This window comes from Ovis aries, chromosome 22 (assembly GCF_016772045.2).
Source record: "Ovis aries strain OAR_USU_Benz2616 breed Rambouillet chromosome 22, ARS-UI_Ramb_v3.0, whole genome shotgun sequence".
In the NCBI taxonomy this organism is placed as follows: domain Eukaryota; kingdom Metazoa; phylum Chordata; class Mammalia; order Artiodactyla; family Bovidae; genus Ovis; species Ovis aries.
Genome location: NC_056075.1, coordinates 48,831,318 through 48,973,650, shown reverse-complemented (window position 1 = coordinate 48,973,650; position 142,333 = coordinate 48,831,318). Strand labels below are relative to the sequence as shown.

The following is a 142,333-nucleotide window of genomic DNA, read 5'->3' as shown; positions in this document are numbered from 1 at the left end:
TACAAAATACATGAGTGATGTCCTCAGAGCTGCAGAGGTCACTAAAAGCGAGGTAAAGAAAGAGAAGCCGTGCCAGACCAGAGGGGCCTAAGGAAGCTCGACAGCCACAGGCAGCGTCATCCCCGCATCCTGAACCGGGTTCCGGAAGAGGAGAAGAACCCGCGGGGACACGGGTGAGTGCCGAGCGAACCCTGGAGTTCCCTCACTCCTAGCGTGCCAGCGCTCGCTTCTGAGCTGTGATAAAAACACCACATAGCCTGAGGGGTTGGCTCTACGGGAAACGGCGAGGAGCGCGCAGGAATGCTCTGCGCCGTCTTCCTAACTTTTCTGTGAGCACAAACTATTCCAAAATGAACATTTTATTTTTTAAAAAAAAAAAGCACATAGCGTAACATTTTTTTTAAAAAAGCACATAGCGTGGGCATCCTTGGACTTCTTCCAAGGCTGGTTTTGCCGAGAGCCGTTCCTTCTTCTCTGGCTCATGAGCACCAGAGGAGATAATTCACAGGTTATCCCTCAGCACCTCTGCCTCCAGCTGCCTCCTCCTCCTCCAGGTATTTTGTGTCGGTCACTAGGCAGTGTTCACACGGGCTCTGGTTCTGCCAGAATCCAAGTCAGCGACCAGATGGAACTCTTTGTAAAATATATATATTCAAATGAGTAAATCCACTAGTAAAGACCGGGAAGTTGGACACCTACTGGGCTAACCCAGTCCTCTGGACCTTTGCAGATGGCTTGGCCAAGGCCTGGTTTCCCGGGAAGATGGGTGTCAGCCCCCGGGGAGCCAACATCAGTGAACAGCGCAGATGGGCGGCTCACGAAGGACAGTTCTCTCTGAGCGATCCGGAGGCTGCAGTCTGAGACCCGCAGGCCTCACACTCGGGTCTGGGTGAGGACCCCCTTCTGGCTGCAGGCGACCGCCTCCTCCCTGAGTCCACTGCCCAGGGCCTCGTTTATTAGAACACTGATCCCATCACCCCCAAAGCCCCCGCCTCCTGACACCACCACTGGGGACTGCGAATCTGGGGGACGCAAAGGCACAGGCCAGGCACTGGGGCAGGTACACCGGGAGGCCCTCGGGGACTCTGTGTCACATGGGATAGGCAACCCGGGGGACAGGCTGGGAGTGAGCGGAGGGCGACCATACAGTCGACACCCTGGAGTACTTTTTTAAAAGACATAAAATGTAAATTGCCTGGCTGCAAATCACCTTTTGAGTACTGTCACTTCAACTCTCAGAGCATCCGTCACCACATCTACAAAACCAGACCATCAATACAGGACTGTAGGCAGGTCACCCTGGGTTCACGGAGAGGTGCTGGGATCATTCCCCAGGAGTGGCGGGGGGTGGGGGGGAGGTGTCCCAGCCCCTGCTGTGCACACCGTCCTTCCACAGGACATGCGGCTGTCAGCTGCCAAGCATCACCGCCTCTCGGAGGTCAACAGTCCACGCAAACTCTTCCGGGTCTCTGCTGCGGCTTTGGCTTTCAGCCAGAACAGCGCACCTGCAGGTCACGTCATGCTGACACGACCTCTCCGTGACCCGAGGGCCTCGGCAGACGTGGGCGACGCAGAAGAGAGCTCAAGCAGCAGAAGCCCCAGGACGCTGAGACCCTGGGTGGTGCTGACCTCCGGATGGGTGAGCATCTGAAACAGGGCCGCGCCGGCCAGGAGAGAGGATCCCCCCAACAAGGTCCAGATGGAGGGCCTCTGATGTGACTACTTCCAGGGTCAAACAGAGAATGGTGAGGCGCCCAGGGGTGGGCCGTGGCCACCACTCGTCACGCGCGTTATCCGAGAGGAGGGCCGGTGCCATCCGGGCGTGAGGAGGGCAGGCTGCTCAGGGGACGCGCCGCCAGGGAGCCGGCGCCAAAGCAAAGAAGGAACCGAGCAGACGCGGGACCCCTCTCCCCCCCACCCCCCACCCCCACCCCCCACCCCCCCCCCCCCACCCCCCACCCCCCACCCCCACACCCCCCCCCCCCCCCCCCCACCCCCCCCACCCCGCCCTCCGGTCTCCTGCCGGCCTCTCATTGGCTGAGCCCGAGGGAAAACCAGCCAATAGGAGAAGAGGACGCAGGAGCGGCCTGCAGGGCTCAAGGAGGGCAGAGAGAGGGGCTGGGGACGGGAAAGAAGGTGGAGAACTACCTACCACTGGGGAGCTCGGAGGACCACGGGCCGCCCGGGAGTTAAAAGCTGTAGACAGTGGAGGCTCCCCGCCGTCTCACGTCAGAGGACAGACGCACAGGAGAAGGCGAGCGGCGACAGCGCCACCTACTGGGGGCTGCTGCTGCTGCTGCTGCGTCGCGTCAGTCGTGTCCCGCTCTGTGCGGCCCCGTAGACGGCAGCCCGCCAGGCTCCCCCGTCCCTGGGATTCTCCAGGCAAGAACACTGGAGTGGGTTGCCATTTCCTTCTCCAGTGCATGAAAGTGAACAGTGAAGGTGAAGTCGCTCAGTCGTGTCCCACTCTAAGCGACCCCATGGACTGCAGCCCACCAGGCTCCTCTGCCCATGGAATTTTCCAGGCAAGAGCGCTGGAGTGGGGTGCCGTTGCCTTCTCTGCTGCTGGGGGCTTGGAACCTTCATTTGCTCCTTTAAGCCTTTCTTTGCTTTCCAAACTCTCACAATAGCTTTTATCATAGTGAGAAAATCAAATGTTTCTGAAATGTGATATAAAATACACACATTCGCAAAGATACAGTAGATTGAGCCATAGGAAACTGCGGCTCTGCAGGTCAACATAGTTGAGTGTCAGGCTTCCCCGGTGGCTCAGACAGTAAAGAACACAATGTGGGAGACCCACGTTCAATCCCTGGGTCAGGAAGACCCCCTGGAGGAGGAAATGGCTACCCACTCCAGTATTCTCGCCTGGAGAATTCCACGGACAGAGGAGCGTGGTGGGCTACAGTCCATAGCTTTGAAAAATGACTGAGCGACTAACACGGTCACTTTTCACTTGCTGAATGTTTGTTCAACTTAACACACATGCAGACACACACACATATGAATATACATGTACACACACAAACACATGAGACACTCACGCACCTCAAGCACTCTGAAGTCAAGGCTACTAAACAGCGCACAGACGGCACCTGTGACTTGGAAGACAGCCAGGACAGCAATGCTGTTACGGACTCGCCTCTGATCACGTGAGAGGCGCCGGCCACCCCGCAGACTCCCAGTGCCCACAGGTGAAGTGGAAGCCTGGACGCCACGACCCTGACCCGGCTCATTACCTCCTTCCCTGTTTCAGCATCTCCGACGACTCATGAAAAGAAGCCTAAGCAGACATCCCCTCCTCCTCCTCTTTGGTGGAAATGTGTGTTATTTCCCCTGTAATCACTGGCCAAAGGTCAGGGTTTTGCCGAAATGCATCTCTTGTTGGCGTGGGTGTCGGCCTTCCTGAGCTGTGGGCGGGAAGCTGTGTGCTGAGCTCCGGATGTCAGGAGACCCCACCTCCTACGCAGGCAAGCATCAAGGACGAGGGCTGGCAGCCAAGTCAGAGAATCACTGAACGTCATCACATTATTAAAAAGATACACCTTGCAATAAGACTGTAACAGCCCCTGATTTTGCAGAAGTTTATGGCATGAATACTTTCTAAGCCCTGAACTAATGTCTCCCTGGTTACATGCTGTCAGGGAGCCCAGAGCTGTTCTTCTTGAAGATGGATATTTGCTTCAGAAAGTTCTCTGCCGAGGTGATGGATGACAGAGCCGCTGGCAGGCCTGCTACAGGAAGGTATCCAAATTCAAAGCCCTCACTGGCCCATCCATCCACTCCTGCCATGGGCCCGGTCTATCAGACCAGTTCTCAAAGACCCTAAACCAGCCCCTTGAGCCTGTGATGCTCACCAATCCCAACCATCGCGGAAGTCACTGTGTCCTGCATGCGGTCAGCTCTTCACTAACCACACACGGAGGCCGCTCACGGCCAGCTCACTGGATGCTCAAGGGCCACTGACGATCCTCCAGGGCCCAGGCCAGCGGAGCCAGAAGCTGAGAGCGTTTACAATAGACACCCACCCCCCCAGGTTGGGCTCCCTTCATCAACAGGATGCAGTCTATTCTCTGCATCCCTTCAAACTTGGCCTGACACACCTGTCCTCTGCAAGCACATCCTTAAGGATGCAAGTCAATGTGAGCTCCCCAAAGTGGCTCACGGATCGTGTGTCAAGCAGTCAACCTAAGATATTACTGAGTCTTAGAAGTCAGTGATATTCCAGCACCTGCTACAACAGGGAAGAACCTTGAGGACATCATACCCAGTGAAATAACCCAGTCACAAAAGGACAAATACTGTGATTCCATTTATTTGAGGTGCATAGACGAGGCCGACGCACAGAGACACAAGGCGGATGGTGGGTGGGGAGAAGGGGGACGGGTTGTTGTGTAGTCGCTCAGTCGTGGCAGACTCTTTGCGGCCCCATGGACTGCAGCACGCCAGGCTTCCCTGTCCTTCACTATTTCCCAGAGTTTGCTCAAACTTATGTCCACTGATTCGGTAATGCCATCCAACCATCTCATCCTCTGCCGCCCCCTTCTCCTTTTGCCTTCAATCTTCCCAGCATCAAGGTCTTTTCTAATAAGTCGGCTCTTCATATCAGGTAACCAAAGTATTGGAGCTTCAGCATCAGCCCTTCCAATGAATATTCAGGGTTGATTTCCTTTAGGATGGACTGGTTGGATCTCCTTGCTGTCCAAGGGACTCTCAAGAGTCTTCTCCAGCACCATAGTTCAAATGCATCAATTCTTTATCACTCAGCCATCTTTATGGTCCAACTCTCACATCTGTACATGACTACTGGAAAAACCATAGCTTTGACTATATCCACCTTTGTTGGCAAAGTGATGTCTCTGCTTTTTAATATGAATCTACGTTACAGGGAGCTGTGTTTAATGGGGGCAAAGTGTCTGATGGAAAGTGATCTGGAGGTGATGGTGGTGACGGCTGCACAATAATGTGACTGTACTTAATGCCACTGAATGGTATGATTAAGCATGGTCGGAATCTTCAAATGGTTAAATTTCATGTTATACATACTTCACAATTGTTAAAGAAGAAAGAAAACGGAGGTGGGGGGACAAGACAAGAGGAGGAGGAAGAGGAGAGGAGACAACGTGAGCCACAGAGAAGATGCAGATTCAGAGGGCGCAGTGAAAGGGCGAGCTCCGCAGCAGGGGGCCCCCAGGAGAAGGGGTGGCGCAGGACAACAGCACACAAAGGAGGCCCAGCAGCCGGTGCAGCCACGCTGGTCCCGCGGGAGGGCCCCCTCTTCCCACTGAGCATGGCGGGGGCGGTCATGGCCACAGGACACTCGTTCCAGCCGCCGTCTCTGGCCCCTCCCTGCATCAGCACCAGCGTGCTCCCCAACACCACTACCCTCCCCCATCATCACATTTGCCAGAGCAAAAGGGACTGGCCCAACTACTTGGGGCTGTTTTTGTATCACAATTTTTAAATCTGCACTTTTATTACAGAAGAATTTAAAGCACAGAAGAAAATTGATAAAACACAGAAGAAAATTGAAATCAGCGACCCTGCCACCGAGAAATGACCCGATTCATTCTGGCACACGACAGCACGTGCAGACAGAAGGGAAGCAGGGCTCGCCGCCCCGCAGCACACCGTGCGGAGTGTGCAGGCCCAGGGCAGGGGGACGCTGGCCCTCTGTCCTCTGCCCAAAGGGAAGCAGGGCTCGCCACCCCACGGCAAGCCGCACAGAGCGCGCAGGCCCAGGGCATGAGGGACACTGACCCTCCGTCCTCCGCCTGAGGCAGGAGACAAAGCTCCTGGAAGGTCCTCCCCGCGCCCCCAGGAAGGGAGGCACCCACGTCACCAGGGGCTGAGGGACCTAGACACACAAACCTGTCAGACTAAGCCTTGTTGTCTAGTTGCTCAGGCATGTCTGACCATGTGACCCCACGGGCTGTAGCCCACCAGGCTCCCTCTCCATGGAATTCTGCAGGCAAGAGTACTGGAGAGGGTTGCCATTTCCTTCTCCAGGGGATCTTCCTGACCCAGGGGTCCGACCTGCGTCTCCTGAATTCCCTGCGCATTCTTCACCACTGAGTCACCAGGGAAGGCCAAACTAACCCTTAGCTCCTAGTTGCGTCCTCACCCTTTACAACCCCCAGCCCAGACCCCTCGGCCTGTCAACTCTTCACAAACGTACTGTTCCTTTGTCTAAAAGATGTGAAAGCTTCCTGCCCTTGTCCCTTCTGCACACCTTCATTCTCTGGTGAAGATTCATATATAGCCACAAATTCAGTAAACTTTCTTCCTGACAATCTGTCTTATGTCCACTTAATTGGACATGTTGTATTTTTAATGACTGTAGAACAGGACATTACATGGTTTGATCGCATTTCATTTGGACTAATTCATAACAGAGAACATTGAGGCTGCCTGCTTGCTTTTAGTTTCCCAAGCACAGCAGAGATGTGTATCCTGAAGGCTGCACCTCGAGCTCAAGCTTGACTCATCCCTAGCCGAGGAATGATCGGGCAAGGGGTGTGTCTGCACAGGTTGCTTGATGCATGCTTTTTTCCAGAAAGTCACCCCAATTTACATTCCACCTCAGTGTGACTTCCCTGGTGGTTCAGACAGTAAAGCATCTGCCACATCTACAATGTGGGAGACCTGGGTTAGATCCCTGGGTCGGGAAGATCCTCTGGAGAAGGAAATGGCAACCCACTCTAGTACTCTTGCCTGGAAAATCTTGTAGGCGGAGGAGCCTGGTGGGCTATAGTCCATGGGGTCGAAAGAGTCGGACACGACTGAGTGTGTGGCATCACACATATTTCAGTGTGTGGCATCTGAAAGGAAATCACCTTTGACTCAAATAAATTTGCTAAATTTATGCAGGTGAACAAAGATAGGAAATGAAGGCAACTCAGATGGGTCATGACAACTCAGACCTTCGGGGATTCTGAGCTTGTCAGCCCAAAAGCTGGTAGGTTTTTGCTGTGAACATGGAGCCAACGTTCAGTGCAGACCCGCTGCCCCAGGCAGGGACCAAGCTTCTGGGGCTGTGCCTCCATGTGTGCAGAGACGGCCTCAGGCCAGGCCAGAGAGGACTCGCAGGGACAGCCCAGCCCAGACCAGGCCAGGCCAGAGAGGACTCGCAGGGACAGCCCAGGCCAGGCCAGGCCAGGCCAGTCCAGAGAGGACTCGCAGGGACAGCCCAGGCCAGAGAGGACTCACAGGGACAGCCCAGCCCAGCCCAGCCCAGGCCAGGCCAGTCCAGAGAGGACTCGCAGGGACAGCCCAGCCCAGACCAGGCCAGGCCAGAGGAGACTCACAGGGACAGCCCAGCCCAGACCAGGCCAGGCCAGTCCAGAGAGGACTCGCAGGGACAGCCCAGCCCAGACCAGGCCAGGCCAGTCCAGAGAGGACTCGCAGGGACAGCCCAGCCCAGGCCAGGCCAGGCCAGAGAGGACTCGCAGGGACAGCCCAGCCCAGGCCAGGCCAGGCCAGGCCAGGCCAGAGAGGACTCGCAGGGACAGCCCAGGCCAGGCCAGGCCAGGCCAGAGGAGACTCACAGGGACAGCCCAGCCCAGGCCAGGCCAGGCCAGAGAGGACTCGCAGGGACAGCCCAGCCCAGGCCAGGCCAGGCCAGGCCAGAGGAGACTCACAGGGACAGCCCAGCCCAGACCAGGCCAGGCCAGTCCAGAGAGGACTCGCAGGGACAGCCCAGGCCAGGCCAGGCCAGGCCAGAGGAGACTCACAGGGACAGCCCAGCCCAGGCCAGGCCAGGCCAGAGAGGACTCACAGGGACAGCCCAGGCCAGAGAGGACTCACAGGGACAGCCCAGCCCAGGCCAGGCCAGGCCAGAGAGGACTCACAGGGACAGCCCAGCCCAGGCCAGGCCAGGCCAGAGAGGACTCACAGGGACAGCTCAGCCCAGGCCAGGCCAGTCCAGAGAGGACTCACAGAAACAGCCCAGCCCAGCCCAGGCCAGGCCAGTCCAGAGAGGACTCACAGGGCTCAGCCCCTCCCGGACCTTCTAGGCCCACATGGAGCCAGAGCTAGTCTGCACAGAGAGCTACGATGAACAGGCCACATGGCCCAGCCCCCGGGGCACATCAGAGCCCCCTGCCCAGACCGCTCCTGCTGAGGCTCATGGCATTCATTTTGTGTCAGAAGTTAGCAGGATCCTGTTTTAGTTGGTGGTCTTGCAGCTGACCTCTGAACTGCATTATTAATGAAGGCCCCTGCAGGGTGGTGAGCATCTCATGGGCCACGGGGTGGAGGACCAGGAGGCTGGCAGGACCCAGGAGGCAGAAGAGATGGGCTAAACCTGGGGCTCTTAGCCCCATCCTGCCCACATTCAAAGGGCATCCTGCGGTCCCTGTCAGGGCCCTGGCCGCTAAATCTGAACGCTTAGGGAAAATGCTTAGGGCTGCCGCACATGAGACCTTCACAGCTACCGCTGCCTGATGTGAGTCCCCTCGAGGGGCCACTGGTTCCAGAATCCCTGGGTGTGTGTCAGAAACACACGTTCTAACCCCCACCCCAGGTCAGGCCAGTTCAGTGGTTCCAAGGTGAGGCCCCGGAACGTGCATTTTTCAACAAGGACTCAGGAGGGTCAGGTGACCCCTGAGTTGGGCGATTACATCACTCAAAGAGGGAAGCTGCTGGTATCTCCGCTGCTTCTCTTTTTCTTTGTTCCTTTTTAAATTCAGCTGGCAAAAAAAAAAAAAAAAAAAATTCCCTGATTTTTTAGAAATAGTTACACAGAGTAGCCACCGTCCCAGGTGGCTCAGTGGTAAAGAATCTGTCTGCCAATGCAGGAGATGTGGGCTTGATCCCTGAGTTGGGAGGATCCCCTGGAATGGGAAATGGCTACCTGTTCCAGTATTCTTACCTCAAGAGTCCCACGGACAGAGGAGCCTGGTGGGCTACAGTCCATGGGGTCACAAAGAGTCGGACACAGCTGAGCGACTGAGCACGCACAGGGTAGCCAAGGGTGATAGGATTGCTACATGTTAGACTATCAGATCCCTCAGAGCCTCTGGGGACAGGCCTAGAGATGCTCATTTTCAAGCTCTTCCAGTGACTCTGATGCTTGGCCCTTTTGGGAATCGATCAACTATATGACCAGCTGGGTTTTAGAAGGGAAACACGTTGAAATACAAATTCATGAAACATGGCTCCCAAGAGCCAGCTCCCCACATCCAGGCCTCGGGACTCTAAATGCAGCAATGGGAACATCTCAGAGTTCACAGGGTGAGGCTGATCAGGTAGCTTTTCCTTGAGAACAGCCTCCTTCCTACACAGGACGCTTCCACTCCACCTGGTCCGGAGGTCAGGCTGCAGTCGGGCAGGATCGGGTCAGGCAATGGGGCTGATGACTGTACCGATGACTTCCAGACCCTTCTTGACCCGCCTAGGAAAAGGACCCATCTTAAAGGTGAATGTCCAGGGCCTGGGTGGGCCGCCTGCCCTGCTCAGCCGCAGATTCAATCCTGCTCACCTCCTGCTCACCTCACCCATCACAGGAAAACCCCAAACAAAAGGATCCACAGTGTGAAACAGGACAATCCCTCTGCAGGCTCCCTGGACCGCCACCCCCACTCATATCCTCATCCTCGTCAGGATGTCAGCAAGGGCAGGTTTCATTTTTCCAAACCTGGGCTCTCACGCAGATGCTCACATGACGGACTACGTTCAGTCCCCTCCCCTTCCTGCTTGCACAGATTCAAATTCCACTCACCCCCACCCTTTCCCTGGAGCCATCCCCCCTCTCAGGGCCAGAGAAAGTCCCCCCGAGGGAGGTGGCTGCCCTGCAGCTTCCGCCCATGCTGGGATAAATGTCCAGGCAGGAAAGCAGTGACCACCAATGCCCCGGCAGGACTGGCCCGAGGTAATCCATCAGTGAATATTTACTGTACCCTCTGAAGTATGTGTCCTTAATTTTGCCAATTAAGTTCCCAACTGCTCCGGTAATGCGTGATGCAAATTCCTAGAATAATAAAATCATTAGACTTACGAGCACTGGGAAACCCCAGTGGGCGCCTGAACCACTGGGGTCAGGAGTCATTCTGACATTTGTTTATTCAAAAGCACAGTGTGTTCTTAGGTCAGTCTCCCAAGGCAAAATAAATAAAAGCAAAAATAAACAAACGGAACCTAATCAAACTTAAAAGTTTCTGCACAGCAAAGGAAACCATCAATAAACTGAAAAGACAATCTACAGAGTGGGAGAAAATGTCCGCAAGCAACATGACTGACAAGGGGTTAGTATCCAAAATATATGAACAGCATATACAACTTGGCACCAAAAAAGAAAAATCCAGGTAAAAAAAACGGGCTGAAGATCTAAACAGACATTTCTCCAAAGAAGACATGCAAGGACCTCCAGGGCAGTCCAGTGGCTAAGACTCTGCGATTCCACTGAAGGGGGCCTGAGCTTGACTCCTGGTCAGGAAAAAACGAGGATGAGATGGTTGGGTGGCATCACCGACTCAATGGACGTGAGTTTGAGCAAATTCCAGGAGACAGTGAAGGACTGGGAAGCCTGGCGTGCTGCAGTCCACGGGGTGGTGAAGAGTCGGACATGACTGAGGGACCAAACAACAGCAACAGGAGCTGAGATCCCACACGTCTTGAGGCACAGCCAGAAACAAAAGTTCACCAAAGACGCACAGACGGCCAACGGGCATGCGAACAGAGGCTCGGCGCCGCTAGCTATTAGAGGAATGCAGACCCAGGCCACCGTGAGGTACCACCCGCGCCAGTGAGAGTGGCCCACATCAAAAAGCCCCAAGATAACAAACGCCAGAGAGGATGGAGAGAAAGAGAAGCCCTCCTCACTGTGGGTGGGAAGGTAAATTGGTGCAGCTGCTGTGGAGAACAGTATGGAGGGTTCTCTTCTTTCTTGTTAACTAATTTCTTTATTTTACTTGGAGGCTGGTCACTTTACAGCGGTGTGGTGGGTTTTGCCATGTGTTGACAGCTAGGGGAGCAGGCCGGCGCAGCTGCAGGCTGACGCAGACCCGGGGAAGCTCTGGAAGCGGGGACTAGCTGGCCAAAGCATAGTAATAACAATGCTTTAAACAGAGCTACCGTGTGACCAGCAATCCCACTCCTGGATATGTATCTGGAGAAAACCATGGTTCTGATATTGGTAAAGACACACGCCTCCCAGTATTCACAGCAGCACTGTTTACAATAGACAAGACAAGGAGCAACCTTAATGCCGATCAGCAGAGCAGCGGGTAAAGAAAACGTGGCACAGACGTACGTGTGCTCGTCGCTCAGTCACGGCTGACTCTGACGTGGCACATGCATGTATATATGTGTGCTCGTTGCTCGGTCACGGCTGACTCTGTGTGACCCCACGGACTGCAGCCCGCCAGGCGCCTCTGTCCATGGGGATTCTCCAGGCAAGAATACTGGAGTGGGTTGCCATGCCCTCCTCTTCCCAACCCAGGGATCGAACCCAGGCCTCTCACATTGCAGGCAGATTCTTTACCATCTGAGCCACCAGGGAAGCCCAAGAACACTGCACTGGGTATCCTATCCCTTCTGCAGCAGAACTTACTGACCCAGGAATCGAACCAGGGTCTCCTGCATTGCAGTGGATTCCTCACCAACTGAGCTACCCGGGAAGTAAGTCAGACACAGAAAGGCAAAGACTATATGATGTCACTTTATATGTGGAACCTAACAGGCAAAACGAATGGATGTATGCACAAAACAGAAACAGCCTCAGAGGATAGAAAGATTCATGGTTACCAAAGGGGAGAGGGAGACGGGCAGGGGTAGACCAGGAGTCCAGGGCTAACAGGCACAAACAGCCTCAGAGGATAGAAAGATTCATGGTTACCAAAGGGGAGAGGGAGACGGGCAGGGGTAGACCAGGAGTCCAGGGCTAACAGGCACAAACTAATCTGCATAAAACAGACAGCAACGAGGATTTACTGTACCGCCCAAGGAGCTGTATTCAATATCTTACAGCAGCCTCTAATGCAAATCACTCGAAATACGCATGTACATATGTATGCATGTATGTATGTATGCATGTATGCATGCATGTATGTATGCATGCATGCATGTATGGAGAGAGCTAAATCACTTTGCTGTACACCTGAAGCCAACACAACATTGTAAATCAACGACACTTCAACCTAAACATAAAAAGAAATTGCAGCGTTTCTGCCGGGTCTCGCAGGGCGGGAGTGAGGGTGGCTGGAGCCGGTGCTCCTGAGTGCCGTCACTAAAGGAGCCCCAAGCCAGGCGTGGGAGGTGCAGGAGGGGCGGCCACCTCAGGCTCAGGCCAGGGCCCACAGAATTATTCCATTTCTCCCAATAAGCAAGAGTCGCCTTCTTCATCCCGTTTGCCTTTATACCAACGCGTGTGTGTGCACACACACTCAGTTCTGTCTGAGTCTCCACGACCCCACGGACTGCAGCCCGCCAGGCTCCTCTGTCCATGAATTTCCCAGGCAAGCACACTGGAGTGGGTTGCCATAGTGGTGAAATATAATTTTAACGTGTTTCTGCTGAGGAAGGGCCCACAAAGGCCAGGGTGTGCGGGCCCAGGGAAGCCCAGTGCAGCCCCTGCAGAAGGGACAGATGGGGACCAGTGGGCACACCCTGGCCAGATGGCTCCCTAGGGAGCGGGAGGCCCCGGGTGAGAGGTGATGCGACCCCTGTCCCGGGGCTGGAGAACCGGCTCCCGGCAGGGCAGGGACCAGGCAGAGCAGCCCTCGGTGGGGCCCGGGGTGAACACACCCTCCAGCGCTCACCTGGGTCTCTGGGACCCTGACACAGCTCTTGCCACCCGTGGCCACCGCCTCCCACGGCCTCCACCCCTCCTCACACCACGAGACCCCCACGCAGTTCAGCGGCCACCTCGGAGGGACAGCAGCCCCCCAGGAACCACAGAAAAGCTCCCCAGCTCAAGGCCACAGGCTGGAAATAAAGGGAGGGAACTGTCTACATGGATACATTGGTGGGCAGCCCTCCCACCCGGGACATCAACCCCAAATCCAGCCATGTCTGAATAGCGGCAGGCTTAGAGGCCTGCCCGCACCCAGCTCTGGGAGGCAGGGCCCGCCCCTCCTCTGCCACCCCCAGCTCACCCAGCTGAGGCCGTTGAGTCCAACTCAGGACTGAGTCACCGGAGCACCATCATCATGGTGGACGTCCCAGTCCTGCCCACCCCGCTCCCTCAACACCTCCGCGGGCTTCCCCAGCCGGTGCAGCGAGCCATCTCAGCATCCTCGTGTTCACACTCTTAGCCCAGGCGACACTCCCAGCCCAGACAGCCCGTGTCCTGCTCATCCTTCAACCACGAAACCACCGACAGCGCCCAGACTCCGGGGTGCACTCACGTCCACAGCCTCACGTGCGTCTTGGGTGATGCAGTGGAGACACAGAGACCTCAAAAGACGTGTCCACACCCTGATCCCAGCACCTGTGGGCTAACCTGATTTGAAAATAGAGTCTTTGCAAACGTAATTAACTCAAGGATCTCATCAGAGATGAGACCATCCTGAGTGATCACAGTTCAGTCGTGTCCAACTCAGTCGTGTCTGACTCTTTGCGACCCCATGGGCTGCAGCACTCCAGGCCTCCCTGTCCATCACCAGCTCCCGGAGTTTACTCAAACTCATGTCCATGATGCCATCCAACCATCTCATCCTCTGTCGTCCCCTTCTCCTCCTGCCTTCAATCTTTCGCAGCATCAGGGTCTTTTCCAGTGAGTCAGTTCTTCACATCAGGTGGCCAAAGTAGTGGAGCTTCAGCTTCAGCATCCGTCCTTCCAGTGAACACTCAGGACCAACTTCCTTTAGGATGGACTGGTTGGATCTCCCTTCTGTCCCAGGACCCTAAATCTGGTGACAAGTGTCCTTTGGAGAGACAGCAGAAGAGGAGACACAGGGAAAATGGACGCAGACGGGAGGCACCCGGCCACGAACCAAGGAGCACCCAGAGCCTCCCGATGCAGAGGAGGGAAGAAAAGACGCCCTCCTCGCCAAGAGCCTGGGGAGGGAGCGCGGCCCTGCCCACGCCGCGACTGCAGACTTCTGGCCTCCAGACGGGGCGAGAATGAACTCCTGATGCTTTACACCGCCCAGTCTGCGGCCATTTGTTGCCACAGCCCCCGGAAAACTCACACAGCTGACAAGCGTCGGTGTGGCCAGCAGGCAAACAAACAGCAGTTGTCATGCTCCAGCCCCGACGAAACACCCGGGAAAAGACCCACACGGAGGAGAGAGATCACAGAAGCCTGTTCTCCTGAGCCGCCGGGGCAGCGTTGCAGTTCCCGGAGGAGCAGGTGTGGGAGACAGTGTCCTGGCACAGCAGAGGGTCCAAACACTCAGAGTGTGAGCAAGCTGGACCCGCTGGGGCTTCTGGGGACAGACACCACCCCCCATACCCTCCACCTGCTCTTGTCTGTACAGAAACTTCAGCCTCCTAGGCACTCCCTTAGTTCCCAAGAATAAATATTATCAGAGAAGCAAGAAATGCAGCAAGAAAGGAAAACAGGCAAGACAAAACTCTAATAGTTCAGCCGTTAAACAAGCCAAGGGCCTTTCGATCTCCCTCAAGGGCAACAGGGGGTTCCCAGGTGGCACCAGGGGTAAAGAACCCGCTTGCCAGTGCAGGAGACTCCTGTTCGATCCCTGGGTTGGGAAGATCCCCTGGAGCAGGAACTGGCAACCCACTCCTGCATTCCTTCCTGGAGAATCCCATGGACAGAGGAGCCTGGCGGGCTACAGTCCATAGGGTCACAAAGAGTCAGACACGACTGAAGTGACTTAGCACACACACACATGCGAGGGCTACTGGTAATATTCTGAGCCATGTCCTGTGAGCTGTTTTGCAAACACTGAAGCCCCCACCAGGAGAAGTTGACTGCATGCTGCCCACCAGCAATAGACCCCAGACCAGCTGGAACCAGAAGGCTGAGGATGGTGACTTCCAATGACCTCCCCACCAGCCAATCAGAAGAGCGTCCATGAGCTGGCCATACCCCCACAGACCCCTTCCCTCACCTTGTCTTTAGAAGCCTTTCCTCTGAAGCCTTCAGGGAGTTCAGGTCTTCTGAGCACGAGCTGCCTGGACTCCTTGCCTGGGCCCTGCAATGAACTTTGCACTTTCCTTCCCCACAACCTGGGCGGCGGACGGGCTTTACAGCAAGGGTGAGCACAATCGAGCTTGGTTCTATAACAAGACTTCTGTGGGTTATAGGCCAGGCCTTCTTGTCAACGCCGACACTGAACACTAGTCTCCATACCCGCAGGGCAGGGCCCTCAGAGCCACCGGACCGTGGACCAGCACGCAGTTAAGATGACCTGAATGCACACAACGTGCACGGAGCCTGGTTCTCTGGAATTTGGAACCGGCAAGGGGAGGAGGGGCAGGGGTCACACTGTGTGTCAGCCCTGCCCCCGCTGTGCCCCCTGCCAACCACAGACCACGGGCCAGCTCCACTTTGCCAACAGCCCAGCAAGCACCAGGACCTGCAGCTCTCTCTGTGAAGCCGAGTCTTCCGTGCACCCACTGGTTTCAGGCTCTGTTACCTCTTCAAAGCAACAGATCTCTTTTTATTTTTAAACTGTGAATGATTTCAAACAGTAGTGATGAAATAAACATGAGCATTATCGTGCATAGCTTTTTAGCTAGAAAAATTTCCTCATAGTTAGAATAAGTGCTTCAAAGGGTTGTATAGCTGGGAGCCATCTGATTAGGTAATAACACAAGAGAAACAACATTTGCAAAAAATACAAATCTCATCACCACATCTGGACCAGGACAAGTACTGTATTAATCAACAAAGAAATGAGATATCTGGGCCCTAGAAAGAAAGAAAGAAAGAAACTGAGGTCGCTCAGTCGTGTCCAACTCTTTGCGACCCTGTGGACTGTAGCCCACCAGGCTCCTCCCTCCATGGGGTTTTCCAGGAAAGAGTACTGGAGTGGGTTGCCATTTCCTTCTCCAGGGCATCTTCCTGACCCAGGGATCGAACCTGGGTCTCCCAGATTGTAGGCAGACGCTTTACCATCTGAGTCACCTGGGCCCTAGACACCTACCCAAAGCCACGGAAGTGTCCACGCTGAAGAAGCAGTGTCAGCACCCCCAAATCACTGCCAGCACCAGGCCCTGAGCCCCAAGCCTGGCTGAACAGTCACCCTGCCCAGGGGTACAGATGTCCCCTGCCTCCCTGGGGACAATTCTGAGAGCCACCCAAGCTCTAAAGCTCCCACCACCACCACCGTGGGCCTGTGTGTGGCCTCCCCTGTGGCTGCATCAGCGTTCAAGTCCTCAGTCTGTCCCATCTTCCCTCAAACCCTTACAGGCATTGCTGTGAGAGCCCCTGAGATAAACGCCCTGCGCAGAAGCCTTCCTCTCAGAGTCTGCCTCCCGGGAACTGGACCAGACCGAGCCCAGCAGCCTCCTTTTCCATTTCAAGGGGATGGAACGCAGTCCCCTCCTTGGTCTCCTTGAGACCCTGAACCCTCCGCCTTAAAGTGTTTTCCGACGGATGTTATTTCTGTCTCACTGAGCGCTCGTTCTCCCCTGAGTGTCGTCCCCTGGCTGCTTCTGAGTCTCTTCCTATGATTTGTAATTCTGTTTGCAACTTATCTCCTGGACATTTTCCCTCTTACTCGATTTTGCAGTTGCCTCAACCTGGCCTGCAGGTTGTGTGGTTAAAAGTAGGTCTTACAAGAAGCATTTGGGGCTTCAAAAGCCTTGGTTCCACTACTCCCTGAACCCACTGCTCCAGCCTCTGCCCTCCCTGGACTTCTCTCCACTCCTGGGCCTGGAAGCTCTCTTCTTCCCTTTGAGCATGGTTCCTTTGTTTATTTTTTTCTAACAGTTTGCTTCTCAGGCACTTGAGTCAGGAGCAGAGAAGAGAGGAATATGCCTGGATCCACCATCTCTTCCACCCCACTGGGGCTTGGACTTTCAGCCCAGTGCTTGTGCAGAAATATCTGAATGCTCAGAGGTCTTCTGCATTTTGAGTCTAAGTCAGCCTTTTCTAAGTTGGATTCATTAGCCTTAGCTCCATCCTCTGGAACCACAGAGGAAAGGTTTCCTTCTGTCCCTCCAATAGGTGATCCCTGATTGGTGGTCCTGATGGTGGTCCCCATGCTTTTCAGGCTGAACATCCCTGCTGATGAAAACGCAGTTTCGAAATCTTTCACCAGCCTGGAAATCCTCCCCTGGATGCACTCCCATTTGTCAATTAATATTTAATTCTTTTAATATAATTCTCACCATTTTGTTCTACCATTGACAAGTCTATTTAGATGCCTAATTTCACTGCCAAAATTCTCCCAAGAGCAAAGAGCTTGGGACCCATAGCCCAGCAGTCCCCTCTAGGACCTCACCAACAGAGGGCCAGCCTGCCCCCCTGCACCGTCTCAGAGAGGCAGCGCTGCTCAGGGCGGACTCCTGGGCCACTGGGCAGACACTGAATGTGCTGGTACTTCTTTCACTGAACGCAGATCTTCCTCCAATTGAAAGATGAACGTACAGGGACGTCTGATGCAACGTTCTTTCTAAATGAAATATGGGGGTGGGGAAAATGCAGGCCAGACGCCTCAAGGTCCATCAGGTAAGAAAGTGATTTCAAAACTGAGGTAGACTTCCCTGGTGGTCCAGTGGTTAAGAATTCACCTGCCGACGTTAGAGACACACGTTCCGTCTCTGGCCTGGGAAGATTCCACACGCTGCAGGACAATGAAGCCCAAGCACAAGCCTACTGAGCCCACGCACCTCAGCGACTGCGCTCTGCAAGGAGGGGAGCCGCTGCGAGTTCAGAGCAGCCCGCGCTCGCCACAGCTAGGGAAAGCCGGTGCCCACAGCAGAGACCCGCTGCAGCCGAGTGTCAGTTTTAAAAGGCTGAGGTAACTTAAGCCGCAGAAAAGGTGACACTTGCAAACGTCCACACTGTTTGTCAAATGAGGCAAGCAGGCCCAGGATATGCTGCAATGCACGCAGCATGATGAGCCGAGGGGTTTCGACGACGTACATGCGCGTTGCGGATCCACGTTTGTAAACGCCTAGAAAAAAGGTCGAGGAAGCTATCTGCCAACAGCTGACAACGGTCTTCCCCTCTAGAAGGGGCAGAAATATGTCTACAGTTGAAATCCTGTGGACAGAGGAGCCTGGTCGGCTACAGTTCACGGCAGGACTTAGCGACTAAACAAATGGTGTTGGGACTTATGAGCACGAGTTACTTTTGTAATTTAGGAAGGAAAGGGAAACGCAGTCTCCAAACCCGAGTGCAGACGAAGAAGAGCTGCAGTCGCCCACGTGCGTGTGTGTGTGTGTGTGTGTGTGTGTGTGTGTGTGCCGCCTCCCGGCCTGTGCCAACAGGCCAGGTGCCCACACTTACTGAGACTCAGAGTGGCCTCTGTCACCACCTCCTGGAGCAGGCGGGAAGGCAGAGCCACAGACAGGTCAAGCACCTTGCGCAGGCCACACGGCAACAGCAGCACTGGCCAGAGCACGCGTCCAGGTCCTGCCCAGAGCCCGCTCGCCCACCCGCGGCCCGGCAGAGGGCTTCTGCAGCCTGAGTCTGTGCCGACGACTTCGGGGTACACGGGGCTGTCCAGTGTCCAGAGCAGCTGCCCTCCCTCCCTCACGGGCTGTCCCCAACACCCCAGCTGACACACATCTACCCTGGTCCTATGGGGCCTGAGGGCCAGGTGGCCGGGCCTCATTCACCTTTACTCCTGAAAATCCCACAATAGTTGACATTAGAAAACACTCAATAAACACGTTCTAGTATGTTCTCAAATGCATTCCACATATTCACTGATGTTCATTATATGTGAAGCCCATTATTGAGAATTTCTGTGGGCCCTGGAGTTTTGGTTTATTAGTCACGTGGCTTAGATCAAGAGTCTTATGCTCTTTAAGTGTCGGTTTTCTCATCTTTCAAGTAAGAGCAACACCTCACAGGGACGTCCCTGGTCTCCAGCGGTTAAGAATCCACCTGTCAATGCAGGGGACAAGGTTCCAGCCCCGGTCTGAGAAGATCCCACAAGCCTCGGGGCAGCCAGGAGCCACAGCTGCTGAAGCCCGCACACCGAGAGCCCGCGCTCGGCGACGAGAGGAGTCCTGCAGCGAGCAGCCCCGCGCTGCGATGGCGAGGAGCCCCCGCGCCACGATGGAGAGAAGCCCCCGGGAGAGGAGCCCCCGTGCTGCGATGGAGAGGAGCTCCCCGCGCCGCGATGGAGAGAAGCCCCCGGGAGAGGAGCCCCCGTGCTGCGATGGAGAGGAGCTCCCCGCGCCGCGATGGAGAGGAGCCCCCATGCCGCGACAGAGAGAGAAGAGCCCCCGCACCGCGACAGAGAGCAGCCCCCACGCGCCACGCCTGGAGGAAACCCTGTTCAGGGCAGTAGAGACCCAGCGCAGCCAAAAGCAAGTAAATACTTCTTTCAAAAAGGAAAAAAGAAAATCTAGAAAAAGAAAAAAGAACAATACATCACAGAATTTTTCTGAGGATTAACTGTGGACAGTGGCTGCAGCCATAAAATTTAAAGACGCTTGCTCCTTGGAAGAAAAGCTATGGCCAACCTAGACAGCGTATTAAAAAGCAGAGCCATCACCTCGTCTAGTTAAAGCTATGGGTTTTCCAATGCTACTGATAAGTCGCTTCAGTCATGTCAGACTCTGTGCGACCCCATAGACGGCAGCCTACCAGGCTCCCCCATCCCTGGGATTCTCCAGGCAAGAACACTGGAGTGGGTTGCCATTTCTTTCTCCAATGCATGAAAGTGAAAAGTGAAAGTGAAGTCACATAGTTGTGTCCGACTCCTAGTGACCCCATGGACTGCAGCCTACCAGGCTCCTCCGCCCATGGGATTCTCCAGGCAAGAGTGCTGGAGTGGGGTGCCATTGCCTTCTCCAGTAGTCATGTACTAATGTGAGAGTTGGACCATAAAAAAGGCTGAACACTGACGAACTGATACTTTTGAACTGTACTGCTAGAGAAGACTCTTGAAAGTCCTTTGAAGAGCAAGGATATCAAACCAGTCCATCCCAAAGGAAATCAGTCCTGAATACTCACTGGAAGGACTAATGCTGAAGGTGAAGCTCCAATACTTTGGCCACCTGATGCAAAGAGCTGACTCACTGGAAGAGACCCTGATGCTGGGAAAGACTGAAGGCGGGAGGAGAAGGGGATGACAGAGGATGAGATGGTTTGATGGCATCACCGACTCAATGGACGTGAGTTTGAGCAAGCTCTGGGAGATAGCAGAGGACAGGGGAGCCTGGGGCGTGCAGTCCATGGGGTCACAAAGAGTCATGTGACACAAGTGAGCAACAGAACAGCAGCAGCCGCGTGTGAGGCGCTGCAGGCGCTGCTGGCCACACGGGCGCTCCTGACCATGCAGCCGGAGTGCACGTGTACTCACTGCAGTGACCCCTCTCTCGCCTGGACTAGGGGGCAGGTGTCCGTCATTTGGTAGCATATCCGGACTCAGCCCACCCACCCAGTTCCAAAGTGGTCCGGCTCCACAAGGGCAGGCCGAGCACACGCCATCTATGCTGACCGTTAAGTTTCTCCAGAACCTCCAGGGCCCGAGGATGCTCCTTCCAGAAGCCTGCTTCTTCTGGAAAACACATCACATCTGCACTGCCCACCCTGACACAAGAGGAGGGGGCCCCTGCCTGGACACCCAGCTTCCACCCACCAGGCTCAGGACCCCTGCCCAGTGGGGGCAAGCATGTGGCCCCTTCATGACACCTCTCCACGAAAATGCCACCCCCTGCGCACAGCAAAACGCCTTCACAGGTAAACCTGTCTTCTGCACAGAACGTTCCCGATGCTTTTTATAAATGTCACACCTGGCTGCCTGAGTTAATTAACAGAATGAAAGTAATGAGAAAGACAGAATGAGCTAAGCCATGAGCTAAGCCGCTCACCATAGCAGAGGTGGGAGGAAAATATAGCCCCTCAAAATTCCGAGTCAGACTCGAGCCTGTTTATCAGCCTCTGATTAAATACCTGCTCCTTAGGAAAATAAATTCCCATCATTCTTTCCTCGACTAGACCCATAAACTGTTACTTAAGTGTTTTTCCCTTAAAAGTTTTCCTAATTCCTCACTCTCAGATCCTGAAACCAAACGTCTACATTTAGCAGCAGGTAGGTCTTCGGTTCTTGGTCCTGGTCCTTCTCCACGCCCACTCCAGGGGCCGCCTCACCCTGCCTCTGTCCATGGTGCTGGAGAGACCTGCCGGAAGAGGGCCTGGCGCGGAGCCAGGCTCCTCCACTGACCAGCTAGAGGACCAGAGGCAGCCATGGACCGTGAGCCCCAGCAGGGAAAGCAGAACTAAGGCACAACTCACAGGCCCGCTGCTTCCTGACTGTTCTGGGGCACGTACCCCCCGGGCCCAGGGAGGCCTGTGGTTTGGGCTCAGGCCGCACCTGCACTCTGCGCCTCTCCTTACCTCTCTGAACCTGCTCCCCTGTCTGCAGAACAGAGTCAGGGTGAGCACTCGGTCATGCTGGGAGGATATGTGCACATGAGCGCCTGGCTCCAAGCCTCTGGTCCACATGCCCCAAGAAGCAGATGCTCATTTCAGCCGAGAGTGCGGAAGGGACTGTGTGCAGACTGGAGCTGTGTCCTGGATGCACCCCTACCCTTGGCCGCTGACACAGAAAAATGTACTAACCCGTATTGATGAGGATGCTTCCTTAATTGCCAACTTTGATGCATCTTTTCAATATACTAAAACCCCTAATGAAGACGTGTACAAGATTAACAGATACAATTAGAAAGAGAGTCTTTCTGTTTCATTCGCTACAGAATCAGCTTTTTATTGCACAATTTATAACACCTTCACATTTCAAAGTCAGGGCACACAGAAAGGGGAACTCAGCACACCCGAGTGTATCATACATAGCTATCTTTAGAGGGAAAGGAGAACAAAAGTGTGAGATAAATCTCATTGCCTGTTAAATAGTGAAAATCCACAAGAAACAGAAAAGTGTCCAGGAAGTTTGTGTTCATCACAAGCGCCTTTCCACACTGGCTTCATAAACCCTTTGTGACCTTCAAGACTCTGGTTAAGTCTCCTGGCCAGCATTCTCAACATGAAATAACAGTATTTAAGGAGTTTGTAACATAAGAGTTTCTACAGGTTTTGGAGCCAAGGTCAGGAAGACAGGCAGCCAGAAGTCCTGCACCGGAGCATCTTCATCTGAGGGCAGATTGGGGCAGGACCCCATGCTGGCCGGGTTAGGGGTCCGCAGGCACACAGGACATGGATGGGAGCCCACGGCTGCCAACAGGCTGTGCCCGTAACAGTAAAGATGCCTCTGGCCCTGGGCATCACCCACTGTGGCCAGAGGCCTGGAGGACCTGCTTTCATGAATGAGGCAATGGCCCAGAAAACCACCTGACCTCCAGGCCTCACCAAGGATGCTGGGCTTCTGGCCTCTGTGACTGGACAGACATCCTCTACCAGACGCCAACCCTGAGCCCGCCTGGCAGGCCCGAGCCAGGCACAGCAGACAAGAGCTGCCACCGAAGCACAGGTCTGCCCCCAGGCCTTGTGGTGGGCACCCATCAACCAGCGCTTGGACCACAGCCAACATTTAATAACATCTGCTGCTCAGGGCATCAGGCATGAGACACAGGGCGGCGCATGAAGAGCTGTGTGTATTAGCCTCACATCTGCAATCCCCGAGCCACCAGACAGGGAGGGAAGGGAGAGGGGAGAAGCGGGGAGTGGAAGGGAGGGAGGGGGCGGTGGATGGGCCAGGCTCTCCAGGGCTGACACAGCCCCAGGGCTTGAAGGAGAAAAAGTACATCCAACTGCTGACTATCCCTTCTGCGACTCCTATAACAAGAGCGTTAAGAAACAACCAGTGGGAATTATTCTGACTTTCTGGGAGCTCTCTAAAGAGCTGAGCATTCCTCAGGGGAGGGTCATGGTAAGATTCTCTCATGTGTTAAAAACCAATTAAGGCCTACGAGCGAATGGTCACTGTGGGTCTCAACTGCAGGAGGTTACCGTGGAGATGTGAAGAAGCCAGGAGGAGGCTGCGGCTTTCTCCCCAACCATCAAGGACCCACAAAGCCGCCAGCAAGATGGGACAGTGAGTTATGAAAACCGAGGCCTCGGGGCTCCTGCAGGACCTTGGGACCTTGGAGTTTTGGGGCAAAGAGTGCAGAACAGTATCACATACTTAACATCTCTGCACTGTACACTCGAAATGGCTAAGAGGATACAGTTCAGGCTGTGTGCATGTTACCATGATTTAATGATAAATCAAAAGATTCAGGAGCAGGAAGTGTCAAGCTGAACCCGTCAGTGGCTCACTGCCCTCCCTCCCCTCAAGTACCCCCCAACCCACCTCCCTAAGGTCCCCCCATTCACTTCCCCAGGGTCCCACTTGCCTCCCCAGGGTCCTCCTCGCCTCCCCAGGGTCCCCCTCGCCTCCCCTGGGTCCCCCTCGCCTCCCCTGGGTCCCCCTCGCCTCCCCTGGGTCCCCCTCGCCTCCCCGGGCCCCCCTCACCTCCCCTGGGTCCCCCTCACCCCCTCGGGGCCCCCTCTCACCTCCTCAGGTCCCCTCACTTCCTCAGGTCCACCATCTCCCTCACCGGCCGGTGGTATCTCATCCTGGCTGACCCAATGCCCTCCTGGGTTGCAGCCTGAGTGCTCGTGTCCAAGCTCCTGGGGTGGACACTGGTGGCTCTTCTACCCCCACCCCAGAATGCACATCCCCAGCTCAGATGGGACTAACCCGTTCCCATTATGGGGCCTGCCTGCCCCCCGGCACTCCACATGCCTTCAGAGGGACACCACCAACTCGCCGGGGGGCATCAGGTCTCCGCTGACGTCCAGGAGGTGGTTTCACAACCTCTCCGGCTCAGCTAGGAGGGTCCCTAGGTCACGTCGCCAGCAGCCCCTGTGACAGAGACCTGGGTCACCTTGGCATGACCGCAGGCGGGCAGAGTGCGCTTCTGGGAGAGGGCTGAACTGGCCGCAGCCTCCCAGCAGCCGGGGCATAAACCTTCGCACCCCAAGAGGAGCCAGGGCACTCGGGCACCTCCTGTTAGAACGACCCTACGACATCACCTGCACCAGGAGGATGGCCAGAGGCCCACCCAGCACTCCGCTGGTGTGGACTGGGATGGGCCAACCAGGCTGGGACATGTGGTCACCCTGGTTACAGTGACGCCACTGGGGAATTTGGGGACTGAGAAGAAAAGGCGTGTCTGATGCAGATTCCTAGCCTGCCAAGACACTGACGGGGCCAACCCCGTCCCAGGAGGAGGTCAGAGGCTCATGGGCCGGTGATGTGCCCAGGTTCATGTCCAAGCAGCCTGGACGTCTGCAGCAAAAGCTCTCCGTGCTCATGGTGCCGCTTGGTCCAGACCTGAGGCTGGTCTGTCACATATGCTAATGCATTCCCAGGTTTACTGGGGGCTCAAGGGGTTAAGGCGGAGAAGGCAGTGGTACCCCACTCCAGTGTTCTTGCCCGGAGAATCCCAGGGACGGGGGAGCCTGGTGGGCTGCCATCTATGGGGTCGCACAGAGTCGGACACGACTGACGCGACTTAGCAGCAGCGGCAGCAGCAAGGGGTCAAGGCTGAAGAGAATCCATTATTTCTTATCCTTTAGATCATGGGGGAAAATCCAGAACATAAAATGGATCACCTTTAAGTGCACAGTTCAGTATGAAATGTGTTCTCATGGCTGTGTAACTGTCCCTAAAACAGGGAAGGGCCTTCATATCCTATTTCAAGTTCATCACTAGAGGGATAGTGCCTACAAGCTTAAATTACACATAATGGCCCATCTCTGGGAGTCCTGCATCCCAGGTAATGAGCATTAAGCTAAAATACCCTTGCTTAGCTTGCAGGAAACATTCTGACCAGACCCACCTGTGAAGGCTTCAGGAAGGAAGAAATTAATATTCCCTCCAGAGTCCAGCTAAAGCAGACCTCACTCTCTCCTCTGTGAGTACAAAAGAAGCCTGAATCCTGACTCGGGGAAGATGGTTCTTGGGATGCTAGTCCACCACCTTCTCGGTCTGCTGGCCTCTGAATAAAGCCACTCTCTGCTGTCCCAACACCTCGTCTTCCATCAGCTGGCCTATCATACGGCGAGGACTACAAGCTTGGACTCGATGACATCACCACTGCCCATCTCCAGAACTTTCAGGGGAGCAAAGATCCCACATGCCTTGCAGCCAAAAAAATTAAAAGCACACAAAACAGAAACAATATTGTAACAAATTCAATAAAGACTTTAGAAATGGTCCCCATCCAAAAAAGGAAAAAAAAAATCTTACCGAAAAAACCCACACTAACTTACCATTCCCCTCCCCCAGGCCCCAGCACCCACCATCTACTTCCTGTCTCTACGAATGTGATTATTTCCAATACTTCCCAGAGACGGAATCACCTGCTGCTTATCCTTTTGCATCCGGCTTACTTCACTCAGCTGGACGTCCTCAAGGTTCATCCACGTAGTAGCAGGTGTCAGAACTGCTTTCCATTTAATGCTAAATAACATTCCGTTGCACACAGACAGGCAGGTTTTACAAAACAGAAAGCGATCCTCAGCCTCCAAGGTGGCCTCAAGGTCAGGGGCATCCGACGGGCCGGGGCGCAGGTCATGGCAGTGTGACCTTGACACTGGGCTGGACTCTCCTCCTGAGCTAGGAGCCGCCCTGACCCCGGGCCGCTCTGCATGTCGGCCCTGAGAGCAACTAATAAAAGCACACGGAGTTTTCCGATCGCTCCTAATGAAGTTATGGGGCTTCGACGTTCACTGGGAGAAGAAGTTAATTCTGAAAGATGGTGCTTATCTCTGGGTGTCCTTTCAGGGGGAACAGCGCAGCTCTGGGGCCCTGGCTGGCACGGCAGATGGGCGGCGGGCACTGGCGCTGGGCTCTCACCGGCTGGCCCTTCTGCCCATTGCCAGGGCCAGTGACCTCCTCTGCGGCTGAGCGGCCTGTCTGCGGAAGGCTGTAAGACCATCCGTTCAGACAGAAGCGCATCTCACACAACACAGGCAGACACGTGATGGGCCACGAGGGGACCGGCCTGGAGGTAGCCTGGAGGATGGGGCAGAACTGTTTATTCTCGGGGCTTCCACATTTGAAAAAGCCCCATAAACCGGAACCCTGTGAGCCCTGTGGCACATGAGGGTGAAACCCTTGAGTAAGACTATCCACGCACACAAACGGACCCCGAACTGTACAGATAACTCAGAGTCCTACCCAGAATCCTGTGCACGTGGCTGGAGAAAGTGGCTCAGGGTTCAGAACGGGCATGGACGACACCCCTGCGTCAAAACCCTGATGATCTTAGCTGCCTCTCTGACTCTTCGCCAGTGTAGACAAAGCTCTTGCGTCAAGGAGATGGGAACGTTGCAAAGGCAGGCATGCTCATCCTCACCCCACCGATCCACGTGGACACGCAGCACCCAACCATCCCCCTCCCCCAACCTCCAGACTGGCCCCCAGCGCAGGGCGGGTGGCCAGCCCACTCAGCTCCGCCACCAGCTCCCGGAAGCCCCGGGCCAGCCACTCTCCCAGGCCTTGGTTTCTCCTCTGCCCCATCACACCCAAGCCCCTCTCCTCTAAGTGGCTACACACACATACACACCCCGACACACCCCTTCCTTCCGGCCAGCTCGGGCCGCTCACTGGGCGAGCCTGACCAGGAAGGAAGCCCCATGCCCTGGGGCTGAGTTAGGACTGGCCACCGCCTTCATGGGAACCCTTCCCCAGAGCCAGAGGTGCACTCAGGGACCAAGTCTCCCATCTGGCTGAGGTCCAGGGAGCTGTCTGATGTCCTGCTGGGCACAGGAAAGGGGATCCCTCATGAAGGGTCCCAGGGGCTCCTCCACCCTCTTCCTGCCCAGGCGATGATGCTAACGGTGGCTCAGGGCATGGTCCCCAAGGACAAGAGAGCCCCTCCAGGGTGCAGCCCTCATACCAGGCTGTGAGACTCACCCCCTGGGGCAATACCCTCTGTGGTCAAGAGCATCCCACCCCGCAGGCCACCTGCTCTGACCCCTGAACCACCTGGAGGAGCTCCTCCACATGGGCCACACAAGCCACCCTGCAAGCGCCGGGGGACGACAGTAAGAAGACTGCTCTCCCGTCAGGGTTGGTGGAGAAGCTGGGGGCAAGGTTACCCCTTTCCCTGTTCTATGTCGAGGGTCTCAGCCATAGGTACTGAAAGAAATAGCTTCCATTTTTATTTCCTGATAAAAGATCCTCTCTGCTCCCACGACTTCCTCCGGCCGGGAGAAGAAAGTTCCAGCAAACCCAACTGACTCCAGCCGACACAGAGCATGTGGGGCCGGCGGGGGGCGTGGGGGCCAGGGGACCACCCCCCCTCCGACTTCAGGGCCCACAGGCCCCATCCACTGGGAAGGGGCAGCCCGGTCAGTGTTGCCCGGAGCCCAGGGAGGCGGGGCTCAGACGCCCCGAGCAGCCAGTGGGGAGGACAGGCCCACCGGACTCCGACCCGGGCAGAGTCAGAAGCCGGGGCTCGGAGCGCCGCGGTCGCTGTGCCCACAAACCCTCGGAGGAGAGAGCACGGTCACTACAGCACGCGCCCAGCAACACCGCCGCCAGGGGGCGTGCACGAGCAACCCCGGGGCTCCCTGGGCGGCCAAGCTGGACCGCGCTCTGGGGGCCCGCTCGCCCCGGCCGGCCGCTCCTGCCCGGAGGCGTCTGGACGCTGATGCCGGCCCCACAAGACGGCCCAGGGCGGCAGCAGGCCCACGAGACAGGTCGGAAATGGTCTTCCCACACAGCTGCACGCTTATGCGTGTGTGCATGTGCCCGTGGGCATAACGCACACCCACACACGCCACACATGTGCACCCTCATACCCACCGGCCTGTCTCCCTAGGTGCTGCCCGGGGCCCTGGGCTGCCCTGGTCAGCACAGTGGACCCTGCCCGGCGTCCCCACTGAGAAGATAGGTCCCCTTTGCCTGCCCCTGGGCCAGCTCTGCAGCTGCAGAGGGGACGGCGAACAGCGAACAGCCTGGGCTCCGGAGGCACTAGATGCCTGCCCACCATCTCAGCCCTGTGACCACCTTGAGGACAAGCCCAGGCTAGCAGGGGCGGGGGGGCGAGGAGGGGGCCCGTGGGGCAGCCCCCAGCCGACCCCACGTACCCAATGCATGTGAGACCCCCTACCCCCAGCCGAGGCCAAGGCGGGACCACAGACCCCGAGCGGGTGGCAGAGGGCAGGGTGTGTGCTGGCCCGGAGGTGACACCAGCAACCGTCCAATTTACACGAAAGCATAACCAAAGCCCAGCGGCATGCAGGAGGGAGGAGTCTTGTCAGAGGCTGGGCTCCCTGCCCTGGAAACCAGAGTCCTGCCGCAATACCAGGAAAGGGCCGCCCGGCCCAGCACGGCTTTGCAACAGCGGGGCCAGGAGACCACACTCAGGCTGCCGAGAACCACACAGGAAGGGAGCTGCTCTCCTTCCGGTGAGGGACCGGGCTCATCCTCTGACCCTCCCGCCCAGCAAGGAGTGGGCCTGCACAATCCGATACTGATGCCCAACCCGCCCCTCGCCTGAGGGGCTGAGAGGACGGCCCCTGGCGTCTTGAACGACCGGGGCTCACACCTCAGTGTGGCCTTAACCGCCTCCATCGTTTCGTCCACAGCCACGTCCAGCTGCCCACACCTGGGTTCCCGCCAGGGCCTCCTTGAGGCCAGCCTCCCTGGCATGGCGCCCCCTGCCTCCCCTCCCAGGCCCGTCTAGTTCAGTGGAGGTGAAGTTCCCATGGCCACTGCCCGGGGGCCTCCAGGGCTCCCCAGCCCTCTGCGTGGTCAGGGTCCAGCCCCACAGTTATGACAGGTGGGCGCTCGTTCCCTGAGTGGCCAAGGGACCCACACGGACGCTGGACACAGACAAGCAGGACATGCTTCGCACCTCAGTGGAGCCAGCGCTGGGGAGAAAGGGAGTGGGCATGCAGGCAAAGGCACCGAGGCATGGGGGGCAACTGACCTGGACCCGGGCTCATTCCTGTCCCCTCCTGCGGGCAGTGGGGGCAGGGGGGGGTGCAGGAAGGCAGGCCAGTGAGAGCCCAGCCCCCTGGGCAGCGCAGAGCCAAAGGCTGAAACTGTCACCATCAGCAAGAGCCATGGGCTCAGCCGAGGAGGGTCAAGGGTCAGGAGAGGAAGGCGAGAGCTGGGGAGGGCAGTGATCTGCTTAGAAAGGGCCTCACTGGCCAGGTGAGGGGGGTGGGAGAGGTGGCCCTGGGCACGCAGGGGCAGCGGCAGGGAGCCCTGCAGGGACCAGGCTGTTCTGTGTCCTGACAGTGGGCATGGGTGCATGAGCTCACACGTGTGGTAAAGAGCAGAGAGCTAGACACGTGCACGTGCCCACACACACGCATGCATGCACAGGGACCCCCAAGAGCACACACACGCAAGCACACAGCAGGGCACACGGACAGGTAAGATCTGACAGAGTCGCAGCCGTCAGCCTGCTGTCACTGACCCTGCGTGGACAGCGGGTGAGGAGAGCCAGGACTCCTCTGTTACTTCTTACCCTTGCTCGTGAGCCTACCGTTATCTCCAGTTTTGTCAAAGCCCTGCCGGCCAGCACTCAGAGAAAAGGCTACAGGGAGGCTGGACCCCTTAAGGGATGAGCAGATGTGGGCACATGGGGGCCTACTGGGGGCCGGGGGCCGCAGGCCAGGGCGGCCTGGACCAGCAAGGATGGCACGGCTGCCTGAGCTTCGGGGGGAGGAGGCAGGGTCGGGCTCCCCCAGGTGCCCGGGTCACCCCCAGGCTCTGTGCTGAATTCCCACCCTAACAGCAGAGGCTCAGATGGAAATGAACCCATCTTATAACTTTGACGGGTCATTTGAGTTTGTGAATGAGGCTAGTTTGCCAAAATGATTCTTCCCTCTTTAATTAAAATCCTTTATTAACTGCCAAGCTAACACCATCCCGCAAGACAGACAAGATAATGAATCCACGTCCTTCCGCACAGGCGGGCCGCCGTCCAAGTGAGGCAGGAAGTTCAGCAGAGGGGCCGGGCCCCTGCAGACGCGCCTCACTCAGGATGCCGGGGGGCCCAAACCCCGACAGAGGTTCCAGCTGGGGCACAGTGCCTGACCGAAGATGGTGTGAGGAACAGGGTCCCCCCCAGGCTCCAAGCAGACCAGGGCGGGGCAGGGCAAGTGCCCAGTCAGGGCACCAGGAAGGGAGGCGGCCTGGACCTGCAGAGCCCAGACTCACTCTCAGGCTGCGTCAGCTGAGCAAGGACCCTGAAAACAGTAGGTTCTGGATGCCAAGGGGCAGTAGGCTTGCACCCCAGTCACCCCGGCCGTGACCACAGACAAGGAGCAGGGCCAGGGAGAAGGGGTGGGTACAGTCAACCTTGTCACATGGGGAAGTGACTCCACCAGCCGGGTTCAGCCCCAGGACATCAGCCCTACATGCACCTCCCATTCACTTCACTTGAAACACTTCAAACAGACAAGAACAGTGGCTCATACAGTGAAAGCCATGTATAGGCCACCAGCCCTTCTCAATTTTAAATCACACTGCCTGCTACCCTTCTAAGTGTAAAATAAATACCTGAGTCCACACCGACATAAATGTTACTGGAAAAATTAATGAATGGAGAAAAGAGACAAATCTCCCAAAATCTCCTTGGAGAACTCCAATACTCTGCCTAACAACACCCGTTACATGTGGGCCGTGCAGATGGCTTCCTCCCAGAGGACACTGACCAGGGAAACCGTGGCTTGACTGCAGAGGCACCTGACAGACCTCAGGTGCCCAAGGCCGCCATCGGCAGCGTTGCATGTGGACCATACTCTAGGCAGGACGTGATGAGAAGCACACTTGGCTCTGCTTTTCCTACCACAGCCCCACCTCAGTTCAGTTCAGTCGCTCAGTCGTGTCCAACTCTTTGCAACCACATGGACTGCAGCACGCCAGGCCTCCTGGTCCATCACCAACTCCCGGAGCTTACTCAAACTCATGTCCATTCAGTCGGTGATGCCATCCAACCACCTCATCCTGTCACCCGCTTCCTTTAGCCTCATCTCAGCATGACAAAAACCTCAGACAAATCCCAACAGAGACATGTCTCACCTGCCTGGCACCCCAGGGCAGCACCTGCCCAGCACTCCTCAAGCTGCTAAGGTTACCAAAAACAGGAAGTGTCTGAGAAACTGCCCAGCCCAGAGGAGTCTCTGGCGACACATCCCTAAGAGTCAGTGTGGGACTGTGGATGGGACACTGGGACAGAGAAAGAACATCAGGTGAAAACGTTGTTGTTTAGTCACTCAGCTGTGTCTGCCTCGCGACCCCATGGACTGCAGCACACCAGGCCTCCCTGTCCTTCACCATCTCCTAGAGCTTGCTCAAACTCATGGCAGTGATGCCATCCAACCATCTCATCTTCTGTCACCCCCTCTCCTGTCTTCAATTTTTCCCAGCATCAGGTCTATTCCAATGAGTTAGTTCTTCCCATCAGGTGGCCAAAATGCTGGAATTTCAGCTTCAGCATCAGTCCTTCCAATGAATAGTCAGGACCGATCTCCTTTAGGACTGGTTTGCTCTCCTTGCAGTCCAAGGGACTCTCAAGAGTCTTCTCCAGCACCAGAGTTCAAAAGTATCAATTCTTCGGTGCTCAGAGTTCTTTATGATCCAACTCACATTTGTACATGACTATATGGACCTTTGTTGGCAAAGTAATATCTCTGCTTTTTAATATGCTGTCTAGGTTAGTCATAGCTTTTCTTCCAAGGAGCAAGTGTCTTTTAATTTCATGGCTGCAGTCACCATCTGCAGTGATTTTGGAGCCCAAGAAAAGAAAGTCTGTCACTGTTTCCATTGTTTCCCCACCTATTCGCCATGAAGTGATGGGACCAGATGCCATAATCTTAGTTTTCTGAACATTGAGTTTTAAGCCAACTTTTCACTCTCCTATCTTCATCAAGAGACTCTGGTTCTGCTTTTCTTTCTGCCACAAGGATAGTGTCAACTACCAAATACGAGGTTACTGATATTTCTCCTGGCAATCTTGATTCCATCTTGTGCTTCATCCAGTCCAGCATTTCACATGATGTACTCTACATAGAAGTTAAATAAGCAGGGTGACAATATACAGCCTTAACATACTCCTTTCCCATTTTGGAATCAGCCCATTATTCTGTGTCCAGTTCTAACTGTTGTTTCCTGACCAGCCTACAGTTTTCTCAGGAGGTGGGTCAGGTGGTCTGGTAGTCCCTTCTCTTGAAGAATTTTCCAGTTTGTTGTGATCCACACAGTCAAAGACTTTGGTGTAGTTAATGAAGCAAAAGTAGATGTTTTCTGGAATTCTCTTGCTTTTTTGATGATCCAACAGAATTTGGCAATTTGATCTCTGGTTCCTCTGCCTTTTCTAAATTCAGCTTGAACATCTGGACATTCTCGGTTCACATACTGTTGAAGCCTGGCTTGGAGAATTTTGAGCATTCCTTTGGTAGTGTGTGAGATGAGTGCAATTGTGCGGTAGTTTGAACATTCTTTGGCATTGCCTTTCTTTGGGATTGGAAGGAAAACTGACCTTTTCCAGTCCTGTGGCCACTGCAAAGTTTTCCAACTTTGCTGGCATATTGAGTGCAGCACTTTCACAGCATCATCTTTTAGTACTTGCAATAGCTTAGCTGGAATTCCATCAACTCCACTAGCTTTGTTTGCAGTGATGCTTCCTAAGGCCCACTTGACTTTGCATTCCAAGATGGCTGGCTCTAGGTGAGTGATCACACCATTGTGGTTATCTGGATCATTAGCATCTCTTTTGTACAGTTCTGTGTATTCTTGCCACCTCTTCTTAACATCTGCTTCTGTTAGGTCCATCTTGTTAGAAAATGTGAATAAGGTATGAACTTATATCTGATAATAATGTATCAATATTGGTTCATTAATTGTAGCATATCATCCATACTGCTGGGAAACGCTAATAACACAGGAAACCGGGTGTTGATGGGGATATGGGACCCTCTGGACTTTGTGCCCGTTTTCTGTAAATCTTAAAAAGTCTGAAAAACATCAAGCCTATTAATTAAAAAAAAAAAAAGAACAACTAACCCCTGATGGTCCCGACTGTCCCCCCAGGTCCCTCAGCTCCCCCTCTGTAGGACAGGGAAGGTCTTCTGAGGCTAAAACACAAGACTCAGAGTGGGGGAAGCTGACCCAAAACGGCCAGAGGTCTGTGTGAGCCGAGGCCGGGCAGGCCTGTCCTTGCTTACTGCAACACCGGCCCGGTCGCCTGTGCGCACCTGGGAGGGGCGTGCGGGTCACCAGTAGCGAGGCGCCCAAAAGCAAGCGGGGCTCAACACCCCACCCCCAAGAGCCATCCGGATAAACTGGGCGGGCTGTGAGTGTGCCCGCTGGGGCTCCCCGCGGCCAGCCGGGTAAGGAAGGGGTCGCAGGGTTCTCCCCCGCAGAGGCGCAGAGCCCGGGACGCCCAAGGACCCTCCCAGGACGGAAGTCTCAGGTGCCCGCCCTGTGGGGCCGCCCTGCTCCCCAGACACTGGCGCCCGGACCACAGAGGCCTCCGAGGGACCAGGTCCCCGGGGACCCCCGAGGGCCGGGAGGGCAGCGGGGCTGGGGAGTCGTCGTCCCGGCTCCCTGGGCACCGCGGCCTCCGTGTGCTCGCCTGGAAATGAGGCCCACTGTCGGGCCAAGGGCGGAAGCCTGAAGAGAAGCAACGCCGCCGAGCAACACCTGCACAAGCGCGCGCGGGTGCCCTCGCGAGAGTATCCGGCTTCCGGTGTCTCCCCCAAACCCCGCGCGCGCGTGCGCACACGGCCCAGCGCGCGCTCCGGGACCCACTCCCGCGCGCGCCTCGGTCCTCGCGCGCCCCCTGGCGCCCGGCGCCCGGCCCTGCGGGCGGCGCGCACCGGCCCCGAGCGCGGAGAGCAGCGCCACCGAGTGGACACGCGCCGTCTCCGCCCACGCGCAGGGCCGCCGCCCACGTGGACGCCACTTCCCGGGCCCACCCGCCGCTGAGCCCGCGCGGACCCCTGTGATCCGGGAGCGGCTAGAGAGCGAGTGCGCCAGCCTGGGCGATTCTGCAGGCGGGAGAACGGACGCGTGACAGCCCCTGGAGGACCTCCTGGCGCCTGTGACCGTCAGTGCCCCGGCCTGATCCCCCCGAGGCCGCCCGGCAGTCACCGGGCCCTGTGGCTGGAGCAGAGGGGTGTCCCTGTAGAGCTACGACCGCGGCACACGGAGCGGGGGACGGGGGTCCGGGGGCAGGGACCCGCCCCAGCCAGGCAGGGCTGGCCACGCTCTCCGACCTCCGGATACAGGGCCGGTATCTGCGCGCGTCCTCCTGGGCCGTGCGGCCCCCCAGCCAGGCTCAGGGGCTGCGCGTCCCCAGGGGCGAGGAGAGCCTTCACTCACCCACCAACCCCCCGCCAGCACGGACGCGCCCAGGCCGGCCCTTCCAGAAGGCAGGCTCACAGGGACCCAGCCCTCCAGGGGAGGGGCGCACCGGGACTTACCTCTCCAGAGGCAGGGGGTGCCTGGGGTTGACCTCTCCAGGGCCGGGTGCACTGCGGTCGAGCCCTCCAGAAAGTTGTCTTTGCAGCGCCCCTCCACCCGCCTGCACGTGCTCGGCGCGCCCCTCCTCCATGCGCCCCTGAGGGCGCACACCCGTCCCGGGTGGGCTGGGCAGGGCCTGCACAAGTCCGGGCATGGCCAGGGAAACAGGGTGGGAGAGAGGGGCGGCCGGGCGGGGCGATCTGCCAAGACCCCCGAGCAGCTCTCCAAGGGCTAATTCAAGTGCAGGCCTCCGGGTCACTGGCTGGGTGTGTGTGTCAGGTTAAGAGAACACACACAGTAACGCTGTGTTCCCTAGATTTAGCGCTCGAGTGTTTGCACAGAGGGCAGGAGCCTTGCTCCGTCAGCGCCTGCTGCTCCCCAGGCTGCCCCAGGGTGACCGGCCCGGCCGGACCCGATGGGTAGAGAGGGGCTTGCCCTGTGCAGAGAGGGGGCCTTGCAGACAGCAGCCGCTTGGAGAGCTAAGGGGCTACTGGCTGGCAGCCCAGTCTGAGCACAGCCCTTGCTGGTGATGACCCTGTGCTGCGCTCCAGAGGTGCGGGGTCTGGGAGCTCAACCACCCCCTTAGAGGGGAGACTTTGGCAAATTTCTGCACCTGTTCCCCCCACGACAGAAACGACACCTGTGACACCCACTGTGCCGAGTCCTCAGCAGTTTCTACACAAGAAGCACCAGGCTTCCCGCAGACTGGCCTTCGGCAGGGGGCAGCCCCCATGATCCACAGTCTTCTCCCCACCCCGCACCAGCTCTCGGCCCTGTTAGGGCAGCAGGGCCCCTCGGCAGGCCAGCGCTCTGCCCTGTGCCCAGTCCCCTCTGGACACCTGGAAACGTGAATGCCTTCCCACCGGGGCAGGAGCTGACTCAGGGACTCCACTATGTATAGGATGAGCTCTGGGGCCAGGTGACCCAGGGCCACACGCCAGCTCCACCGGGTACTGTGTGACCTGGAGCAGGTGGCTTACCCTCTGTGCCGCTTCCCCAAGAATAAAATGGGGTTGATGATGCCCACCTCACAGGGTTATTGTGAGAAGTAAGTGCTTAATGGAATCAAATATATAGGACAGGACGCAACATGTGATCAGCACCAGGTGGGTGGGAGCTAGCTGCCGTTACGCCACGTCACTAACTCAGTGATGCACACTGAGCAAGGAGCCAGGACCCCGTGACCATGTTGAGGGTAAGATGTGTTTCCCTGGCGAACAGTTCCAAGTTCAAAGAGAAGACTCAGGAGGCCGGTGGTTACCCTAAGTGGTTCTTTAACAGGATCCCTAGGGAAGAACACTGATCCCCCACAGACCACAGGCCCAAGGCTTCTCCGGCCTTGCAGGACCCCTGGCAGGCCCGCCCTCAGGTAACCCAGACTGTTCACACTCCTGTTACCTTGAAATTCTTCATCACTATACCTTTGGACTTGGGTTTGCTAAGTGAAGTCCTTAGCTGAGATCTGAGAGTTGGAGTATAATCCTGTATGTATAGCCAGTGGTCATGTATGGATGTGAGAGTTGGACTGTAAAGAGCTGAGCGCCAAAGAATTGATGCTTTTGAACTGTGGTGTTGGAGAAGACGCTTGAGAGTCCCTTGGACTGCAAGGAGATCAGTCCTGGGTGTTCACTGGTAGGACTGATGTTGAAGCTGAAACTCCAGTACTTTTGCCACCTGATGTGAAGAACTGACTCCTTGGAAAAGACCCTGATGCTGGGAAAGATTGAATGCAGATGGAGAAGGGGATGACAGAGGATGAGATGGTTGGATGGCATCAACGACTCGATGCACATGAGTTTGAGTAGACTCCGGGAGCTGGTGATGGACAGGGAGGCCTGGCATGCTACAGTCCAGGGGTCGCAAAGAGTTGGACACAACTGAGCAACTGAACTGAAGTCCTACAGGACAGGGGTGTGTGTGTGGATAGGAGGTGCCCACGACATGCATTCATACATGTCCCCTGCCCACCGCTCATACACAGCACAGAACCCAGTGCACCATGCACGGGACTCCCTCAAGACTCAGAGCAAGTGCAGGGGAGCGTGTTACACCTATGACCCCACAGCCCTGCGGCCATGCTTCCCACTCACACCACAGCTTGCTTTGTACACAGAAAGAAGGCAGTGGCATTCTAAGAGCCACACGTGACCAGGAACCCTGTCTGCCCTTCTGACCTCCAGGGATTCATATGGGAAACTTGTAATTTACTCACACAAAATGTGTTGTTTTAGGAGATAATTAAAAATTATCTACAAATGGTAGTCATTTAGACGAAGGTGGGGGAGCACAGGAGAGACCCTTTTGGTCCTAAATGCCAAGTCCTGGCACCTAATTTTAAAAATCCACAGTACTGTTGATGGTTGTAAAAGTCCTGTCATTTCAGAAGCCCAAGACCTCCGGCTGAAGCTATCGTGTCAAGATGCCCAAAGCACAGTTCACAGGCCTGGAGTCAGCATCTTTCCAGTTCAGACCCCACTGCCAGCCCTGGACCCCTGCAGAGTGACTTAGACACCCTGGAGTCAACCTCAGAGGATGCTGAGGTCTCAGCTAAGCCGGCGCGTGGCAAGCCCAGCAATGCCCAACACACACCCTCCCTGTTGTGGCCAGCTGAACTCACATCTTCCAGATCTGAACATCTGTAGATATCGGACAAACCTGTATGAAAAAAGCCCCTGGAATTCTGAAACCAGTGTGAGGCTACGAACTATAAAACCCTGTCTTTGAAATTACCCATTTTGGTTCATGAGGCAACAACTTATATATCCATTCCAACTCACCATCTGAAATATGGTATAAAAAATGAATTTATCTGCAAGGTGGCTCAGATGGTAAAGAATGTGCCTGCAATGCATAAGACCCAGGTTCAGTCCCTGGGTCAGGAAGATCCCTTGGGGAAGGGAATAGCAACCCATTCCAGTATTCTTGCCTGGAGAATGCCATGGAGAGAGGAGCCTGGTGGGCTGCATGGGGTCTCAAACAGTCAACACTTTCACCTTCAGGGGAAAAAACTGTTTGAATTTTGGTAACATGTATCTGTTGTCAAGTTTAAGAAAACTGACTTTCATTAAAAATTAAGCCAGAAATCATGTTTCCTATTTTGGTCTTAAGCTTTCAACTTCTGATTTGGCCATGCAAGCATGCATGCTAAGTCACGCAACTCTGTGCGACCCCATAGACAGCAGCCCACCAAGCAAGCTCCTGTGTCCAAGGGATTCTCTAGGCAAGAACAGTGGAGTGGGTTGCCATTTCCTTCTCCAGATCTGGCCACAGGATAGGTCTTATTTCTGTAATTCCTTCCAATGAGGCAGGTAATGATCACCTGTGTCAAGTGCTTTAAATGCATTACAGCTACTTCTGAGGTCAACTAAACTTCTCTGCAGGTTTAACCTAACAGAAGCAGAAGATATTAAGAAGAGGTGGCAAGAATACACAGAACTATACAAAAAAGATCTTAATGACCCAGATAACCACGATGGTGTGATCACTCACCTAGAGCCAGACATCCTGGAATGTGAAGTCAAGTGAGCCTTAGGAAGCATCACTACAAACAAAGCTAGTGGAGGTGATGGAATTCCAGCTAAGCTATTTCAGGTCCTAAAAGGTGATGCTGTGAAAGTGCTGCACTCAATATGCCAGCAAATTTGGAAAACTCTGCAGGGCCCACAGGACTGGAAAAGGTCAATTTTCACTCCAGTCCCAGAGAAGGGCAATGCCAAAGAATGTTCAAACTACCACACAATTGCACTCATCTCACACACTAGCAAAATAATGCTCAAAATTCTCCAAGCTAGGCTTCAAAAGTATGTGAACCAAGAACTTCCAGATATTCAAGCTGGATTTAGAAAAGGCAGAGGAAACAGAAATCAAATTGCCAACATCCATTGGATCATTGAAAAAGCAAGAGAATTCCAGAAAAACATCTGCTTCACTAACTACGCCAAAGCCTTTGACTGTGTAGATCACAACAAACTGTGGAAAAGTCTTCAAGAGATGGGAATACAGACCACCTGACCTGCCTCTTGAGAAACCTATATGCAGGTCAGGAAGCAACAGTTAGAACTGGATGTGGAACAACAGACTGGTTCAAAATAGGAAATGGAGTACATTAAGGCTGTATATTGTCTCCCTGCTTATTTAACTTATATGCAGAGTACATCATGAGACATACTGGGCTGGATGAAACACAAGCTGGAATCAAGATTGCCAGGAGAAATATCAATAAGCTCAGATATGCAGATAACACCACCCTTATGGCAGAAAGTGGAGAAGAACTAAAGAGCCTCTTGATGAAAGTGAAAGAGGAGAGTGAAAAAGTTGGCTTAAAACTCAATATTCTAAAAACTAGGATCATGGCACCTGATCCCATCACTTCATGGCAAATAGATGGGAAAACAATGGAAGCAGTGACAGACTTTCTTTTCTTAGGGTACAAAGTCACTGCAGATGGTGACTGCAGCCATGAAATTAAAAGACACTTGCTCCTTGGAAGAAAAACTACGATCAGCCTAGGCAGCATATTAAAAAGCAGAGACATTCACCTTGCTGACAAAGGTCTGTCTAGTCAAAGCTATGATTTTTCCAGTTGTCGTGTATGGATGTGAGATTTGGACCATAAATAAAACTAAGTGCTGAAGAACTGGTGCTTTTGAACCATGGTGCTGGGGAAGATTCTTGAGAGTCCTTTGGACTGCAAGGAGATCAAACTGGTCAGTCCTAAAGGAAATCAGTCCTGAATATTCACTGGAAAGACCGATGCTGAAGCTGAAGCTCCAATATTTTGGCCACCTGATGTCAAGAACTGACTCATTTGAAAAGACCCTGATGCTGAGAAAGACTGAAGGCAGGAGAAGGGGACGACCAAGGACGAGATGGTTGGATGGTATCACCAACTCAACGGACATGAGTTTGGGCAAACTTAGGGAGTTGGTGATGGACAGGGAGGCCAGGCATGCTGCAATCCATGGGGTCACAAAGTGTTGGACACGACTGAGTGACTGAACTGACTGTAACTTCTCTGCATGACTGGAAAGTTGTTTTCTTAAAAAACAAAGATGAGATTTTCTAATTATAAAAATGTGCTTTTTAAAAATTTAGTCTCTATTTCAAACTCATCAGTAGGTGTCTGAAAATGGAGAATAATTCTTCCTTCTTGAGCAAGTTTTTCATCAGTCAAGATGGGTGGGACCTAAGGTTCCTGATAGAGGCCACGAGCAGCCACCCCGCTGACCCAGAGTGACACGAGGTCTCCGTCACCACAGGGCACAGTCCCTCGAGCAAGTCTCAACACATCTGCCCACAGCTTCTTCAGGTCAACCCTTGGACTACAGGAGTGACAGCGATAGAGAAGGAGGTGGGATGAACCTTCTCCCTGCTGCTCAGGAGGGATGGAGCGAAGCATGCTGGCTGGTCACCCCAGACTTCTCATCACAGGCAGAAAGGCAGTCTGATTCCATCCACCTTGGTGGGGCAGCCTCATGCAAGGGGCGAGCTTCAGGTCTCAGGGGTCGTACAATCCTGGAGTCACACATGAAAGGCCAACCCTGCACCGGGTCCTGCAGCCAGTAAGTCTCGTATTTCCGAGTTCCTCACCTGAATTCCTAACTCTTTAATTGGTTTCTTTTTTTTTTTCCATGTCTGGTTAAAAGTAAAATCAAGCAGTTCTATTGGGACTTTTTAAGTTCATTCCTACAAGCTGTTTCCCGACGTGGATACCAATCCCCCAGGAGCCGTCACAAGGAGGCTACCTCAGGGCGGGACACATGCTGGAGCGGAGCTGCCTGCCCTTCCCCGCTGAGCCCTCCTGGTTCCCGAAGGCAACCCGGACGATGGGAGGTTTGGCTCCCCAGGGTCCAGAGACGAAGTCCTAGCAGCAGCCGCTGCTAGCGGCCTCAGCACCTGTGCAGTGACCTGCCACTCCCGGCACGAGCCCTCAGCCCAGCATGCCTCCCGGAATTCCCAAGTGAATTCAAGCACAGGGAGCCGTGCAGGCGGGGAGCTGGCAGAGCCGGCCCGTGGGGAGGCCCCTGCTCCCTGGCAGACAGCAGTGGGCTCAGCCTTTCTATCCACACGCACACCTCCGCAAGAATGACCTCACTAGAGCCCTGGAACAGCACCGGCCTGCAGTCTGCTCCCAACAGAGCTCGGCCTCGGGTAGCATCTGGATGACACCCCATCGCCTTCCCCGCTGACATCTTTTGGATGCTGGGAACTTGGCAGAGTCTAGTACCATGGCACCAGACTCAGCCTTCTGTCTAAGGCATGCACGGCAGGGACGTAAAGGGTTAACAGTGTCTTCAGCATGTCAGACTCAGAGTCAAAAATGCTGCTGCAACGCTCAGACTTCTGGATGTTCTCAGCTTATTTAAGGACTAACTATTTTTAGTGCAAGGATTAGAGTAAGTTGTGATGCGTAACACAACCCACCACCACCATCCTGCTCTCTGCTAGGCTACCTATCCTTGGACAAGTTCTGAAAGAAATCTGCTGACCCCCCACTGAGAAGCCCCCTCCTCTGGGAGGGTCCCAGGTGCTACGCTGCTGGGGCTGACATAGGTCCTGAGTCTGCAGGCGCCGACGTGGACCCAGCCCCTTCACCAGGGCCCCGCTCAGTGATGCTCAGAAAAAGCCCTCCAGCAGGATTTTCTGAGCTGTAAAAAGCTCTTCGGCCAGTGAGGGGAGCCACTGGCTTGGTCTATAGTTCCCCACTCTCTGAAGACTGTCTGCTTCTTAACTGCAAGATGCCCACAGATGACGGAAAAGAGATGAGAAGTGGGTTAGTCAGTGACTACACACCTAACATCACTATAAAGACACACTTTTTTACACAATTTTAATTTTTTATTTTTAATTGAACTTGAAGATGTTTACTGTGTTCTAATTTTGGTGGAAAAAAGGTCACATACGTTATTTAGCACAGCCTTGTGAAATATACAAAGCGTAACTGAGGATGAGCGTTTCTCCTCCTGGTCCGTTTCTGAGGACTAAACCGCGAACTGCTCCACTGAAGGAAGCCTTCCTGCAGTGGGTGGGCACCAAGTCTACCATTCACTAATTTTCTCCTTTCAGTATTGGCAGCAACTCCCCATTTTCTTTCAATTCCTGAAAATAAAGAATGAAACAGTATCATGCATACGTATATATAGAAAATGAAAACGTCTCAACAGTGGCAGGTCGCATCTGTATCAGAGAACCCGAAGAAACGCCTCACTGGGCGCAGACTCCAGACCACCAGCACAGTCACGCTAGGGGCACCGCCATCAGAGCCGCGGGCTCACTGTCGCCTTACGGGACTGGAGTTAGAAGGTGTCCAAAACCCACAGACCTTTCAGCATTAGCAGCACAGCGACTGGAACACGACAGTGAAGCTTCCTATTTAAACAACAGCACTTAACGGGGAAGATGAACTTTACGTGACTGAAGGAACACCAGGTCCACTCAGACACGATGCACATGACGCCTACTGCCCTCCAGGCAGTAACGAAGCTTCCTGGTTTCAACCCACCCTGGAAAAACCAGGCACTGGTCTATAAATGTAAAAGCCGGGAATCATTACAAAGCTGAAGTATTCCGAAAGGGTCTGTGCCTACGTTTCAGATCTAAAATTGGAACACAGCAATCAAGTTTAAAATGTGACGGCGGAGGATAAATAAGATTTTCTAGTTTCAGGTAAACGATTTGACAGGACATTTCAAGTTATTCTAAAGCTTCATGAACATCAATAAAACCACTAAAATCCACTGGCACTCTCTCTGGATTAAACCCAGACAGGCAGGTCTTGGGATCCAGTACCCATTTAACAAGCAGACATCCGGCTACATCAGGAAGCCATGCACGACCTCTCGGAGCACAGGACCGGAGGCAGCCGGCCATGCAGCTCGACGGCTGGCTGGGTGGGTGGGCCTGACATGAGATCGGGACGCAACGGCTCCCTGGCCAGGAGGGGGCACACCACTCCCCTAACTTCCGACTTTCCGGACCTGCTGGGAGGGTGTCAGGCAGTGACCTATGGGAAGCACCTGACTCTCAACTGATTCTGCGTCCCAAACTCTGCAGTGGCGCACTGTCCACTCTTCAGAGCGAATGTTAGCTCTCTGCGTCTATACTAACCAGGCGACGTTTTTCTCCAGACGTCAGCCTGGCAGTCACTCAGTCACCAGGTAATCCATTCACTCATCACCCACCCATTCAACCAAACCAGCACTCGCGGCTCATGCTGAGGAGGCCAGGGGTGAGCCGTCAGCAACACCGCTAAGGCTTTAAGTGAATAAAGATGAAGAGCTGCCCTCTGCCAGAACAGACACAACATCAAACCCATTACCTTCTCAGAGAACTGTCAGCAGTATCACAAATTTCCAGACATGTAAGTTCTTAGCAGGTGAACACAAGAAGTCATGTAACACACACTGTTACACACCTAAAAAGAACCTGCCCACGCAGCTCAGCTTCAGGGTGAAATGAGACATCTTGACCGCGTCTCCCCCAGAGCTGCAGCGGCTGAGGGACAGGCTACAAACCTTCAGACAAGGACAGGCTCAGGAGCGCCTGGGCTCTGAACACTGCCTGTGCCTCACAAACACAAGTAGATACAGGACAACAAATGCAGACCGAGTTTTGCTGCCTTGGGGCTGTTCACAGCTACTGTGGTCTACGTTTTTTCCCTCCAGAAAGGAGAGTTTACTGGGGAAATGATTCACTGTCTTCCTCAAGAAGCATGACGTCAAACCTGGAACTCAGCAGGAGACCAAACCTGGGCAGTGAAACCTCAGGACCGCAGCTCTCTGGGACTCGGAAAAGCTGCCAGCCCTCAGCGCTGAAGGCCCCCAGAGCCGGGCCAGAGCCCCTCCACGGGACGACGGCGTCAAGTCAAAACCTTAGAGGGGCAGCAGCAGCCAGCCAGCAGGTTATAAGACAACCCGAGGCAGCAGCACGTACTCCCTGCTTTCCACTTAGAGCATCAAGGCCCTGGCCTCCAACACACTCCTCCAAGTGGCCAGGCCAAGGAGGGCCTGAGCCCTGCAGCTGTGCTCACCCTCCTCCAGGAGGCCGCCCCGCAGCCGCACCGTTGCCACCGCACTGCAGCTCCGGGGGGTGGTTCCAGGGAGGCTTCCAGGATGCTAAAGCTGCAGCTGCCCCCTGTTGTCCTGGGCTGCCCTGGAGAGCTCCAGAACACATGTGTGCTACCAGGAGGGGTGCCCTACATTCTGGACTTGAAATCCTAAAGTCATGTCTATTTAAAATTCACTTAGAATTTACTTAAAGCCAGTATCTAACAGAAGCAGAAGATATTAAGAGGTGGCAAGCATACACAGAAGAACTGTACAAAAAAGATCTTCATGACCCAGATAACCATGATGGTGTGATCACTCACCTAGAGCCAGACATCCTGGAATGTGAAGTCAAATGGGCCTTAAGAAGCATCACTACGAACAAAGCTAGTGGAGGTGATGGAATTCCAGCTGAGCTATTTCAAATCCTGAAAGATGATGCTGTGAAAGTGCTGCACTCAATATGCCAGGAAATTAGGAAAACTCTGCAGCGACCACAGGACTGGAAAAGGTCAGTTTTCATTCCAATCCCAAAGAAAGGCAATGCCAAAGAATGCTCAAACTACCACACAATTGCACTCATCTCACACGCTGGCAGAGTAATGCTCAAAATTCTCCAAGCCAGGCTTCAGCAATACGTGAACCGTGAACTTCCAGATGTTCAAGCTGGTTTTAAAAAAGGCAGAGGAACCAGAGATCAAATTGCCAACATTCGTTGGGTCATAGAAAAAGCAAGAGAGTTCCAAAAAAGCATCTACTTCTGCTTTATTGATTACGCCAAAGTCTTTGACTGTGTAGATCACAACAAACTGTGGAAAATTCATCAAGAGATGAGAATACCAGACCACCTGACGTGCCTCCTGAGAAATCTGTATGCAGGTCAAGAAGCAAGTTAGAACCAGACATGGAACAACAGACTGGTTCCAAATTGAGAGGGGAACACATCAAGGCTGTAGGCTGTCACCCTGCTTATTTAACTTATATACAGAGTACATCATGAGAAATGCTGGGCTGGACGAGGCACAAGCTGGAATCAAGATTGCCGGGAGAAATAGCAATAACCTCAGATACGCAGATGACACCAGACAGTGAAGAGGAGCTAAAGAGCCTCTGGATGGAAGTGAAAGAGGAGAGTGAAGAAGCTGGCTTAAAGCTCAACATTCAGAAAACTAAGATGATGGCATCCAGTCCCATTACCTCATGGAAAATAGATGGGGGAACAGTGGAAACAGTGACAGATTTTCTTTTCTTGGGCTCCAAAATCACTGCAGATGGTGACTGCAGTCATGAAATTAAAAGATGCATGCTCCTTGGAAGAAAAGCTACGACCAATACAGACAGCACACTAAAAAGCAGAGACATTACTTTGCCAACAAAGATCCATCTACTCAAAGCTATCGTTTTCCCAGTGATCATGTACGGATATGAGTTTTGGACTATAAAAATAGCTGAGTGCCAAAGAATTGATGCTTTTGAACTGTGGTGTTGGAGAAGACTCTTGAGAGTCCCTTGGACTGCAAGGAGATCCAATCAGTCTATCCTAAAGGAGATCAGTCCTGGGTGTTCATTGGAAGGACTGATGTTGAAGCTGAAACTCCAATACTTTGGCCACCGGATGGGAAGAACTGACTCCTTGGAAAAGACCCTGATGCTGGGAAAGACTGAAGGCGGGAAGAGAAGGGGACAACAGAGGTTGAGATGGTTGGATGGCATCACCGACTCGATGGACATGAGTTTGAGCAAGCTCTGGGAGTTGGTGATGGACAGGAAGTCTGGTGTGCTGCAGTCCATGGGATCCCAAAGAGTCGGACACAACTGAGTGACTGAACTGAAAGCCAACCAAACAAGGAAGTTCATCATCAAACACATAGAAAAACAGAATCCTTGAAATACAGTGACAACCTGACAGAGGTCTCAGTTTCCGAGCATCTGAGACCAGTCGGGGACCTGGAGATGACCTCATGCAATCCTGAGGTCAGTGACCTCAGGCCTCAGTGGCACAGCTAGCAGGGCCAGGCCAGCACTGTGTCCCAGGCCCCCAGCCCTTAGCCTGGCACTCTTTACTCCATCACCGAGTACATGCGAGTAAGGCAACTGAAATGACACCAGAAAGTAATAAAATTATAGTAATATAAATGTAACATGGCAGGAGAACTTCAGAAGCAGATGCAAAACAAATATTTCTGGATGAAAAAACCTAAGATTCACAGACAAGAGGAGCCTGAAGGATACAGAAAGCATATTTAAATACGGACTGTGCAAGGAAATTCAAAGTAGAGACAGGGTGGAAAGAAGCTAAAACATGGAAGAACTTAGTGCCGTGTGAGTGAAGCAGGGGTGGAGCCTGGCCACGCCCAGAGCTGCTCTGAGTGCTGAGTCTCTCTGGGGACCCTGGCTGGCAGCTCCTCAGAACCAGAGCAAAGGACCTAGTGGGCAGGAGAGGCCATACAGAGGGGCTGATTCTGACTGGCTCCGGTGAGAGATAAGAGACAAGATATTCTTGTTGGAGAGATGGTAGCTCTGGGCTGGAGCGATCAGACACGAGGCCAGAAAAGGACACCAAGGACAAGTCCAGTGAAACAATAGTTTTCATCCACGCTCAGGCTTTCATTCCTCCAGGCTCCCAGTGATTCCTGACCTCACCTTAACGATGTCCAGTCCTCCGACAAGCTCCCCCTTCACATACAGCTGAGGGTACGTCGGCCAATTGGAGTAAGCTTTTAATCCTTGCCGAACCTACGGAAACAACAGGAACCCTGAAATCATCCTATCAGATTAGAATAAATGACAATCCTAATGGTTAAAACTAAGACAAAAGACAAAACCTAAAACACAGAACTTACTTCTTCATCCTCCAATATATCAAATGTCTCATATTCAATCCTACAAAAAAGAGAAAACATTTTGACAAGAAATACAGTTTTAGACAAAAATTATAAACTCTATTTGGTGTTTCAGAAACAGTCAAGAAAAGTAAAACTATTTCGATGCTAACAAAATTTGGGGAAAAACAAATTATTTTACTTCTTTATCTGTCTTGTACTTGACAGAATAAGTCATCCCAAAATAGAAATTTTTCTGGATTTTCTGCTTCGGGAGCAAGAGGGGGCAGCCTTGCGGCACCCAGGGATGGAGGCTGCGAGCTCACCAGCGGGGGGCACGCCCTCAGGCAGCTCCCCCGCTGGGAATGAGCCTCCCACAGAGCACGCAGAGCACGTGTGCTTTCCCCACGACGCCTGCAGCCAGCGCGAGGGCTGTGGCTGCATGCCGTGTCATGAGGCTGCTAGTATAAATGAGTGAAAATTCAACCACATCTACGCAGGAGGATTTTATTACAAGGTGGTCAAGGAACGAGTAAGCATGTGTGACTGGATCCCTGCAGGAAGACTGTGAGCGCATGTGCAATTTCAAACCCTGGCCAAAGAAAATGCCACGTATGAAAAAACGAATTTCGTTTTCCATAAAACCAAAGCCATTTTCATAGGGAAATCCTGTTTACTTAATACACAAGCTAAGGTAAGTCACTTCAGTCGTGTCCGAATCTGTGCGACCCCATAGATGGCAGCCCACCAGGGTCCCCCATCCCTGGGATTGTCCAGGAAAGAATACTGGACTGGGTTGCCATTTCCTTCTCCAGTGCATGAAAGTGAAAAGTGAAAGTGAAGTCGCTCAGTCGTGCCCGACTCTTAGCGACCCCATGGACTGCAGCCTACCAGGCTCCTCCATCCATGGGATTTTCCAGGCAAGAGTGCTGGAGTGGGGTGCCACTGCCTTCTCCAACTTAATACACAAGTTCCAAAGAAAACAGTCCATGATGCAAGAAAGAGTCAAAAAAAAGAACTTGACAGGATAAATCAGCAACAAGTATCAAGAATGTAACGTCTGAAAGAAGAGCAAAAAAGATTAAAAAAAGAAAAACAGAACCACACAGTATAAGTCTCCCTTCAAGTTGAACTAAAGAGGCAGATCTCCTAATTGACACAATATGAAAAAAAACACTGAGTTCTGGAACTGCCCCTGATACAAGGGATCCAAGAAGTGCTGGGCCTACATGTTCACAGGTGTGGCGAGTCACAGCTGCCAGAACACCTCCTGAAGTTCCCTGAAAGGGCGCCTCCCACGCCCCAAGGCACATGGGGGTGCTCAGCCCCTCGGGGCAGATGTCTTTCCTCAGAAGGGACAGACAAGAGCAAGGATGGAGGAAAGGAACAGAGCGCTAGAAGCGCCCCCCACATTCCAACAGCTCCAGCAGGACCACAGTCCTCCACGTCAACAGACCCTGGAAGGGTTCAGCCAGCCTGGAGTCGGGAAGGTACTCCGTCCCAAAGAAGCTCCCTGCTCTGGGGGAACTGGTGCTTCCAATCCAATCCAGCTTAGACAGACATGGGACAGAAAGTAAGTGATGGAGACTTTCCACCAAATACTTAGGCTGTAATGGGCCCAGAACTGTCCCATCCTGGTCTCAGAACCCCAGGGGACTAGCTGGCACTAAGGACAGGTGGCCTGAGGGTGACTCACAGGAGATGTGGCAAAGGGAAGAAAGTGACCAGAGCCGCGCCAGCCTCGACTGCAGCCCAAGGCAGCGTGAGGATGGGGCAGCTGGAGGCCGGAGCACAACAGCGACCAGTCTCTCCTCTGTGAAGCATCACAGTCACTTGAACAGAATGGCTGTTCTTCTTTTGTCCCGAAAGCTGCATTTGGGGCTGTGTTACTCCGCCCAGCCCAAGAATGCCCACACACTTCAAAGGTGACTTTTCCTGTCACGTCATAGGAGTCTATCTAAAGCTACAGTTAGAATCCTTACAATACGGAAAAGAGGCAGGTGAGAATAAGGAAGAAAAATAAGCAAAAACATTGGGCAACACAGAACATGTGCTAAGTATCTCTAAATAGGCGGTTTGACCACAATTCCAGTCTTCTTACCTGGCAGCTTCGTCACTGAGATCAAAAGCATGAGCCCCACAATCTGATTTACCCACCTCTCAGACTCAGATAACGGATCTTCCTGTGCTTCCTGTTTCACAAACTATTTGGAAGCTAGAATATTTTTTTAAGAAAATTAAAAATCTATAATACACTTTCCCTAAAATATCTTTATGCATGCTAAGAACTCAGTTATTAGTTTTCCTCTGGGAAAGTAGACAAATAGTTATCTCAATGTCTGCCAAAATACCTCCTTTATGTTACCAATAGGTTGACATTGGTCAAAAAAATTCTACTGTGGTCTACGTTAAAGCATTCATAAAATGCTACAGCAAAAATAAATAGATAAAAATACATGAACAGATATAACAACTGAGAAGAATCAATGTCAGAACAGAAAAGTTAGAATTTCTTAAATACATTCTCTGAAAACAAGATTTACTTACCCAGTACTATTTAGTATTTCCAAAATCTGTCTGCTGAAGCCACACTTAGCTTCCTAATTTAGGGAAAAAACACAAACTTCAGAATGCACTGCATACCGACACAGCCCTGGGCGCGGCCCTGCCTGAGGCTCTGCCGGGGGATGGCACTGCAGAAGAGGGCCGGCCCCCAGGGCCTCCTCGTCGCCCCTTCAAGAAGGACCCATCCAGACGTCCCCCCAGGCGCGCGGCCCCCAGCCTGACTTGGGCTTGTCACCCCCGGAGAGGACTGTGTTCCGACACTGTCACCTCGTGATCAAAAACCTCCCGAGTCAAACCCTGCCACCGCCGCCGCCGCTCCACTTCACGCAGACCCACAGCCGCAACGCCTCCTTTCTTACGTGGTTGAAATCATCCCTCTTCTAGTTCCACTTTTTAAACGTATGTTTACATTACGGAGTACCAAATTTTTATGAGGTTATAGAAAAGTCTAACAGTTTTTTTCATGCCAGAGGATCCCAAATCTCAGTCCTATAGAAAAGACTTGGCACCATGTAAACATCTTACCAGCACTCACAATTCCATTCTCAGAATTCATGATTACTTCCTGGGCTTCCAGGAACAAAATATAAAAATCTGCTTTAAATAACCTCCAAGAAGAAGAAAAAAGGTGACTGGGAATTGCTAACTTCCTCTCCTTTGTTTTAATAAATACAGTGATGCAGTCAAGGAATCTAGGTCCTAATCTAGTGACCCCAATATGGTGAAATGCGCATCACCACATCTTCCCAGTTACTATTACTTCCACTGTAACAGCTATGTTTACTAGTTACGTAAGCTGTACTAGCTACACAGATTTCCCAGAATGACTCTATATCATTCTGCCACCCACTAGAGGGGACCCTGAAGCTCTGGGGCGAGTGGCTTCCCCGACACACCCCACTGGACAGGTGAGGCAGATGGAACTGCCTCCGCCAGCCTTCCAGAATCCTCCTGTCCTCTGCCCAACCCTGCCCACCTCAGCACCTGGTTAGAACAAAGGAAGGTAACAGGGGCTGGCTTCTAGAGATCACCCATCTAATTCAAATACTCAGGATAGATGATTTTGATCAACTATCAGTAGAGGTGAGCTATCAAACTTGATATTCAGAATGAAGCAACATCAACACAACTTTCATCCATCACAGCGACAAGAACCACCCAATTACAAATAAAAACTGTCAAACCGTCCCACTCATTCATCAAACAAGTTCTGAGCCCCCTAGATACAGCCCTGTTCCTTTCTGCGTCGCCAGCACTTTAGACCATGGTCCAGGGCTGCAAACCAAGAAACCGTGAGGTTCCCAGCCCTGAAGTGCACATTCTGGGAATAGACAGCAGCTAATGGAACCGCCCAGTGCTAGCTAGCAGTGCTGACCACATCCACTGACAAAGTTTGGCAGCAGAAAGAAAGGCGCCCCGCTGAGATGCTGATGATAAAGTCAAGGAAAATGGAGATTACTTTGTTTGATCTCCATAAGCACCAATTAAGGCCTAGATAACTTCCTGATACCACTACAGCTTCATTAGCTAAAGCTAGGAAAAAAAGATTTAAGTGTCCCCTTGTTGCAGATGTTAACATCGAAAGAAATTACAAATAAAACCATTTTTGAGTTCTTTACCTGCTTGTTTCCTTTCATGAAGAGCATCACAGAAGCTTTATTTGTCAGTACTTTGAGCCTGAAGAGAGAAAATTGATATGTAAGGGCTCAGCTCAATTATTAACCGCCACTTTCGCTCCGCTTCGCAAATACCGTGCACATTTGAGGGACGGCAGGATGAGAGTTCACAGCACTGAGTGTATTAAACAAGCAAGCACACTGGCATTCCCCTTTATTTCACTGTCTCCCTAAGCCACTGTAAAACACAATATGGCTTTTTAAGGCAACAAATGCGCCTTCAAATTGCAAATTTAAGCCCATCAACTCACAGAACTAAAAAAATAATAATAACCAACTCAGTAAGGAATTGCTCAATAAGGGACGCTCAGGCTGAGCGCACCCAGAATTCCCAGAGCTAGACTCTGTGTCCTTTCCCATCACGAGGCCGGCACAGCCCCACACTCTTCAAGCCCACAAAGTCCCACCTGGAGGGAGACGCGCTCAGCATCAGTTGCTGAAGTCTAATGCTCTCCTCTCGACTTTATACATCTTTCAAACCTCCTGATCTAGCTTGCTGTCCCGAATGCTGACCATCTGCACACACCCTGGAGTCCACGGAGGATCTCAGGGCCCACCCCCATCAGGACCAGAGGCCCTGCGGGGGTCCCAGCACCGCACTCTCCTCCTTCCACACGCTTTGGAACACTCGCGGCTCCAAATCTCCTCAGAGGAAAATGGTCTCACAAATGAAGCACGCGAATCATGCACAAAGCTGCGTGACACACGCTTTCACATGGTGCAAGCAGCCACTTTTCAGGAAGCGCCCACGCCCTCACGTGGAGACCCAACTACTGGGATCCAGGGAACCGAAACAGGGCCCTCTGTCCCACAGAGACGCGGCCGAGGCTAGGGACTCGGGCCCCGACACCGTGCTTTCCAGGAGCCCTTTAAATTATGACTCTAAGTGTACTGCCAACTACCTTCCAACCAGTAACCTTCTGGTGCCTGAACACAGCACAGTAGGAAAGAGCGGCCTAATGAAAGCAGGGACACAGACAGCAGCAAAGGCACGCTCAACACAGAGGAAAGTAAGCCAAGAAAATCCAAGTGCGTCTGGAGACAGGCCTCTGAGGCCACGGCCCTCAGCGAGCCACCCAGGCTTTAGAGCAAACCCTAGCCCGGGACACGGGAGTGCCGCAGGGGCCAGGAAGGCACGCAGGGTGCACGGCGAGTGTGCACGCCACCTGAGTGTGCACGCCACCTGAGAGCACGTGGCACTTCCAGGTCAGCTCGACATCCACGCCAACTATGAGGAGCGCTGTACTAACCAACACAGGTACATGGACACCTGCAGGGAATCCCAGAATGTCAAAGGAGAGGAAAATCAGGAGAGGAAGTTTTACCTTAGAAACTCGAGCCCCAACCATGAATGGTTGATACGCTGCTATATTTCAAAATAAATTGCTTTTTAATCCTCTACACTAATATTTATTGTAACTACTTATTACAATTAATATTTACTAAAATTAAAATCCTACAGACCCAAGTCCAAACTTTCTATAAGACAGAATCTCTAAAAGCAGATTGAGACCCTTCATAAGACAAAGCAATTTCACAGTTCCAAACAAAACTTTCAATTTTAAGTTACCACGGTCCTAAGAATGGCAATGAGAAATCCCAGAGTCTCCACATGACCTCCACATTCAACATGCCGTCTATGGGGTCGCACAGAGTTGGACACGACTGAAGCGACTTAGCAGCAGCAGCAGCAGCAGCAGCAGCAGCAGCAGCACAGAGCTCTACCAAGATGGAGACAGCAGCCAGCCCAAGGCCATGACCCAGGAAAACACGAGAAAGCAGCTTCAAGCTGTGAGCAGAACTGTCGCTAGAACCTAACACCAAGACTGGAGCCCAGCTCCAAACTGCAGAAGAGAGCTGCAGCTTGGTCATTTCATGGTGACAGTGACATTTCTACAAAAACCAAGAATACCCTCCACACAATCATTAAACTGGTGCAAAATTTTCTCCAGTCCAAATGAGACCTTTCTAAGTTTGCATGGTTAACTTGTAACAATTATGACCTCCGCATACCACAGCACACCTCTGATTTCCACATACAAAGAGTAATACAAAAACTGAAAACTCAAGAATATTTTTAAATAACAGCAGACTGAAACTTTAAACACACTTACCTTTCCTCTAACTTGGGGGCTTTGGGGCAAATCGTATCTAGTTCTTTAGATGCTTCTAGCTCCTAAAATAAACACATATGTTTATTTATACATTTATTGTAACAAATCTCCTCAGTCATACCATAATATAAAATACCAGTGTATCACCTATTAGCAAATTCATTAGTGAATGTACGGGAGCGTATTGTACGGGAAATGTACGGGAAATATTGTATTTATTCCAGATTCATAAATGTAGATTCTACAAAAATGCATACTCTTGATTTAATACAGCACTTATAAAAGTTGCTTAAACATGGAAATACCAAGCCGGTGGCTCAGTGGTAAAGAACCCGCCTGGCACGGCAAGACACACAAGTTCGATCCCTGAGTCCGTAAGATTCCCCTGAAGGAAGAACCGGCAGCCCACCCCACTATTCTTGCCTAGGAAGTCCCATGGACAGAGGAGCCTGGTGAGCTGCAGTCCATGGGGCCCCGAAAGAGTCAGATACAACTTAGCCACTAAACAACAGTAAGCATGAAAACTCTCTACAACGGTCTTCTCAATTCTAACCTTGATTATATCAAGTCCTCCTATGAGCTCTCCAGAAACATAGAGCTGGGGATAGGTGGGCCAATTGGAATAGGTTTTGAGGCCCTGACGAACTTCTTCATCTGAGAAGATGTCGAAACTGCTAAACTGAATATTATGTTTGTTAAGAATTTCCACCATCTGCTTGCTGAAACCTGCACACAGAAAAAGAAAATAAAGAACTTTATTTCTCTCTCTCACATACACAGAATTTTATGTTAATTCAGAGTGTACTCTACCTGCTGAACACAGACAATCTGCCTCTGTTTTACCAATAATTTAATTAGCATGGCTGACTAGTGTGTAAGGAGGAAACCAATTCCAAGAACCCCTTCTCTGGCCTTGAACCAGAGTTTTTTTAAAGTGTGTTTATTTATCCGAGCTCCCCCTCAATGTTAGGTACATTTTCATAGCAGGGGAAACGGTGCCGGCCCAACAGCACAGACCTCAAGCCCAGGAGCCCAGCTCCGCTCAGCGAGCAGAGGCCCCGTGCAGGCCCGGAGGCCACCTCCCTCTCCTGCACTCTGCTATCAATCGGGAGACTGGCCCGGACACCCATTCAGTGCCCCCGCCCCCAGGCTCTGCTGTTCTGTGAATCTGTGAGCCGCAGCACTAGGCGGAAGAGAAAACTCTGTAACTGCCATTCTCCACGACTGGACCATACTGGGAACCCCAGTTCTGTCTGGTTTCTGTTGCTCTTTGACTACTTCCTGTGTCTCCATTTCAGTAGTCCTCCATTTTCATCATCCCTAAATAGAATAAATTAAAAATCAAGAAAGCAATATGTTCTCCTCTAGTCTAAAACGCCAGCACATTGAACTTCAAAGCTGTCTCCTCTGCTGCTGTATATGAACTGTCAATACACTGGCAGTATCCTTTCTCATCCCGTGTCATTACCTGACAGTTTCTTTTCTAAAACTGTTTCTATTCCCCAAAGCATGTGATGTGATTTCTTTTTTTTTAACCACACTGCAGTGATGATCTTATGTTCCATGATTTCATTACACTTTTGTGACACATTTTTGTTCTGTGCTTTTCTGACACCATTTTCTTATTATGACATTAGTACTAAAGAATAAGAGTGTGCATATCAGTCTTTTATAAACCTATTTAGTCTTGTCTGAAAAGAGGGCATTTTTCTCCCTATGAGCTGATTCTTCCTGACTGTTTTTCAACACTCTGTACTCCACTCTTTCACACTCCATCATTCTTCTTTCCAAATCCAGCTGTAACCCACTGGAAAACAAACTACTTTTCAGATTCAAAATTCCTAGAAGGTAATAGCATCTGCAATTATTTTTAAATACAATCAAATCATGAATCGGCTTTACCTGATGTCATGCAAAAGCACTTGTACTATTAAAATGTGGATCTATAACTGAGCTCCAGACATTTTGAGGTCTGCCATTCACTGAGATGAAGCACCAGTGTTTATTTGTATAGCACGTAAGCTGCTTTTCCTGCAACTGAAGTGTTAAGTTCATGTACAGCCTGAAGTAAAACACTGATTCTGAAATTTTTTCATTCATCTGGGAGTTCATTAGTAAACAGCTAACGGCTGATTGCTGATGGTTATTCTGTTGCCAATATATTAACTCATTTCTACTGTAACTGACTGAGGAAAAGCTTTAGTTTTGCTTTAGGCAACTACATGCAGACTAGAGAGATTGACTGGTAGTGTTTCATTTTTAAGGGTTAAAGTGGCAGACTGGAAATGTTATGCTTAAGGATAAAGTAGAAGACTTTATTTTAATAACAAAATAGTTACACACATTTTTTTAAGAAAAATGCACGAATGCAGTGAAACTATTTAGAACTAGAAAAACCATGTTTAACCGTTATAGAACCACCATTTTTCTCCACAATCATTTCCACTCATGACAGAGGACATGAAGACGGAGCCTAACTGCCACACTTCATCACTGTCTAAGAACAATAAAGCCCTAAAGAATGCGCTTCGGAATCTGTAACGTTTCCATGTTTGATTGTAAAGGTGAAACCCAATTAGATGACTCACTGTAGGAGAAATTTCTGCACTGTGGTTCAAACACCTTTTGCTTCACTAAAAGCGCCGTCAGAGGAAACAGATGCAAGAGCTCCCAGATAACTTAATTAGCCCGCAAGATCAAGGATCTATCATTCTGTTTTAAAAGATGCGCATCTCAGTGTGCCTCAAAAATCGCCCTACAGCACGACAGCCTTCTCTCCTGTCCTCCTGGGCAGCACAGACAAAGGGCAGTCTAATCCTCTGACGACTGAGGCCCTATCAGCATGCCAGGCTCCTGAGACAGGAACCATCCTACAGGTAGGGCCCAGAAGTGAGGGGTGAGAAGACAGAGGTGTGTAGCGTACACCTCTGGGTGTACACAGGGGCTGGGCTGAGTCCAGGGAGACCCCAGGGCAGACCCTGAAGCGGCTGTCAAGGGTTCCCTGACAGAAAGTTTAAGTGTTATCCATTCATGGTTTTCTGTTTTCCTGAAAGCAGGGTGTAGACCCGCTAATCAAAACTCAAGTGTGGCTCTATTCCCAAAGGGAGTCCAAGGGAGCAATGCGTGTTGATGACAGCAGTGCTTTCAAAGTGAATTCTGTGCAAAGTATGGAAATACCAGCCACCTGAGTTCATGAGAGCTGATGGCCATTCTTTTATAAAGAAGAGTCTGCCTAGGCCTCATCTCTAATGTACCGTCAGAAAACCAAAAGCAATTTTCCACTACACAAGCTCAGAAAGGAAGAGGGTAAAAGAGAACAGTTTCAAGACAAAGACAGTGTCTGGAGCCATGCACACAGACAAGGGCACACAGTTAGAGAGCAGCGCCAGTGACGGAGGCGGCAGGGCCCAGGCGCAGCAGAAGACCCCAGTTAGGCCCTCACTAGACGCTTCTGTAAAGGATACCAATACTCCAAAATAGTGTTTACTATGTGTGACAGAAAGACATGCTGTCACAGAAACCAAAATGCTGGGAAACAGAAAAGCCTACTAAAATGTGGTTAAAAACATTCTAAATAACATATGAATAATGAGGAATGAAACTGTGTTTATCATATGTATGTAAAAATCTTTTATATCGCCCAAGTAGTATCTAAATGTATATAATATAGTGTATATGATAGTGTATAATATAGAGCAATAATATATTGCTCTGAAATGTTTCAAAGCTTCTTTTTCATTCTAACTCATTATTTGTACAGCCTTCTAAATGCCACTCAGGCGGTTAATATAAAGATGGCTAGAAATACCTCATAAATTCAGCCTAATAGAGTAAATGGTAAGCAGAAAAATGATTATTTCTAAGTGTGATTCTATTTTATTTGAATACTCCTTCCGCATCTGGATGGCTCTCCAAGGCTGACTCCGACCTCTGACACTACGAAGAACTGCAGGCGTGAGGAAGGCGGCCGACTTGAAGCTGGAGGCATCAGGGCAGGCACAGTCAACAGGCGGCCCGCCTGCCGGCATCCGGTCTGCGAGGCATTCCAGGACATCCCCTTCCCCTCTGCCGCTTCGGACCACCTTCCCCAGCTGCAGTTTCACCACCCGCCAGGTTTACCTGCCAGGGAATCTCTTCATTCAGAAGAGATTAAGAGAATATCAGTGTTTTGCTCCCGAAGAAGATACCATGCTACTGGTTTTACTGTGGGCCTACTGTGCATAACCTATCACACAGGCTGCTCCGCGCCGTACAGCCTGATGACGGTCCTGACTGGGACCCACGGGACTGCTTGTCGTGAGGTCAGCACAGAGAGTGCCAGAAACAGTGCTCCTGCCTGACAGGGAGAGGCAAATCAACATCCATTAAAAACAACCAACCAACCCACAGAGCCTCTCTGTGGCTCCCTCTGGTTAACGCTCACACAGACTAAGTTAGCCTTTCAGTACATAAACAGCAGGCATCTGACATGTAAATGCTGGCAAGGAAAATTTTCAAGCAGAACTGAGAAAGAAAGGAACCTTTTCTTTCTCTAAGACAGAATTCACCATGAAACTTTACATTTAAAACTAGACATTTTTATAATTTAATAGGTAATTTGCTAACTATACAGGGAAGAATTTACAACTAACTTTACAGTGGAAGTTGGTGTATTTATAAAGTCACACTGGACATGCAGTAATGACATCAATAACACATTTAATTTCCTTGCCACCTATCTTTAACAAATCCCTCCCGTGCAGTTGAAGGCAACATCCTTAGATTCTCAAGAGCATCATCGAAAGGCACTAACTGCTCAATTACGCAGCATAATAACGTTGCACGAAGCCCAGTAAAAGGAACACAACATAATCCAATACCAGAGGGGCCAGGTAACTCGGAAAGTGACTTAAGGACACAACTCCACGCATATCTGAGGCAAGACGGTAAGAGTGACTGTAAGCCACAGGATTAGGAGTCTTTAAATCCCAGGCAGCAATGAACTGGAAATGACGGCAATGGGTGAACAGTGTCATCAGAAGCTGAGAGGCAACAGGACAGGCAAGAGCATACAGGGTGGACACTGGAACGCTACCGCCATTCTGTGCGTTTCTGACCTGCTGAATCTGAACCATACGCATAAAAGGAGGCTGCCAAGAAAGAGAAGGTAAGTATTAAGGGCAAAGTTAACTGAACAGACCAAAAGCCTATTCATGGAGACAGCAATATGGTGGCCAGGACTCAATCCCAACTCTGCTACTCAGTGACAGCAAATCGCCCTCACCGGGAATTAGGTAGACAACAAAGGTTTTGAATTAGATGATTTCCATGATGTCTTTTGGTTCCAACATTCTCCAGGTCTTCACTGCAAACAAGTCCTCATCGCCTAACTACAGAGTCCACTGGAAATCACCACCTCTCTGCTCTTCTAAGGGTGTCTGACCGCAAGCATCGGTAGGTGTCCAGCACCGTCCGCACAGAGCACGTGGTCTCGAGCCCAAGCCCTGTGCGGCGTGGCTCGGAGCAGCCCCTTACCGCAGCGCGGCTCCTGAGGCGTCCCCTTCATGAACAGCATGCAGGGGGCGGCGTGGGTTAACTTCTTCAGGCGCAGGCTGAGGTCCTCCTTCGGGTGCTCCCTACCACTGGGCGAGAAGGAGCCACTAGACGCGTGTCGCTGAACCTTTTTGGTCAACTCTGGGGCATGGGCACCATCTAATCGGTCGATTTTCTGAGAATTCTGAAGGCAAAGAAGTCAGTCAGAGTATGTACACATTCCCTCACCACCTAGTTTAGGCTCCAGCATTGTCACAAGCACAAGTCCATAGCTCTAGCCAGTATTTAAAGAGGTCAACACTATCACTGGAGAAATTTTTTAAAACTCGGATTGCAAACTGCCTGCTATGCGTGTCAATTTTAGAAATAAATAGTTGGTTTCTTTTTTCCTTTTTGGAAACACTGGGAAAGCAGCACTACTCCTCAAACCTGATCAGAAAGGCTCTCCCCACCCTCGCTGCGGTCAAGCTATTATGAAGTACAATGAGGCACCTGGGGAACTATGGTGACACCCAGGGGTGCCCAGAAACACAGATTTGCACCCACTTCCTAAGAGAGTCATTAATCAAACCAGAAGCAGCAAGACGTTTCATCATATCCAAGCACATGCCCCAACCAACCAACTGCTGACCCAGCTCAGGGAACACTCTGGGTTTACAGCCATGGCTTCTGGTGGCTGGACCTCCACAGTCCATGTCACCTTCCCAGGACCCCAAGCGCAGGCAAGCAATGAGACTACAAGACAGGTCGAGGCGAGGAGCAAGCAAACACCTAGTGCTCAGCAATCAGGAAAGGGTGAAGGAACCGGCAAAGACAGCCCCGCAGCACACAGATAATCTCTTCCACCGTTTTTATCCTTACCTTGAAAAACAGAAAGGTGGGAACAGAACTAATTTCATATTTCTCAGATACTTCAGGAACAGCTTCCGCTTCCAACTTTAAAATAAAAGAATTTAATCGTGATTAAAAAAACGTCTTTTCTTTTTAACTACTTCAACATGTAAATCAATTTCACATGCATTATCCCTTCAGGTAGTTGACGTTTTTAAAGAGTACAGTACAAAAGTTTATGACACATTTACATTTAAATGAGACTCACTGGGCTGGCATGTCATCCACTGAGTCTGCGGTGTCAAAACAGGTTCAGAGGTTTTTATTTTGTTGCACATTTCAAAAGATGCCTGGAGGCTGTGAATAAAATTTTTGGTGCACTAGTGACCTAGTAAATTTTCAATCATATGCAGCTACTACTATATTGAAATCCATAAATCACTGACCCCAGTTATGTCATGATTACAGTGCTTATTTTCTGCCCACAGCAATTTGTGCTGTTTGCTCTATTGACTAATTTCAGGAGGCAGTACATCATGACTGACAGTTGCAGCCTTCTGCAAATTATGAAGCAAAAAGGAGTATTTCTTCAATAAACTATTGATGTCTGATAAATTTTACTTTTAACTCCTGCAAGGCTGCTGAACCCTAAGCAGATAGTTATCTTGCTAGGTTACTTGCTTCTGGGTCTGTTCATACATTTAAATGCATTTTAAATAAGATGACCACATTCTATTTGAAAATCTCCTTGAAGCCCTTCAACAAGATCTGATGTGATATCTGACACATAAATTTAAACATATTTATTAGTAACACGCTCTCTAATAATGAGAATAAAATTACTATAAGCTTTTTATGTGGACTTTATATGCTTTGAGAAAAACCAAGATATATTGTGTTTTTCCCTCACAGGACTGTCAATGTTAATACAAACTTTTAAAACCAATAAAAATCTGTATCCACATTATACCTATAGGAAATAAAGTTTACTGATAAATTATGTTATTAAACAGTTTTTAAAATATATACACTGTGTTTTTCCAAGAGTGAAAGATTTCCACTGGGCTTAAAATACTGTCTTTATCCAGAGCTTTAACCAACCCACTGTTTCTGTCCATGGGAACGGCCATGACGCCGCGGGAGGCTGTCCTATGCCTGTGGCTCGTACCGTCCATCTCGTATATGCTTGGGTGCTCTTTTACCGCCTTAATTCTATTTCCTTTAGAACACCCTTTTGAAACTGTTTTAAATTATTTTCTTTTTTAATGTGAGAAACCACATATATTTTAAAATCAATGTCAAGTGTCCAATAAAACTGAAAAAAAGAACAAAGAGAAGGTTAAGCATTCGGAGACAGCTATTCAGAAGACACTCTTTCTAAGTCTAAGGAACTCCTGCACCATATTCTTTCAGACAATTCCACACCAGATCAAAGAAGGGCAGAAAGGTGGTGGCCGAGGCAGCGCTCCCCCCCACACACACACACACTCTGGGCACTGGGCCAGACTCAGTGACGATCCCCTTCACTCACACTCCGGGATTCTAACAGAAAAGTAATACGAATCAAAAAACAGGTGCTACTAAGTAGAAGCAAGATAATAAAGTCTTAAACAGAACAAACAAGTCACATCCTGACTCATAAAATCAAATTCCTATATGCTTTTAAAAGCTGATCTCTTCTCATATTTCTGCTGGTTTCCAGTAGGGCCCCTTACTGACAACTCTTCCGGGAAGCAAATGATGCTCTCAAAATTCCTGCTGAAGCCAGGAGGATCACTACACGTGCCTCCCCTCAAATGAGCTCCCAGAAGACGGAGCTTAATAAGACAAAGGCAACAGTGACAGGCAAATCCTCCTGAGTCCAGACCAGGAGGGCCATTAAAGGCAAAGCTGCTCCCCAGAATAGCAAGGGCAGCTGAAGTCCGAAACCCTTCACAGCACCAAAACTCCTTGGAAATATTTCTCTTGGATGTAAAGCAACATAACAGTTACAACAATGGAAGTAGAAGATAAATGCATACATATTCAAAACTTTTAATTTCAATTTTCTTCTGCATCCTGAAGAGACCAAAGATGACCAATAAGAGCTACCTTCCTTGGAGGCCTGCTCTGTGCTATACACCAGACTTGTCACAACCTGGAAAGCAGGGGCCACGTTATCATCTCAGCTCCACGGGGGCCGAGAGAGAGGTCACTGCAGACACAGTCAATTAGCAGAGCTGAGAAACCAGCCCATGCCTCCCTGACAACAAACCCTGTGCGTTTCTCATTGTGCTACAGTTACCTTTTCTACCACAGCAAATAAGAAACATCAAATTTAAGAGACAGGATTATATGTGACTTCAGGACCAAACAGACATGGACACTTCCAGAATGGGTTCCCAGCCGGAGTGCCTTGGGGGAACCACGCACTTCCTACACCTAGAATCTCAAATTTGGACCCTTCCCACTCAGGGCGCTGTGTGTCTGTGGAGGGGGGAGGAGGGCACGGGAGCTCTACTACAGCAGGATGAATCCAGAGGAAAGGAATCTCCATCATCTCCTTCAGTATATCAGGGGTCCCCAAAGGCCACCGCGATGGCAGTGGCTAAGAGCTGTGGTGCATTCTAAGCCAGACAGCATTCTGAGTGCATTCACGTACTGAGCTCATTTAATCCTTACAGTGAGTGTGTGAGGGAGTGTCAGTCGCTCGGTCGTGTCTGATTCTTTGCAACCCCATGGAGTGTAGCCTGCCAGGCTCCTCTGTCCATGGAATTCTCCAGGCAAGAATACTAGAGTGGGTGGCCAATCTCTTCTCCGGGGAAAGCTTCCCAACCCAAGAAGCACAGCCAGGTCTACTGCGCTGCGGGCAGGATCTTCACCATCTGAGCCCCAGCGGGGCCCTCACGGCGGGTGCTGCCATCACACCCCGTTTCTGGGTCCCTCACTGCTGAGCGGGGGCCGAGGCGGTCTGGCTCCAGGCACAGTCCACTCTACACAGCCCTGTTAGCACCTCATCAGACCCAGCGGTGCCTCCTTGTCTTCTCATTTTACTGACCTCTCAGTCTCAGTCAGCAAGCGTGACCACAGCTGCCTTCTCGGGTTCCCTTCCCTTGGCTTTCCGTGTCTTCTCTTCCTCTAACTCCTGGCCTGAGTGTCTGGCTTCTTCCTTCACCTTTGCCAACCACAACACTGCTGCACATCCCAGGACTTGGCTCCGTGCCTGCTTCTCTTACCTACGCTCACTTTCCTAGTAGAGTGGTCTCAGGCAACACCCTGGCTCTAAGGAACTCCAGGACGGCACCGCCACCCAACCTCTACCCAGGACAAACCTCTCCCCTCACCTCCAAGCCACACACTCGACATCTGCCCGCAGATCCCCACCAGATATTTCCCACTGCACCTGTTCCTCCCCAGGGCAGCCCCGATCTCACTTAATCCACCGAGCCGCTCAGATCAAAAAGGAGACAACCTTAACTGATCTATTTCCTCCACCCTGACATCCAGTCCACCAAGAGGTCTCCTGGGTGCCCCTCTAAAACATAAGCCGACGCAGACGACCACAGCATTTCAACAATCTCCCCACTCATGTCCAGGAAATCTCTTCCCTGGCCTAGTGAAACAGCCTCCTAAGTGGGAGACCTGCTTCTAGTCTGCACCCTTACCCACTTCACACCGTCCTCCACGTGGCAGCCACAGTCATCAGCTCAGGAACCAGACTGCACTTGCAATAGAACCAGAACTCGACCACGGCCCACAAGGCCACGTGGCCCTCCCAGCCTCCGCAGCTTCCGGTCCGGGCCTCGACCCCTTCCCTCTTCTCCAGCCCCGCTGGCCCGCCCACTGCTCTTCTGAGGTCTGCCTCTGCTAAGCCTCTACCTAATGGCTCTCTGCCAGCTCTTCCAGTGACTGTCATATTTGCGTTTTTTAACTCTCACTTGTTAGATACACCCTCTCAGAATCACCTACATAAAAGCACCCCGCCTACCTAAGGCCGCCTCCTCCTCACAGCCTGCCTATTTATTTCTTTTGCTGAACGTCACACCGCCTGAAATCACCTTGGTGCTGTGTTACCCATTTATTGTCTACACCCTTACTGTTCTGCATTCCCAGTAACTAGCATCCGGTGTGGCGTATAATTAAGTGTCCAAGAAACAGAATTCTGAACAAACAGTAGTCACTATTCCCAAGCCAGAAACACAAGTGACTGCTTGCCAGTGGCGGCACTGAGGCTCCAAGGTAAAGGCAAGAGTAAGGAAACGCGACCTTTCAACGTAAAGCAACTAGACTTCCATGACACTCTGGGACACTGTTATGCCTCATACAGGACTTCTTTCCACTCTGTGACATGCTACAAAAGGTGAATTTTTCAAAGTCAAATTCTTTGTTTGCCAGAAAGTCAAATATAAATTTCAAAATAGTACTTTAATGAACATTTCTAATAACTTTTTATAACACTTTGCCAAACTTTACCCAGTAACAGCTAATAAACTATATATATATATTTTTTTTTTACCAAGACAGCAGAGATTAAAACTAGGTTGTTTTAAGATTTAACCATCCTACTAGAATCATCTGAGAGACATTTCTATAGTTCCTAAAAAATGGAATCCTATGTATGCTCTATAAGACACCAAATAAACTGATTGATATTCTGACACACACAAAAAACAAGTTCAGATAGTCAGCTGATACCTGATACAGCCAGTTAGCCGATGCCATACCTAGTTATACAGCCAGTTAGCTGATGCCCATACCTAGATATACAGCCAGTTAGCCAATTCCTAGTTAGACAGCTAGTTGGCACCCTTCTGGAGACTGCCCTACATTTTCTGCTTACACACACTAATCGTACAGATTATTTAGAATTTAAACAGTATTAGCTACAGAAATTATCTACACTAACTGTACAGACCTTTAGAAATTACAGTGTAAGCTGTTCTTTAAGATGGTTGCACATTTAAGAATATACCAAACTATAAAGATTCCTTTTTAAGGAATCAAAAAAAAATTTAAGTAGGTAATTCCTTCTGTACCCTTGACTTAATATCTGAAGATATAATGCACATAAAATGCAAGAACAGCTACCATACAAATAAGATTAATAGTAAATGAAATACAATAATATAAAATCCCACCAACCAGGTGGTTGCTAAGTCTGACTTCAAGGACAAATTTCTGTACCAAAGGGCAGTATATGGTACATTGAGTATCAGAGCCTGGTAGGACTAAGCTAGAATTAGGGGGAGGGAATAAAGAGGAGACAGGGCTGGCACGTGAGGTGGGAGCCACCTGCACAAAGAAAAGCAACTTAAACAAACCAAGCAAGCATGGTAAAGGCCGCGCCCTCCAGCGTCTCACCACCGAGTCAAGAAGGCGGCGCAGCAGGGGCACAGCGACAGAGCCAACGAAAATACGGGAGACCCCCTGACAGTCCAGCCAACGGGGCAGACTGAGCTCAGAAAAAGAGGAGAGGGACGAGAGTCACGGAGGCGCACAGAAGACATCGCACAGAAGGGATCTGCTTTAAATCATCGCGCTGTACACTTTAAATACACGCAACCTTACTTAAAAAGCAAAAGCATAATAATGCCAAATATAAGAATTTAAAAATAAATTGCCACTCCTAATTTTTTTTTAATGGCTTTGATTTGGACCATGAATTTGACCAGTGGCCCCAATTTCACCACCCAAAACTATTCTTCCTCTGTCCCACACCACCACCAGACACTGTATCTTGAAATAGTCTACTGACCAAACAATTTTGATTTAATGATAAATGTGTATTCCCATTGCAGTTAAAGTGCTAACAAACTGACTTCACATAATTTGAAATGCAAAGACACTTGACATCTTAATTAGCTATTTAATCTTATTCTGAATAAATGCAAGGTTTCTGTGGGACCTCGAGCAACAGACGTAACTAGTGTGCGTCCTCCAAGCCCTCGGAGGTGTGAGGTCAGGGAAGAGCCCAGCCCCAGGCCCTGACTGGACCAGGCAGCCAATGCAGGCGACCACAACGGCAGGCGTCCAGGAAGCGAGGGGATTCAACGCAGTAAGTGAAATCTTGCCTTTCAGCAACCTATTCCAATGGGCACAAACTACCGGGATTGAAAAACAAAAAAATGTACGCTAGGTTTTCTCAGATGTTATTTTACCATCTTCTACAAAATAAGGAATTGATGATCACCAAACTTTAGAATCAGAGTATTAAAAACACAGTGTTTAAGATCGTCCTATGCAATGACTCTGTAAATCTAAGTCATAGATTGAACTAATCTCTATACTTCAAGTCAAAAATGCCAAACAACTGCAGTCGTTAAAAAAAGAAAAAGACCAAGAAATCACACTGTAAGAAACAGAGGGACAGGACGGCGGTTCTCTGGACTGGAAGTCACAGAGCTCTCACTGAGCAAGCTGCCTTCAGCTGGACCACACACCCCTCCTCTGGAAAACGCCATCGCCGCTCTCCAGTCCCTCACCTCTCCTGGGCTGACCACGGCTCAGCACTGCGGCCTTTAATCACCTACTTTCCGAACTCCATGCAAATGACCTTCGCCTCTGAAGATGTCTAAGAAAAGAAAACTATGCCACAGGCTGACTTCCCAGAAAGTAACACCACCTGAGCAAACTACCCATGTAAACCTGTCACCCTCTCTGAACAGCAGGTACAGTCCGGGCAGGTATCCCCAACAGATACGGGCTCCCAACCCTTGCTTGCCGAGACACTTAAGCACTTGAACAACTTAAAATCTCACTGCCAAGTCCGGTACTGATGTGAGAAGTAATTCTATAGTCACTTTAAATGAATCATTCAAATGGCAGCTAAGAACAATGTGTTACCTAAACCAGCAACAGGATACGCATAAAAGCAGTCTCACAGCAATTACCGCTGTCTCGATTAATCTCACGACTGAAATGTTTAATCATTTATTCCACTTGTAATCGTTATCTTTTATCACTGACCGAACATGCAGTTTTAATGTCCACTTCTATTATTTATATTGGACATTTTAAGGTTGTATTCTAAGGTTACATTACACATTTCATTGGAATTTTAAACAAGTCCTTAAATTTTAAAAAGCTAACTATTCATACATGCTCTATCTGCATAAGGAAACACTGCAAGGATTCATACAAGATTAATGCAAGAGCTACTCGTGGGGCGGGACGGCGGGCTGGCGAGGAGTAGGCTGGGCCTTCTCAGTGGGCTTCTTCCTGCACTGTTTTGATTTTGAACCATCTAAACGCAATCAATACCTGTTCAAAGGACACATACTTAAACAGAAACTGTCTGAAGAGTGTATCAGCCGCTATACAAATAAATTAATGTGTCAGAATTCTGGGTCTTCAGTTTACATAAAAAGTGGCACACACACAAATACAGCTGACATCACTTTTGACTCCATATACTTGCCAACACATCCTCTAGCTATTCTTTTTAAAAAATCAGGCTTTGGGGTTTTGTCTGCTTTTTTAAATCCTAAAGATTCAGCTTCTGAATACAGGGTATGCCTCCCTTCCCAAAAGTTCATTTCTAAAACACTCAACTCACATGTTGGCCATGTTGTCTCAATTAAGTCCTGACTGATACATTAAATGTACTAAGACCAAGCGAGCTCGTTCGTAACTCTCACTGCCCTAGACCTGCCTACCCAGGAAGGATGCCAGGAATGAGGAGGCTGGAGCAGAGCAAGGACGAAGAAGGCCACACGCAAAGTGAGCGAAACAGGCAGCCGGGGGAGGCTGCTTCCTTCTCCCTCCGCTTCCACAACGTGACCCAGAGACCCTGGTTTCCCTGCAGGCCCGCGTCGACCGGACCCCTGGCAGCAAGCTCTCCCTACTCCCCTGCTCCCTGCAGCCCTCACACACCTTTCTTGAATCACTTTCCATGTCCCACTTAGCTTTTCAATGAAGCAAGTCTTGTTAACATCTCTACTGCACAAAACCACAGTTACCCACAATGAAGGATCTTGCCTGCGAGTGCCCACGTAAACCCTCTCCTGACTGCCCATCCTATCCTCCCACCCAAGCGTGTATTCAGGAAAGTGTAATGAGTTTTACACCACCCCCCGCTTGAAAAATATAAAACCATTTTAAGATTTTTTAAGAATAATCTACTGTGAAAATAACAGATCCCAACACCACCTCTGAATATGAGGAATGCCACACCGCCACTCCTTTCTATGTCAATAAAATGTAGTCTATCCCATAAATCAGAATTAAACTCCTAAGACGTGACACTGGAAGCACAGTACCTTCACAAATGAAGCTTGTGGGTGCTCTTTGGCGAGCTCGGCCATCACGCTGTTCATCTGAGCGCACTGAGGAGCCCATGGTGCCCAGAAATGGACCACAAGAAGGGACCTGTAAATCCGTAAAATGCAGACTTTCAAAATACAGCAGCTTTAGAAATAAGCAAATAACGATAAATTCTATTACCAAAGAAACCTTTCAAGGGCCACCTGAATTGTTTTTGTACTGCTAGAATCTTGTATTAAACACAGGCTGAAATATGATTTCAAGGACTTCTTTTGGATGAATTTTCAAGTTAATGTCATTTTTTGAATTAATACTTAGCTCACATGAAGTGGTTCTGAATATTCACCCACCTCAACTACTAGCCATGTAAATTAACTCTATTTTGAGACGCTGTGGAAACTAGATTTCTGCAGTCAGGGCACAAAGTTTGTGAAAAATGACTGTATATGCATTACTACTATTAATGCTAGTCTTTTTAAACATGGTATTGTGATGAAGTGATCACAGGAATAGGAATAAAATGGGGCAAATGAAGTATATAAGCAGAAAACAAGGAAAAATATAGAACTGCTTTTTACACAAACTTTCTTATGCTACAAAGTATTTTCTAAAAATTGACAGTATGAACAGACAGAATAGTGGACCAATAAACTGTTGATAAAATCCTTAGAAATCTCAGTATACATCTACTAACTATTTTCATATAAAATTACCTTGGCAAAGATACCTTTAAGGCTAACCTCATACTCAACTAAAAAACCCTTCACTTTTACAGAACTCTAAATTTGACCAGTTGCTTCAGTTGTGTGCAACTCTGACCCCATGGACTGTAGCCCGCCAGGCTCCTCTGTCCATGGGATTCTCCAGGCAGGAAGGCTGGAGTGGGTGCCGTGACCCTGTCGACCCAGGGAGAGAACCTGAGTCTCTCGTGGCTCCCGCATTGCCAGGCAGGTTCTTTAGCACCAGCGCCACCTGGGAAGCCCAAATTCAAATACAATCTCTCTCAACTGCAAAAAGGCTTCCCTCATAGATCAGCTGGTAAAGAATCTGCCTACAATGCAGGAGACCCCGGTTTGATTCCTGGGCCGGGAAGATCCCCTGGAGAAGGGATAGGCTACCCACTCCAGTATTCTGGCCTGGAGAATTCCGTGGACTATACAGTTCACGGGGTCACAAAGAGTAGGACACAACTTAGGACACGACTGAGCAACTTTCACTTTCAACTACAAAAAAATCTGAAAACTCAGGAAAACCCATTGAAAAATACGTTACAAGGAGAAAAAAACAAAGACAATTAAACCTGGGCAAGGAAAGAAGTAATCGACTGTTAAACCATTAAAATAATACAGCTGAGAAGAGAAGGGGCTTAGTACCTCCAAGTTTCTGGCTTAGTGACTTAGGTAGTGGTGGCACTGCCACAAATCACAGCCCAGAGCTGGCAACCTGAGAGGAAAGGAAGTCTAGTGGGCTGTTGCTGCCGCTGCTGCTGCTGAGTTGCGTCAGTCGTGTCCAACTCTGTGCGACCCCATAGATGGCAGCCCACCAGGCTCCCCTGCCCCTGGGATTCTCCAGGCAAGAACACTGGAGTGGGTTGCCATTTCCTTCTCCAACGCAGGAAAGTGAAAAGTGAAAGGGAAGTCGCTCAGTCGTGTCCGAATCTTTGCGACCCCACAGACTGCAGCCCTCCAGGCTCCTCCGTCCCTGGGATTTTCCAGGCGAGAGCACTGGAGTGGGCTGCCAAAACAGTGGGCTGTTAGTGACAGGGGGGCTCAGGAGAGAAGTCCACACCTGATCTGCAGATCTCTGAATCAAGAGGTGGTGCGCACCACCCTCATCCACGCCGGAGGATAAAGAAGGGGCCGAGGGCAGAGCCTCTGGGGCTCGTCAACACCAAGTCAAGAGAGATGGAGGGAAAGGAGTCCTGGCAGCGGACCAGAGAAGGTTCAGGGGCCAGGAACGGAGGGGCCAGCCATCACACGGAGCAGGAAGAGTGACCAGCAGCGGCAGTCATTCCAGCAGGTGAGAGAAGCGGTGTGTGGACCACCAAGCTGAGGATGAGGAAGTAAACTGCCTGGAACCTACTAGGTAAGAGACTGGGCTGTTAACAGAGAGAGAGCAAGGATCCAGACAGATCAAGGGACGGGCTTTTTTCAATGCAAGAACATCTTCACAGTTTACTCTGTGAGGGGACAGTGCAAATGAGAGGGAGAGGCTGAGGACATGAGATTCGAGGTCTCAGAGGTGGCAGGACAGGGGAATCTATACCAGAGAAGAATTCAACTTGAGAAGAAGACAGTCTCCTCTGGGTCAGGAGCAAAGGAATCAAGAATGGGTAAAGTGAAAGAAAGTGTTAGTTGCTCAGTCGCGCCCAAGTCTTTGCAACCCCATGGACTGTAGCCTCCTCTGTCCACGTGATTCTCCAGGCAAGAATACTGGAGTGGGTTGCCATTTCCTTCTCCAGTGGATATTCCTGACCCAGGAATCGAACCTGGGTCTCCTGCATTGCAGGCAGATTCTTTACCGTCTGGGCCACCAGGAAGCCCCTAGAGTGGGAAAAGCTACAAGCAAATCTGTTGGGTTGGGGGAGGGGCAAGTAGAAGCAGCAGTCTGATGGGGCTACTGAAGTCCTCTTTTCCCGGCAGGAAGCAAGGGCTTGCGCTGAAACAAAGGACCACGGAGGACAAGGGCCACAGACAGGACCGAGGAAGAAGGGACACTGCCTGGGACACAGAGAGCAGGAGGCTCCAAAGGAAGAGCCACTGAAGGCAGGAGAGGAACACAGGTCAGGCCCCCACTCCACAGGCCCCGCTGTATCTAGAACTCGGGAGCTTTGGCCCATGGGCAGAGACCATGGAGGAAGTACTGATACTTCACCAAGTACTGCTTCCTCTTCTCCTCACCCGTGCAGCTGGACTACTTTACCACTTCTTACCAAAATGAAAAATGATTTTTAAAATCAAAATATTCAATGATTAAAAGGATAAAGTGAGACAACACTTTTATATCCCACTGGTAAAAGTTCAGTTGGAAACTTTCAGAAATTTCTTGTACCACTTTCAAGGATCCATCCTACAGCAATCATTAAAGAGACAAAGATGTATGTATATGACTACTTCCCCAGTATTTTACACAGCAAATAACTGTAAAAATCTATTATTCAACAACATAGTTTTCTTAACAGTCATAAAATATTATAAAGTCATTAAAAGTCATATCTCAAAGAACATTTAATAACGTGGGAAAATACAAAGAGTACATTTTTTAAAAATTAAAATAGGTTACAAAACTTTTTAACAGTAAGTGTCAACGTAAGGAAAAAGAAAAAGTACACATATACAGGTTAAATTCCATCATTACTAATGTGGCTTTGAAGAGTAATTTAACTTCCACATCTGTGAAACAGCAATAATACCCTGAGAGGTTGGGAAGACCAAACAAAAATATGTAAGCCCCTTAAAAACGTTAAAGAATGGCATTAATGTTCTTTTAAATTATCCACATTTTTCTCATTTTTAGATGCTTAGCTTCTACTTTCCAATTAAGTGAACACCCAAGATCACGAGGATATAAGCCTGAAACACACACAGACGCTGCCACCCGCTCCGGATGGCCCACTGCTCTCTCCATTGTCATGGACAGCTCAAGGCACAGGGTGCACTGTTAAAGGAAAAACCTTCACAGAAGATGAGGTTCAAATCCTAAGTGCTGCTGCTAAGTCGCTTCAGTCGTGTCCGACTCTGTGCGACTCCATAGACGGCAGAATCCCCCGTCCCTGGCATTCTCCAGGCAAGAACACTGGAGTGGGTTGCCATTTCCTTCTCCAATGCATGAAAGTGAAAAGTGAAAGGGAAGTCACTCAGTCCTGTGGACTCTTAGCGACCCCATGGACCGCAGCCCACCAGGCTCCTCCCTTCATGGGAGTTTTCAGGCAAGAGTACTGGAGTGGCGTGCCACTGCCTTCTCAAATCCTAACTCCTGTGCTTTTAAACAATATGATGAACCTCGGTTCTTTGTCAGTAAAACAGTTAGTGGCCAGTAAATTGCTGTCTCTGTTCCTTCAGATGTTCTGCTCCTGAAGTTATTCCTGTGCAGATAACACTGACTACCACGTATTAAAATCGTGTAGTATTAGACTATATTAGTTAAACATTTTACAAATGGGCAAAACCTTAATTACTCTGCAAATGGGTATTAATATTCCCACTGTACAGACTAACGGGTTTCAGTAACATATAAACATGTGATGACTTAGGCAAAAAACATTTTCAATTCACATGAAATTTTAAAATTGAGAAGCGATGATCTGTCAAACAGACGCTAAATGGCATTAACAAGTACTACTTCATGTTCTGAAATGCTGCCATTTCCACCAAAAGGAGCAGAGATCTGTTCCTTCCCCAGATGCCAAGCACCATTTCCCACGTGCCCATCTAAAGGAATCATTTCAGTGTTAATACCTTTTGGATGCGTTCTTGCCACTGCTCTGTACCTGGGTCATTTCACCTACAGGCCAGTGGCAAGAACGCATCCAAACGGTATTAACACTGAAATTTTAACCGACTGTGACGTCTTAAGGACTTTAACGTTTAAAAAAAAATGAAACATAGACTCAAAAACGCCAAACACACCAACAGCAAAATAGTCTTCATCCTCATCGGGAGAGGGTGACCACGGTTCTGTTTGCTTCGGGTTTCTGTCCTCATGACGTCAGGCGCTGTTTACTTAAGATGGGTAAACTGAGCGTTTATTAAGGACAGATCCACACAAGCCCGGCTCCTTCCAAAGGCCGCCTCCGGGCCGCATCCCTTTTCATCAATGAGTCAACGTCATTCCCCACGCACCCGCCTCCCGGGGACCACCTCTTTCACCAATTTTCCAAGTGAACCTGAAACGCCGAAGGAGCTGTTCTGATGAACACTTCTCGGCACCGCGGCGAGGAAGACAGGGACTCTCCCCTCTCACCCGCACCCCCACTCCCCCGCCCTCGCCCCCTGCCACGCTCCCAAGGAGCTCCCCAGCTGCCTCCAACTCAAACTCGGGGCCGCATTCAGGTCCACACGCCCCACCGCCCTGAGCTCCGCGCAGGCTCTCTGCCCCCGGAGCCTCCGAGAGCGCTCCCGCCCGCCGGCCACGCGCCGCCCACGGCCCTGACCCCTCTCACCGCAGGGGACACGGAGGCCTGGGCAGGGCGCGAGCGCAGGGGAGGCCCAGCGCTGGCAGGCGGCTGAGCGCGGGGCGGGTGCCCGGGCGAGGGCTCGACTTAGCCGAGGCGGAGAGACCGCCCGGAGGCCCCGCGCGCCCGCCGGCGCCGACCCGCAGGCTGGGGGGCGGGGGACGGCGTTTCCGGGTACCCGCCAAACGGGCCCACCGCAGCCCGCGGGTCTCCTTCCGACGCCTGCCCCCGGGGCGACAGGCAGGCGGGCCAAACCAGAACCCACGGCGCGCTCGGCCCGGCCACGAGCGCCCTCAGACGCCAACTGCCGGCCCCGCTCGGCCTCCCTGCAGCGTCCGCCCGGGACGACGCGGCGAGGGGCCGGGGTCTCCGCGCCCACCCTCGGCCCGGTGCTGGGTCCCCGCGTCCCCGCTCCCCGGGACCGCGGGCCTGGCGCCGCGGGGCGCCCGGAGCCTCGAGCCCCGGGTCTGCGGTGGACCCGCTCCCGCACCGGGGCGGGGACCCGGGCTCGGGGGCCGGGCCGCCCAGGCTGGGCCGCGCGCGAGGGAGCCAGGCAGTGCGCCCGTGAGGCCGGCTCCCGCCGCGTCCCCTCGCCCCTGCCGCCCGCCGCCTCGCTTACTTGGCTCTGAGGCGCAGCAGTTCCTCAAACTGCCCAGCTGAGCCGACCTCCACCACCGCCGCCGCTGCCTCAGCCGCCCCCGCCGCCATGCTGCCGCCGCCAGACAAGAGCAATCGAGCGCGGGCGGCCGATGGGGGCGGAGCGCGGGCGGTGGCGCAGGAAGCCCCGCCCCCGGCCGTCCCGGCGGCGCCGCCCCCTACCCCGCCCCGCCCCCCAGGGCCGAGTGCCAGCCCAGAGCCGGTTGAACATCCTGGGGCTGCTGCGTCCGGCCGGCCAATTAGGACCCTGGCCGCCCGGGCTCTGGACTCTCAGGAATCCTGACCTCCTGAGCTCCTGAAGTCAGGGCTTCCTGCGATCCTAGAAGCTCCTAAAGCAGCTGGGAGAAGGGTGTACGCGTGTGTTTGTGTGTGTGTGTGAGACGTGAGTGTGTATTTGAGTGAGTGAAGGCGCTCAGTCGTGTCCGACTCTGCGATCCAATGGACTGCAGCCCGCCAGGTTCCTCTGTCCATGGGATTCTCCATGGCAAGAATACTGGAGTGGGTTGCCATTTCCTTCTCCAGGGTATCTTCCCTACCTGGGTCTCCCACACTGCAGGCAGACTCTCTACCATCTGAGCCACCAGGGAAGCGTGTATTTAACAAGCTGAAATTTTAATCCAAAAGGTAGGGATGGAAGAATGGGAGATCAGGGGAAGGGAGGTTGCGCCCTCCCCGAACCTCAACGCTGACAAGGAGTTTCGAATTCGGCCCTGAAGAACCCGAAGCCACGTCAGCACATGGCCCACCATCACCCACTGTGAGATCAGGCCCGGCTCCGCGCCCCGCGCCCCTCTAACCTCAGGCCTCCCCCGGATCCCCTCGGCACCTCCTGATGCTGACGCTCCAGGCAGTGTCTCCTCCCACCTTTCCACCACTGCACTCCTCTCCAGCCTGCGTGACCTTGTCCATGGTCCCGGCACCCTCCATCGCCAGGGAAACCTCCCGCAGAGCGCCCTCCCCTGCCTCCGGTGCCCATGGCTGGGGGAGGGCCGGGGGTGGGGCGGGGGTGGTCTCTTTAAGGTTCCCCCCGGACCAGCCCCGGCCTTGTCTCCAAAGCGCCCCTCCTCCTGGATCCTAGGTTCACTACCGCCATTGCTTCCACCCAGACACGTGGGGCTCCTCCTGGGCTCATCTGGCTCTGTACCGGGTTGGAGGACAGGCCCCGCGGAGCCGCCCTCAGGTGTTCAGGGCTCCTGCGCGCCTTGGACTGCGGGCACACCTCACCGTGTTAGAAGCGTCTGTGGTCTCGCATCAAGGGCGGGAGCTGTGTCTCCATCCCAGAGCCTGAATGAGAGCCCGGCACGTCGTAGGTGCTATGAACCATGTTCTCTACTTGGGGCCGGGGGGAGAGGGGGGGGCGAAGTGGACTTACCGAGTTTCAGAGACTCATTATCAAAAGAAGTTCATGCAGGGTATCCAGTGAATAACCTTTACAGTGATTGCATGTCGAAATATACTGGGTTGTGTGAAATATATTATTAAAATTAGATTTACTTCTTTCTACCCTTTAAATGGGGTTTCCCTAGTAGCTCAGTTGGTAAAGAATCTGCCTGCAATGCAGGAGACCCAGGTTCGATCCCTGGATTGGGAAGGTCCCCATGGCAACCCACTCCAATACTCTGGGGAATTCCATGGACAGAGGACCTGGTAGGCTACAGTCCATACAATCGCAAAGAGTCAGACATGACTATGTGACCAACTTCCACTTTTCACTTTCGCCCTTTAAGCATGGTTGCTAGAGATTTTTTAAGTGTGCAGGTAACTCATTTTGGGCTCACTTCATGTTTTGTCTTGGGCAGCATTGTGCCAGTGACTGTAAGGGGCCTTTAGTTACACGTGTGCCTCTGCCTGAGAAGATGCAGCTGAAGATGGTAAATTACCTGAATGTGATCAAAATAGCACAGAACAAAAAAAACACACAAATAGTAAACCTGAGGAAATGGAGGAAGATGGACAGATTGTATGAATATCCACATCCTAGTTATGATATTGTACTACAGTGTTTCAAGATGCTGTCCTTGGGAAAAACCATACACAGACTCTCTTTGTGCTGTTTCTTATAACTGTGTGCCTGCTGAGTCGCTTCAGTCATGTCCAACTCTTTGCAACCCTATGGACTGTAGTCTGTCAGACTCCTCTGTCCATGGGATTCTCCAGGCAGGAATACCAGAGTGGGTTGTAACTGCATGTGACCCTACAGTTATTTTTAAATAAAAATTATTTTTATTAAAAAGTAAATCTAGACATTATAATGAAAAATGCAACAAGAGGGGAGAAAACAGCATGTTGCACCACAAGGTTTCTGCTCTGATGACCAACTTTAAACAGAGTTGTATAAATACAACATATTACTGTATAGGTGAATGTCGCAAAGAAAAAGTCTTCAGAAGGATGTGCCCCGAAGAGTTAGGAAAGCTTGCTCCCAGAGAGTGAGAACAGGGGAGTTTCAATATTTGTCGATTCGACTGTGCCAGGTCTTAGTGGTGGTGGCGCAGTGGATCTTCGCTCTTCATTGCGGCATACAAATTTTTAGCTGCAGCATGTGGGATCTAGTTCCCCGACCAGGGATCGAACCCAGGCCCCCAGCATTCGGAGCACAGATTCTTAGCCTCTGACCACCAGGGATGTCCTCTCCTTGGACATCTGCCCTTTTTGCAGTTACCACTGTTGCATCAACAGGTCTAATGTTCAGCAGGTGAGTCTCTGAGCTCAGCAATAAAAACCACTCCACGAAGCCCTGAGCCCCAGCCATGTACCAGGGCTTGTCACATCTGAGTTACAGGCAGACAAGGTTATACACAGCCACAGGGTGCTTTTCAGCTTTCCAAAGCCCCTGCTCTTTCCAGTCCATGATGCAAAAATGTCACTGCCTGTGATACCTAGCCAAACTTGGGTCCACTTGCCTGCCCACAGTAAGGCCAATCTACTGGCCCCAGGTTTCCGGGGAGGGGGGGGCGGGGAGGCCGGAGAGAAAAGCACAGCATTTATTGCAGCCAAGGTGCTGCACCCTGCGTCTGTGAATTGACCCCAGTTCAAAAAGAGACGTGTGAGTGTGCTTGAGGTGTAATCATGTTTGGTGACAGCTAACATTTCAGCGCTTCTGAGTAGGTGAGGACGTATTTTAGCCATCCCATTTTTTGAGAGCACATTATTCCCTCTTGGGCCCAAGAGTTACTCCCCAGCAGGGCGAGTGCTGAGTGCTAGGTGGGCACAAATGACCCAGGCGGAGAGAAACATCTACCTGGTCACGATAGATGAGGACTTGGAATCGGCTTCCCACCTGGCTAAATCTTTGCAGACCCTGTGTCGAGGAGCTGAAAGACACACAGGTTTTTAATGAGCAAAGCATGGCACTGAAAAGTGTTGTTACTCAGGTAAAATGGTCAATACTTCCTTTGCTTTAAGAGGGAGTCTTAAATCCTAATTACTCCTCCCCCAAAGACCAGTTGAGAATAACCCAACTGGAGGAAACTAATTTCCTCAGGAATTTCACTGTTACAAGATTAATGGAGCCCCCCTGCAGAGAAACAGAAAACCTGTAAGTACAGTAGATTTGCACCTGAAGGATACATGCTTTAATTTTTGTTCTCAAGCTGCGATAACATCTTCTCAAGCTACTGTAAAAGGCATAAATGAGCACCCACACCTCTGCTCTGGGGGAGGCGTGCTCCCGGACTGGGGCTGTCTCCTGGGGTGGCCCCGAGGTGGGGGGGGGGTTATGACCACAGACCATGGCGGGCCTCAGGCCTGGGAGGGCTGAGCAAACGATCCTCCCCAAGAGTCCCAAAGGGTCACCCCCATTGGAACTCCCCAGCCCTGCCAGCCACCAGGGCACAATCCTGCTGAGGGGCCTGGAATGAGAATGAGGTAACTAAGAGGTGGATGGTCTGTGTTCTACCCCTCAGGAGCCCCCAAGGACTTTCACCCCGCTATCCATCAGCTTTGAGGGCTCTGAGAATGGGCCTTGGGAAGGTTGCCTCACAAATGATGTTGAGATAAACTGGACACACGGGGGTCCCACCAAGTGACCACCCCTTGTTCTCTGTGGCCCAAGGGCCTCCTCGGCAACTGAGATGCTCCAACTGTCTTCCTAATAACCAAGAACTAGTCTGGGATAGGGAGGTGGAAACGGGTGTGAGATTTCCTCTGTCAACCCTTGGGAGCCCTGCACACGATCCTGGCAAAGTCTGGCCAATTTTCTGTCCCCTTCCTTACCACGAACTGCTTTTATTGGGAGAACTCTATGTATATGCTGGCTATAAAGGTTGTTTATGCTGCCATAGCAAGATTTTTATTGGTTGTATTTTTGCTGCACTTGCTTGAAAAATAATTATTTTCAAAGAAAAGAAGAATTACACATCCAGTAAACTAAATAAGACTCATGTTTATTAGGGACCCTCTGACAGCTCCTCAAATGTGAAAAAAGATTTCGAAGCAGTGAATGGACAATTTATGGGCAAGTTTATTTGTAAAACAGATTTCAAGACATACTTCATCTTGGCTCCGCCAATAAAAATACATTTCATTTCTTTTCAGAAGTATGTGCTCTCTGATGGTTTCATAGTAATCCCGTTTCCCCTAAGAAGGTAGGACAGTGTGGATACATGTGCGCCCACTAACCTAATCTAGGACTGGGCTGAATGATTTGGGATTGCTGTATGCCCAAAAAAAAAAAAAAAAAAAAAGATGTGACCACATCTCATAAGGTGCACTCTAGGAGAAACACATTTATAAGAAATGAAGTTCACAAATCTTGATCCAATTGCTACAATCTTCAAAATCTCTTTAGCCAAAATCATTTTTAAACACACTTCTAGCTGTTAGCAATTTATCAGAGGAAATTCATCTTGAGAGCGGACGGCCCATTTTCCATCCCCTGCATCAATTCTAATCTGTCTTCCTCGGAGGACGAGCCAGGGCAGCAGGTGCCGGTTGTAGAGCCAGTTTCCAGGCTGTAGGTGGCACCAGCCGCTTCTCCAGCCTGGGGAAGGAGCATCCTTTGTTGAGTGGTTTCTTTATTCAACCTGGAGACGCCGCAATTCAGGATTAACCCAAACTGATGCTCTGTCTTGATGCTCTATCTGTAGAGGCTCTGTTGATCCTCCGAAAACATGCTTCACCACTGACCTGCCAATTTTGAATACCTTCTCCTGCCTTCTCAGTTCAACCAGCAGCATATGTGAGGTGCTGTAAAATGTACCGAGTCTGTCCCATACAGATGAAAGAGGCTGGTACGGGGGCCAGGGCTGGGATGTGCGGTAAGAGAGGAGGAGAAACCCGCATACACGCTGCTACGCACACCTTTGTCTACCCAACGGTTCGGTTTTCTGCGTGACCACCCAGATACAGCTGTGATGACACTTTGTTGATCATGAGTGTACAGCGTCACTGTGTATGTTTGTGTGCAGCTGTGTGTTGTCTTGAGTCAAACGTTTTACATATAAACGGTGGTGTGTGTGTGTGCGGGTGTGTGTGTGTGTGCGCGCGGATGTGTCTGTGTATTTATTCTCCAGGTTATTTTGGAGTTAATTTTCTGTTGCTGTTGGTAATTCTTATTTAAGGATACAAGTGGCTTTGCTGTCACAAACAAGATCCCCTGTAAAATCCGAGGTAATTCTAAAGCGAGCTAAGAAGTCTTAAGCAGTCAAGCCCCTTGAGGCTATGTGGCTCTGAGATGTCCTGTCTCAGAGGGACCCTTCCACCCTGGAGTTCACAGGCCTTCTGTCCCACTGACCTTGGCACTCTCGAGGGCCGGTTCTGCCTTTACCTCTCTCCTCACAGAGCGGATGTCTGGAGGGTCCAGCAAGTGCCGTGAGCAGAGCTGGCCCTTCCTACCCGTGCACGGAATTCAGGGTATGCTGAGAACACACACCCCTAAAGAATACACCCTGCTGTGCAGTGCTGGCGGCCAAGCCACGGCCAGTCGGTGATCCTCCCACACGAGGACGGAGCCGTCCCAGCCGGGAGAGCTAGCTGGTTTAACCAGTGACACAACAATCCTAGGTTTGACAAAATGCCTCACAAGTCTGCCACACCTACAAAGGCCTTCTTCCCAGCCTCTCTGTTACCTAAAAGATAACGGTGGCATTTCCTCCAGGTGTAGGGCAAAGGAACACCAAGTATCTTTTTTTTAATCATCTGATATGTGTATTGAAGTTTATTTATTTTACATGGAGGATAATCACTTTACAATACTGTGATGGTTTTTGCCACACATCAATACGACTCAGAAATCTGTATTCTTGAACCTCTCCAGTGCTGTCAGGCAGGCTGTGTGAGCCTTGGCCAGCCACAGCCCCGCTGGAGTCCAGCAGGCAGGACAGGCAGGGATGCTGGTGGTCTCCCGCTGAGCAGCTGCGGGAGTCCCCCACCCCACAGCGTGGTGGCCGCTGCTCTTGCTGCAGCTCAGGGGCAACTCCAGGAAGGTGGAGGAATGGTACAATAACCCCGGATGATGGGAACAGACCTAGATTCGCATCAGATTCTGAAAGCGTTCCCAGTTCCCATGGTCTCTCGACTGGCTCACCCACCTCAGATTACAATGGCTAGGATGATTTTTCTGTTAAAAAAGAAAAAAGAAATGAAACAAAAATTTCTGACTTTAAATTTCTTCCTCTAGCACAAAACAAGAAAGGAAAAAGCAAACCACTGATTTTTAAATGATGCTTAGGCCTATTGCCCTGTGAAAGTGAAAGCCACTCAGTCATGTCCGACTCTTTGCAACCCCATGGACTGTCACCTACCAGGCTCCTCTGGACCCCAGGATTCCATGGAATTCTCCAGGCCAGAGTACTGGAGTGGGTAGCCATTCCTTTCTCCTTTCCTCTTCCCAACCTAGCGATCCAACCCAGATCTCCCGCATTGCGGGCAGATTCTTTACCAGCTGAGCCACCATGAAAGTCCCCTGTAGTGTGTATATAAAATAAATGGGCCAGTTCCAGCCCCAATACCAGTGGCCACCGTCCCAAACACACACATTTTGATAGGTGGTGAGTGCTCCCTTGCAAGCATTCATCACCTTGAACAGCAAATAAGTGTAACTTATGTTCAGAACACACTTTGCCCGTTCGTTTCTTTATCCAGAGGATCCGAGCTCTATGCTCTTGCTATGTCTGTACCAATGCTGCCATTCTGCTGTTCCTGACCCTTGGTACCCTCATGTTCCTTCCCTAAGACTTGGCAGACCTTTATTTTGTCTTATTTCAACTTCTGAAATAAAACACAAAAGTCTGAAAAGATAAACCTAAACCTGGGTCAGGATTTCACATTCTCATGATAAAGCAGCTAAACCTCCTTCAGAGTAAAGCAAAAACCTTAGTGACTCCATTATTAGCTCCAGCTTTAAGTTAGGATCTATTCTTCACGCCTCTGTATGAAATAAGCTTCACTATTTTAATTAGGATAAATATCTCATGTAAACATGTCGATGCCCACATGACCCTCAGACTTTCTAGCTATGACACAGACCTTCCCACGGAGGGGAAGGTCTCCTTCCTAAGATAAGAGGAGAAGTCGGGGCCTCCCAGAAGGCAGCCCTTTGCGGTGTGAACCTGAGGGAAGAAGCAAACACGGCCCCCAGCCCTGGCTCTGCCAGGCGCCGAGCCCCTCAGAGGTCAGGCCGCAGCGGTCCCAAGGCTGAGAAGGACGAGGCAGGCTCCAGGGACCTCAGGGAGGTCTGAGGACTCAGCCTGCGACGCCACGCCCCCAGCCCCTCCCCCGGAAGCCCCTCCCCCTGCAGCGCTGTGTCTGATGCCCACTGCCCCAGACTCTCAGGCCTTTCCGACGGGTGAGGACCCGGAGGGGGCTCCTGCCCACCTGGATGAGAGGCTGGTTTTCCAGCTTCCGCACAGCCTCTGTCGCGGCTTCACAGCTAGAAATGACCAGATGCGCGTCACAGGGATTCCTGGCCACCCTGCTTTTTGCTCCCCTTGAATCAGGTCTTACCCCGCACCGAGTTATTATTGGGCATAACTGTATTTACCCTACAGAAACATGTCCTCTTACGACGGGACCTAAATATTAAGTAACAGTGTTTTGGAATTCCTGTCCACTGTCACAGCTAGGGGAGTTGAGTTTAGAAGAATCCCGAGGCCTACTCCCATCCCTAAATGAGATGTTTTGTTCTAAGGACAGTGATAAAAATCTTTAACACTATTTAGCAATCCCTATGGGGGGGTTTGTCTCTTCTTTACCGAAAGATGCAGCATGTGAGTTTGTGTGCCTTTGCTTTTGTTTTATAATTTCAAACAGTCAGAAAAGATGGCATTCACTGGCAATCAATTTATTTTGATTGATAAAAAGGGGTTAATAAAAGCCCCTCAGAAATAAAAAGAAGGTGACTAGTGATATATCTTTCAGGGAGCCTTCTTTCAGCTGCGCATAAACAGAGCAAGCTGTTTTACTTCTCCCCAATAAGTCTTCTCTCCTTGTTTTCTCTACCTACCGAGTCATTTATAATCCTTATTATTTCCAACCCACATGCTAACTCGGCCTCAGTCATATTTCCACAGCCTGGGGCTTTCTCCTTACTATGTTGTGAGAGCCGAGAGGCAGGAACACCCTATAATTTATGTGAAAATACATGCCAAAAATGTATTGTCAAACATAGCCAATGTGACTTCATACACTTGCAAATAAAAAAATTTTAGGATGAAATATAAAACATCATGCTAAAATTTCCGCCTACTGCCGAAACATAGCATAACACAGCACAGGAAGTACACTCGTGTCTGGCATTTAACAACCATTATGCAGCAGTTAGAAGCAGAGGTGAGTTAAAATGAGATAAAATATTCAAATCTAAACGCTTTTGCAAGCACATATGTGGTTTATTAATATTTTAATTTTTCTACAGCACCTATGTAGAAAATGCAAAGTGACGGACTATAAAATCCCTGCCCACTGTAGGTAGCAAGTGCTTACAGTCCCATTATGGGATGGATGGAGGCACATGTGTCTTACAGTATCCTACAAATCTCTAATTTGCACTGGTTGTAAAGCTTTTCAAATAATTTTCTATTTTTTGATCATCCCTGAAGAGCATAGGTACAATGCCAGGAAATAATGTAGGGAAATGGCTTAGATCCCAAAGGTCTCGTGTAGGGATGTTATTTTGAAAGTTGAAAATGGTGGTTTATTATTATTGTTATTATCATTATGATTTGCCTTAATGAAATCAACCTGGATCATATAAGGATTGCATTTAGAAAAATCTTATACTGAGTCTCGCATAAAAAAAATAATAATAACCTGACCAAAAATAATGTGGAGATAAAACCATGACCCTTAGGAAGACGAACACGTGGTGACTTTCTAGAAAGACGGGCATCCTTCGAACGCTAACTGCCTTGGGATGGAGCAGCTGTCCATGGTGAGTGGGCCCCTCGAGGTACCCATGTGCTGTCCACCTGAAGACCAAGGCAGGAGGGGCGGCTGCAGGCGGGGCCCTGAAGGCAGTCCTGGCCAGCCGCTCTTTAGTAACGCTTTGACTGGGGCGTGGAAGCATGAGATAAAATCACAAAGACAAGAGGTGAAGCAGTGGATGGCTTGTCCATTCCCATTGTTTCGGTGTCCCACCTAACATCCCAGAAACGCCGCTGTCTCTGGCTGAAAACAGCCCAGAGTGGGCAGGTGACCCCACACAACTACCTCTGCTGAACGTATTCATTCATCGGCTCAGCCCTGAGCACCCTTGCTGGGTCGCGTCTGTGCTAGGCACTGGGGACACAGATTTTTAGGAAGAGAAGCCCTTGGTGGCACACTCCCACGCATGAACCACCTTGAGCGCCAAGGTGGGTGTTCAGAATAAAGATTATTCACGTCTGTGCACAGCAGAGGCGCCCCTTGAGGAAGCCCACGGGGGCTCTGTACCCACCAGCCATGCCTGGAAACTCGTGCGGGGACATCAAGGGCCCTGGGGCAACTAGCAGAGCTGTTTTGTTTGTGAACTGTTGCTGTGGTTTGCCTGGCCAAACTCACTGGGTTTCAGGAAGACCTGCGACGTAAGGCGGAGGGTTTCCACGGGAACGAAAGGCGAGGGCAGGAGAAGACATCCAGACAGAGCTGTGTCTGAATTCAGGCCCGCCCTTCATCCTTGTGCAGCCGCGTCTCTGAGGCTGACGTCTCTTTCTTTATCCGAACCTGAAGACAGACCTGCAGCGTTGCTGCGAAAGGGAAGTCTTTCAGTCGTGTCCGACTCTTTGCGACCCCATGGGCTGTAGCCTACCACGCTCCTCCATCCTTGGGATTTTCCAGGCGAGAGTGCTGGAGTGGGTTGCCATTTCCTTCTCCAGAGGATCTTCCCGACCGAGGGATGGAACCTGGGTCTCCCGCATTGTAGGCAGACGCTTTACTGGTCTGAGCCACCAGGGAAATCCGCAGCGTTGCTGCGAGGGTGACAGCCAAGCAGGGGTGCGGGAGTGACCGCTAAAGATGGTTAGCGACCGGTGGGCGGGGACTCCCCGAGCGCGACTGCAGGCCAGGTTCCGCCCCGGGGAGGCCAGCCCTCCGGGAGGACACAGAGATCATCACTGGACGGAAAAGAAAGACTCTCGCTCCCCAGGGACGAGTGCCCTGGGGGACTGGAGCCAGGCAGATGGCGTGGGGGGGGGGGGGGGGGGGGGGGGGGGCTTAGCTTCTCTTGGCAGCGGATGGTTTCTTCAAGCTCCGGAAAATAAGCAGGAGAGCTATTGCCGTTTAGGGAGACGCGTTTCCAGGCAAAGATGATAAACAGCATTGTCACAGAATAGCTAAAGAAATTGTGAATTTCAAAGGAATGAAATAGTCAATAATCTATACTAGTGCCCAAGGAAGTGCTGGGAACTTTTTTTAAAATAAGAGGGCAAGGAGACAGGAAAGAGCATGTATTAAATACCTCCTACGTGCCAGGCCCTGTGCTTCTGGCTATCAGTACGTGAAAGAGGGGCTTCCCTGGCAGCTGAGCGGGAAAGAACCCACCTGCCAGTGCAGGAGACATGGGCTTGACCCCTGGGTTGGGAAGCTGCCCTGGAGAAGGAGATGGCCACCCACCGCAGTATTATTTTTTACAGACGTCATTAAAGATTTAAAGGAGGAAGGCTAAGTCAGTGGAAAAGTAGAAGCAATGACTTTGCAACAGGTGAATCAAAACTTTCTCACCCCCTTCTCACAAGACATACACAGACACGCAAGACATGTGTGTGTGCGCACAACCTCCCACCCATTAGAGAGACTGTAAAAAGCATGCTATCAAAGGCAGTCCACAGCTACTCCACGAAGCCCTGACGTCCCCGAGAGGCTTTACTCCCATTTTATAGATGAGGAGACTGAGGCTGTGAACACTTCTCAGCACACCTCACTAGTTAAGCAGACAGAACCTTTCCAGAATCTTCCTGGACTCCAAATGATCCAGCGCTTAGCTAGGAAAGACTAGAGGTTCCTCACACCAGCCATGGTGAACTGCAAATGTGCCGAGTACCACACATCCTGCTGGGCACTGTACAGGGTCTCACAGTAAACTTGGAGTGCCCCACTACATAAGGGACAGCACACACACACACACACACACACACACGGTTGTTATTGTTCAATCACTAAGTCATGTCTGACTCTTTGTGACCTCATAAACTGCAGCACACCAGGCTCCTCTGTCCTCCGCTATCTCCTAGAATTTGCTCAGACTCATGTCCATCGAGTCGGTGATGCCATCCAACCATCTCATCCTCCGTCACCCCTTCTCCTCCCACCTTCAATCTTTCCCACCATCAGGGTCTTCTCCAGTGAGTCGGTTCTTTCATGTGGCCAAAGTATTAGAGCTTCAGCTTGAGCATCAGTCCTTCCAATGAATATTCAGGGTTGATTTCCTTTAGGATTGACTGGTTTTATCTCCTTGGTGTTCAAGAGACCCTGAAGAGTCTTTTCCAGCACCGCAATTCAAAAGCATCAATTCATTGGCACTCAGCCTTCTTTGCTTCCCTTGTGGCTCATCTGGTAAAGAATCAGCCTGCAGTGCAGGAGACCTGGGTTGCATCGCTGGGTTGGGAAGATCCCCAGGAGAAGGGAAGTTACCCACTCCAGTATTATGGCCTGGAGAATTCCATGGACTATATAGTCCATGAGGTTGCAAAGAGTCGGACATAACTGAGCGACTTCCACTTCTCTTCAGCCTTCTTTACGGTCCAACTCTTACATCCATATATGACTACTGGAAAAACCATACCTTTGACTAGATGGACATTTTTCGGCAAAGTGATGTCTCTGCCTTTTAACCCACTGTCTAGGTTTGTTATAGCTTTCCTTCCAAGGACCAAGCATCTTTTAATTTCATGGCTGCAATCAACATCCACAGTGATTTTGCAGCCCAAGAAAAGAATATCTGTCACTGCTTCCACTTTTTCCCCTTATATTTGCCATGAACTGGCAAATACACACACAGACACTCACAGACCCACACACACACACATGCATAAACTGAACAGATGATTCATTGGAAAAGATCCTGATGGTGGGAAAGATTGAAGGCAGGAGGAGAAAGGGATGACAGAGGATGAGATGGTTGGATGGCATCACCGACTCAATGGACATGAGTTTGAGCAAACTCTGGGAGATAGTGGAGGACAGGGAAGCCTGGGGTGCTGCAGTCCATGGGGTCGCAAAGAGTCAGACACAACTGAGCAACTGAACTGAACTGAAACTCTGCCCCAGTTAAACTCTTCATCCCCCTCCCCTGGTCCCCAGAAGCCACCACGTCCGTCTCTGTGAGTCTGACTGCTCTACTACTTCACAGGAGTAGAATTCTTTTGCACTTGACCTTTTGTGACCCGCTTATTTCATTTTGCATAATGTCCTCAGGGTTCACTCATGTTGTAACTGGTGCTGGAATTTCCTTTCTCTGAAGACTGAATAGGATTCCCTTGCGTGGATGGACCACATTTTGCTCGTCCCGTCACCCACCTGCGGACACCTGGCTTGCCTCCACCCCTTGGCCGTTGTGAACGGTGCTGCTCCCTGCTTTCCATTATTCAGTGTAGGTACTCAGAAATGGAATTGCAGGATGCGATAATTATATCTTTAGCTTTTTAAGGAAACACCATCCTATTTTTAATAGTGTCTGTATCATTTTACATTCTCTTCTGTAGCACACAACAGCCCCAATTTCTCCACATTCGAGCCAGCACTTATTAGTTTTTTAACAGCCCTCCTAATGGGTATGAGGAGGTATCTCATTGTGGTTTTGCTGTGCATGTTCCCTAATGATTAGTGACGTTGAGCATCTTCTCATGACGGTTTATATATTACCTTTGAAGAAATGTCTATTCCAGTACTTTGTCTTTTTTTAAATCAAGTTGTCTGAGTTGTAGGAGTCCTTTATGTGTTCTGGATATTAACTCCTCATCAAACATATAATTTGCAAATATTTACTCCATTTTGTGGGTTGCCTTTCACTGTGCTAATAGCATCTTTTCACAAAAGTTTTACATTTTTATATAGTTCAATTTACCTAATTTTCCTTTTATTGACGGTTTCTTGCATCATATGCAAGAATCCAATGTCATGAAGCTTTCTCCTGTTTTATTCTGTTATTGTGTATAATACATTAGAATAGTGAATGCTTCAAACTATCACTTTTTAGATACTTTATATTTTTAAAGTCTTAACTTTTAAGATACAAGAATTTAAATATATTAGGTAAATAACAGGAGAGGTTTAGTACACATCTTGTGGTTGGTACCCAAACAGCCAATGTTTGGCAGTGTGCTACACTAGACTGTGTCATTCTAAATACACCAGTTATATTAAAGGAAAAAAGAATCATGACACTTGTTAAGGAATCAGGCAGCCTTAATGCAGGGGGACCACTGGGGCGGGTATAGGGACTACTGAAATGGAATTTTGTGAGCTCAGAGAGTGGGCTCAACTCTGAATACAAGGGAAAGGGGGAATTTATAGCCAAGGAGCATGGTAGGGAGAGTGGGGTCCATGGATAGACAAATTTCTAAGAGGAAACATCGTGTATAAGGGGAGGTTCTGGCCAAGTTAACCTAGCAGGATTCTTGCTGAACACAGAGCACCAGGATCAGACATCCCCTGGGGGACGGTGGAGGATGAGGAGCCCCATTAGAGACCAAGGGTGATCAGAGACCAGGAGCGAGGGCTTCCGGCTAAGTTGACTCAACAGAATTTGTGCCAAAATTGGAAAACGCGGGGGTGAACCTGGGAGCCTGAAGGTCACAGCCTAGTTGATAAGAGGATTCAGAGAAGCCTGACTAGAATTTGGTCAAGGAGACCACCTGTTCCTTCCTCAGGGACTAAGCTTTTGTGCCCCTATTAGCCAATGTTTGGATCAGGCATCTGAAAAAGCAGCCCTCGGCGCGAAGAGCAGTGAAACCGAAACTGACGACCAAGCAGGTCATTTAATCTCAACTGCAAGACACATGCAAAGCTTTCAAAGCAGAGGCAGTGATATAGGCCTGCTGCTGCTGCTGCTGCTGCTGCTGCTAAGCCGCTTCAGTCGTGTCCGACTCTGTGCAACCCCATAGACGGCAGCCCACCAGGCTCCCCCGTCCCTGGGACTCTCCAGGCAAGAACACTGGGGTAGGTTGCCATTGCCTTCTCCAATGCATGAAAGTGAAAAGTGAAAGTTAAGTCGCTCAGTTATGTCTGACTCTTAGCAACCCCATGGACTGCAACCTACCAGGCTCCTCCATCCATGGGATTTTCCAGGCTAGAGTGCTGGAGTGGGGTGCCATTGCCTTTTCCAAATATAGGTCTACAATAGTAGTCTACTTTCAATTCTGAAATGCAAAACATTCTAAGACTTACAAGTTTTCCCCTAAATGAAAGTGAAGTGAAAGTCGCTTAGTCGTGTCCAACTCCTTGCGATCCCATGGACTATACACTCCATGGAATTCTCCAGGCCAGAATACTGGAGTGGGTAGCCTTTTCCTTCTCCAGGGGATCTTCCCAATCCAGGGATCGAACCCAGGTTTCCATTGCAGTCAGATTCTTTACCAGCTGAGCCACAAGGCAAGCCCTAAGTTTGGAGCAAGCTCATTTGAACTGAGACTGAGACTATTTATAGCCTTTATATATCCCATTTCTGGGTAATATTTGTGTCTATTCACACATTTTTGCTACAGAAATACTGTCTTTGATTATATGTGGTTCCAGACCCCACTGAAGGTTTCTTGTTGTATATATACTGCCCTTTCAAACAGAATCCAAAAAATTTTGAATTCCAAAACCACATCTGGCCCCAAGGTCCCCCACATTCATATTTACTGAGCTCTAGTGGACATTTATTGTTCTCTTAGTTTACTGTGTACAATGCAATGATCTGATATACGTATATACTGCGAAAGGATTGCTAGAATAAGATATGTTAACACATCCAGCACCTCATATAGTTACATTTCGTGTGTGTGTGGTGTGAGATGTTTTAAAACCTACTCTTAAGCATCTTTCAAACATATAATACAGCACTGTTAACTATATAATCACCATGTTGTATATTACAAGTCCAGAACTTAATTACCTTGTCACTGGAAGGTCCCAACGGATTTTGATACAGGATTAACTAGTAGTCCTAGAAATATTACCAGTACTATCAAGTATTTAGTTTGTATCAGTCACTCTTCTAAGTACTTTATGTAAGTACCTCATTTAATCCTCCCAATACCATGAGAAAGTGAAAGCGTTAGTGGCTCAGTTGTGCCCAGGTCTTTGTAACTTCATGGACTACAGCCCACCAGGCTTCTCTGCCCATGGGATTTCCTTCTCCAGGGGATTTTCCCAACCCAGGGATCAAACCTGGGTCTCCTGCACTGCAGGCAGATCCTTTACTGACTCAGCTACCAGAGAAGCCCATGCTCTTTTGTAAACAAGAAAACTGAGGTAATTAGCTATTTAATCCGCTGAATATCATGTAGCAAGTAGCCCAGCTGAGTAGGGCTTCATGCATTTCACCACAATGGATAAGGATAGGTCTTTGTAACAAAACAGCTTCCTAAACTTCAGTCAGTCAGTCAGTTCAGTCGCTCAGTCGTGTCCGACTCTTTGCGACCCCATGAATCGCAGCGCGCCAGGCCTTCCTGTTCATCACCAACTCCTGGAGTTCACTCAGACTCATGTCCATCGAGTCGGTAATGCCATCCAGCCATCTCATCCTCTGTCATCCCCTTCACCTCCTGCCCCTAATCCCTCCCAGCATCAGGGTCTTTTCCAATGAGTCAACTCTTCGCATGAGGTGGCCAAAGTACTGGAGTTTCAGCTTTAGCATCATTCCTTCCAAAGAAATCCCAGGGCTGATCTCCTTGCGGTCCAAGGGACTCTCAAGAGTCTTCTCCTGCCGGGAGCCAGCATGAGGAATCCCGCCCGTGTCAAGGTCATGAGGAAGGAAGCTGACATACGCAAGGTGTGATCAGACTCCAGGGGCCCCCCTGGAATTTCCTGAGCATGTACCCCAACAAAAAAACAAAATCTGCCTGCTTTTCTACTCTTCTGATATTCTCTGGAAAAAGTCAAATCAGGGCTTTAGTCTTCTGCATTTGAAAGGGATGTTTCAGTTAAACCCCCTCTGATAGCTCTCTAGCTTGCCTAACAGGTTCCCCTGGACCTCTTACAGCTTGTGAATTGCTTACAGCCCCCAACTGCGAGAGGCACAAAGCTTAAAAGCATCTTAAAGATACAGAGCCTTTTCTAAAGAGTTAAAAATTATATTGGTAGAGGGTTTTCACTGTTGACTCAATGACTGCTGCCAGGCCTCCATATTCTTTATCTTTTAGGCAACTGGGAGGATGTTAATCAATGTAAACAGGATATGGAAAAAGATATATAGTAGTTTTGATGTTAGCAACACTAGACTTTTGAGTTAATTACTTCTCTTTGTTATATATCACTGCACTCCTCTTGTGTCCTTGCTATGTAAGAATGTAACTTTATTTAGTGCTTTCTGAGAATGGCACCAGACTTTGGGAAGATCAACACAAGTAAGTCTTCTGGTTGACAAACCCTTATCAGAAAAAAGGCTATAAAATGTTAATTGGCCCTTTTGGCTGGAAGATGATGTAAATTACCTAAGACTTGTGTATGCAATTAGGTATGCAGAGAGAAAAGCCTGGTCTTGATAAGAGTCTAGACTGCTAACGCTGCATAACTTTGTGTTACCCATTGATCTCCATGTTTTATCAAAAGTATAAAAGGCCTTCTGAACAATAGAGAACAGAGCCAGTCGCTGGACTGGTTTCCCCCGTGTCTCTCTCTCTTTTTTTCCTTTTTACTTTAATTTCAGGCTGAACTCCCATCTGGGGCGCGGAGGCTCGCCAAGTCTACTTACTTGCCCTGGCTGTTAAGACCCGCGCGAAAGGGAGCCTAAGGTGAGGCACCCTTAGATATTCAAGCAAGCGCCGGTGGCCCAATGTAGATGGTGCAAATTCCTTGTCTGGAATTGTATTGGTCTTCCACGTAATCCAAGTTATTCAGCCCTCTTTCTCCACTTAATTTTCCCACTACACTATTTCTTCCTAATCTAATCTTATATTTCTATATTAATAAATAAATAAGTTTTCCTCGCCAACGCCGTCCACGCTTCGAATTCCCTGGATCCACCGGGGCTGGACCCCGGCATTCTCCAACACCACAGTTCAAAGGCATCAATTCTTCGGCGCTCAGCCTTCTTCCCAGTCCAACTCTCACATCTATACATGACCACAGGAAAAACCATAGCCTTGACTAGACGGACCTTTGTTGGCATAGTAATGTCTCTGCTTTTGAATATGCTGTCTAGGTTGGTCATAACTTTCCTTCCAAGGAGTAAGCATCTTTTAATTTCATGGCTGCAGTCACCATCTGCAGTGATTTTGGAGCCTCCCAAAAAATAAAGCCTGACACTGTTTCCACTGTTTCCCCATCTATTTCCCATGAAGTGATGGGACCGGATGCCATGATCTTCGTTTTCTGAATGTTGAGCTTTAAGCCAACTTTTGCACTCTCCTCTTTCACTTTCATCAAGAGGCATTTTAGTTCTTCTTCACTTTCTGCCATAAGGGTGGTGTCATCTGCATATCTGAGGTTATTGATATTTCTCCTGGTAATCTTGATTCCAGTTTGTGCTTCTTCCAGCCCAGCGTTTCTCATGATGTACTCTGCATATAAGTTAAATAAGCAGGGTGACAATATACAGCCTTGACATACTCCTTTCCCAATTTGGAACCAGTCTGTTGTTCTATGTCCAGTTCTAACTGTTGCTTCCTGACCTGCATATAGGTTTCTCAAGAGGCAGGTCAGGTGGTCTTGTATTCCCATCTCTTTCAGAATTTTCCATACTTCATTGTGACCCACACAGTCAAAGGCTTTGGCATAGTCAATAAGGCAGAAGTAGATGTTTTTCTGGAACTCTTTTGCTTTTTTGATGATCCAATGGATGCTGGCTATTTGATCTCTGATTCCTCTTCCTTTTCTAAATCCAGCTTAAACATCTGGAAGTTCACAATCCACCTACTGTTGAAGCCTTGCTTGGAGAATTTTGGGCATTACTTTGCTAGTGTGTGAGATGAAACCAATTGTGCGGTAGTTTGAGCATTCTTTGTCATTACCTTTCTTTGGGATTGGAATGAAAACTGACCTTTTCCAGTCCTGTGGCCACTGCTGAGTTTTCCAAATTTGCTGGCATATTGAGTGCAGCACTTTCACAACATCATCTTTCAGGATTTGAAATAGCTCAACTGGAATTCCATCACCTCCACTAGCTTTGTTCGTAGTGATGCTTCCTAAGGCCCACTTGACTTCACATTCCAGGATGTCTAGTGAGTGATCACACCATCATGATTATCTGGGTTTTTTGTACATTTTTGTACAGTTCTTCTGTGTATTCTTGCCACTTCTTCTTAATATCTTCTGCTTCTGTTAGGTCCATGCCTTTTCTGTCCTTTATTGCACCCATCTTTGCATGAAATGTTCCCTTGGTATCTCTGATTTTCTTGAAGAGATCTCTAGTCTTTCCCATTCCATTGTTTTCCTCTATTTCTTTGCATTGATCACAGAAGGCTTTCTTATCTCTCTTTGCTATTCTTTGGAACTCTGCATTCATATGGGTATATCTTTCCTTTACTCCTTTGCCTTTTGATTCTCTTCACAGCTATGTGTAAGGCTTTCTCAGACAACCATTTTGACTTTTTGCATTTCTTTTTCTTGTGGATGGTCTTGATCCCTGCCTCCTATACAATGTCACAAACCTCTGTCCGTAGTTCTTCAGGCACTCTGTCTATCAGATCTAATCCCTTGAATCTATTTCTCACTTCCACTGTATAATTGTAAGGAATTTGATTTAAGTCACACCTGAATGGTCTAGCGGTTTTCCCTACTTTCTTCAATTTGAGTCTGAATTTGGCAATAAGGAGTTCATTATCTGTGCCACACTCAGCTGACAGTCCTTACAAGGTGATTAAGTTCTGGGCTGGTAATATACAGCATGGTGATTATAGTTAACACTGCTGTAGTGTGTATTTGAAAGACCCTTGAAAGTAGGTTCTAAACCATTCATACCACACACGCACACGCGCACACACACAATGTAACCAGGTGAGGTGTTGGATATGTTAACTGTACCTCATTCTAGTGATCATTCTGCAGTATATACATATATCAGATCATTGCATTGTACACAGTAAACTAACAGAACAGTAAAAGTCAGTTAGAGCTCAGTACATAGGACTGTGGGGGACCTTGGGGGCACATCCCTCTTTAAACAGTAAAGAACATCTGTCCCAGAGACAGACGTGCCCCAACAGACCCATCAGCCCATCACTGTCAAAGGATTAGCTTATACCAACTTTAATTAAGCAGAAAGGATCTCCGGCTCGGCGGTTTGCTGCAGAACCGATCCGGGGCTCCGCGGCGGGGTGCACGGTCCAGCCTGGATAGACTGGCGGACTCCTGAGCCTCTGCGCCCTGAGAAGCGGGAGGCGCAGCTAGGCCCAGGGTTCCGCGGGTGGGACGGCACACGACCCGAATCCCACACCACACGACAGCCGCGGGCAGCACGACCTCGCATACCCTTTCCGCACGGTCCGAGGGCCCAGGCAGCTCAGAACTGCGGCTTCAGAGAACCGGGGGTGTTCCCAGCGCCTCTGGACGAGAAGCCACCGTGCACCGGGCAATACCTGACTGGAGGACACTACGCCCCGGAGCGTGGCTCCCGCCGGGAAGCGAGATAGATTCCCAAGGACTACAACTCCCAGAGACGCCAGCGCTCCTCCCCTCTGATAGGCCCGCTGCGCCACCTATCAGCCAACCAGCGACGGCAGACGGGGCTCAGCGACCAATCACAAGAGGGGAGGCGGGCGCTCCCCTCGACCGCAGGCCCCAAGTCGAATCATGGCGAAACCCTAAACAGGTTCTCTGGAGCCCCAAGGACGACACTGTGACCGAAGTGACAGAATCAACGACCTAGGGCAGTGACGGTGACCGGCGAAGTGACAGAATCAATGACCTTGGGGAGTGACAGTGACTAGAGAAGTGACAGAACCAACGACCTAGGGAGGAAATCCCCTCATTTCCTCAAGGTTCTGGCCTCCGCTACTCCAGCCTGTCGCCGCGCCAGCCAGAGCTCGCGAGTTCCTGGCGGCACCCCGCCCCCAGGACCTTATTGGCTCCCTTGGGGCACGTGAGCGCAGAGGGCGTGGCCTCGGCAGCCCGGGCTGGGCCAGGAGGGCGGCACCTGGCCGCTATCGGGGGCTGACAGACCCGGCCGCTTGGGGCCTGGGGTCGCATGGACACCCTGGCGCTGGGCCAATGGCGACGGCGGAGGCCCGAGGATCTGCAGGTCCCGGGGGACGCGGTGAGTCCCCCGGGGCCCGGGCCTTGCGAAGGGGAAGGCGGAATCGCTGGGCGAACGCCCAGCGGGTCTGGCGACTCCTGGCGCCAGAAGCGGGAGGAGGCCGGGCGCAGGCCGGGCGCAGGCGGGCGGCGCGCTCCCGCCTGGGCGGAGCGTAGTGGGCGTGGCCTGAGTGGGGCGAACCGCCCCTCAGGCCGCGCCTGCGCAGAGATGCGGGCCCGGGGTGGGGGGGTGCAGAGCGCGCCCACTTGGGCAGAGTGCAGTGGGCGGGGCCTGGCGAGGCGGACCGCCCCTCAGACCGCGCCCGCGCTAAGATGCGGACCCAGGCGGGCGTTGTGCGCCCGCGTGGGCGGAGCACAGTGGGCGGGGCCTGCGTGGGGCGGGTCGCCCCTCAGACCGCGCCTGCGCAGAGATGCAGACCCGTGCACCTCGGGGTCCTGGAAACCCAGGGCTGGTTACATGTGCTTATGGCTGCTGCGGAGGCCTCGGAGGTTCTGTGTCCAAAGTCAAGGGCCCTCTCGCCTTCTGCGCGCAGCTGTTCCTGAGTCAAACCGCCACGTGCAGGCGCTGGGCTGGGTGTGGTATGGGTGCGAGGCCAGCAGACACTCCAGTCGTTTGCTGCGAGAAAGCAGGGTAAGAGGTGACGGGTAATGGCAGGGTCCCTAATCAAGCTCGGGGTGGGTGTGTCGTCGAGTCTATGCAAGGCTTGAAGGGAAAATTAGTGTGGGCAGGAAGTGCGTAGGCTTTCAGGGAATCGACAGAAGCCCTGTGGGATTGTGACAAGGAGGGCAGAGCCTCTGAGCTGCGCTCTTGTCCAACACCTCTGCCTGCGAATCACCGTTTCTCATTTCATCCTGTTTACTTCATGGATCCCTCTAAGAGCAGCAGCCATCTACCGCCTTACCGAGTGACAGAATTATTTATATGCTTCCTCGACTCCTCCCGGCTCCATAAGCATGGCCTGTGCCTTCCCAGTTAGTGCAGGCAGCCTTTTTCTCCAGTGTTTTGCACAGCCTGTCAGGAGTGAGGCGCTCTCTCCCCTGAAGCCTCTTTCTTCTCTGCCCGCTGCCTGACCATGAGCTCGTGTTGCTTATGTTCTTGGTGCAGCACCCCTCTCCCTGGTGCCGTCTCACAGGGCATAGCCTAAGCTTCTGTAACAGCGAGACTTCAGACCATCCTGGCTCAAACCTGAGGGAAGTTTGGCTCTGTGCATAGCAGTATGGAGGTGAGCCCAGGGCAGTGGAACAGTTCAGTCCAGTTCAGTTGCTCAGTTGCGTCCGACTGTTTGCGACCCCATGGATTGCAACAGGCCAGGCCACCCTGTCCATCACCAACTCCCAGAGTTTACTCAAACTCATATCCATCAAATCGATGATGCCAGCCAGTCATCTCATCCTCTGTCATCCCCTTCTCCTCATGCCTTCTAGTGGTACCCAGATCAAAGACATCCATGCACCCAGTCTCATTCTGCCCGTGGCTTCAGCAGCCCTTGTCCTCCAGACATGTGTGTGTCCAACCTTTCAGTCATGTCTCATTCTTTGCAACCCTGTGCACTGTGGCCTGCCAGGCTCCTCTGTCCATGGGACTTCCCAGGCAAGAACACTGGAGTAGGTTGTTTGCTTCAGGGGATCTTCCTGACCCAGGGATTAAACCCATGTCTCCTGTGTCTCCTACATTGGCTGGTGGATTCTTTACCACTGAGACACCTGGGAAGCCCCATCCTCCAGACAGTGGGAAGTAAATAGGAAAGTGACACAATCATCCTGACATTTAAAGGGCCACCCTTTCCCCAGAGCAGCTTTGTGGGAAATGAAAGGGATGGTGGTCGGGGGGAGGCACAATGTACAGATGGTGAGAGGTGTCAGAGGCCCAGCCTGACAGGAGTGTAATGGCAGCACACCGACGTGGCTGTGGATTTTGGAGGAAGAGCTGGCAGGTCTTGCTGGTGGAGTGGGCGTGCAAGGGAGCGTGAAGGGAGGAGTCCAGATGACCCCCAGGGTTGTGACTTGAGCTCCTGGGTGTGCAGCGGTGCTGGCACCGCAGGAGAGGACATCTTGGACACATTTAGCTGAGGTGTGGCCGATGCTGCCAGTCCTCAGGTGGCCACCATGCGGGGTATCAGTTTCACAGAGGCCTGTTAGGATGTCCATGTGACCAACGAGGAGACCGAGGTACAGAGAGATTGATCAACTAGCAAGTGGTGGCCGTAGGTCCTAAACCCTGCCAACGCCCTCCAGGGCTTGTGTTCTTAACCACTGGGCTATACAGCTTCCTCCGTGGGGCTTGTGGAACTAAAACATGAGACTTGAAAATGAAGTCCGAAGTTGGCCATAAACTGATGAAAGGTGAGATGCGCCGGACTGTCGAGGATGGGGAGCCATAGGTCACTGTTGATCAGAGGAAGCGGGAGAGGCTTAGTGGAAGAAACCTTGAGTGGTCTTTCAGGTTAGAGTTGGTGGGATGAGGTGCCCAGGCAGCACGTCCAGACTGTTGCCAGACAAGGGTGAGGGTGTGTAGTGCTGGGGGTGTCCTGTCTCCTGATCTGATAGAGTTCTTGTTTATGTTGTATCATGTCCTAGATTTTGATCTGATAATCTGGATTGAGCTTCATAAAGTAGCCAAGTTCTTCCCTCCATTTTCCACTTTCTTGTTCTCTGTCTCTCTCACACACACCCATTCAGTTTGGTTACTCGGGAAGCGTGAGTCCCTTTGTACCTCTGTGATAGCCAGTGGCTCTGCACCCCGTGTGTTAAAGCCAGCAGAAGAGATTAGGAGCTGCAGCCACCAGGACCGTCTCTGGAATGAGGATCCTCATGAGCCAGGGTCAGGAGTCTCTCCTGTCCTCTTGGGAGTGTCCTGATCACGGCAAGGTTAGTGAATGTGGTGGCAGTTAAATAGCAGTAGTGCTTATCGTTTCTGTCGCACAGACTTTTTAAAAATTATTTTTCTGAGCACCTGTTGTGTACCAGCACTGTTCTAGGCTCTGGAAGAAGAGAAGGGAGGCCTTGCTTAGGTTGAGCCCGTGACTGGGCATCCAGCACCCTGCTCCTTGCAGTCCCTAACCACCTCATTTACCACACCTTTCAGAATGGAAGTGTCAACCCAGATGCCCAAAATTCATGTCTACGCCTCAGCCTTTTATCTCCCTGAAGACTCTTTTTCCAAAAAAGCTCTGTAAAGAGCAGGCTCTCTGGGCAGAGTACAGAGGTTCAGTAACAAGAACAAAAACTTACTGTTTGCCCACAGAGTTCCCATTTCCAGTGCACTTCAGTCTTTTGTATATTCTTATTTCCATCTGGTTTAATTTTGGGTTTTCTTTCTGAAGGAATTCCTTTAACACACATTCCCTGGTGGCTCAGACCTGCCTGCAGTGCAGGAGACCTGAGTTTGATCCCTGTGTTGGGAAGTTCCCCTGGAGAAGAGAATGACAGCCCACTCCAGTATTCTTGCCTGGAGAATTCCCTGGATGTAGGAGCCTGGCAGGCTACAGTTCATGGGACTGCAGAGTCGGACACACGTGAGCAACTAACACTTTCAGAGTTCGTGTAGGTTCTGCGCTGCAGCAGCAATGTCACTGCTGACTAAAGCCACTAACAGGTTAGTGTTTTCAACACATTAAGTCGTCAGCCCTTGTGTGGCTTTGTTTAGCTCTGCTTTGTAGGCTCTTCTGCAAGTCTGGAACCGGTTAGGTGCACATTCTATCGGCAGACATGTTTTTCCTTCTGAGTACACCTGTACACAGGCCATGCCTTCAGTCCCAGGGTGAGCACACTTGAGCTTTGTGGGAGGGCATGTAAGTGAGTTGCGGTCTGGAATGTTTTTGATTCAGCTGTTGAAATTTAGACGTGAGTAAATTGTAAAATTCCTGCCATTTTCACCAATCCTGGATGTTACGAATAGCTGCCCCTAAATTTGAGGGCTGATGATATTTCTCTGGATAACTTGATAGATCTACTTTTGCTAACACTTGAAAGGTTGTCCAGTAAAGCTGGGTGTTCTTGTCTGCAAAACCACTCAGATGTATTGATGTCTCTACCTCCATCCAAGTAACCTTATGGGGTCTAACTTACAAACTGAGAAATTCAGAATTAAATTTGCTTGTTCTGCTCCGTAGGACATAGGTTTTCTTCCTCATCTGCTGAATGAGATCCCCACTGTGAAAACCTAGTGAATAGCAGCTGATGGTGTGGATCCCTGACAAAACTGTTTGGCTCTGCCTTTCAGTGGCCACTCTTTTCGTTCTAAATAATTGCAGCCCACTCCTCAAGAAACTGTCTACTTCTCTCACCTGTTTTTTTTTTTTTTTTTAGAAATTATCCACTGAGCTACTCTGTATTGTCTGGTCTACTCAGTTTAATTGTACTCAGCTATCAAAAGCAGAGTCATTACTTTGCCAACAAAGGCCCATCTAGTCAAAGCTATGGTTTTTCCACTAGTCATGTATGGATGTGAGAGTTGGACTATAAAGAAAGCTGAGCACCGAAGAACTGATGCTTTTGAACTGTGGTGTTGGAGAAGAATCTTGAGCATCCCTTGGACTGCAAGGAGATCCAACCACTCCATCCTAAAGGAAATCAGTCCTGAATATTCATGGGAAGGACTGATGCTGAAGCTGAAGCTCCAATGTTTTAGCCACCTGATGAGAAGAGTGGACTCACTGGAAAAGACGCTGATGCTGGAAAGACTGAAGTCAGGAGGAGAAAGGGGACAACAGAGGATGAGATGGTTGGATGGCATCACCAACTCAATGGACTTGAGTTTGAGCAAGCTCTGGGAGATGGTGATGGACAGGGAGGCCTGGTGTGCTACAGTCCTTGGGATCACAAAGAATCAAACGTGACTGAGTGACTGAACAACAACAATCCTCCCATCTAGAAAAAGGAAATTTATCAGTGATTTCATCTTCAGTTGTTACTCGAATCAGATACTCATGCTGCCAGCTACACGCAGCCTCAATCATTTGGTTTCAGTGGATTTCTTTATACATAACTCAGAAGAGTCAAGATGAGGTTGGGTCAGTCAGGAGGCAGTTTTGGATGGTTTGGGCCCTTTTGGGTGTCTCTTGTCGTCACGTGGAGGACCAAGACCAAGCGAGGCACACCAGAGGGCGTTCACACCCACTTTGTGACTGCTTCCCACGAAGAGTGTGTGTCTGTTTAACTGAAAAGAAATGGCGGGAGGCTCACACTGATGCATCAAGTGGTGGCTATCTTCGAAATGTGCACCGTTCATTCAGGGAAAATTGTAAATCGCCTGGTGTAGTGTGCCCCTTCCGAATGGTCCCGTGGCTATGACTCCTCAGATTTCCCTTTCACACTTACCATCAAGACCACATGGATTACAGTTTTAAAAATTTTAAGTGTACGGTGAAGTGATTTGTCGTGACTTTAGCTGTGCAGCCATCACCATAATCAGACTGCTTTCTTCAGGAAGCTCTCTTGTGCCCATCTGCACTCCCATTCACGCCCCGGGTCTCATCTGTCACTGACCTGCTTTCTGTTTCTCTAGATTTGCATTTTCTAGATGTTTCACGTGAACAGAATCATAGAATGTACGGTTTTGCCGCTGCCTTCTCTCACTTTTATAATGGTTTTGAGGTTCGTCCACAATGAAGCGTATATTAGTAGCTTGTTTTTTTATTGCTAAATATTATTCCATTGTATAGATGTACCACATTTTGTTTACTCATTCATCAGTGGATGGACATTGGTGCTGTTTTTTTCTTTGTGGCTGTTACAAATAGTGCTAAAAACTCGGAAGGATCGCATGGAGGTCGTCGTGTAGACTTAGGTTTTCTTTCCTGCTAAATAGTCCCCGAGGCTAGAATGACTGGTTCCAATGTTAAATTTATGTTTAACTTCCTGAAAACTGCCAAACTGTTCTTTAAAGTGGTGGCAGCATTTTCCACCCCTTGTTCAGTTGCTCATCAGCATCTGGCTCTTTGGCCCCGTGGACGGCAGCACACCAGGCTTCCCTGTCGTTCACCATCTCCCAGAGTTTGCTCAAACTCACATTTAATGAATTGGTGATGACGTCCAACCGTCTCATTCTCTGTTGTCTCCTTCCTGCCTTCAGTCTTTCCCAACATCAGGATCTTTTCCAATGAGTTGGCTCTTCGCATCAGGTGGCCAGAGTATTAGAGCTGGAGCTTCAGCTTCAGCATCAGTCCTTCCAATGAATATTCAGGGTTGATTTCCTTTAGGATTGGCTGGTTTGATCTCCTTGCTCTCCAAGGGACCCATAAGAGTCTTCTCCAGCACCACAATTTGAAAGCATCTGTTCTTTGGTGCTCAGCCTTCTTTGTGGTCCAAGTTTGCGGCCCTGCTGGCATCCTAAGATGGTTCTGGTTTGTCCGTATCTTCCTCACACGTGTTGTTTTGACTGTAGTCATTCTAGTAGATGTGAAGTTAGGTGTTCAGAGTAATCTGAATTTTTATTTCCCTAATGATGAATATCTGATATTGAACACCTTTTTACATGCTTATTAATCATTCACATCTTTTTGGTGAACTGTCTATTCAGATTTTTTTGCTCATTAAAAAAATAGCTTTCGGTTCGGTCGCTCAGTCATATCTGACTCTGTGTGACCTCATTGACTGCCGCACCCCAGGCTTCCCTGTCCATCACCAACTCCTGGAGTTTGCTCAAACTCACATCCATCCACCCATCTCATCCTCTGTCATCCCCTTCTCTTGCCTTTAATCTTTCCCAGATAAAAAAATAGCTTCATTTATGTGTAATTTTAAATGGGTTTCTGAACTTAGTTCCAGTGTGTGGTGGAGGCTTCCCCCAGCAGTTCTTGGACCCTAGCAGGATGTCTTAGACTTCAACTCAGTCCTGACACTGACTACCCAGAGACGGCCTCAGAGCCCACGGGTAGAGGGCCCAGGCCCCCAAGGCCACCCTCCATTCCAGACACCAAAGCTCAGGTTGTTACCACCGGCTGTAAGTCAGAGGTCCCCACCACCCCCTCCTTAGATCCAGGGATCTCTGGAGCCGCTCATAGAACTGTGGCAGCCCTCGACTCACCAGATGACTGTAAAGGATATCGAAAGACGTGAGTCCACAGCCATAGGAAGCACACGGAAGACGAGGCCCAGCCCAGAGGAGCTCTGTCCCCCTGGGGCCCCGGCCGCATGCCACACCAGCTCGAGGCTCCCGTCCTGAAAGCGCGAGGAACCCCTCCTCTTGGGTTGCACGGCGGCCTCTGTGACGCAGCTTCTGTCCCCTCCCCACTCCCCAGAAATCAGAGGGTGGGACTGAAAGTCCCAAGCAGCTCCTCTTGGTTGGTTCCTCAGGCAGCCAGTCCCCCCAAGCCCCTCAGGTGCCTTCCAAAAGTCACTTTGTTCGCATGAGTAACAGGACACCCATTTCTCCTTTTTGGCTCTGAAGTGACCTCAGGAACTGAGGACTAGGGCCCACGTGTTGTGACAGAAAATACGCCCATTGCTCTGGTCGCTTAGAAATTCCAGGGGTTTTGGGAGCTGTAGTCCAGGAACCAGATGTATCTTAAAAATACATTTGGTCACCTGAATGACTATATATATGTGTGTGTGTGTCTGTATATAACATATATATTTATTATATACATATCAGTTCAGTTCAGTTCAGTCACTCAGTCGTGTCTGACTCTTTGCGACTCCATGAATTGCAGCATGCCAGGCCTCCCTATCCATCACCAGCTCCTGGAGTTCACTCGGACTCACGTCCATCAAGTTGGTGATGCCATCCAGCCATCTCATCCTCTGTCGTCCCCTTCTCCTCCTGCCCCCAATCCCTCCCAGCATCAGAGTCTTTTCCAATGAGTCAATTCTTCGCATGAGGTGGCCAGAGTACTGGAGTTTCAGCTTCAGCATCAGTCCTTCCAATGAACGCCCAGGACTGATCTCCTTTAGAATGGACTTGCAGTCCAAGGGACCCTCAAGAGTCTTCTCCAACACCACAGTTCAAAACCATCAATTCTTCGGCGCTCAGCTCTCTTCACAGTCCAACTCTCACATCCATACATGACCACAGGAAAACCATAGCCTTGACTAGACATATATACCTATATAAATAAATAATAAATCTATGATAAAGGAGAGCTCTGCAGATTTGTATCCTAGTGAAGTTCACTCTGAAACTGCTCAGGTCAGTGGTTTCAGTGTAGTGCGGAGCTGTGTAAACACCGTCACAGCCTGACTTCAGGACGTTCTCATCCCCCTGAGAGGAGCCTGGTCCCCTGTGCCGCGGGCCCCCGCGCTCTGAGCGGCCGCCAGTCTGCTTCCTGTCTTCTGCCGACTTGGCTGTCCTGGCCATTCCGTATAAATGGAGTCGCAGAATATTTGGTCTCTTGTGGCTGGCTTCTTTCACTTACTGTAAGCGGTTCATCCGTATTGAGATACATATCGGTATTTTATTTCTTCTTGCCGCTAAATAGTACATTCTATGAATAACGCCACATTTTATTTAAGCATTCTTCCGTGGATGGGCATTCGGGTTGTTTGCTCTTCGGGGATTTTCTGAGGAATGCTGCTGTGAACGTTCAGGTACAGGTTTTTTGTGTGGACGTGTGTTTTCATCTCCCTTGGGTAGGTGCCTCGCTGTGGAATTGCTGAGTTATTAGGTAACTCTGTGCTTAGCATTTTGAGGAATCACCAAACTCTTCTGCAAAACAGCTGCACTATTTAAATTCCCACCAGCAACAAATGGGGGTTCTGTTTTCTCCACGTCCTTGCCAACACTTGTTTGGATTATAACCATTCCAGTGGGTGGGACATGGTATCCCGTTGTGGTTTTGATTTGCATTTTTGTAATGACTAATGATGTTGAACATCTTTTCATGTACTTACTGACCATATGTATATCTTCGTCAGCAGAATTCCTGTTCATATCGTTTGCCTGTTTAAAAAATCGTGCCATCTTGTTGAGTCGAAAGACTTCTTTATATATTCTGGAGACAAGTCCATTAGCTTGCATGTGGTGAGCAGTTTTGGGTATTGATGAAATCCAGTTTATGAATTCGTTTTTTTTACGAGTCACGCTTTTGGTGTCGTATCTAAAAAATCTTTGCCAAGCCCAAGATCACAGAGATTTTCTCTTATGTTCTCCTCTAAAAATTTAATGTTCTCTGCCCTTACATTTAGCTCTCTGATCATCCCAAGTTCATCTCTGTGTGTGGTATGTGTTAGGGCCCTGAATTCCTCTTTCTGCATGTGGATAGAGAGTTCCGCCAGCACCACTTCTTATGAAGGCTCTTCTTTCTCCACTGAGTTGTCTCCACACTCTTGTCAAAAGTTAGTTCACTGTGAAGGGAAGGGTTTCCCCTGGACTCTAGGTTCTGCCCCAGTGATCTCTGTGTGTATCCCGTGCCATTACTGCGCTGTCTTGATTCCTGCAGCCTTATGTTAAGCTTTCATACATTTTTCATACATTGTTCAGTTTTTAGTGCTTCTTTAGTATATGTCTCAGTCTTGTCTGAACGCATGCTGAGCCCCAGGTCTGGCATTTCCAGTCACTGGACTTCAGGCAAGTTAGCTGGGGTTGGTGGACTTCATCTTCTTCACGTGCAGAATAGAAGTAAAATGCCCTGCTTTTCTGGCAGCACAGGCTCTGGTTTGCTACTGAAATAACAACTATAGAAACACTGCATGCTGTAGTTATTTTTTAAATCATTGCAAGGATAGTACTAGGTCCCACCTGTGGTAAGCAGATTTTTTTATAATTTAGGTTTATACTGTCCTTGGTAAATCATGCAAGCAAAATTAGTGCTCAGTGTAGAGTGTGTTTACATCTTTTCATTTTCATTGGAAGTAAAAGAGTGGTTTTTCTTTGCTCTCCTCCACCGCCTTCCTCTGGGGAGCCAGCTTTCATGGAATCATGGTGGCGCCCGTGGCTTACCTCGCTTGTCTCCTCATCGGTTGCTTTCTCTTTCCTGAGCAGGACTTGGTCTGGGGTGTGGACGCAAGTCCGTGCCTGGGACAGGGAGGAGTCTTCCGGAAAGGGCAGCTGATGACGTGCAGCATCCTGACGTTATGGTCCCCGTGGCTGAAGTCCCAGGGCACCTGGCCACACGGGGTTGAGAGTAGGCATCCTTGCTTCCACTGGTTTCTGTAGTTGAGTCTGTGCTGCAGAAAGCAACACCCCCAAGAGTGCAAGGTCATTTCCAAGTGACTGTCCCCAAGGGGGGATTTCTGCACGCTTTTCTCAGCAACAGTCTGCAGACCTCCTCAGTCCTGCTCCCCGGCGCTAGCGGTTCTGTCTCAGAGCTGGTGGATGTCCGCGTCAGCTGCTCCAGCCGAAGTGAACTTTCTTTACTGGGACCTAGAATACCTCACTCAGCAACTTTCTGATAAAACTGGGACTCAGTCAGCATCACACATTCATGATACAAGTGATCTTTAGAATAAATTCCACTGGTCAATAAAAATCCTTAAAATACCTTCAAATGAAAGATGAGATTATTGTGCATGTATGTGTGTAGTTGGAGAGTTACCTTTAATTGCATTACCAACTTCTGTCAATTTACATTGGAATTCTAACTTAGAGTATATGTGCTTAACATACATTAGCATATATATTACATGTGCTTGACTTGAGGCTTTTCAAGAACCTGCGACTTTTCTTGCTGTGCTGATTGAAGATAATTCACAAGGTGTTTCTCTCAAAGCATTCAAGGAAGTTGGCATCTTCTTTCTTTACCCTCCACATTCTCTTTGCGTGCAGAGTCGAGAAATGGGTTTCCAGAGGGGGCATCCTATCAAGTGTCTTCTCTTACTCAACTGTGTTTCTTTTTCAACTCTTCTCTGGTGAGATTGCTGCTTGATAGGTCTTCTGTAGTTACTAAGTAACGGGGTCTTTGTGTTCAGGATTCGAATTTTGTTTACACAGTGCCAGAGTCAGTTGTTGCTGTTCAGTCGTGTCTGACTCTGCGACCCCACGGAGAGCAGCAGGTTGGGCTTCCATGTCGTTCACCGTCTCCCAGAGTTTGCACAAACTCATGTCCATAGGGTTGATGATACCGTCCAACAATCTCATCCTCTGTTGTCCCTTCTCCTCCTGTCCTCAGTCTTTCCCAGCATCAGGGTCTTTTCCAGTGAGTTGCCTCTTCGCATCAGGTGGCCAAAGTATTGGAGCTTCAGCATCAGTCCTTCCAATGAATATTCAGGGTTGATTTCCTTTAGGATTGACTGGTTTGATCTCCTTGCAGTCCAAGGGACTCTCAAGAGTCTTCTCCAGCACCACAGTTCGAAAGCATCAATTTTTCGGCGCTCAGCCTTCTTTATGGTCCAACTCTCGCATCCTTGCATGACCACTGGAAAGGTCATAGCTTTGACTAGATGGGTGTTTGTCGGCAAAGTGATATCTATGCTTTTTTAATATGCTGTCTAAATAGCTTTTCTTCCAAGGAGCAAGCATCTTTTAATTTCATGGCTGCAGTCGTTGTCTGCAGCTAGATGGTAAACCTTCACGTGCCCTGATCAAGGCTGACTCCCAGAAGGGAGTGGAGAGAGCGGGGCACGTGACACACGCGTCCCGGACTTCAGCGCCTCTCAGCCCTCATTATCCATGGTAATTGGAATATTTGCCGAGTAAATATGCGAGTCAGTGTCATATACACCCAGCTTTCACTAATCCCTGTTTAAAGCAGAAACCATGAATGGTTGAATCCCCTCGGCCAGCCGAGGGCCACCATGCTCCCTGGAGGAGCCCAGCCCTCGATGACTGACTTGGGGTCAGCGTGGCTCCCCTTACCCCGCCACCGGAGCCTCTCGAGGAGTGTCCACCGTGGGTGGCCACAGGTCTGCTGACCCGCTGTGCCAGGCCTTGTTTGATCCCACAGAGAAGAAGTTAGAATCCTTCTAACTCATCGAGAAACATGGAGTGTGTAGACCTCATCGAGAAGCACGCTTCCTGCTCACAGTCACCCGTCCACGCCCCTCTGCTCTCCTTTTTGGCAAGTGATGTTCCTCAGAAAGGAGCACGGGGCTGGGATGTGGCCGCAGGAGGAAGGTCACATCCTGCGTGTGGACGACGTGGGGCACAGTCAGTATCCCCACTTCTTTTTGCCTGGATTTTTTCTGGCCGTACTGCCTGGCATGCACGATCTTTTTTCCCCGACCCAAGATGGTACTCAGGCCCCCTGCGGTGGTCACACAGGGGCTTACACGCTGGGCCACCAGGCAAGTCCCGCCCAGATAGTTGGGGGTTGGCAGGAAACCCCTTTACACAGCATGCCTCTTTCTGCAGTGTGAAGGCTGAGCAGATCCTGCGTAACCGGAGGTCGCGGTCCTTGGTCTTTTCTTCCTCAGCCCTTCCATCCGACTCAGGCGGAACACGGAAGGCGGCACCATTTCCAGTCACGAAGGTGATCGTATGATGGTGGCGGTATTTGGCAGTACTTTGAGACACTGGAAAACAGCAAGGAAATCAGATTAGACTTGGAAACTAAACTTAAGGGTTAGGTAGCAGAGCCTGGGGTTAAATTTAAAGCAGAAGGACCCTCAATAGTCCCCAGGAACAGGCTGTGCGTCCTGTGGGGGAGACAGCCGTGAGCTGGGGGGTGCCGGCCTCGTGTGGACCTGGGTGGCGGGTCGCTGGGGCCCCTCAGCCAGGCTTTTTTCCCTGTGGACTTGGGACTACATCCTGGAGGTGGGGGCGGGGGAGCTCTGCTCTCCTCCACAGTGGTGACAGCATGTTGGGAGTATTTTACTTGGTGCATTTCAGGAGGAATAATGACGATCTAGAAACTCTAGGACATGGTGTCTAGAGGAGGAAGATTCTGGAAAGCCTCTCAGATATGGGAGAGTGAAAGAGAGCAGGAATGCTTGGTTGGAGAGAAGCAGCCTCAGAGGTGTCCGAGAGCTGTCTTCACACATGGGAAAGGACTTTTGTCTTACACACGTCACTCTTTATGTTGCTCAAGAGGAAAAATTAGGATCGTGGGAAGGTGACTTGGCTTATATCTGTATTTCTAGATGTGTGGTATACACCAGAGCAGGTGCAGGAGATTTTATCTTCATTTTTAAAACTTCATTTCCAAGCAGTTTTAGACTTACAGAAAGGTTGGGGAAAAGCACTGTAATATAGAGAAATCACCTGGACAATGCACGTGGGCACAGTACGATCGGCAGATGGCCAGGCTCACCCCATGCACGGCCGTCACCCGGGCTCCAGCCTCACTTCAGCCTCACTTGATTTCCCACTAGCACCCTTTATCTGTCCTGGATCTCTTCCAGGACCCCACACTGCACTGAGTACTGCTCACCCCTCTAGTCACTGACGCATCCTTCCAGGACCCCACACTGCACTGAGTCTGCTCACCGCTCTAGTCACCGACGTATCCTTCTAGAACCCCACACTGCGCTGAGTCCTGCTCACCCCTCTAGTCACTGACGTGTCCTTGGTTTCCTGACCCTGGCACGTCTATGGAGCAGCGGACAGCTATCTGGCAGAAGACTGTCAGTCCATGTGGGTTGTCCAGCATCTTCTGTGATGAGGTTAAGACCACGCCCTTTGTGGCACGAGTATCATGAGGTGGTGTTACGCTTTCTTAGTGCATCTTATGGGGACTGTGATGTCAAGATGTCTCAGTACCGTGATGCTGACCTTGTCTCTGGATGAAGATGGTTTCAACTGTGAAGTTACCAGTCTGCTCTTTGTAATTAATAAATACCTTGGGGGAGATATGTTGAAACTGCACTTAAATTATATTTAATTTATAAATTAAATGATAACTATTATAATTATTTATTATAATTAATAAATACCTTGGGGGAGATATGTTGAAACATGAAAATATATGTTGAAACTATATGTAAAACAGTTTTATGTACAAAACTGAAACTTTATAAATTAATAAATACCTTGGGGGAGAAAGCATATTTCTTCTTAAGCCTTTGCCTTCTGAGTTAGCATCTGTTAGTAAATCTTGCCTAAAATATTTTCCACTGTGTGTTTACTTTGTGATGGTTTTGTCTTTCCCTCATTTGTTTAACACTAATCTTTTTCTTGGTCCCTTTGATACACGACTGTCACTGGTACAGTACTGACCTGTACTACAGAATTTTTCCACTTTCCCTCTCGCTTCATCTCTCGTGTTTTAGTGGAATTATTTCCACCATGTCAGAGGATGTAATATTTGCACATTTGTCTGTCAGCCTAATTCCACCTTTATTTTAAACTTAGTCTGAGATGCACATTTTAATACCTTCAGATGCTTACGAAAAATCCTTACACTGGAATTTTCCCAGTCGTCACTGGTTAGTTAGATGCAGCTTACCCTCACATAGAATCCTCTAGGAGGGCTCATGGCTGTAGTGGTCTCTAAATCAGGTATGCTGAAATTCTGTTTCTGTAATCTTGATATTTGAGGGACAGCGTGGCCGACTTTAAATTCTTGGCTTGTGTTTTCTTTCACTGAGTTTTGAAAGCATGCTTCTCCGCTGTCTCACTCACGTGTTGGCCTTGAGAAGCCCGATGCCTGTCCAGTTCCTTTGCACTGTCTCTGACCTGCGCGCCCAGGGGCACTGAGGGTCTCGTCTCTTCTTTGCAGTCCCCCGGCTTTCTTAGGGTGTCTCTGTGTTGGTCATTCTGGGTTACTTTTCCCAGGTGCCCCGTGAGCCTCCTCATTTTGAGCGTCAGCCAGTCTCCTCTTTCCGTGAAGTTTTCTTGGGCCGTAGTTTTCAGTCTCAGCTTTGCTCTGTTACTTTGCTCTCCTCTTTGCAGGACTCTGACTCAGCGACCGTTTCTTGCTTCTTTGTCTTCCCTTCCTGCTGCTGCATTTTTTTAACCGTCTGTTTTTCTTTACGTCGTTTTCTTCTCTTGATTATGCTCCTGCCCTTCTTTGGTGTCCTCTATTAATTTTCACTTGAATTCATCCTCTTTGGTGCATTTTATAGTTTTTCCCTCACTTCCCTCCACTACTTTTCTGAACTCATTCAAGTCTCTTGGCTTCTCCCCATTTTTGTCCTTTCTGTTTTTACATTGCTAACTCAGGATGGGTTTTCGTATCCTCAAATGTTTGTTTGAGTGTTTATGTTTTTAAGAGTGTTAGACTTACAGTCTCCTTTTGACCCATGTCTTTTCAGGAGGAATTCTTCTGTTCTGGGTTTTTTTTAAAGATTGCCGCTAGGCATCTCTGCTGTTGGTGTGGCTGAGCGCAGGTGGAGCAGGTGTCTGTCTGTCTGCTGGTGGACGGGGTGGCGGTGAGCCCCCTCGTATGATGGGCATCCTCACTTGCTGGACCCCAGACTCACCCTCTCTCTCCTCCTTGCCACCACCCGGCCCCGTGGGCGCCGGCCCGCCCCTCTGCCGTGCCCCTCCCGGGAGCTGAGTGCTGTGTCTGTGGCCGCCGTGCGGACTTGAGCCCCTGCCCGCCTCTGGGCTCTGGGGCTCGGGCTCCTCCTCGCTGCGCGTCCAGGCGCCTTGCCCTCGCTGGCGACCCTGTCCTGTCCCGCTCACGGCGTCTCCTCCTGCCCTTGTCAGGGCAGGGCCACGTTGGAGGCTGTGGGCTGGAGCAGAGCGGACCCGCGCTGGGGTCTGGTGGCTTTTCTGTCCCCCGGGCCGTATTCTCAGATGTCTGCCTTCTCCGGTTCAGGTTGTGCCCGGGTGTGGTTCTGCAGCAGTGACTGACCTTTCTGGACTTATTGTGTTCAGGAAGGACGGTGGCGTGGGTGATGGGGGGCTGGCTACCTCTGTCCTTGCCTCAGGCTCCCGGAGTCTGCACTGTATTTACCGCAGGGCATTATTCTCTGGTTTAGGGGCTCAGAGGCCAGCATTTGCCATTTTCCCCCTCAGCTATCTATTTTAAGACATGTTAGTTAAGGAAGAGTAAAACTAGCACTTGATACCAGGTTTCTACATTAAATAAATCCATAAAATAAAAAGTCCATTTAGAAAATAATGAATAAATAATAGAATGGATCGTGAACAGATTTGGCACAAATCATGACGATGGTTTGCCGGTGACTGAGGAGAGTGTGGGACCACCTGTGAACCAGGGGTGTTTCCTGACTCTGGCGGGCACCGTCCAGCAGCGGGGACCCAGGACAGGGTGGACCTTGTGTCCCCTGCAGAGGCCTCCTGCCCATCTGCTCTGTGTCGCTGAACACATCCTTACCCCACGGAGCACAGACTTGGAACTTGGAGAGTCAGCCGTTTCCTTCAGCTTTGGAAGACTGCTTTTGTAATTCATCTTCAATTCACAGGAATGCCAAAGTCAAGTGCCTTTCCCGAAGGTTATCCCGTACGGGCTGTGTGTGCAGCTCGTGAAATAAATAAAATCAGCCACTCTTCAGTGTCAGGAAGACAAAGACTATCCACATGGAATTGTTCATATCGTATAAAGAAAGTACGTAACTTGATATTGTATTAAGAAAGTACCGACCTGGCAAAAGTATCGAAGCGCATAACTAGTTTCTTGAACAAAAATTTATAGGTCTTGTACATTCTCAATATCGATAAACCAGGCACAACAGTCTATTATAAGAATTTTGACCAAAATTGTTTCAAATGACTATTTTGAACTTGTAAAGCTAAATAAATATCAGACTGTGCTGGAAGTAATGAGGTTAAGTGATGGTGGTTATTCTCGGAAGATAAAGTTGGAAGTTGTCTCTCCAACATCCTATAAACTTTCCAAGCTCCTCGGGGGTCTGTGTTTGCAGCCAGGTTCTCAGAGGCAGCTTCAGTCAGAGCGCCGTGTGCTTTCCGAGGCCATCTAAAGTGAGACTGTGTCGTTGCAGAAGCGGGCGTGCAGGAGGCTGGACGCCGCGGCGCCAGAGCGGGACTGCCCCCAGGTGAGGGTGCGCATCCCAGCGTCCGGGGGCAGCGAGGAGCCTGAGTCCCTGGATGCCCAGCGCAGAGGCCGCCTGCCCTCACCACGGCCCGACAGCGGCCAGCGCCGACCAGGCGTGGGGGTAGGTTCCTGCTCCCGCAGACCAGCCTTTACCCGTTCGGTGAAAGTGTGAATAAGCGCTGCCCTGGCTCACCCGCGGCTGTGGTTTGTTGGACAGGGTCCTCTGGACGGCGGAAGGAGCCGGGCCCAGCCTTGTCCGCGGTGCATCGCGGGAGAGTCTGTAAGTACATCCCCCTGCTCGCTGTGACCTGAAAGGCCTGACGTTAAATCCTGGATCCGTAGAACAAGGGTGGTAGAGATGGCCGTTTCGTTCCTAAGGAACGAGGGGGGTAAATTAAAAGGTGCAGGTTGATTTTCTGAGCATTCTACTCGGCTGCAAACTAATATGCTTCCAGCTTCAGACTGAGACTACAAATTGAATATACATTTAAAATTCTTTCTAAAAACAGGGTTTAGAGAAGGGAACAGGTCCTGGAAATGGTTAAAATATAGCTAATTTGAGAACCTCTTAGAGAAATGCCCTTAACTCATATACTTACCCAAATGGGAATCAGTGTTGCTTTTTCTTTTCCTCCTTAAGCTTTTCTTTCCTATTGGCATACACTTCACATAAATCCCAAATTTCAGAAGGAGAAACAGCATTCACACCATTAATTCAAAGGAATGGGACGTCTTAGTGTCACTAGAGTCAGATTCTCAGTCCCCTGTGCTGGGCAGAAAATCAGGAAGTGTACGTTGTTGCTGTTCAGTCGCTGTCATGTCCGACTCTGCAACCCCGTGGACCCCAAGCACGCCAAGCTTCCCTGTCCTTCATTCACGTTAGCATCATGATCCCTTTGTTCCTAAATTTGGGCTTGTTCTAAAAGCTTTGAAGCCTCTATAATTTTTTTTTTTTTAATTTTTAGCTTGCAGTCTTCATATTGCCATAAAACAGAATTGTGTTTAATTTCCACATAGAAACCAGGAGCGTGTGTGTGAGTGTTTTCAGGATTTCCCCCTAAAGATCTTTAGAGGCAACACAGTGCTGCTTTTGATCAGCAAACGTTTGAGTCAGTAAATTGCAGAGCCTTCACGTGGTGCATTGTGGGCAACTGTCTTGTAGGGGGAGGCGGTGATTTTGTTTTAAACAAAGGCCAGTCACCAGGGGGCCTCTGAAGTCCTTAGAGAAGTGCGAAGACCAGGGCCAGGTGGGCCTGCCCGCGGAGATGTGCCTGCCTGCCTGCGTACCCCATCATCAGGAAAGCCTCCGTGGTTGTGCTGCATTTTGTGGTGTGGAGGTGGTGGTGGTTTAGTTGCTAAGTCGTGTCTGACTCTTTGAGACCCTGTGGACTGTAGCCCACCAGGCTTCTCTGTCCATGGGCTTCTCCAGGCAAGAAGACTGGAGTGGGTTGCCATGCCCTCCTCCGGGGGAATCTTCCCGACCCCGGGATTGAACCCAGGTCTCCTACATTGCGGATGATTCTTTTGCCTCCAGTAATCCTGAATAATGTTGAAACTAGAGATCCAGCAACTTCCTGTGTTTCGGTTGATTCATGTAACTGCCAAATGTGCCCTGGATTCTGATAACTAATATTATGACCGCACTGTGGGTAGAGTGCATTATTGCTGGTGACTAACTCGAAACCTTCCTTGCTCTCGTCCCATTTCCATGGAATGTGTCTTTCAAACCCCCCATCTGTTGGGCAGACAGTTGGAATGTAGTACGGATTCTTAATGCTCCAAGAGGTCGTCTTCTGGCATGAACAGCTTAAAGGAAAAAAAAATTTGGCTCGAGCAGCTGATTGGATCGTTTAAGCTGATGTTCTGTTTGAACAGCAGCACCTGTGTGATTAGGGTTTCCTTCCCTTGTGATTCCCCAAGCTTGCCTCTGTGTGTTTCCTAGGAGACGAGTCTGTGCGTGGAAAGCCTATATTGATATGTAAATATATCATTTTTTTCACTAATGCTCGATATTCTTTCCATCTAAATTTTCAGAAAGTGACTTTAAAAAATCAGTTTCCCTTTATTTGTAGTTATTCTCAATAAAATTTCACCCAGGCTTGGGTGATTTAATATTTACACCCACTATTTCTAAAAGTCTTATGTAAATAAAGATTGAAATGTGAATTTGAAAAGTCACACCTCTTGATATTTGAACAGACTATAGCTGCATATATCTTCTTTTTCTAATAATATGGCTAGTTTCTCTCTTAAGCTTTTAAAATAATAAGACACTATTTTTGTATTCCAGAACATCAAGAGGCTCAGTGTTAAATAAAAAGCAAATAGTATTTTTAGAAATGCAAGATCCCAGGGAGAAGTGCTTAACAGTAAATCACCTATGGGCAGCAATTCCAAATTTCAGAAGACTTCATTAAACGCGGGGCTCCGCTCACGGTGTGCCCCGTTCGCACGGAAACCTGCCTGTCCAGGCCTGCCGTTCCGTGGCTGCCCCCGGTGGCGAGCTTGGCTCAGAGAGCAGCAGGGGTCACGCTGGGGGTTGTGTGGGAGCCCCGTGTGCATGCGTGCTCAGTCACATCCGCCTCTGTGACCCCATCGAGTGTAGCCCACCAGGCTCCCCTGTCCATGGAATTCTCCAGGCAGAAATACTGGAATGGCTTGCCGTTTCCTTCTCCAGGGGGTCTTCCCGACCCAGAGACTGAGCCCACGCCTCCCGCATTGGCAGGCAGATTCTTCACCACAGCGCCCCTAGGAAAGGCACGGGGAGTCGCTGGCGGGAAGCTTGCCCTGGTGCCTCAGTGAGCTGGACGCTTTTCCCTGAGAACCTCCTCGGGTCCCCCTTGTCTGCCGTGTCTCTAACCTCGGCGGGTGTCAGCTGACCCGGTTGGTTCTGCTCGGAATTCTCACGTGGCTGTCTCAGCTCACCGCTTGGGTCTGTTGGCTCTGCCCCACGAGGCTCTTCCTGATGGTCACCGTGAGTCCTTGCTCACGCACGCAAGGACTTTCCCTGTAGACCTTCTCAAACTCACCCCCCAGGCTGACACCCGAGCCTCCCGTTTGGCCCATTGCAGCTCATTGATGACGTCTTAGGGTGATCAGTGTTCAGGTTCAGCTCCTAAATCACGTTATTATTAAGAAGCAGCTCCTCGCCATCCCGCTCATGGTACTGACAGCCAGGGTGAAGCCATCCCTGGTTCTTGGGCCGTGGTGTTCTGTCATTCAGGGTGTCTGCTCTGCCCCCGGGTGGGCGGCCCTCTGCTGTGCACCACCCGGGCTGCAGGGCCAGGGCGATGGTCTCCGCCTGCAGGAGGCTCCTTTCCTCGAGTGCTCCCAAGGCTGGGCCTGCCATGCAGCCGGCTCCCTCCCTTACTCAGCTCAGCAGTCTTTGTCCAGTGTGGGATCATGGTAGCCAAGGGTGCCATGAAATCATGCTCTTCTTAGAAACTCTTCCCATTAAATGGACCCTCGCGAGGCTGTGAGAGGTCTCCAGAATAGCCACATGAAGGTGCATGAAGGGGGCACCACCAGGCCGGAAGCCACAGGAAGAGCGGGTTCAGGATGCTGGCCCGGGGAGGGGGGGGTGCTGCCTCGTCAGCGCCCCTTGTTCTGAGTGGCACCTGCCACTGGTGTGCTGTAGCTCCTCAGGGAGGGCCCCCCCAAACCTCATGGGTCAGCGTGGCAGTCCCCCTCAGCACCGTTCCCTCCCCTCATCTCCCCCCACCCCAGGCGGCCTCCCCCCCAACTTCCAGGGTCCTAGCTCCTGAGGACTTGGCCCCCTCACTCCCAGCTTCTGCTAGGTGGCAGCCCTCGGGCTCTGTGGTCACCCCATCTCTTCCCTTTATCCTCCCAGCTGCCCCCCGCCTGAGAGGGGAGCCCCTCCTGGGGAACAGGTGCCTCCCTTCCTCCTGTGGGTGCTCTTCTCTTCTGTCACCTGTGACCTTGAAGCCCACATTCCTCTTGTGAAGCCCACATTCCTCACCTGAGTCTCTGTTCTGTCTGGACCCCACCTGGGCTAACCAGCTAAGGAGTGGACAGATCCTCCTGAGAACAGAAAGCCTGCAGTCTTTAACTAGGCCTGGAGTCTTGGTTGCCCAGCAGGCTCAGCATTTGGGAGCCAGTCCCCTCTGCTGGGGTTTATCTCAGGTTACTGAGTTTTTACCCAAGCTGATAGTGAGTTACTACTTAAGAGCCAACATGCAGAACGGTGTTTTTGGTTTTGGGGACCCCACTGCTCCCAATCCCCAACAAACTGACTTGGTTAACAGCCTGTTCATTAGTGTTGAGGGCAAAAACTAGGGGAGCATCTTAACGAGCTTCTACGTTATTCCCTTTCTGACATTGAAACCCATGGCCTGACAACAGCATGGGGGGGCTGGGAGAGGAGAGGTGGGCGATGTGGGGCCAGAAGGGGAGGGCGGGGGGCGGGAGGGGTGGTCCCGGGGAGGGGCCCGCAGCCTGCCGTCGGGTTTGGCTTTCCCTGGAGGGCGGAGGGGGGCCCCCCAGGATGGCCGTTCTGAGTCTGGATGGATGCATGTTTCCCCTGTACGGCTTCTTATCTCCAAACAGGTGACCTTTAAAGTATTTGCTCTGTCTTATTTACCTGTCTGTCTCATTAGCAACTGCTCCCTGCATCTGCGGCATCTATAAATACTGCCCTGACCCAGGGCCGGGGGGAGGCCGGTGCAGACAGGAGTCTCTGTGCCCTGCCTGCGGTGATGGGGGCAGTGCCACCTGGCCCCGGGGGTCAGGCCCAGAGCCAGGGCCGGGGTGGGCACAGCAGACTCTGACATGGAGTAACACAGATGCGTGGGCAGTGGGTCACTCTCTGTGTTTCAGCAGCAGCTAGATCTTATCGGCCCTTTATCCATACGTCCTGAGAGAAGACAACAGTCACAGAGGGGTCACCGGGAATTTCACTGATCATTAGGAATCAGAGTGCCCTGTGCACTTCCCCGGGGTTCGGCAGGGACCCCAGAGGTCATCGGTCAGGTTACCGATAAGGAACGCAGTCCGTGGGTCTAGGTGACCGGCCCGCCCTGCGCCGTGGTCAGTGGGGAGGCTGGGCTCCAAGCCCGCAGTGTAGGCCTCTCCTGTGCCCGCTGTCCTGGCTGGTCTGTGGCCCCATCACTCCCGCACCGGGCATGGCAGCGGCCCGCTCTGACATGCTCAGAAGCGCAGCCGTGAGGCCACAGGGCTTCATGGACATCCTTCCCAGACCCGTGAGGGCTTCGTGGCCAAGACAGGGCTGAGTCCCCCAGATGGTGGGAGAGGCAGCGGGCCAAGGAGGAGTCTGGCTGTGTTGGTGTAGCCATAGATGAGTTTGCATAGACTTGCTGACAGAATCCTCAAATAGAATCTCTGACAGTAAACGTTTCCTCTGAATATGGATGCCAGAAAATTGGTTAAAAAAATTTTTTTTACTGGGTTGTTGAGATTATTTCAGGTTCTGAAGGAATAGAGAACCTTCAGGTGACTAAAGAAAAAAACTAAAACTTCTTTCTCTGGGGATAAAATGTTATACGTGAGGAGACAGTGAAACGGATCTTCACAGAAAAGCTCGTGTTTTTTAAAGAATGGAGTTTAGATTTCCTACAAGCATGTTGGACTAACCAGCATATGCTACAGATAAAGACATTAAGTGCGTTGTTAATCGTAGGAGAGAAGCAGGGCAGTAGATACAGACACACTCCCCTGCGGCTGTCATCAGGACTTGGCTTCTGTCGGGTTTGGTCCTGGAGTGGGCCTGCAGAGATGTGCACAAAACACCTGTGGCGCTGTTTGCTTAGCAGAAAGCCAGAAACCACATCCACGCCCATCAGGAGGAGAATGGGTAAGTGGCTCAGTTGCTCAGTCCTGTCTGACTCTGTGACCCCGCGGACTTCAGCCTGCCAGGCTCCTCTGTCCATGGGATTCCCCAGGCAAGAATACTGGAGTGGGTTGCCATTTCCTTCTCCAGGGGCTCTTCCCCACCCAGCAATCAAACCTGGGTCTCCTGCATTGCAGGCAGATTCGTTACCAGCTGAGCCAGCGTAAGTGGACTGGCATGTATTTATTCAGTAAACACATACTTCAGTGAGGATGGATGACATTTTGCCTGTGGCATCTTATCTCATAAGCCACATAATGGTTCGTGTATGTTCGTTATATTGCTGTCTATACCTTTTTGTATTCCTGAAAATTCCTGGTGAGTCTTGGACCTGGTGTATCTGCACGTCTGATGTATCATGGTGAGAGAGAATTGTGGAGAGCTGCTGGAGAGAAACCAGCTATCAGAGAAACTGATAGCCATGAAGGAACAGTGCTTTGAGTGACAGCAGACCCCCATTAGTTACAGACACCAAGGACCTTGGAATAACGCTCTGCAATGCTAAGGGGACTGTCCTGTGAACGTGTGTCTGTAACATGCTCAGAGCTGGGGAGACCAGTGCAGTGGGAATTCCCTTGCCCTCACAGTAATTCAGTTGCCAGAACTAACTCCAGAAGAGAGAATCCCAATGGAATAATTTGGGAAAGTTCTCAAAAGCTACCATCCCAGATGGTTTTATAGGTTAAAAGAAATTCTACATAAAGGAACAAACAGATGACTTGCTTTAGAAAAAGAAGTGCATTATTTGATCAAAGGAGGAAAAAAAGAAGCAAATCAAACTGTCATCTTAATAGAGACAGAAACTGCCCAGTTATTCCAAATCCCACTCAAGATAAAACCAGAAGTAGGGGGTTTCTCCTGGTGAGGTTGAAAGGTCCCTGCACTTAGGGGGAGCATTTCTTTGGATGAAGAGAGAAGCAAATTTGTTTGCCATCACCACTTCTGCTTAGCAGGGTTTCTAACTCAGACAGTTAAACAAGGAAGAAGAAACAATGGCTGTAAGAGTTAGGAGAGGAAGAAAACGAAGTTGTTATTTCCTGATATCATCTACACAGAAAATCCAAGCAAATCTGCAGATAAAGTATTAAAACTAATATTCATCAGGATTGTTGACCCTAAGATGAGCTTGCAAAAATAGGATGGAGGAGGAGATAAAGAAATTGTGCCCTTTATCCAGTGGAATATTACTCAGCCTTGAAAGAGGGAGATACTGCCGTTTCCAGCAACGTGGATGGCATCTGGGAGCACTGTCCTAAATGAAATGAGTCAGACAGAGAAAGACAGATTCTGTCTTATACATGGAATCTCAAAAACACAGCAACAAAAAAAAGCTCATAGAACAGATTGGTGATTGCCAGAGACGGTGCATGAGGGGTGGGAGAAATTGGTGAGGGAGTCAAAAGGTTAAAATGAAACAGCAACAAGAATCTGTTTTAAAAGCAGCAGCAGCAGTGGGTAAATGGGCCCTTTAAGCTCCTCAGACTCTTTGCAGAGCAGGTTCCTCAGACCTCTTAAGGGTCAACGTCTCTGGTGAGGAGCCAGGCTGTCCCTCCCTTCCAGCCCACCGTAGTGAGTTTGAGATAACATGAATTTGTGTACGAGAACAGCCTGAGTGGATTTTGGAGAGTGTCCTCCATGCCTGCTTTGGAAGTCCAGGAAAGCTGTGCATACAATATTTTTTAGTTTTAAACGCAAGGCTGTTCCTGGAAAATACATGCATCCTTACACCCTATTTTTAGAGCCACCTGTTTGCCCAAGCTCCTCCGTGAAGCTCCTGATCCTTGCGTGTCTGAGGCAGGAGCGTTGCCCATCAGCACTGTGGCAGGAGGGCCTGGCCCCTCAGAAGCCCAGGGCTGGGCTCATGCCTGCGTTTTCCCTCCCAGCCTGAGCCCCTGACTCAGCCTCTGAGGAGCAGAGACGGTCATGGGGTGTCCCCTTGCTCCAGCTCACCTCCCCCTGATTCCCGTGCCACCCACGTGTCCTTCCCCTGGTCAAGATGCATCGCTTCCCAGGCTTGATCGCTTTGGACATACTCGGTAGGAGACTCAGAACAGCGTGCTGGCTGCTGTTCTGAGCTGCTTGCCAGAAGCTGCTGCTGGGTACCCATAAGTGCTAAGCCTTGTCCCCACCATCCACTTCTGCCCTAGAAGGCTCTCTGGACTGGGCTGGGACAGGTCCCAGTGCCTGGGAGCAGCAGGACAGTCTGGGACGGAGGCAGAACCTGGCCTCAGGAACCAGTCGTCTTTTTCCCTGGTGTGTGCTCTGCGCTTCTCCAACTGCTGCGGACTTACACTGACAAACAAGCCTTCACAGCAGGGTGGGAGGCGAGGTTCAAATAGGGAGTCGTGGACTTGGAGCTCCATGCTGGGATCTGGTGCAGTGAGGGGAAGCTGGCCCCTGGCCCACCCCTGGCCCCAGCCCAGGCCCGGTCCTGACTGACAGGAGGCCTTAAGCACACAGACGCGTCCTTTCCCATGCACATTCCCACTCCCACCTCCCCATGGTGGACCTTTCAGCCTGCAGCAAGCATGTCAGAGACGGGCTCTGATCTCAGGAGAAGGCCTCTGGTGGGGAGGCTCTCCCAGCCAGGGGACAGGCTCCGGGGGGTGGGGGGCAGGACCTATTGGGGGCGTCCATAGAGGGGTGCAGCCAGGGGACGTCCTTCAGAAGCTTCGACCCAAGGCAGAGAGAGTGCTGTTGAAATGAGACCGCTTCAGTGGAGGGGGGACTCTTAGGTGGTAATTAGGGGGCAAATGCCATTTTCATGGATTCTTGTGGACTTGAGTTACAGTCTAAGGTCCTTTAGTTTTAACCTGAAAGAGCCTCATCAGTATTTCTTGTAGGGTAGGTCTGCTAACGACAGATTTTTTGTTTTTGTTTATCTGGGAGTGTCTTAATTTCTCATTTTTGAAGGATAGTTTTGTTGGATACAAAATTCTTGGTTGACCTTCAGCACTCTGAATTGGGCTGAGAAATCAGCTGTCAATCTTGCTGAGGATCCCTTCAACTTGGTGTGGCATTTCTTTCTTTCCGCTTTCAAGACTGTTTGGGTTTTGACAGTGTTATTCTGAAGAACCTAGGTGTCTTTTTGGACCTTACTCTCTTTTGATCCCAGTGTTAGAAGCAAAACAAAACTCTCTTCAAAAACAAAACAAAACAAAACAAAGCCCACTCTTCTCTTGCCTGGTGGAAAAATACTGAAATTGTGTTTTATCAAGTGTTGTGTTTCCCACTATTGCTTTTAATACCACTTTTCAAGCCTTCTCAGATGGGCAGTGGACGTACGAACTGTCAACAGTGAGACTAACGTTTAAGGCACATCTGTCCTCTTCCCTCGTGCCTTTATCAAATCGGGCTCAGTGCCCAGACCCCCCATCAGACGTGGCTCCAGGGGCTGGTCCCTGCCAGTGGCCGCCTCCGAGTCTGAGGACGTGAGACCTCACTTCTGCACCAGGGACAGGGGTCTAAGCTTTGAGAGGGACATCGGCAAACTGGACCCTGGGGAGAAAAACGCGACGATTGGGAACCTGACGTTGTATCAGGGAGTAGACTGGGTGAGAGGTTTAAGGGAGTGATTCCTGCAGGTCCTGTTGTGTAGAAGATTCTAGGTTCAGATCCTCCTTTTGATGTGTCCGTGTGTCGAGTTGTCGCCTGTCCTGTTTGTTCTGCCTCCCGTGTGTCACCAGATAAACCCCATCCAGACAGGGTGGGGTGGGGTGGGGTGGGGTGGCATGACGAGACATCTCAGTCACTTCTGCATGAAGGTGAGGAGACAGGAGCTCTGCTGCGGGGGCAGGGAGGCCAGGCCCGAGTGGGACCCTCGCGAAGCTGGGTCACTTCCAGCCCCGGCCCCCCTGCGAGGAGCCTGCTGCAGTGCACTCGTGCTGAACCCATATTCAGTATTCAGACATCATTTTAAAAAAAACTATGAATTTATAAATGATACTTTCATTCTCTTTTTTCCCCTCTCATAGAACCATAGGAGAGAAGAGAAGTAACATTTATCGAGCACATTCTATGTGCCAAGCACTGTAGGAAGCACTTTAAATATCTCAATTATAATATTATATGTATGTTCTGTAAATACGTGCTTAGCTCAGAGTGTGTGTTAGCCCAGCCATTTGAAAGGCAGAGCTCAGTGCTATGAACCTGAAGCCAAGGTAGGTTCATTCCCACGACGCACCGCTTTCTCGTTGCAGGGGCACTTTAGCCACACGGAGGGTCGGTAGGAGACTGCGCCGGGAGAGGAAGGTCGCAGCCATGGTTTCGAGCCCTCGTGCAGCGGTGGATGTGCTCCCCTGGATGGACCTGGCCCCTCTTGTCCCCACAGCAGCCGCCGTGCTCCCGTTGGGAGGTCCCGCCTCCTCACTCCAGAACCAGAGAGCCTGTGGACCTCACTCCTCCCGAAGCCGCCTTTCCAGCGCAGCCTGCTGGGGACGGTCACGGCTTTATCTGAGAGTTGAAAGTGTCCGGCCTCCAGCGTCGTGTGCGGTTTGGGAGTCCGCGTCCAGATGGAAAGCCCCGCTCCGTGCGTTTCTGCTGTGTCGAGGGTGTATCCAGCTCTGCTTATGTGCTCTTTTTTAATTAAAAGTCTTATTTTTATATTGAAAATGCTCTGTAATCTTGCACCGAATTCTCCTAAATGTTAGCAGCCAGTCTGTTCCGTGTGATTTCCCCAACTGAAGTTACCAGGTGCGGGACCACTTTTATATTAAAATGGGAGTTTCTCATCTTCCCTCGGGTTTTCAGCGTCTGGGTCTGACTGTGGAGACTGGTGTGCTCCCCAGCGTCTGCAGGCTCCTCCAGGCTGCCCTTGTCACCTCGAGACGGGTCCCAGTGAAACCCTGGGTGACAGCTTGTTCACAGGTCTTCTCCCCTCCCACCCAGCTCTCCTTGTTTCCTAGGCCATCCACGTGACCATGTCCTCTGCCAGCAGCCGGCCCGCAGCACCCATGTTCAGAAGAGCCTGATCTGTAGGCGATCATGGTGTGCAGTCATGGGCAAGACGAGGCTGGACAGACGAGGCCAGAAAGGCTGCAGAAAGGAGATGAGCAAGCGCCGTCTGTAGGATGGATTACCCGCAGTCAGAGGGCGCTGCCAGGCTGCAGGACGGAAAGCATTTTCTGCCCCCAGCATTTTTGGAGCCACTAGACAGCAAACCCTAAATAAGCTCGCAGATACAGACTTCTTTATTTCCAGCCGAATGTTACCGAGCGAACAGGCTCCCCCGTCTTTGTGGGAAAGCATCGTTTTAAAAGGTGATAGGGAACCTCCCTGGTGGTCCAGTGGTGAAGTCTCCCCGCTTCCAAGGCAGTGGGTGTGGATTTGGTCCCTGGTTGGGGAACAAGGTTTCCACGTGCTGAAGGGTGCAGGCAACAAATGTTTAAAAATAAGTAAAACTTGTAAAAAATGTTATTTTAAAAAGTGGTGGGGCACCCCACCTCTGGACAAGCGGCCGTCATCCTCACGGCTCTGACACTAACTGCCTTTGGTCAGGAAGGGCTGGCTCTAAGGATGCAGGTAAGCGTCGGGGAGCCACCCTGTCCTGCCTGGATGTGAGGAGCTGCGAGAGGCAGGAGGCAGACCCACTGCCCAGAGACCTCACACAGGGACCCCCTCTCCCGGCACCTCAATCTGTCAGCCCCACAGGGACCGAAACAGATTAGGCAACACGCAAAGCCTGCACCGACTCCGTGAAACTGGGTTTTGACACATGTGGGACAAGCATGAACTATGATTTACCTTTGAAGTGCTCCATCTCTGTGTTCTTGCCAAAAAGAGGAACACCCCAAGGAAGCACACCAGGCATTTTGTGTGTGTATTAAATACACTTACACGTAAGTTGATACCCATTCAATTTTCCATTCGTTCTTTAAACATGATCTGTCCTTGCTTTTTGTGTAGAGACAAAAATATCAATACCTTTTATCATTTCACAAAATAAGTTTATATTGGTTTCTAAAGCTTGAAACAACGTACAAAACTCTCAGAAAATTCAGAAGCATGGCGAATGGTTATCAAGACACATTAGCATCACCTGAGATGTTTTGCCTCCTTTTAAAATGTCGTTTAATCTTCAAATTTGTTTCTGACACATATTCCAAAAATGTCACCATGGGACTTACCTGGCAGCCCAGAGGCTAACACTCCGCACTGCTGGTGCAGGGGGTGTGGGTTTGATTCCTGGTCTAGGAACTGAGATCCCACATGCCGTGCAGCTCAGCCAAAAAGAAAAAAGGCACAAATTAGCCCATAGGTAAGTGGAAATGAAAGGTGAATATAAAAGTAATTTATAATCCTATGACACAAAGATTACTAACGCTCACATTTCATTGTGCATCTTCACAAAACTTCTTCTGTGTGCTCGCACACAACTGCAGGCCTGTCCTGGGGATGTTACCGTCACGCACGTCTTCTCAAGTCTTCTCAGCGCGTGTTTAAGTTGTCATTCTACGGGTCAGCACAGGGACTTACTTCCCTGGTGGTTCCGGAGTTAGGATTTGGTGCTCTGACTGCGTGGCCTGTCCCTGGTCGGGGAACTGAGATCCTGTAGGCCATGCATCGAGGCAAAAAAGGAAAAAAGTGTTGGGTTAGGACGCTGCACGGTGTTAATTCCACTGACTGGAAGCGCAGTGTGTTTCCCCACTTGCTCCCTGATGTGAATTTATGTTCTTTTCATTCGTTTGTTCCTTTTTTCATCTACCTGTTACAAAAATTGCTGGATAAATAGTCTTACATATACAGTTTTATAAGGTCTTTCAGTTATATTCGTGAGAAGATTCTGAAAGTTGTGCCGCTGGGTCAATGAGTCTACTCAGATTTTCTGCCATCTGGAAAGGTGGTCCCATGTCCCTTCCCATCCACCAACACCAGATAGAACCCACTCTTTTTATTGTTGTTATTAACTTGGAACATCTTGAACACAGAAGAAAGTAGGCAGAACCAATAGTACAAAGACCCTGTAGCCTTTGACCTTCGGCAACAAAGGTCGCCGTGGCCAGTCCTGCCCACCTCCTCCGCCTCCCTGTGCCCTGGGAGCAGATTCCAGCCATAATACTAGTTCCGCTATAATTATTTCCATCTGTCCTCCCAAAGAAGCGGCATAAAAAGCATAACCACAATACAATCGTCAGCCCTCAAACAAAATTTACAATAATTCCTTATTTATGAAGTCTCTAGTCTTTGATCAAACCCCTCTGCCTCTTCAACTTCATAGATGATCATTTTGATTTTGTTTGGTTTTTCGCGACGTGTTTGAGTTGGGTGCATGCGGGGTCCCTGTACCAGGCTGGCTGATCCGTCCTGGGTCTCGATCGAGGGTCTTCCTCCCCCTTTTCTCCTCTGCAGTGAATTTTCAAGACGCTAGTTCGTTCGTACAGTCCGTGTCAACGCAACAGACGGAATATAGAGGATCGTTGCTGTGCTGAATAGTAGGTCCTTGTTTATTTACTTTATGTATAGCAGTGTGTATATGTTAGCCCCAAACGCTTATCAATTTATCCTAGCTCCCCCCACCTTTCCTCTTTTTCTGCCGCAGACATGCATTTGTCTTCTATATCTGTAAGTCTTTCAGACACAGAAGTCCATTGGTGTCACTTTTTTTAGATTCCGCGTAATAGGTGATGTCATTGGCGTCTGACTGGCTTCACTCTGCATCCTCTCTCGGTCCACGTGTGTTGCTGCAAATGCTATTATTTCTTTTCCTTTTTTTTTTTTTGGCTCTGATCCGGCCCAGCTCGCCTAGCTCTGCCCCTGTCGCCCGTGCTTTTGGTGGCGTTTCACACGCCTTATGGGGCTTCCCTGGTGGCTCAGCTGGTAAGGAACCCACCTGCAATGTGGGAGACCTGGGTTCGATCCCTGGGTTGAGAAGATCCCTTGGAGAAGGGAAAGGCTACCCACCCCAGGATTCTGGCCTGGAGAGTTCCGTGGACTGTACAGTCCACGGGGTCACAAAGAGTCAGACGTGACTGAGCGGCTTTCACTTCACTGCATGCCACACCGTGTCATTGCCAAGATCAACATCATGAAGCTTTTGCCCTATGTTTTCTTCTAGAAGTTTTACAGTTTTGGATCTTTAATCCATTTTGAGTTGATTTGTGTGTGGTATGAGTCCAGCTTTATTATTTGGTGTGAGGATATCCAGTTTTCCAGCACCATCTGTTAAAGAGACGGTCCTTTCCCCACTGTGTATTTTTAGCAGCTGTGAAAAACATCACTTGACCTTTATGTGCATGGGTTTACTTCTGAGCTCTCTATTCTGCTACATATGTCTGCCCTAGTACCAGTACATATTTTTTTTTATTACATAGCTTTGTAATATATTTTGAAATCAGAAAGTGTGATGAAGAGATGCTTATGAAGAGATGCTTAACATCACTGATCACCACAGAGATATGAAGCAGAACCTCACTGAGACAGCATTGAGCTCCTGCTGGGATGGAGCAATAGCTGCTACTGCTGCTGCTGCTAAGTCGCTTCAGTCTTGTCCGACTCTGTGCGACCCCATAGACAGCAGCCCACCAGGCTCCCCCGTTCCTGGGATTCTCCAAGCAAGAACACTGGAATTTGTTGCCATTTCCTTCTCCAATGCATGAAAGTGAGAAGTGAAAGTGAAGTCGCTCAGTCGCGTCCGACTCTTTGCGACCCCACGGACTGCATCCCACCAGGCTCCTCTGTCCCTGGGATTTTCCAGGCGAGAGTACTGGAGTGGGTGCAATAGATACTAAGTGTTCACAAAGACGTGGAGAAATTAGAAATGTGCACCGTTGATAAGAGTGCAAAGCGGTGCAGCTGCTGTGGAAATAGTATGGAGGTTCACCCAAAAGTTAGAAATAGAGGGACTTCTCTGGCAGCCCAGTGATTGGGACTCTACACTTCCACTCCTGGGGTGAGAGTTTGATTCCTGGCTGGGGAACTAGGATCATGCATGCCACACAGTGTGGCCAAAAAAATAAATGTAAATTTTTTTTAATTGATGCAAAAACAATCCGTGATGAACAAAAAAAATCAAAATTAAAAGAATTAAAAATAGAACCGTCAGATGAATCAGCAATGCCAGTCCTGGGTATACAGCCAAAGGAATGGAGGTCAGGACCTCGAAATGAGAGCACCCCCTCATCACTGCAGCCCTGTTCACAACAGCGAGGCCTGGGAACTAGCTGCATGGCCGTGCACGGGTGCTCGCTCACTTAAGTCACATGTGACTCTTTCTGCGACCCCATGGACTGCAGCCCTCCAGGCTCCTCTGTCCATGAGATTTCCCAGGCAAGAATACTGGAGTGGCTTGCCATTCTCTCCTCCAGAAGATCTTCCAGACCCAAGAGTCAAACCCACGTCTCCCGCGGCTCCTGCATTGCAGGCGGCTTCTTTACCACCTGAGCCGCCGGGGAAGCCCAGTTAAATGGCCATCAGCTGATAAACGGATAAAGAGAATGTGGGACATGCACACAGTGGGATATTACTCAGCCTTGAAAAAGAAGGAAACCCTGCGTTGTGTGACCACATGGATGACCCTAAGGGAAATTCGCCAGTCACAGAAGAATGAATGTTGCCTGATCCCACCGATACAAGGAAACGAGAGCCAAGCTCATAGCAGCCAGGAACAGAGTGGTGGGTGCCGGGCTGGGGGAGGGACGCAGGGCGGTGGGTGCCGGGCGGGTAGAGTTTCGGATGCGCGAGGTGGCCGAGCCCCGGGGCTCTGCTGCACGACGGAGTGTCTGTGTCCACCATGCTGTGTGTGTTGCACACAAAACGCCCTGGAGAGGCCGGATCCCGTGTTAAGTGTCCTCACCACAATAAAATTAGAAAGAGCGCGGGGCGCTTGGGGGGAGGCTGCCCTCACTCTTGGTCTTTGCTCTGAGTCCTGGTGCTGCCCCTGCCCACAGGGCCTTGCATTCCGTGGTGGCCGCCGAAGGCCCCCTCCACCCTCTCCGCGTGGTCAGTGGCTTCTCCTCGACTGGAGCGGGAGGGGACTTTCCACAAAGCCTCTTTGTCCCCCCAGATGGTTCCACTTAGGCTGTGGTTTCCCTGGCATCCGGGGTAATTGAAAGAGGCGCTCACGACCCCTGGTCCACAAGTCCAGGCTCTGGAGCCGCCTGGCTGGCCGTTGTGCCAGTCCGGCCCGCAGAGCGTCCCACAGCCAGCAAGCTGGGCCTCCAACTTCACATTCAACAGCAGAACCTGAACAGATGCACATATCCCAGTGAGGGCCATCACGGTCTGAACCCTGCTCTGGGAAAGGCCAGAGGCTCCCCCTGGAAGACTTGAGTGTGTCCCCAAGACCACGTGAACAATAGTGACAGGCCCAGCACTTCCCAGAATCCCCGAGGCCACTGAGCCTCATTTACATCCTCTCAAGCTCTGCCTGTCTTAAGAAACTTGGGTCTTAACAAAAAAGATGTATTGAGACAATTCGTATAAATGTGTAAGAGGTCCAGGGTGCCGTCCACATGGCCCTCAGACTCGGTGTTTCTTGGACTGCTTATGTGAAGCGAGTTCACACGGCTCCGTCGTCTTTGAGGCAGGAGCCACCACGTGGGTTCTCCATTCCTTTTACAAACCGTGTGTTGGCGTCTTGCTGTGACGACACCTAGTTTTCTCCTCCACCTTGCCTGCGTGTTGTGGCTCCTTGTTGTCGACCCCATGGACGCCAGGTTTCCCTGTCCACTGTCTCCCAGAGTTTGCTCAGACTCATGCCCGTTGAGTGGGTGATGCTATCTAACCATCTCACCCCCTGCCGCCCCCTCTCCTTTGGCCTTTGTGACTCAGTGACGTTTATAAGTTATGGATGAGGCCAGGTCACGGTGCCTTTGCCCCCCGCCCCATCCAGTCCCAGGGTGCCTGTTCACCTCTATCTACCGGTCCCCTCGCAGAGCCCTGAGGGAGGCTAGCCTTGGAGGGCGGGGGTGGGGTTTGCTCAGGCCAAGTGGAGGCAAGGATGGTGCGGGCAGGGCTCCCAGCCCCAGGCCGCTTCAGTGAGTATCCGCAAGGTCACCTGACACCAATTTCTTTTTAAAAAAATTATTAATTTACTCTTGGCTGTGCTGGGTCTTCGCTGCCGGGCAGGCTTTTCTCTAGTTGCAGCGAGCTGGGGCTCCTCGTCCCCGTGCAGAGCTCGGAGCACAGGCTGCGGGTTCTCGGGCTGTGGCTCCCGGACCCCAGAGCACAGCCTCGACGGCGGCTCACGGGCTGAGCGGCTCCAAGGGATCTTTGCAGATCAGAGCTTGATCCCTCATTGTCCTGCACTGGCAGGTGGTTCTTTACCACTGAGCCGGCCGGGGAGCCCTGGGAACTGACTTCTAAGGAGCTTCTGAAAGTCAGGAGCCCAGGCCGGCCGTGTGTTTGGCTAGCGTGGGCTGGGGGCTTGCTGGGAGGGGCCCAACGAGGCCGGTCCAGCTCCTGGTCCTATTTCCACAGCTCCGACCTCCCGGCTGAGCCCACCACTTGCTTCCCGTCCCCAGACCCTCCCTGCCTCTGTCCGGGGTGACCCTGGCCTGCTGAGAAAAGCCACGCGTGTGCACTGCGGAGGCCAGAAACAGAGCACACGGGGACCAGGGCCAGGTGGTTGGAGGCGGAAGTCCAGGCCTCGCCTGGGAACCGGACGCCTGCTCCTCACTGCCCCGAGGGCTGGGATCAAACAGGCGAGGAGAGCACAGGCCCAGGCTGGGCCTCCTCCCCACCCCGGCTGCCCCCAGGGACTCAGCTGGGACTGTGATGAGGGTGGAGCCCCAGTTCCAGGGCGTACAGCTGGGGGCCTCTGCGTCAGTAACACAGTCCTGTAACAGCGCGTGTCCCAGCTCCCTGTATCACGTGTGAGCTCTCTCCACAACGCATGGGCTGTGTATGTCCATGAGAAAATCCCGTGGACTTCAGGGACCTGTGTGACTAGGTGGATCCCAGTGGTCCTCAGAACCTGAAGCTGACTGAGCTCCCTGCAAGCCTTAGCCTCCCCAGACCCCCGCACCTGGAGCAACAGCCAAACCCTCTCACCCTGCACCTCGATTCGGGGGCCTGGAGAGCTGTCCCGGGGCCACAGCCGGAGGAAATGCAAGAGGCTGCGGTGGCCCCAGCAGCGGGCACAGCAGACTGAGCCCGTCCAGCCAGGGCAGTGACGGGTGGGGTGCAGGGGTGCTGGTCTTGGGCGGGGCGGGGGGAAGAGGCTGCCTGCTCCCAATCAACCTGCCGGCCTGCCCAGTGGGGGGGGGTGCCCAGATAGGCAGGCTGCCCCCACAGTCTTGGTGAGCTCCGACCGAGATGAAGGCGGACAACAAAGCCCCAGAGCGGAGGAGCGGGGACGGGGCGCCAGGTCACTGACTTGAGCGGGAACTTTTCCCCTGGGCTTCTAGGGCACAGAGGTGGTCTGCTGTGTGCCCCGAGGGTCTGAAGAGGCGAAGCACACCGTTCTTCAGAAGAACTGCGTCATTTTCCTGGAGCTAATTCCGAAGAAACGCCTCCAGTGGATGTTTATGTAAATGACGTTGACGGAGGTGGGGAACATCCCCACCCGGGGCACCAGCGCCTGTGTGCTCAGGCGTTAAGTCGTGTCCGACTCTTTTGTGACCCCGTGGACTGTAGCCCACCAGGCTTCTCTGTAGCCCACCAGATCCTCTTCCAGGGGATCTTCTGATGCAGGGATTGAACCCACGCCTCCTGTGTCTCCAGCATTGGCAGGCAGGTTCTTGACCGCTGCATCACCTGGGGCACCAGAGGGCTGTGTTAAATGCACACACAGGGAAGGGTGGCCAGGGTGTCGCCAGTCTCAGCAACAGGAGTTAGAGGAAGTGGGTGGGGCGCTCCCCTCCCCGCGTCCCCCCAGCTTCCTGGGGTCTGCTTTGCAATGCAGCTGGAGCCTGGAAGCCTGGAAGGCTGTGTCTCGGTTACTTATAAATGGGAGATCCAGGCAGTTTACAGAGCTGTGGGCACTGCCCAGGGTTGAGGCAGCCCCTGGGAAGCATAGGGCTGCTGGGGGCCCTGGTCTCCCCCGTTTTCCTGGCTGTGTCCCCACCAGGCACGCAGCCTTGAGAAGAGTCTCCAGGGTCCTGTGGGGACACTCAGGAGGAGAGAGAAAGAGCAGGCTACCTTTATTACCCCAGCGGCGGTAAGATCCTGTTCCCTGATGGACGCTAGAGCCGCACGACAATGCATGCACCAGCTTTGTCCCCACTTTACAGGTGAGAAGGTCAAGTCCAGAGAGGCTGCAGAGTGCACATGTGGGTCACCTGAGGTCACACAGTATGTCGGTGGCTGCTCTTGGAGTCCAGCCACGTATCAGCAGGTGTGCGGGTCACCCGCAAGGTGGCGATGAGACGAGCAGGGTGGCGCTCGTGGGTGGAAGACCCACCTGGATAAGACCGTGCGCCTTTCTCGCAGTTGCAGAGTTTTATTGCTTGTCGTTCAGAACACAAGTGTGTGCGCACGTGTGCGCGCTCGCACACACACACACACACACACACACACACACACACACACACCCCTGAGATGCAATTCACGCTGCCCACTGCCCTGCCCTGGAAAGGTAAGGGGCCTCCCCGTGGGAGACCTAACTGGCCTCTCCCCGGAGACCCAAGGCCCCACGCGGTGTGGAGGGGACCGACTGAACGACCTTCTCGTCCTCTGTCTAACGCTCACGCCGCGTTGGAGCAGGTGGAGCTGCCAGCGGCCTGGATGCTCGGGAAACACGCCCAGCGCGTGGCAGGGGCGGCTGGCAGCCGGCACCGTCCATGACTTATAGGAGGATGGCAGCTTTACATATTTAAAAGGAGCATGGCCGGCTTCCTATCTGAAGTATGTTTCCCCGGAGAGACCACCACCATTTGATCTATTTTTGATTAAAATGTAAAAATTAAAAATTAAATCAAATGGTAGTATAAGTCCTTGGGGAAAACACACTTCAGTTATGAAGTATTCCCTACAGTAACCTTGAGACTCTTACGGCAGCATTGTCTCATCTGTAGGTGGTCTTTTTATGTCACACGTAATTAAAATAAATTGCGGGGAGCTCCACCGAACGCCTGCCTTCAGATGTATGGCCTGCAGGCTGGGCCCCTTGGGCGAGTCTTGGTGGGGGAGGCACCAGCTGAGGGGCCTGGCAAGGTTGCCCAGCCAGCCTGGGACCCAAGGACGCCCACTGCAGCCCCTTCCCTGCCGAACCCCCTCGAGCAGTCTCATCCCACCCCCGTCGGATGAAGGATCGCGTCCTTCCCACTCAAAGAGCCGCAGCGCAATTCCTGTACCATCACCGGATAACGGATGCCGCCCCAGAAACCAAAACAGGTGCAATTGGGTTTCCTAGGAAAATGTGCTTTGCAGAATCTAATCTACAGCTGACTTGTATCAAACCACTTTATCAGTCTTCCTGGGAATAGGGGAGCGCATCTGGTAGGTTTAGCGGACGATCACCTCACACACGAGACACACCGGTGTTGGCATCCATGACCCCCGCCTCTCTTGGACAGATCTTTCTGAGTTGTGACTTCACCTCCATCGTGTGGGTGTGGCTGGGCACACTGGAGCCGCCTCCCCACACTTCCTTGTCTGCATTCATTTTTTTTGAAGCCTCTGCTTCGGATGAAGATTCCCCAGAAGAGAAATGTTTCTGGAATGAAGGTCTTCACGCAGCTCCCATCGGCGCTGTGCAGTGGATTCTAAGCGAACGATGCCGGCTCGGGGCGGGCGGGGTGCCGCGGACATGCCAAGTCCAGTGTTGGAGCGCCTGAGGGCTGTGGTGGCCCTGTCGTCAGCACACCAGGGTGGGGGGCGTGCTGTTTTAATTGCCGACTAGTGCCAGACATCTGCCACACTTGAGCCCCCCTTCTGCTCTCAGACGTGCTGGCGGCACGGCCTGGCCCACGGGAAGCAGTTCCGGCTGTCGTGGTTTGGGAAGGCCGTCTCCTGAGGAACGTGGGCTGAGCCTTGCAAGTAGGAAGGGGCTTGCCTTTAGTGCAAGTTCAAGGCGAGATGCCTCCCTCATGGCCTGTCCTGCAGGGGAGGCCGTCAGAGCCCCCGGGGGCCAGGCCTGGGCTGATGGAGCTGGCCTCTGCCCTCCAGGAAAGCCAAAGCTTCTGAATGGGGTCCGACACTTTTTCCAGGGAGTGGGCTTTGTTCACCCGGACGGGCCCCCTGCCCTGCCCACGGTCTGATGACCCCTGGAGCCCATGGAGAAGAGGCGGCAGAGGATGCTAGTTTGGGGGCCTGGCCGGCAGGCCTGACCAGCCCTCTGCGGGGCGGGCGCTGGGACGCGGCATGTCCCGCTGAGCCTCGGCCAGTGACAGGAGGAAGGCACTTACCAATTTACAGACTCTTCTAAGAATGTACGTTCAATCCCGCTGGTGGATTTTGCGTTTTCTAGTGTATTTCCTCAGTCAGTTGGCTTGGTTCCTTCCAAACTGCCCTACCTGGCTGACGCCTGCAGAGCGGCCTCGGCATCTTCCTGCTGACTCCGAGCACTTTCTCTGATTCAACCCCGCCACTAGTCCAGCCCTGACATGCGAGGCAATGGCCTCCCTCATGCTGGGCCAGCTCTGTCTGATCTTTCCCCCTACCCGATGCCCACTGAGGCCTCCACCTAGGGCTTGTGTATGAGTGTGCATATGTACATACACGAGTGTGTGCACATGTGTGTAGACTTAAAATCACACACACAGCTCCTGCGACTTTCATTTCCATTTAACACCATGTCCTGGATGTCCCTTCAGTGAACATAGCTCATCAGCACAGATCTGGCTCGTTATTTTAAGACCCACGTATATTACGTCAATTATATGAGCAATAATTCACGTTGCTGGTGTCCTGTTGATAGACACTTGGGTTTTTGCTATAGCTATGTCTTGTAAGTTTAAAAATAAAAGTCAGATCTATTAGATATTTTACTAACAAGTTGGCAAGAAGTTTTAAAAAGCAAAACACTCGGTGCTGGTGAAGATGTTGGAAAACAGGCATTCAGTCCCTGTTGACAGCAAAGAAAAGAGTTGCATTCATTTTGGAAGACAAATTGGCAAAATCTTTTAATGTGTAAAATGCCCCTACTCTTGGCTCAATTTGTCACCCTCCTAAAAAATTGATTCTGTGCACAGGTTTATGCCCAAAGCTGCATTGTGAGCCTTTGGGAGGGACCACTGTCTTCTTTCCCTTCTGGGGTCAAATATCCTATGTGGGGACAATGACACCTGTCAAGGCCCCTGGAGGTTTCAGTTTGTGAAGCCTCCTGCACTCAGAATGTCCTGTCTCTGTCTCAAACACAGCATCTTCCTGGCAGGATGTCAGCCTGGAACCCTTTCTCCTTCCAAGTGGAACAGATTTTCCCAACTCTGCCGTTTGGTGGCAGGAAGGGATGCGAGCACGTAGGAGGGCACAGCACCCCCCACCCAACCCAGGAGGCCCCTTGGAGGTCTGACCAAGACCCAAGTATCCCTTTGCATGTCAGCCCATGCCCAGGAATGGTGCTCTGGACCAGGAGACCATGCAGTGAGCCCCAGTCCCCCACAGCCCTCAGGGCCCCCTCTCTGCGGGTCTCCAGCTCGCTCCCGTGGTCTTTTCTCCTTCTGTTCCTTTAAAGAAGGCCCATTACCATGGGATGCAGGCGGCGTGGGCCAGGCCAAGGGAGAATCACCGAGGAATCCATCGCTGTCATTTCTAGTAAGGAGAATTTGACGCTGGTACAGAATTTGAAGTCCATGGACCGAATGACCCACTGCCTGAGACGCTTTGCAAAAGCAGCCTTGTCACGACCTCCGCCTTGGAGAAGCCCCAGTGTTCACAGGTGCCTTGCACTGCAGAGACCAGCAGATGCTGCCACACAGTCATGAAGGCTCCTTGAGGACTGCCGGCACAGGCTGGCTGGCAGGGGCGGCCCTTTAGCTCCAAAGGGACTGGGGCTGAGGGTGCAGGGACCCGGGCCTTGCATGCTGCTGGATACTAGAATTCCCTAAAAAAGGAGGCGCCCAGGCTCAGGCTGCTCGTGCCTTCATCTGTGTGTCCACTCTCCCCCTCGCCCCATGAAGAGGGAGAGAGGCAGAGGAGGAGGCCATCCTGGGCACCCTGACTGGCTGAGTGGTCGAGAGACTGGAGCTTCCAGGCTGTCTCCCGCTGACCGTGGACTGCTTCCGCAGGCTGGCTGGTGTCTGTCCCAAGCGCTGTACCCTCAAGGCTGTGTGACTCGCTGCATTTCTGAATGAATCGCGCTCATGGTGTTCTGGGGATGGCAAACTGGTGGTAGCCCACTGTCTTCCTTAAAGGCATCCAGAGTGTACTGGGGAAGGCCACGGACCCAGACACAACAGTGTGTGAAAAGCCAAGAGGTCTCCTTGAGGTAAAAGGCCTCCTTATTGTCCGCGGTGTCTGGATGCGGAAACAGGCCCAGGTCATGAGCTGACTTCCAGGGTCACCCAGATGGGCAGACGGGACACAGCAGCACTGAGCTGGGTTCTGGCTGCCAGGGCAGCCAACTGCCCTGATCTGTCTTCAACCGAGGGTTTCCTGGGACCCGTGACTCTCAGAGTTTACAGGGATGTTCCAGGCAAACCGGCCCCAGCTGGTCACTAGGCAGCAGTTCCCAAGCTCGTCCCCAGGTGCTGCCTGCCGCCAGGACTGTCCCCACGCCGCCCTCCCTGAGCACAGAGGCCCCCAGTGGATCACTTCTTTCTGGGCTCCCACCTCTGCATCCTCACTTTGTCAAAGCCTGGCATGGAAGGGCGCACACAGTGTGCTCTGAGCCACACTGGACTGCCTGAGGCAGGGCTAGTAGACAGTGATCAGGGGCCGCCCAGGCCAAATGCACGAACTGGGCTGTCCAGGGCTAAGGCAGGGACCCAACTTTGTTCAGCCTGGCGGCAGTGGGAAGGGCGCCCTCCAGGACACCCCCTCGCCCTTCCCACTTGCCCTGTGGGCCTTGGCATCCTATCGTTTACACTGAGCAAACAAAAAAGCTGAAAGTGTTGGTCGCTCAGTCGTGTCCCACTCTTTCTGACCTCAAGCACTGTAGCCCGCCAGGCTCCTCTGTCCATGGGATTCCCCAGGTAAGAATACTGGAGTGGGTAGCCAATCCCTTCTCCAGGAGACCTTCCCAGCCCGGGGACTGAACCTGCGTCTCCCACATTGCAGGCAGATTCTTTATCATCTGAGCCATGGGAAAGCCTGGAGAGCCCCGAAGTGAGCACACTAGCTAACAAAACAACCCACACAGATCGTGTCCCTCCCAGGCTTCCTGCCTGTGGCCAGAGGCAAAGTCTGGAGGGAAAATCACTGCAGGCTAAGATGGACCTTGGCAGCGGCCATAGGGACCCTGCTTGTTGGGCTGACACCTGGGCAGGAGCTGGGGTCAGGGGCCAGGTGGTCCTGATGCCACCAGACATGATGGAGTGGCCGGGACAGGACTCACAGGCCAGCGGGCTTTTCCAGACCTGCCTTCTTCTCTAGCGAGCAAGTTTCTCTTCCGATGAACAACATGCGACTGAAGATTTGTTTCTCAAAAACAAATGAGAAGCTCTGAACCAGAAACTTCAGTCTGGACCCCCTCCGGCCCCCAGCCCCCACTGGTCTGGACGCCTTAGGACCCGGTCCTTCCTCTTCACCTGGACCCAGTGGGGTTGGCGCCCATGTTTCTCTCTGTCACGAAAGAATTAAAGACAGCATCTTGGGTTGGAAGCAATTGTGGAGGGTGGAAGTTTCTGGCCTGGCAAATAAATTGGATTTAAGTATATTACAGTCCTAATCTTTTTCTGCCTCTCTCCAGACGGTCTCTGTACATGGAAAAATGAGAATGTATTCGCAGACAAAGCGTGACCTGAGGGAGAAGCCTGCCGGAATCTGGATTTTCAATAACATAAGACAATAAAGCTTAGACTTCTAACCTGCTGCAATATGGTCCAAGTATAAAGAGCTTAGCTGCTAATAAAAGGGAAGGGGCTCCCCCTCATATCTGCAGATCCAGACCCCCCAGAAGGACACTTCATAAAGATCATGACGGGTTAGCCGGGATCATGCAGACACGGGCCCCTTGTTGACCGATTGTCTGACAGTTGTCACCTACGGGTCTGATATTAATAAGTCCTGTGTTGATTTCCTTGGGGTATTTTTGTCCCTTTAATTGCACATCCTCCTGTTGTGACCTACACTGGGCAACACGCTGGGCTACAGTTACCTGGTGGCAAGACACACGCGTACGTGGGGCAGCCCCTCCTCAGCGAGCGGTGACTTGGCAGCGGCCAGACTGCGGGGAGGCCAGGCTCTGGGGACACAGGACGAAGCCGACCGCCTCCTCCCAGAAGGTCAAGCACTCTGACTCCTTTTCCAGAAAATGGGAGCTGCTGAAATTCGGGGTTTTAAGCGATCCATCTCTGATTTTGTTTATCAGATATTTTACCAGGGGATGAATGGGTTGTCTAGCTGGTCCCTAGACAGTGTAACTGAGGCAAATTGCATAAGTATGCTGCATCAATATGGTTGCATGAATCAAGCCTGGTTAAAAGTGTTCTTTGACATTAAAATGAGCCAGCAGCATGGCTGCAGAGAACTGTAACAGCCAGCAGGCTTTCTGCCTGTCCATCCTCTCCCGCCCATCTACCAGGACTCTCTGGAGGTTCAGGGCTGGCCCGTGCTCTTCAGTATTGTCTGCGCGTTAAAAGCTCTCCAATGGCTCAGATGCTAAAGAATCTGCCTGCAATGCAGGAGACCCAGGTTTGATCCCTGGGTGGGGAAGATCCCCTGGAGAAGGAAACGACATTGAAGCCAAGTTTTCCAAAACATTCCAGTTCTGTTCGTTCCAGGTGTTGCTTCTTCCTTCCACCTGCAACTCAGAAGAGCCAACCCCTTCCATGGATGGCAGAGCTCTCAGAGTTTTCATTTCCGTGGCTGTTCCCGGGAGTGAGCTGTTTAGCTATCTTGAAGCCAGGCCATGCTCTGGCAACTCAGACACTAGTGATTCACACCCACATGGAGCCACAGCTACTTCTCTGTCTTGTCATCAAATATGGACCACTGAGACGTGGGTGGAGATGGCTGCTGATGAGCAAGGAGCCCTCCTCTCAGGGGAGGTGCCAGGCGGGGCTTTTAAACAGCCTCCAGCCCTGGTTCTGAGAGCTTCAGAGAGAGCTGCCTGCCTCTGAGTCAGGCTCGTGGGGCTCCCAGGAGGCAGTGCTGAGCTACAGACAGAGCCCGCAGAGCCATCTGGACCCCTCCGTCCTGCACGGGAACTGTCCCACTTGGTACTTTTGGATCTGTGATGGGAGGTTATAAGATCAGGTGGTGCTCGTGACCTACTGGGCTTGGAGGACCAGAGCCCAACACCTAAGCTGGGCTTCTGGTCAGACAGGCTGGCGTGGGAAGCGGGCACCGGACCTGCCACTCAGCAGCGCCATGGCTGCATCTCCCAGAGCCTGCTTCCCTACCAGGCTACGGGGGCAGCGTGGGGCCACTGAGTGGGTCAGCTGAACTAACTACAGTCTAAGGAGAGGGTGGTCCTCAGCCTTGGAAAGGTGGTGTGACAGGATGAATTCCTTCCTTCTCAAAATTTATACACTAGAGTCCTAACTACCAGTGATTCAGAATGTGACTCTATTTGGAGAAAGAGTCTTTAAAAGTATCTCGGATTAAATGAGGTTTATTAGGGTGGGTCCCCATCCAATGCAACCATTGTCTTTGTAAGAAGAGATTAGGACACAGACATACACGGAGGGAAAAGACACACACAGGGAGAAGATGGCCATCCATTGGGCTGGCCGAAAAATTCTTTTAGATTTTTCTGTTAGGTGTTACAGAAAAACCCAAATCAATCAACTTTTTTGGCTAACCCAATACACGCCAAGGAAGAGAGACCTCAGAAAAACACAAACCCGTTGACACCTTACTTTTGGACTTTGAGCCTCCAGAACCATGAGAACATAATCTTCTGTTGTTTAAGCCACAAAGTGGTGGCACCCTGAGCAGACTAATAAAGGCAGGTTTGCCCATAGCCAGCTCTGCCCTCAGCCTAGAAAGCTGGCATTTTATTCCTTAATCTCTTCTGAAGGTGTTTCTACCCATCACTAAGTTACCTGCTCAGAGGCCTCCCAGCTTTGTGACAGGTGTACAAAACACCTCTGCTTTAGAAACAAGCATACAGGTATAGCCAAGTAAACTCCTATTGGACCTAACCCTCTTGCACATAAAAACTAAAAACTCAGCAAAATAAGAAAAAACTCTACCCAAATCTCTGACTGATCCCTAACCCGCACAGGGTTGTAGGCAGACTCAAGGCAGTTTAGCTAAAATAAAAGATCTGCACTGTGATTTGAGCTGATGCTAAAGACACAAAGTTTGCAGTTTGAATCCAATCATGTTAATTGTCTACCCAAACAAACAAACAAAAAAGTCAACATTCTCTGGAGGATTAGAATAGACTCCAGGATTTCTGCAACATAACAGTCCCAACACATGGCATTCAGGATACAATCTAAAATCACTTGAGATATGAAAAAAAAAAACCCACAGGAAAATGTGACCCAGTCTCAAGATAAAGTCAATCAACTGAGAATAACCCTGAGATGATCCCAAGATGTTGGATTTAGGAGATGACTCTTAAGAAGATATCACAGCTATACTCAATTAAGTAAAGAAAAATATGCTGTCAGTGAAAGAAGAGATAAGAAATCTCAACTAAGGAATAGAAATGTAAAAATAAGAACCACAAGAAATTCTAGAAATGAAAATATACAGTATTTGAAATTAAAAATGGAGGAGATTAGCTAATTTCCAGAATGGAGATAACAGACTAAAGAGTCAGTGAGCTTCACTATAGATGAGTGTCAATGATCTAATCTGAAGACGAAAGAGAAAACGGATTGAAAATAATGAAGGAATTATTACCGGAAACCTCTAGGACAAAAGCAAAAGGTGTAACATGAAATTTGAGCCCCAAGGGGAGAGAAAACACGGATATGTAGGAGGAAAAAACATTCAAAGTTACAGTGGCCAAGAAATTTCCTAAATTGGGTGAAAGATATAAATTTGAGTTTCAAAAAGCTCATTGAACCCCAAACAGGATAAATAGAAATAAAATCATGTCTAAACTGAAAAATCAAAAGAAAGAGCAGGTCTCTGAAGCCGCCAAAGGAAAACTATACACAGATACCGTCTGAGCCCCTAGGGAAGACCGAACTGCCCGCATTGTATATGTGTGTGTGCATATACTATGGGATTTGTATGTACGTATACTATGGCGGGCTGCCGTCTATGGGGTCGCACAGAGTCGGGCACGACTGAAGCGACTTAGCAGCAGCAGCCGCAGCCTATTTCGGGAAAATAGGATTTGAGTGACTGCAGACTTCCCACTGGAAACTATGGAAGCCAGAAGGCAGTGGAACAACGTGTTTGCTGCTGAAAGACAAACCCATTAACCTAGAGTCCAGGGGCAGCGTCCCTTCACGAGGGAAAGCATTCTCGGATTAAAGAACACTTGGAGAACTTGTTGCTCCTTATGAGAAATACTAAAAGAAGTTCTTTAAGGGAAATGATGCCAGTTAGGAATTTGGATCTTAGGGCAGTAATGAAGAATGTCAAAACTGGGAAATACGTGGGTAAACGTAAATGAATTTTGAAATCTTCATTTCTTTAAAATATGTGAAAGCAAAGAATCGCTTTGCTCTGTTTAACGTTGTCCTCTGCAGTTTATTACGTATATGGATGTAATGCGCATGACAACCATAGATTAAAGGTATGGGGTACATACGGACCTATAAAGTTCTGAGGTCTCGACATTTTACGTAGGCTGGCACAGTATTAACTCTACCTAGACTGAAAGTCAAGGAGGTATTGTGTATATTTCAATCCCTAAGCAACGACTAATAGTCTAAGGTACAGTGTTAGTTGCTCAGTCCAGTCTGACTCTTTGTGACCCCATGGACTGTAGCCTGCCAGGCTCCTCTGTCCATGGGATTCTCCAGGCAAGAATACTGAAGTGGGCTGCCATTTCCGTCTCCAGGGGATCTTCCTGACCCAGGGATCAAATCTGCCTGCATTCCAGGCAGAGTCTTTAACTATCTGAGCCACCAGGGTAAGGTACGGAGATACAGGTAAAACACAGACAATTGAAATTGATTTTAAAAAAAATATTCAAGTAATCCAGAAGGCAGAAAATGAGGAACAGAGGCGCACAAAACAAAGACAACAAAGAGAAAATAAATAATAAACCAGCAGGCTTAAATCCAACCACGTCAAAAATCATGTTAAATTTTAGTGAACTAATCATGCCAACTAAAAGCCAGACGTCAGAATGGACTTTTCAAAGCAAGACCCGACACCTCATACTCACTAGGGTGCTACAGTCAAAAACCCAGAAAGGGACAGGTTGCAATGATGTGAAGAAGTTAGAATCCTTGTGCACCGTTCGGGGGCAGCTGTCTATAATGTAAAACACTGTGGTGACTACTCAAAACTTAAAAATAGAGTTACCGTATGATCCAGCAATTCCACTTCTGCATATATACCAAAAAGAATGGAAGTCAAGGACATGGACAGATATTTGCACTATATTCGTAGCAGCATTATTCACCGTAGCCAAACGAGGGTAGCAGCCCATCTGCCAATCAATGGAGGAAAGGAGAAACGTATGGTGCGTTTCACATGAACACGGTACATTACACGTTACATTACACGCAGGGAAACACTGCCACTGCTGCTGCTGCTGCGTCGCTTCAGTCGTGTCCGACTCTGTGCGACCCCGTAGACGGCAGCCCACCAGGCTCTGCCGTCCCTGGGATTCTCCAGGCAAGAACATTGGAGTGGGTTGCCATTTCCTTCTCCAATGCAGGAAAGTGAAAAGTGAAAGTGAAGTCACTCAGTTGTGTCCAACTCCTCACGACCCCACGGACTGCAGCCCACCAGGCTCCTCCATCCATGGGATTTTCCAGGCAAGAGTACTGGAGTGGAGTGCCATTGCCTTCTCCAAAGGAAACACTATTCAGCTTTAAAAAGAAAGGAAATCTTGACACAACCTACAACACAGATAAACCTTGAAGACCTTATGCTGTTTCCATTATAGCCCTGAGTGCTGAGTGAGGGGCCTGCACAACCCTCCACCCCACTCAGAGCCCTGAGGGGCAGACGCGTCAGGCAGAGTCCGCTTCTCGCGTGCCATGACCTGCCTTGACTAAAGACAGGAAGGAAAACCCCAGACTGAGGACTGGGGCTCTCCCCTTCATCCGCATCCCGCTACATCCCCGGGCACAGCCCCCAGGAGCTCCAGGGCCCGGGCAGGCCTGGCCACTGCTGCCAGCCCCTCTGCTCTCTGCTCTGGGCTGCACCTGAGGTGCTGTCTGTGAGTCTGGGGCGCTGGGTCCAAGCAGGCCGGCTGGGGGGTAAGCCTGGGAGCAGGGCCGACTCTTGTGATGTCGCTGGGCATCCACCCCGACACACGGCCAGAGCTTGTCTCCTAGGTTGCGAGGGCGCAGGAGTCAGCCCACCACTCTGCCTGACCTGGGGCGCGGGGGTCAGAGCAGGAGAGCAGGCAGAGACGCTACCTGTGGACAGGTGGTGATCGGGGTGCCAGCTCAGAGTCCACGTGCCTGACGAGCCCAGAGCCCAGAGTTCTGGGGATGCCCCTCCTTCTCTCTTGTACGGCTCTCTTGAGTCCTGCTTTGTGTGATGTTGGCGTAACCACGCCAGCTCTCTTTGCTTCCTGGTTTCAGGGTAGGTCTTTTTCCATAGCTTTATGCTCAGCCCAAGTTTTCATATTTCAAGTAACTAATTTAAAGGAACCTATTTAAGATGACTGTTACAGCTGGGTCTTGCTATTTTAAATTTATTTTTAATTATGGGGAAATACACTTAACATCCTGGAGGAGGGCACGGCAACCCACTCCAGTATTCTTGCCTGGAGAATCCCATGGACAGAGGAGCCTGGTGGGCTACAGTCCGTGGGGTCGCAAAGAGTCAGACACGACTGAGCATGCACGCAGGCACACTTAAGCTCACTGTCTCCGGTGTAATTCACCAGGCCTGAGTGTATTCACGTGACTGTGCAGTCAGCCTCCAAAACTGCTTATCTTGCAAAAGAAAACTGTTCCCACGAATAAAGTCCCTCTTTCTCTGTCGTCCTGCAGTCCCCCAGACCACCATTCCATGTTCATCTCACAGCCCCGAGGGCTGTGAGCGTGGTGGATGGTACGAAGGAATTGGGGGTGAGGGCCTGCGGCTCTCCCCTCACTCAGGACTCCTTAGTCCTGTGAGTGGTCAGGACGCTGGGAGTCACCGTGCCCCACTGTTCTGTGTGGTCAGCCGATGTCACACGGGAACCTGTCTCCTGCTGGCAGACAGCAGTGGTCTCTGGCACATCTTGGGCCTGGAGTCCTTGCCAAGGGCACTTGTTCACACTCGGTCTGGGGCTTCAAGGGGCCTCCTTTATGGCCAGCGAGTGTCAAGTGTGGACAAGTCCCCAGAGAAGCCCTTCCCCTGCTCAGGAGCATCACTGGAGGAGGAGTTAAGCCCAGAGGACCCCATCACGTGGTCCTGGCTCACTGGAGTCCCCTCCATGCATCTGTGGGACTAGCAGGCCTATTTCTCGCAGAGGCCCACAAGGCAACGTTTCAGCTGCCGACTCCCGGGTCCCTGCTCCATTTCGGTATTTCTATGTGCGCAGGGAAGTCTTTATCACCTTAATAGAACACTGAATTACTTGCTCCGCTTCCCACCAGCATCCAAACCTGAACGCTGGGAACGTTTGCACAAAT

General features: G+C 50.9%; 2 protein-coding genes and 2 long non-coding RNA genes across 11 annotated transcripts; 1 reads left to right on the top strand and 3 right to left on the bottom strand.

Moving 5' to 3' along the window:
• Positions 1-41,344: 41,344 nt before the first annotated feature.
• GLRX3 (glutaredoxin 3) lies at positions 41,345-73,251 on the bottom strand. 3 transcript variants are annotated; one of them, XM_042238950.2, is made up of 12 exons: positions 71,983-73,154; positions 67,351-67,459; positions 59,382-59,470; positions 59,144-59,218; positions 58,265-58,466; positions 53,304-53,476; positions 52,751-52,812; positions 50,580-50,637; positions 48,943-48,995; positions 46,417-46,456; positions 46,217-46,309; positions 41,345-41,627 (listed from the first exon to the last, which is right to left on the bottom strand). In XM_042238950.2, exons 5-12 carry the CDS (start codon positions 58,302-58,304, stop codon positions 41,577-41,579), a joined length of 570 nt encoding a protein of 189 aa, XP_042094884.1. In that variant the 5' UTR covers positions 58,305-58,466; positions 59,144-59,218; positions 59,382-59,470; positions 67,351-67,459; positions 71,983-73,154; the 3' UTR covers positions 41,345-41,576. The 3 variants fall into 3 exon arrangements, with proteins under 3 accessions (XP_042094884.1, XP_027816469.1, XP_042094883.1); XM_027960668.2 differs by lacking the exon at positions 59,382-59,470 and having other exon boundaries at positions 73,147-73,251; XM_042238949.2 differs by lacking the exon at positions 59,382-59,470.
• Positions 63,458-67,344, bottom strand: LOC132658430 (uncharacterized). The gene is made up of 2 exons (XR_009598066.1): positions 63,850-67,344; positions 63,458-63,816 (listed from the first exon to the last, which is right to left on the bottom strand). It is a non-coding gene; the product is annotated as an uncharacterized LOC132658430 (long non-coding RNA).
• Positions 73,252-77,628: 4,377 nt separating the features above from the next.
• Positions 77,629-93,337, bottom strand: LOC121817596 (uncharacterized). The gene is made up of 2 exons (XR_006057591.2): positions 93,213-93,337; positions 77,629-79,743 (listed from the first exon to the last, which is right to left on the bottom strand). It is a non-coding gene; the product is annotated as an uncharacterized LOC121817596 (long non-coding RNA).
• Positions 93,338-93,830: 493 nt separating this feature from the next.
• On the top strand, positions 93,831-121,247 carry C22H10orf143 (chromosome 22 C10orf143 homolog). Of its 6 annotated transcripts, none has more exons than XM_027960256.2 (6): positions 93,831-93,996; positions 110,181-110,323; positions 110,718-110,891; positions 110,988-111,050; positions 116,427-116,600; positions 120,836-121,247. In XM_027960256.2, the coding sequence occupies exons 1-6, from the start codon at positions 93,951-93,953 to the stop codon at positions 120,863-120,865; spliced, it is 630 nt and encodes a 209-aa protein (XP_027816057.2). In that variant the 5' UTR covers positions 93,831-93,950; the 3' UTR covers positions 120,866-121,247. The 6 variants fall into 6 exon arrangements, with proteins under 6 accessions (XP_027816057.2, XP_060260818.1, XP_042094409.1 ...); XM_060404835.1 differs by lacking the exon at positions 110,181-110,323 and adding an exon at positions 96,675-96,863; XM_042238475.1 differs by lacking the exon at positions 110,181-110,323.
• The last annotated feature ends 21,086 nt before the right edge of the window (positions 121,248-142,333 follow it).

Bases quoted from the DNA above. Each gene is read 5' to 3' on its own strand.
- GLRX3 (XM_027960668.2), bottom strand. From the start codon at position 73,235: ATGGCGGCGGGGGCGGCTGAGGCAGCGGCGGCGGTGGTGGAGGTCGGC. The intron at 59,219-67,350 runs GTACTGTGCTTC...TTTATTTTAAAG, and splicing joins CACAAGCTTCATTTGTGAAG to TTGGAAGCGGAAGCTGTTCC. The intron at 50,638-52,750 runs GTAAGTGTGTTT...TTCTCTCTTCAG, and splicing joins GCCCCCAAGTTAGAGGAAAG to GCTCAAAGTACTGACAAATA.
- C22H10orf143 (XM_027960257.3), top strand. From the start codon at position 94,204: ATGCGGGCCCGGGGTGGGGGGGTGCAGAGCGCGCCCACTTGGGCAGAG. The intron at 110,892-110,987 runs GTAGGTTCCTGC...TTTGTTGGACAG, and splicing joins AGCGCCGACCAGGCGTGGGG to GGTCCTCTGGACGGCGGAAG. The intron at 116,601-120,835 runs GTAAGTGGCTCA...TTCTCGTTGCAG, and splicing joins GCCCATCAGGAGGAGAATGG to GGGCACTTTAGCCACACGGA.